This window comes from Dermacentor andersoni, chromosome 7 (assembly GCF_023375885.2).
Source record: "Dermacentor andersoni chromosome 7, qqDerAnde1_hic_scaffold, whole genome shotgun sequence".
NCBI lineage: Eukaryota > Metazoa > Arthropoda > Arachnida > Ixodida > Ixodidae > Dermacentor > Dermacentor andersoni.
In genome coordinates this window covers 125,536,674-125,680,852 of record NC_092820.1, presented here as the reverse complement: position 1 = coordinate 125,680,852, position 144,179 = coordinate 125,536,674, and the positions used below count along the sequence as shown (strand labels likewise).

General features: G+C 47.2%; 2 protein-coding genes and 1 long non-coding RNA gene across 3 annotated transcripts in view; 1 reads left to right on the top strand and 2 right to left on the bottom strand.

Annotated features, from left to right (window-relative positions):
* Positions 1 to 5,404, bottom strand: part of LOC140219330 (uncharacterized) — a 12,152-nt gene extending 6,748 nt beyond the window's left edge. Inside the window, exons 1-2 of the long non-coding RNA XR_011895528.1 lie at positions 5,251 to 5,404; positions 1,234 to 1,266 (exon numbers count right to left, since the gene is read on the bottom strand). This is a non-coding gene — a long non-coding RNA (uncharacterized lncRNA). The remainder of the gene's footprint in view (positions 1 to 1,233; positions 1,267 to 5,250) is intronic.
* Positions 5,405 to 35,585: 30,181 nt separating this feature from the next.
* LOC140219504 (uncharacterized) lies at positions 35,586 to 51,600 on the top strand. Its single transcript, XM_072289326.1, has 3 exons — positions 35,586 to 36,527; positions 45,970 to 46,244; positions 51,080 to 51,600. Exons 2-3 carry the CDS (start codon positions 46,030 to 46,032, stop codon positions 51,171 to 51,173), a joined length of 309 nt encoding a protein of 102 aa, XP_072145427.1. The 5' UTR covers positions 35,586 to 36,527; positions 45,970 to 46,029; the 3' UTR covers positions 51,174 to 51,600.
* Positions 51,601 to 51,727: 127 nt separating this feature from the next.
* Positions 51,728 to 111,480, bottom strand: LOC126533856 (sushi, von Willebrand factor type A, EGF and pentraxin domain-containing protein 1-like). Its single transcript, XM_050181051.3, has 19 exons — positions 111,312 to 111,480; positions 105,039 to 105,252; positions 100,843 to 101,003; positions 97,881 to 98,088; positions 94,080 to 94,280; positions 90,038 to 90,196; positions 87,932 to 88,120; positions 84,951 to 85,127; positions 83,367 to 83,570; positions 76,738 to 76,986; positions 74,804 to 74,934; positions 70,852 to 70,960; positions 68,782 to 68,982; positions 62,321 to 62,658; positions 58,026 to 58,242; positions 57,396 to 57,557; positions 55,396 to 55,557; positions 53,527 to 53,688; positions 51,728 to 52,153 (listed from the first exon to the last, which is right to left on the bottom strand). Exons 1-19 carry the CDS (start codon positions 111,381 to 111,383, stop codon positions 52,071 to 52,073), a joined length of 3,399 nt encoding a protein of 1,132 aa, XP_050037008.1. The 5' UTR covers positions 111,384 to 111,480; the 3' UTR covers positions 51,728 to 52,070.
* Positions 111,481 to 144,179: the final 32,699 nt, after the last annotated feature.

Below are 144,179 nucleotides of genomic sequence, written 5' to 3'. Positions count from 1 at the left end.
TAGGCATATCCAGGTATTTCCCATAATTCCGATGTTTGCGCAACTACTCTCATAGCAGCTCCCGTAAACAGTAGCGCAAGAACTCCGTTTAGTAATTATTGTATGAAAACGTATACATGCTGCGGTGCGAAACAAAATAAAAATATGCATACATTCGAATTGTGTTTCACTATTTCTCTTAGCTTTAATTCGTCTATTCAAGCGTCATTTTGCGCAAATAACAGATGTTGCCTTGAATAATTCTCGATGTCAGGTGTCACGACAAGCGATGTCACAATGCAAACATCGTGTAGGCAGGCGCACTAGCACGTGCACATCATCCTCCAGCTTGGAGCGCGGCCGCCGCTAGGAGAATGGAGAACTGCGTTCCGTTTGAAATCTCAGATCTTCCCACGGCGCATAGCGATCTATTACTTTGCAGACATGATCGTCATCGCACAGTGTATGCTCTGCGCTTGTCAGCTCAAAATGACAAGGCCTGGTGATGAGCCCCTTAAGAGACAGTTCTGGAATGCCGTACGGGGGCCTTAGGCACCCGAAACGTAAGCACCTTGCGTGAAGCTTCGGGCTCCAAGCGAGCCTCCGGGCGTGCTACCAAAAGAAAGTTTATGGAATCCATTTCGTGCCGATCAATGTGATTCAGAAGCACGCCGGTACCTAAATCGGTCGCCGCTAACCGCCGGCAGCAGGCTGACGCCTCTACATCCCTGATCCATTCCAGCCCAGCGTCCTAGACACAAGACCATGGATCAGGTATAGTCGCGGTCGGCCAAAGGCGGCTTCAGTGGGGAACGCTGATGGCGGACTGTCAAAGCGGCTCACTCTCCGTTGAACAGTTAGTGCGGAAACCGTCGTGGTTGCTTAACGACTTCGGCGCTGCACTGCTCAGCACGACAGTGCCGGTGGAAATCTCGGTCGCGGTGGACACCTTTCGATGCGGGCGTATAATGTCAAACATCTCCGTGTACCGTGCATTGGGTGCAGGCTAACAATGCCCAGGCGGTCGAAATCGATCCAGAGTCGCGCACTAATGGCATGCCTCATATTCACAACGTGCTTTTGGCACATAAACCCCGGCATTCTTGTTTTAACAGTTACTAAGGAAAAGCAGTGGCTACGCGCTGACAGCTGGTAAGTAGCAAGTACGGATGATGACTTGAGAATTCGGCCATGGATTCACAAATCTTTCTGGATTCGCTTATAGCAATGACAGCAATAATTCACCGTACTTACCTGACTGGGACACTTCGGACATCATTGATTCCGCTAGAACACAAAGAGAACAGGTGAAAGTTTAGACAAGCTGCATGCAATATTCGCCAAAATAAATAACATTATCATTACAATTTAGAAAGCGGATTTAATGGTAATACATACGAAACGATTCTTTCTTAATGAAAAGAGCGCTACGAAGACGCGGACTAAAAAAACAACATGCTCGACGGACACGTCGTGCATGTTGTGCATTTAGATGTTGACCATTTAGACCAGTTTAGTCCACGTCTTCGTAGCGCTCTTTTCATTAAGTATGCAAAACTACCTCGCCCACATCAAGCTTCTGCTAAAACGATTCTTATTGCCCACTTGACGAGGGAGAACTACTATTGATGTTTTCACCTTTCCTTGAGCCTACAATTTCTATTCACTAACCAAGCTTTCGTATAGAGTTGGCAGAAATATATATATATATATACATATGAGCAGTGTTCGTGTATTTAGCAAAAATCAGCTAAATGCGCAAGCATTACTTGATGAGGCAGTCATTACTTGCACAAGGAATCAAGTTGAATTACTGAAATTGACAAAATTTCAATAGTCGACCTGTTGGCTATAAGCATTAGAGCATGCCTTGCAACTTGCGAACTTTTAGTTCTAAAGAACAACCGAAATGGAGCAAAATTTGGAACAGACTAGTGAGATAAGAGGTGCCAATTATGTGGTAAAAATGAACTGATCTCCACAATATTTTGGGGGGGGCGAATGGTACTTCTTTGCATTAAAGCACGAAAAACAATAGTCAGGTCAATGTATTTCGTCGCATATTTTGGAAACGCATATCTTGAAACAGGTGTCATCATCAGAATTCGTTCCAGTTGTCTATGCCTTGTCAAGTCACCTGCTATACAGAAAACAATTAGGTAAAAAGCACAATTTTGTTGTCTAGCAGTACATGCATTTACAGTTGTGCAAGTGATGTCCACTTCGATTAATCCAGCCTACGGAGTATATTTCTGCTGCATATCGCAAACAATGGTCAAATATCTTTACTTTCCTCGAAAAAGGAAAAGCTTGGTATGTGATCTCCAAGGTGCACAACAAAACATTCAGCTGCCAGTAAACGCTTAAATCTCTCTGTCGTATGCATTTTTCTTTTTGCAATCTATTACAGTTCCGCACCAAACAGACTAGTCAAAGCCATCGCATTGCAGGATGTGTTTACGCTACTACAAAGGCCCATGTGTGAGGTAACGTGAGGCTAAAAACATACTCTGTGGAATGTTCACTGCGGTATATGTATATATTACACTGTCTAGTTTATTATTTCAAGGAAAATGTTTTTTGTCTCTTCGTCGCACTTCGCGTGTTCCATCTATCCGAGTTGACAACTGATTGTGCGACTTGGTAAGCAACACTGAGTATGTTACCGAATAGGCAACTTGGTCGACCGACTACGTGGAACATGGCATGTGACACGGGGTGTGTGTGCCCATTCTTGGTGAATGACCCAGGATGGGTATGTGGGACTACGCATGCAGCCGAACATACAAACAGAAGAGATAGCAAACAAAGAAATTTGCAACAAAAAATTGAGGAAGTAGGGTACGCAGAAGGCGGTACTTTTTTTTCAATTTGTTACATGCGTGTGATGGCGTTGCGTTTGGCTAAACACAGCGCTGCTGTTGCACCGATACCATTCAGTTTGCGTAGATTTGTATTCTAGTGACGTCATTCAGTACACTTCCAGCATTAGCGTTACGTTTGCATCAGACTTATTTTAACACTCAAAGAAGCATGTCAACGACCTTTGTGTACCAGCACCGGTTCGCACATATACACAGGATCCACTTTTTTTTTGTTCTTGTTGTTGTGAAGGCATCCTTTTCAGCGAAAAATCGCGTGACAGGCGGCTGCTACGCGGAGACTGCTGCTACCTCAAAGAACACTGAGAGCGGCTATTGCGCCTGTAGTCGAGCAGGGCAAGGCAGCTGCTGGTCTCTAGTACCCCTATTTATTTATTTATTTATTTATTTATTTATTTATTTATTTATTTAGATTACCCTTAAGGGCCTTCACGCGAGCGTAATACATAGGGGGGGGGGGGGGGGGAAGGCACAAACATGAAATATACACAAGACATAAAATTACAGGAACTAAACACCCACGCACAAGGAACATAAAATAAATAGATATGAACAAGGGGTATATGCACTTAGTCATGAAAACACAAGAACATTTTACATAATTTGTTAATATGTGCATATAACAATAAGTAATAATCTGCTACCACTAACCGTTTTCTTCCAACAAGGTTTGGAAAGATGGTAAGTTAGCTTCAGTAGCTATGCGTAATGGTAGGTTATTCCATTATATTATTGTGCAAGGAATAAATGATTTTGCGTACAGCGATGAGCGGCACATTATGCGTTTTACTTTGTTAGCGTGGTCACGGCGCGGAAAAACTGCAGGGGGGGGGGGGGGGTAAAAAGAATTCATCGTGTAGCGTGGAATGGGTGATAAAGTTTATGAAATAAGGTTAGGCGAGCAAACTTCGGTCGACGTGATAATGATTCCAGCAAGGCACGTTGTTTTAACAAGGTGACGCTGGTTAAGCGTGAATAATCTGAAAATATGAAGCGAACAGCACGGTTTTGCAGAGATTCAATGTTGTTGATTATGTATGCTTGATCGGGATCCCATATGGAAGAAGCATATTCAATTTTTGGGCGGATCAGCTTGATATAAGCAAGTTTTTTTAAGTGTGAACGGGGGTGCCTGCTTGAGGTTACGCTTAGGACCGAATGCTCGGCTAGCTGATGCCAAGACGGTGTTAATATGGTAATGCCAAGTTAAGTCAGACTGAAGATGAAGGACAAGATACTTGTAACTTGGCGCAAGTTCTACTCTAGCATCTTTGAGAAAGTAGGTGGTAGGAAGTCGAGTGGAACGATTGGTTTATGGCATTAGCTTGGTTTTAGACGTATTTAAGGACATTAACCACGAGGAGCACCAAGCGGTCACCGCATCAAAATGAGTTTGTAAGGAAAGTCGGTCAGCGTCATTACTAGTATCAAGATATATAACACAATCATCTGCGAATAATCGAATTCGAGATGACACACATTTGGGTAGATCATTAATATAAATTAAGAAAAGTATGGGACAGAGTACGCTGCCTTGTGGGACTCCAGATGTTAAAGGAACAGAAGAAGAGTTACAGCCATTAGCACAGATGAATTGTTGTCTGTTGGACAGGAAATCTTTAATCCATGCAAGAACGTTTGGGTGAATATTTAAGTGTGTTGATTTGATCAGAAGTCTGCGATGAGGAACGCGATCAAAAGCTTTAGAGAAGTCAAGAAACACTCGTTGTGTCGGCAGCGGCAGGCAGCGGCGGCCCGGCGTCCGGCGAGCTACCGACGCAGAGAGGGAGACGCGGAGCCAACTGCTCCTGATGAAACCGAACAAAGGACTCAGCCGGCTAGCAGCCGTTTATTACACGTAGACTTCACTCGCCAGATGGCACCTCCTGATTGCTACAAGCTCGACACATGACCGAAGGGGGGTGCGCCATCTAGCTAGACTACACCGGAACATAAATGAATTGTAACCAGGAGATCTCTCAGAGGGAGACACTATACCACAACACTGTGTCAACTTGGAATCCTTCGTTAAATGCGTTAAATATATCGTTAGTAAATCTGGCGAGCTGTGTGTCGCATGAATAACCCCAGCGAAAACCGCTCGAATTGACCCGTTTTCTCGCTAGTCCTATTTGCTTCCGAGAGATCATTTAGCTTGCAAAAAATAATATATTCAGTTCGATCCGCTGAATCTCCTAACTTATTTTGGCATTGTGCCTTTTCCTGCCTCTCAGAGAGAGCTGGAGGGCTGTAGGAAGAAGTCGATACGTAAGCACTTCCTGGTTAGCCTCGACAGATATCTACGCGCGGCTTTCCAGGGTACTCTAAGCTCAATATCTGCAGCTATTGTGGGGAGGGAAGCGTGAAGGCAAACGCGATGGACTCTTACCCATGGCGAATTGTGGAGAGCGGAGAGCGCTGCTGGAAGCTGCTGTTCAGCGACCGTTGGAGAGCACGCGCAGGCCAGGCTCGCTCAGTCTCACGTCCTCTTCGTTCCTTGGTGGCAGCCGGGCACGAGAAGCTGGCCATCAGCGAATACTTGTCAAATTACTGTTTCTCGCAGATATTACTCATTGAATATGACTGGAATTCACAAGTTCTCAGTTGAAAAGTGACGGGTATCGCCTCAAAATTTGTCCATATACAAGCTCATCGTCTTCAGCTCATCTGTCACAGCATGTGCCAGAAGTATTTAGCTGATGCTAAATTTGAAACTTTCTTAATTAAGGTATTTTTACTGTGGTTTTTATGCAATAACTGTCCACTTCCTCGAACAATCTGTATCAAACAGGAGAATTATGCCACTTGCCATGTGCGACTTAATAAACATTCTACAGGGATGGAAAAATAAAAAAAAGAAGAAACAACATCTGTTGTCTACTTCAACAAAGTGTAGTGTAAGCAGCTATGGGTCGGGCCCGAAAAGAACTTTCGTCTCACTTTCGAAATACCGTCTTCCCCCACTAAAAACACATCTCGTCGTTTTTTTGTAGGGTTGCTCAACTGATGGGCCTTTCCCCATTACAATTATTTATGTGCTTTTTAAATGTTGGTAATACTTGAGATAGAGTTAGCGGACATTTGGTCGTTTCATACTGTTTACATTTGAAACCTTGGCCAGTGCCTGCTTTTGGGTATGTCATATTAAAAAGGCAACAAGGAGCAATGAATGTAGTTAACATTAGCGGGGTGTTACTGTAAGATATCAATAAAAGTAAAGCCAGTTCCACGCAGTTAAAGCTGTCAAAAGAGCGAAGCTGATTGTCGTAAGTTAAACCGTTCTTGTGATATATCTATACATATTGTAACGGTAACGCAGAACACTACAAGTGAAAGGAGAGGAAGAGAATGACAAGCAGGAGGATATAGTAGTTGGTCAGGAGCTCCGGGACCTGCCCCCCTGCGTGACAACGAACAACGGACGGCGAAGGCTCGACTTAGAACAGCTATGTTATTAAAACTCCATTTAAGGAGTTTATTTTTCTGTGTTGGTTCCAAAGCAAAGGCTTGCCAATCAACCCTCGTGGATATGTGTCACTATAATCGGCCAGCAGGAAGATAAATAATGTTGCGTATGCTTCGAGTGGTTGATGGAGAAGCCTAGCAGTAAGGAGGACAGTATGCACGGTGGCCAGTCATGCAAACAAGAAAAAAAGAAGGCGCGGCTTGACACTGAGAGATATTAGGGTTTTAGACTGCCCAGTATCCTTTTTATCGGGTGGCGTGCATGCGTAACGTTTAATGTGGTGGCAAGTATGCAGTGGTCACTGCCCAGAGTTTCCTCCGTGTTGTTCCAGGCAGCTTGTTGTATTCCTTTACTGAGGGTGAGGTCAGAGCATGTATCTCGGGAGATGCTGTTTCCTAGACGTGCGGGGTATGCGAGGTCTGTGAGGATGGTGAGACGGTGCTGCTGTATCGTGTACTGGAGTGCAGTGCCTTTTGATGGGGCTGTCCTGTAGCCGCACGCCTGGTTAGCCTAGTTGAAGTCGCCTACAATCAGCAGACTATTATTTTTAGCTATGCCAATCGCTTTAGTGATAAAATAGTCGAACTTTGCCTTCTTCCGCGTGGGTGGGCTGCATATATACAGTACGAGAAGGCTCTTTCGGCCTCGTTGGATAGGTAGGATCTCAATTAGGTTGCGATCGACGTCACGGCCGTCTATTGTGTGTTGTGTGGTTGTGATCGTTTTAGCTGTAAGTGTGGCCACATGGCTTTCAGGGGTAGTAGTCTGTGTGTTGTAGCCGGTTTCAGTGGGGTGTTTCCTGCAGTGCGATTACGCTTGGTGTCGTTATGGCGTTACTTATGTACTGTCTCAATGATTCTTGCTTGCGTTTGTAGCTGCGACAATTACTTTGCCAGAATAGGAGCGGGTTTTCATTCCGGTGGTTGGATTTGCTATTCATCTTGGCTTACGGGGGGATCGGCAGGGTGTCCTTGCTCTACTTCCTGTTGTGTCAATGTTCTCACTTTCTTGCGTCGCTGATGTTTTGCGAGCCGTGTTTCTTCGATTACACTTGCCAGTTGCTGGATGCTTTGTTGCATTTCTAGAAGCTGCCGTTGCAATACATCGACCTTCTCCTCGACTTGGGCAATTTCGGTCGGTTTTGCTGATTTCGCGATTATCATGGGTTCAGAACGATGCGAAGATGATGGCATTGAGGGTGCGGTTATTGGTGTGGAATGCTGAGTGGCAGTACGATTGGCGTATAGTTCTGCAATGTGCTCGCGAAGTTTGTTGTTTTCTTCATGAAGGTGATTGTTTTCTTCTCTGATAGCCTTTGGTTCAGCTAGAATTTGTAGTTGAATATAAGTATTGTGTGCGGGTAAAGAATTGTATGGGGTGGGTGCTGTGTGTAGACGTGATGAGAGGGTGTTGTCTTGATGGACTGTGAGAGGGTAAAAGCCATGCTGACCAGCTCGCCGCTTGTGATCCCGGCGCAGCAGGTCCGCTGAGGTTCTGGGTCGCTCCTTGTTTGTTCCGTGAGCAGGTAGTTTAGCTCACTCGGCATGACGGTGCGGTCGAAAGCCTACGATCGCGATCGCGAAGCTGGAACTTGATGCGCAAATCGCGATCGATTGAACGCATGTCGAGCGAAATCGCGATCCAAAGTGATCGTGCAGCGGGAACAGGTCCAGATCGATCTGTACAGCGATCTAAAGTAACAGTGTGGCATGGGCATGAAATGATAGGCCGCGGTTTACAACTCGCCGATGCGCAATGAGGCATGCATCGCCAACAGCGAGGCGTCGAATAAAAATTGGTCAGGAATTTAGAAGCACGACGTTTTCAGGGTGCTAGTTTAGTGAATTCAATGTTAATGTCACAGTAGGATTTACTCACGTGCAGGTTCACCTCTTACAGTTGTTTTCCCTGCTGCCAACGGCACTTCGCGTGAACGTCCAGGCTGGTCACTTCTTTCGCGGAGAGAACATGTGAAGTAGCGAACAGCTTGTCTCCGCTGGTTAACGCTGCAGCACAAAAGTACTCTCCTATCCCTTGTTATGCCTAAACCCGCAAAAAGTATTTGCGACATCACTGAGGACCACGCTTGCACCTTCAGGTACACACACGCGCGCGCGCACGCGCGCACACACACACACACACACACACACACACACACACACACACACACACACACACACACACACACACACACACACACACAAAACAAACAAACAAAACGGTGCATGAAGGATATACGTTCGGCATCACTGAGGACCACGCTTGCACCTTCAGGTACACACACGCGCGCGCGCACGCGCGCACACACACACACACACACACACACACACACACACACACACACACACACACACACACACACACACACACACACACACACAAAACAAACAAACAAAACGGTGCATGAAGGATATACGTTCGGCTTAAACAAAGAGAAGCATACCCACAATCCCACAAACAACTCGACAGGTCTCAAGAAACAGATTGGAGAAGGTTACGAACCAGAATGTACCGAAACCCTGTACATTTAAACAGAGTAAATTCAACACAATGCCCAGACGCGAGCTGCAAGCTCTGCAAGCACGAGCACGCAGATACGGCACACATCTTATGGAAGTGCAGATAGATCAGATCAATATTTGTAGAGGACAACATAGAACCGGACCTTCTCGAGGAGCGATGGATAAGCACTCTGACTAGCTCGGAAGTACACGACCAACTATGGGCTATCCAGCGGGCCCGGGCAGCGGTGGAAATGCTATGGCTCACCGCACATAATGCCCGGGTGGCCTGAGCCCGGGCTGGAAACCTCGCAGATCCTTTTCTCATTAAAGTTTTTTCCGTCCGTCCGTTTCGGCGACATTTCACGAAGTTCAAATTTCGCCGTCGCCCTACCTTCCCAGTATCGCGCCGCTCGCCACAGGCGGTGGTGAGCTGCGCGGCACCGCTGCTGTTCAGTGGCGCCGCCTGTTCACCGCATGGAGCCTATGTGTCATTTTAATCGGTCAACAGCAACTTGAGCAATGTTGCGTATGCATCGAGCTGGTTGATGGGGATGCCTAGCAGTCATAAAGACATTGTGCTCTGTGGCCGTCCATGCCAACAAGCAAACAAAAAAGGAGGAGCGGCTTGACGCAGAGACGTTAGAGTTTTATCCTGTCCGATATACCGATATGCGCAATGGGGTTCGCGTAATGCCACCGTCAGGACGCAGGTAACAACACCTTTTGACGCTTCCACAAACCACATTGCCTTATGGACACGTTTTCGTTTTTAATGGGTGTTCTTGTCGGGAGAAAAGACATTTAGAAAGGTAACGTGTTCACCTTTACGCCACTGGCGAAAATTTACTCTAATAGGAAAACGCTTGGTTACTGCAATAGTAGCTCTGTGTTCGACTGGTTGAGCTTTTCTCCCCCAAGCGGCATCACCGACCCGCATCTCGCTCCGTGCTTGGTTCACGTTAATGTAGAGGTGTGCGCCGTGTAGGTTTCGACCAGCGGCGGCGGCGCCGGCGGCGTGGAAACGGAAAACCACAAATTTAATAAGGCGTTTCGCTACATCCTTCTTTCCTAAACTGGTTGAAATTCTGGCCTTTTCTTACTGATGGCTGAGAGAACCGAATACAGAGGCGCTGAAAGTGGGAGAAACACAAAACGTTTTGTAAGTATTTCGTTCCTCAGACGTCACATTAAAGAAAAGATTTGGCACATTTATGAAAGCATCTATGTTGAGTGTGTTTGTATACTCCTTTCACCACGAATATACAGAGCCTTGCTGTCGCGTCGTAGTCGCAACTTTTTTGTTTTTATATGCCTCGGTTTGTATGATATATTTTTCCATTGATCAAGGAGTCAGTGAATTCGTCTAGAATTGATAAGCCAGCACCGATGCCCGGGACACTCTCTAGTTATAATAACCTTGCTTACACTTCTTCTCAATGAGATTGTGTTTATATAACATGCTTTACGTAAAAAAAAGACTTATTTGGTGACCAACTTTTGCTGGGTTCAGCACTTAAGCTGTCAACGAATCAGCATATGTTTAACGCACCTTAGCGACCTGGCTATAAGTGAACTTACTTGTTCTGTATAGTAATTACCCTTCGTTTATGTATCTCTTTATAATGTCCTTTTTCTCTGAAGAAATAACAGTCCAAATACCTTTCTTCTTGTGCAGCAGGTGAACCATATTTTTTAAGCTGAAACATGATGGGATAGAAAACAAATTTGCTCAGTATGTTAACTCTTCGTCACCAGGTTGAATGAACAAAGTGCAGATTAGCAGAAAGGCAGGCATTGCTTGGATGCACAATTATTTTAAAAAAGAGTTCTTTTTTTTAACCTGCACGTCGAAACGGTATTATAGTTGATTGCAGCTCTCGGTGTCAGTCGCATTCAATTTTTTATGGAAGCTACAAAGAAAGAGCACCGTGCAGTAGACATGCAAAAATATTTCTTGGGCGAAAAATGTAGAACTGTTTCGAATGCAACGGCCTGAATAATGCGAAAGCTTCCAACCGGCACCTTAAACCCATCATGGCCAGAAATTTTTATCCTGCTACAAGTTGCATCGCTACTATTGAAGCCGCTATGAGACATATCGCCAATTCTACCTGCAACTACAGTATCCACGACCCCCAAGCCATGATGCCGACGTCCTGAGGCCGCTCTTTTTTCTCGTTGCGCCATATTATGCTTTTGGAGGAGAAGTTTCGGAATACCACGTTGCGCTGAATTGTGACGACACGCATGCGCAGACGTGTGGAGAGCAGGATTGTTTTTGTTTGTATTGTGTTATTCATCGCTCACCTGCTTCACATGATTCTATGATTGAGAGAGGCAAAATAATTCAACAATACAGCACAAAATCTCAAACTTAACTGCATTGACTTAAAAAACAAATCTTCGTACTTATTGAAATGGACGCGCCAGTCTCGCCGACAAGAAACATCGGCGGCGGGGCGAAGACATCTCGCCGCACACCCTCACGTTAACGTTGAAAACAATGACATGGTTACAGACTAATAAATGTAGACAAAGTAGCTGTTCCACGGCTAGATTTGACGGAAGATAAAGTGTTCTTGAAACAAGCAAGTCCGGAGGCGCTACACCACAATGCACGCGCACTGTGCGGAACCCAAGCGATAGAAAGAAAAATCTCACAAAGGCCAGCAAAAGCATCATCAGTGTACATTAGCGAAGAAACGGAGCATTTTCCTTTGTTGTTTCCAAACGTACTTTGACCAAGCTTAGCTTCCGGGTAGGTGCCGTTTCAATCTGGCAGCAGCAGTAACCTGAGCTTCTTCTCCTCCGAGGAGAAGAAGAAGGGGAAGCAGTGGACACCTAAGTGCCGCGTTGTGCTGATCGACGTGTTTAACGCGAAGTGAACGAGCCAGGACTGAGCACGTCCGGTGGCCTACGCCTGAGGGTACGTTGTTGTCGTAGGAGCCGCACAGGAGTGAGACCGACCCCGAGCAAGAGAGAAGAGCACGACAAGACGAATGGGCGATGGCGCGAAAGAGGGACGACTCGACGATCATCATCGACGTCAACCCGATGCACAGAATCCCGCTGATTATCGTCAACGTGGTGGTCTTCGCGTTCTGTTCCATCGTCGTCTTTGCCTGCGTGAGTAGGGGCTCGACGCGCGAATGAGATTTGTCCGTCGGGTGTAATGCTCAATCGTAGCGAACACAGTGGTTTTGCGGACGAATGCAAAATGCTGTGGCTGTACTTCTCTGCAGAGCTCTTTCTTCAAACAAATGAATGCGGAATACCACAGTCAATGGCCCTAGACCGTGTTTTCAGGGAGAGAGAGAGAGGGAAACAAAGAATTTCGTTGAATTCAGAAGCAGGTAGTAGATACATAGATGTGGACATATAAAGATAGAGAAATCGATGTAAGCAAAGCTTTCTCTGCTGTTTGCGTTCACTGACCTTATTTGGCGGTGATATACAGACGGCATACGACAATCGTGACAGGATTTGAAATGTTGCCTTGCGTGCTCCGCTCGACGGTTTCAGCGAGCCTTCGTCTCGTCGGCAGTGCATGATTCGGCGCCATTCTGCGTTGAAGCTCACGAAACTGCCTCCTCTCTCTCTCTTTCTCTCTCTCTATTCCCTCGCTGAAATTCTCCCCACCTCTATCCTCTACTGTCGTTGCTGTTGCGGGTGAGCACGGAGACAAGCGTGGCAGCTCCTGCACAGCATTTGTGAGGGGTAACGCCTAGTTACGGCGTCCAGAGGGCGTTGTGTAGATGCGGCGCGGCGCAAACTTTGACACGAGATTCTCTGGTCGTCTTTCCTTTGTGCCACATTGCTGTACTAACGCGATAACGGGTTAAGGGCCCCGTCTCACAGAAAATCCGGTGTCGCGTCGCAATAAGATTCCGAACCATAACCGCCCTGGCCGTCCACGTGGCGCATACATCGTCTTAGATTCTTTACAAAGTTATTCCTCGGAATTTTGAGAATGACAGCTCATAAACAAATGTATAAAACAAATCACCGGCAGCGCATGCCTTTTATGTTTTTAAGCCATGGATACGGCTTGGCCCCGTCCTGACGCGGCCACCCTTAGTGGCGTGCGTCTCAACTACGTCCTGACGCGGCCGGCGTTACAGCAGCAGCAGCAGCAGCAGCAGCAGCAGCAGCAGTAGGAAAGTCGAAGGAAGAGACAAAGAGAGTGTTGCCTTAACGACGTTGATTCGAATGAAGGAAGAGACACATGAAGTAATTTGCTATAGGCTGTCTGAGACACATCACCTTGTTCTTCGCGGTGCAGAGTAGAAAGCCTTCGTACTTGCCACTTTGAAGCGAGCGGGCACTTTTGGGAGGAAGCTGTCGCTGACAGGAGCGACGAAGCTGCTTAACGAAGCAATCCGGGTGTGCAACAGAATGACACACTTCTCCGACACAGGTCCCAGACAGGTCGCCACAACGTGTGCAGTAACGAGGTCAGCGACTGACCCGCATCTAACTGTAAGTGAGACATTGCGACAACATAGAATTTTAATGGGCATGGCCTCCATTTACATATCTATGGTGGAGTCGGACGACTAGGTTTGCGTGCCATGTGATCATAATCCGGCTTGGAATTCTATAGCGTAGCGCAGAAGGATATCACGGCACTAGGAGAGTACGCCAACACACAGACGCTTCCCTGCTCTTCACGCGTCCTCGTCCTGCTTACGCTACACTGGTATTCCGAGGTCGCGTATCAACGGGCCCGCATCGCTACCTTATTTGCAGTGTATGAATAGGGAAAGCTTCAACATAGTTAGCACTCCCGTCTGACTGCCAGGGAAGACTTCGAGTACGTGATTCCTCGCGCAGATCTACAGCATCGTGGAGCGGTACGACGAGATCTCCTTCCTCCATCGGTCGCTGATCATCAGCTTCGTTGTGAACACCGAGGTGTCCGCGCTGTTCGCGTCGGGCCTGCTGCACGTCATCAGCTTCATGGGCCTCATCGGCGCGCTCCGGGAGAACGTGTGCCTGCTGAACTGGTACCAGTGGGGGATCTGCCTCCTCCTCACGGTGGACCTGACATTCATCATCGGCTGTTTCGTAGTGCCGTTCCTCAGCAGAGGCGTGAGTAGAGGGAGCGCAACTGTGACATCCACTACTATCAATATTCAAGTAGAGATGCAGAACAGGTATAGCTTGCGTTGACGAATCTTGGAGGTAGTAGCCCGTCGAAATAAGCTGCGTACACGAGAAACGTGACAGTACGATAGGCGGGACTTCTGCAGAGCGACCATTTTGATGACTGCGATAACCTGTCGGTGAAAAAGAAAAAGAGATGTCAGCCAAAAAAGAAAAACAAGAACAGAAGTGTACGGGTGATAACAGGATGCATTGACGTCATGGGAGCTGCAATGCCTCGGTACTAGCGCCGTGAGAAACTGTGCGTGTGACGTCACCTGCAAACTAATTGTAGGTGGACCCAGTTACTATTTCATTGTAGAGAACCAGGGCACCAACATGCAGGTCGAGAAAAAAAAAGCGCCTTAATTTGCCAGACTGGGAACGAAAGCTTCATTGGCAGAAACAAATACTATATGCTTGAAAATCGCGGGGCAGATGTTGAGGCTCTTTCAAGTGTGAAGGTGTGTGAAGCAGCCTTTGAGGACACTACGATTTGGTCTAAAGACAAAGAGATATATACTCTAGACGCTATCCAGGCTTTTTATGCATTAATAAATGCACCAGTAGGCCATCGTTGAGCATGCACAAAATATTTTGTATAACCTGAAAGAAGCTGCCACCTCTTTGTGCAGTCGTGCAATTCTAGGTGATGGGAGGGACAACTGAGATCGTGGCTGGCGGCAATGGCCTTGTGCTGCAATGCATGAAGTCAGGTGATCGCATCGCTGCCTCGGTGGCCGCATTTATATGTGGGAGGAATACAAAAGGGCCCGTGTGTGGTGCATTCGGTGCACATGAAAGATCCCCAGGTGGTTGAAATATTCGGCACGTCCCCGTTACGTCGTGGCTCAGAATCAAGACGTGCTCCTGGCACATAAATATGCACATTGTCTTTAACGTCAGCAGTGATCTTACCTTTCGGATTTTGTTGCTTAGGACGATCTTCATTTAGTTTTGGTGCTCGGGGTTTATCTTGATATGCGAGTTGCAACTGCATCATCACGTAACACGGTATTTTCGCTCCAGCGAGGTCTCTTGTTTAATTTTTTTTCCTTCCTGTGTGTTTGAGCACTGGTTCTGTACGGTGCCTCATACAGGTGTACCTTTTAGGCGGAATGGAAGTTAAAAAGTTGCCTGTGTGCAGATAGCACAATTATAAGCCTAAACTGGAATACTCGCTGTGGTAGACATTACTTGCACACTAAATCTAATCCTGCAATTGAATAATTGCCAAAATATCGCTAATTAGTTTTTCAACGCGAAGTATTAGGGTACGTTATTATTATTCTTAATATTATTACGAAACATAGCCGGTGAGTTTGCAAGGCATTTGCAAGTTTCGCTCCAAGTTTGCACTTGGAACGAATTTTCATGACTGCAGCAGTTCTGAAATATGCGCCTTCCAAACGTCCAGTAAAATGCATAGTCCCTTGCACTTTCTTTTTGGGAAAGAAAAACGTTTCCTGCATTGCACGATAAAAGTCATCGCAACGCCCATATATTTCGTCGGACACTTCGGGAATGAATGTCTCGAAAAGTGCGTGCTACTCAGTATTGGTTCCGAGTGCATACGCCTTGCGCATTCACTTTCTACAATCCGTAAGTTGCAATAATTTACCTAAAGTACATATTTAGAATCATAATAAAAAAAAATTCGTTAATCCATTAAACATACATTTCGATTTCTTGTTGAAACAGTGTACAGGTCAACAGCTAAAGTTTCCGGGGCGCAGGATCTGCCAAGAAGCTGAATTCTGGCGAACGTTGCAGCTCGGCCTCCTCCTCGGAGAATTTCTCGAGGGATCAAATACATTAATAATAACTGCATTGTCATTGCCATTGGCAAACGAATTCTTGAACGCTAAGTAAAATGTGTATTTTTTTCATAAAAGAATATACTTCTATGTCCCAAGAAATGTGCCACAAATACATGATATCAATGCTTCCATGTTTTTCGCCTATTTAAAAAGTAAGCGAAATATCTGACGAACTGTGTCAGTTCGAAACCAGAAAAGCAGTGCACGCCGCTGATATGAAAAACGTGAAGGCCATGAAATGAACGAGCTGAGGACAAATATTTTAATGAAACTTTCTCATTTAAGAACCTTGTTTTCATATTTGTACATATGCAGCGGCTAGGAAAAAAAAATCAATCAGACCGTCTTTCGTTTCAATGCACCGAAATTTTAGTCGCGACAGAGAGCACATATATAAAGCAGGAGTTCGGCAAAACACACATTAGAAATGCGAAATACAATGAAATATACATATGCGAAGGGACAGCTTGATAATGGACAAAAAAGTGTCACCAGAAAAAAAGGTCACTGCATGTAAGAAATTCGGAAGAAGATATTTAAATATACCTAAAAGTGTCCAATAAGTCAACGTAGCTAAGCAAACGTCACTGTATGTAATGCGTCAAACAAGGCGACTGAACATGTTGCGCAATCAGAGGCCACAGACTCCTAAGCCCCCCCCCCCCCCCATTCCACTCCACCCGATCCATCTTGCGCGACGGAAGACGCCGCGCTTCCTCCCCGCTTTTCTCCCTTGCGCATACAAGTCTGAGCTACCGTCGTCGGCTGACCCATTCATCCTCCACTGCCCCACGCTTACACTCGCGCATACAGCATGTGGTGCAGGGTGATGACGCTATCACCCTTGGACATTATACGGAACATGACGGCGATGGCAGGAATGCGCCGGGAGTGTCCATATAGTTGAATAATATAATAAGAGTATCCGGCAACTGAAAAGTCCAGTGGCTTACTACTTTACGCATAAGAAAAAGGAGTAACAACATCGAACTTTCACTATGCGACAATTTGCTGCGCCGCAACGATGCTTTTTTTTTTCTTTTGTGGTGCGGGGGCCCCAATATGAAAAAGATAACACGCAAAGGAAAACATTTAGGCCACAATTGAATGCCTATTTTGGGCACCTAATGTCGCTACCGAAGGCATACCGAAGAAAACGTGAGGTATGCTTGGTCAACAATGAACCATATGCACTCTGTTCGGTGTACACCGGCGAGACAAAAGATTTTCCGGTGAGGTTGCAATAACACTAAAGGTGATGCGCTCAAGCGACCATTGTTTCCTTTTCTCGCCTGCTAGTCAGAAAGAGTCCAAAACTCTACCAGGCCAAAATGCACTCGGTCAGAGAAAAACGAACGCCCACCGAAGTGCGCCGCGCGGTGGTCGGGGCAACACAAGAAAAACGCTTGCACTCTGGTTGGCTCTGGCAGCCTGCGGGTAGCGAGAACAATAAAATCGAAGAGGCTCAATTTGTTCTCGCGAATAAAAGTCAAAGCAGAAAAAATAAATAGGAACGTAGTTGCCTTTTCTGCCATTAGTGTCTTGACATGGATACTTCGGCGCTGGTAAAAATAATGTTCATATTCTTTTCCGTGATATGACGGCACAAATTAACCACCACAACGCCTCGTCTTATCGGACATTGCTTTGTGCATTGTCAACTTGCCTGATAGTGTATTGATTTGGCTTTTCTCGTTGTATGATCCAATATGTGGTTTTATAAATGTCGGTTTTGCGTCAAATGTTTAAAAGAAAGGTAAACCAACAAAGTTCCAGAATTGAAAATCTAAAGCACGACTTTGCAAATATCAATGCACCTTTCGCCTGAAATGTTTATGAGAACTTTATACCCATAATGTTTCGGTATTGAAATCCATACGCTCCGCAGACTCTTTGGCTTGCGCGAGATGACGCGACGAGCCAGCTAGGCATCAAAACGCCCTTTAATCTTTGTTTTCGGATAGCGCTCCTCGCGTAATGTGACTCCAGGTGCATGGACGCTGCTACGAACTCCAGCCCGAGTTCACAATGTTCGCATTGTTCGCAATGTTCAGAAATCTCTTTTCGAGCGTGAAAAAAGTCATTCTAGATAAAATCCAGAATGATTTCCGGCGCCCAGGGTTGTTTTGGTGGGCGGTGCATAACAGCCCGAAAAAACCTCGGGGAGGGACGGGCAGAAGCCCCATAAGCCACCTCCTCCCTCCCCTGTCTGCGACCCTGGCAGAAGTGCTCCAATGCCAGTGCTTCTACATAATATATTGTACGAGCGCCATTTAAAAACTCGCATTTGTCGTTGGAATATTTTTCCTTGGCGAATGTTTAGTGGTTTCACGAAAAACCTAATTTGAATTTTTCATGCAATTGATGTTTAAGCGTATTCTATTTCATAATAAAAAGTCACGGTGACGTTTAGCTTCTTAAACGCAGGTGACGCGCAAGCGCATGGGTTCTGTAGTGCACACGAAGCTATCAGCCCTCGGTGGGCCTAGACGCCTACACTTTCCGCATCGAAGATCGTATTCAAAATAGGGCTCGCGCTGCCGCGCCATACCCAGCAGGCACCGTAGTAGGACGCTCCATTGCAAACAGTCCCTTACTAGTTAAATCAACAAGGATGGTGTCAGCGCGCACAGGCAAACATGAACACATCGCACTCGACGACCGCGGACGCTCGCTGTCAAAACGCTGGCGTTAGGAAACGTGGCAGCAGCAGCGAGCGAAGTGACCTTCGTGCTGTCTATCGCTTCAATGCAAACTGAGTGGCGACTACATAGCGTACGCAAAGCTGCGAGCCATCGTCCCACCTGCAATATTCCCCCAAAGCAGATCGCTTTCTATGTAAAGTCCACGTGACAGCGCGTGGCCGAACTGCAATGCCCACCTCCCTCCCCTCCTGCAGCACCATGCGGCTTATGGAAGACGGCGCGCTTCTTGCCCCCTGCCCTCCCCCGCGCACGCGAGATTGACCGCGATCGTAGGCTCACCGTCGCATGCTTTCACTCGCTCACACGCGGTACGCAGTGCGAGGAAGTTTTTATCACGAGACGAACCCGGTACACCCGTATCGGAAACAAAACACGTGGCAAGTGACATAGGAGGTCAACCCAGCGCACCTCCACCTACCTTCCTCGTCCGCGAAGCATCGCCTCGTTTCTCTATCCCAACTTTGCTCAACGTCAGCTAGACTTTCCTGTCGGTGGAGTTGCTTTGCCGCGCACTTCACGCACTCCGTACTTCCAGCGGCGCGAGATTCTCTTCCCCTCCAGGCGCCTTACTCCTCCGCTTCCTTCGCGGCTTTGAAGATACATTAGACGATTGCGCTAGCTGGCCAATTACGATTGCGCGTAAAATATATACCGACCCTGGTCCAACCTCGCTATCACGATGCGTGCGCGCGTTATGTATGAAACGGAGGATCAGCTACAGTTTTGGATTGCTGTTCGTGACTTATTGATTCTGCGAAAGTGATTGCAATTTTTAGCTTCGTTTTTTTTTTCCTTTCGTCCATCTTGTTCTCGCAGAGTGCGCAAAGCGTGTTCAACATCGACCTCATTACCAGCTATCGGGACAACGGCGACTATACACGACTCGTCGATTACACGCAGGTACGCTGCGGCACTTTGCCTTATAAGTGAAGTACGGGATGGAATACGTTGATGTTAGCTTTCATAAGACATGAAGAAAAAGACTGAATCTTTTTATTCCCATGAAATATTTTTTTCAGAATACCATTTTAGTTAACGTTGCAGTAAAATGTCAAATTACATTACAGAAAATCAAGGACGAACTTTCATTCCTTGAATTCCGCGCCGAAACCCCAGCGCGTGTACGTACGTGTGACGTCATGAATTTTGAAGTATCTTATCGAATTCGGGTTCCGGTGGTGCATTAAATGTTCATGAAACATGTCGTGTTCTGTCTTTGGCCAGGCGGAGATGCAGTGCACTTAATTTTTCTCCATGAAAATGTATCTACACCTAGGACAATGTCATCAAAATCAAGACGTCATGGTAAGCTGGTACGCGAACTTCAAAGCGGTCTCGTCGCCCATCATTATCTTCTTGCGTCTTGTTTGGCTCAACAAACGTCTTGTCACGCTAAGAGTGCCGTATTGTGTATTTTAGAAGTCTGACTTACTTTTTTGTACCTTTAGCATCCCATCACGGCAAGTAATAAGACCCCCAAAAGCGATGTAAATTAATATTTCTAGGTGCTCGAGGCGGCTAGTTTAGCATAAACGAAAAAAAAAATAAAAATAAAATGGAAGTTCCAAGCCTCCATATGAATCATATACTTATATCATATTTTTGCGTCCACTGCAGGGCGCAGGCTTCCCCCCCTCTAGCTATCTCCAATTACCCCCTTTCTTGCGCCAGCTGGTTACATCTGATGCAAGCGAATTTATTAATTTCATCGCTCCACTTGACTCCCTGTGCCGTCGTCGACTGCACTTCCCTTCCCTTGGTACCCATTATGTAACTCTCATAGGCCACCGGCAACCCACCATGCACGCATAACATGGGCCCTAATATCAACGGGAGTACCCGTTGCGACCATTTTTTTCTCTAATCCGCACCGCTGTCTTTTTGTCCCTTAACGTCATATACACGCTGAACGCTTCTCGTTCCATCCCTTGTAGTGCCGTCTTCAGCTTCTTCTAAAGGTTCTTCGCTAACGTCGGAAGTTTCTGACCCATATATTAGTACCGGTAGAATGCGATGATTGTACACATTTCTTTCAGAGAATAGTGCTAAGCTACCAGTCACGATTTAGTCATGTCTGCCGTGTGCGCTTCCACCCGTGTTTATTCCTTTGTAAATTTCTTTTTGTGATCATGGTCCCCTGTGAGTAATTGACCTAGACAAACGTACACGTTCGAACCTTCTAGAGGGTGACTGCGAATCATGAATTTTTGTTCTCTTTCCAGGTTATTGAACATTACTTATGTCTTCTGCATCTTTATCTTCAATTCTATTCTTACACGTTCTCGGCCAAAGCCCTCAATTGCTGTTTTCCAAGTCATCAACTTACGTTGATGATATATTCGACATTGATCCTCAGTATTAATTCCTCTAGGCTGATCATGTTTCTTCTTCTGACCCCTTTCTTGGTCTTATTTTGCCGCTTTTCTTGTTGCTAATTTCTTGTTGCTAATTAAGTCTTAATACATATATTTGTTAAGTTATTCAGGAGCTCTACGCCGAGGTAATAATACAGACACAGTGGCAACAAAACTTAATTCTGGCAAGTACCGAACAAGAGGATTGCGCACTTAAATTAGCAGAAATAAGAAGCATCGAAATACGACACGCAAGATACGAAGTCACACCGTACCTCAAGCCGATTCCGGGCACTGTGCGTGGCGTTGTTCACAAAATAGAGGAACGCACCACCGACGAGCAGCTAGTAGATCTTCTAGCAATGACCAAGAAGTGCAATATCCTGTACGCTAGAATGCTGGTAAGATCGACGTCGGCAGTGATCACCTTCGAGGGCCCGCACGTGCCGTTCTACGTTAAAGTTGGATGTACGCTCACCCGCTGCAGGCCCTGTAGAAAGTCAGTCCAGTACTGCAAATCTTGAGGCAGATAGGACACAGACAAGACGTCTGCCCTAATCCAAACGACGAACCATGTGAGAACTGCGGAGAAGACAACGCTGATCCAAATAACCACCAGTGCGAACCGAAATGTAAGCTCTGCGTACTGCCCCATGAAACGGCGAGCAGAGACTGTCGAAGGAAGCTGAAACCGGCCCCGCCAGCACTGAGAGTTAGAAGTGGTCAAGATCGAGACAGAGAAGCTTCTGGTACCAGGCCAGCGTAGTAACGCCAACGACGACGAGCACATGATGACCATGTCACCATCGCCACAGTCGCCGAATGAGACCGAGCAGACAAAAAGATCCAAATCCAAGTCGGGATCGAGATAGAGGGAAAGAAAACAGAGCGTCCCCGGGATAACGGCTACGGGCGTGGAACACCACAACACCCAGCGCAAGGTAAGCTGGGCCAACGTCATTACAGGGCACAATCATATGTCGAGGGAAAATAAGGGCGCTCAAACCACTAGACACTCGAGGTGCGAAGACACGATAATGATTCTCCGAACACAGAACGATGCATTGAAGCGAGAGCTAGAACAGCAAAAGAAGAAGACACAAGAGAAGGAAGCCAGCACAGAAAAACAGCTCGAATACCTCATGCGCGAAATAGAACAACTACGGAGAAAACAGACCCAGCAATCGCAAACACCAGTACCGCGACCTTCATCCCCACCACTACCATCTTCACCAACACGACGAGAGCCATCAACACTGTCGAATAAAGCGGCGATAAACCAGAACAACCTCAAGACACTTGAAGACCGCATCAACGCCAACGTGACCGTAATGATGGGAACCACACTGTCCACAGTAACGCAGGCTATGCACCCACAGTAACACAGATGATACAGACTGGGTTCCAATCTTTCAAGAGCGAAATGGAGAACCAGATTCAGGTTCTACAGACCAAAATGACACAATCGGGAGAAAGTTTCAGTCAACGCATGCACATGCTATACTAAAGAGATAATGCTCGCAAGAAACCTAACTACCCAGCGAGAGAAGCCAAGATGACGAAGAGCCTAAGTGAACAAGATGGCGAGGCTAACCAAAGAGAAAGATGACTACAAGCAACACCCACGGCTCAAAATTTGGCAATGGAACTATTATTCTATCTGAAGTAACAGAAGCAACCTTGTACAATTCTTCACGCAGTTTGACGCAGATATTATAGCCTTTCAAAAAACTGAAGCTGAGGACATCAAGGTCAGTGGTTACTTCACTCACGTCACCGACGGTAAAACGAGGAGAGCAATCGTGACCAAGAAAGCCATCAACGCTCAACGACACGACATTCAACACCGCATCTAACACGCCGTCATCGACATCATACCCGAGAAAAAACAGCAGCAAAGGCTCTTTGTGCTAAAGGTATACAGCCCGCCTAAGGACCACCTAAAGGATCTAGCAAGCTTATGCGAGAGGTGAAGAAGCTGAGCAAGGGTAACGGGCTGATAGTGGTAGGATATTTTAATTATCCCCATGTTGACTGGGGTTTGGCGGCCTCAAAGAAAAAAGGAGAAGATGTGCACAACGTAGCCCAACAACACCTCCTCACGCTACTCAACGGCCCGCAAACACCCACGCGCATCGGTAACAGGGTATCTAGAAACACCAGCCCCGACCTCACATTCGTACATGGACTCACACAGTATGAGTAGAGCCGCAAGGACGACAATCTTGGTTGCGACCAGTATATAGTGTGAACGGTCATCCCGCACCACAAATCAACGATGAAGATCGAAAAAGCCAAGATCACGGACTGGCAGGCCTTTCGCAAAAACGAAAGCGCCATTAATGCGACGATATGCGGCATATAAATATGGATCAGAGGCGTCGTGGAAAGAGGCGAGAAGCATACGAGGACAATCCAACTGTCACAACTCACCCCCGTGGACGACCCCCACTTTACCTGTGGGAAGCGCGGAGGGGTCTCGCGAAAGGCTGGAAGCGTAACATGTGCCACCGGAAACAAAATTCGAATCTCCAAGCTGATCAAGGAAACACTAGAGTGCTCCGAACAACTTGAAAGAACGAACTGGAGCGAAACAGGTAACAAGCTTCAAGAGACCTTAAGCAGCAAGCGCACATGGGTGGAACTCAAGACTCTCCTATTAAAGAAGGAGAACAAGAACGCCGCAAAACAGAAAGTGGAGAGACTCATACACGACCACCAAAGAGATTTCAAAGTAGAGAAGTTCCTCGGTATGGAGCGGAACATAACTATAGATTTGCACTTTGACGAGTATCGAGGCAACCCAAATATAGAACTTGATCGGGCCTTCACAGACGCAAAAATTGAGAGGGCCTTGAGCAAGCTCACCCGCAACACGGCGCCGGGCTACGACAGAATAAACAACAAGACACTTCGGAACGTTGACGGACCATCTGTATACGCGCTCTTAAAATACATCAACGAGTGCTGGGAACACGGCAAAGTACCACCGGGATGGAAACATACCGAGGTAACCATGATACCTAAACCCAACAAGCCCATCAGCGTGCAGAACCTTCGGCCTATATCCCTCACCTCGGGTGCTGGAAAACTCTATGAGCACATCCACATGATCGAACTTCTCGAAGACTACAGACACGCCCCAAACACCACGTTCGGATTTAGAGCTCACCTGTCCCCGCAAGTACGTGTTACTGCAGGCCAAGGAAAAAGTCATCGACAAACTGGACACACACAGAAAAAGAGCCATCCTCGCACTTGACGTGAAAGGGGGTTTCGACAATGCGCCACACGAAGTCATACTGCAACACATCAATGTAGATAACTGCGGCGAAAAAGTGTATAATTACATCAAAGCTTTTCTGAAAGAACGGAGAACCACAGTGGGGATAGGTAACTTACGCTCTGAGAAATTTGACATACCGCGAAAGGGAACGCCACAAGGCTCTGTCATTTCGCCGATGCTCTTCAATCTGGCGATGAGCTCGCTACCCAAGCAACTGAAGCAAATAGAATGGATTGGTCACGCAAGAAACGCTGATGACCTCACCATCTGGATTACGGGAGGGTGGACAGGTAAACAGCAAGACGCTCTGCAAGAAGGGGTTGACACTACGGGAAAATACCTGGAAGCATGTGGACTCACGTGCGCGCCTGAAAAGGCGGAGCTCTTGGTGCTAAGAAAGCGCACAAAAGGCCGACAAGCGCAACAGATACCAGACCCGGTAGTAAAGGTGGGAGGCATCATGATTTCGTAGGTTACGACGCTCCGCATCCTCGGGCTCCTGATTCAAAAGGGTGGGGCCGGTGGTGCAGAGTCCGCAAAAATTCAGAGAGCAGTGCAAGAAATAACCCATCTTATCGAAAGGGTGAAGAGCAAACGTCACGGACTCAAGGAAGAAGACTGCACGAGAATGATACAAACGCTGCTTACGAGCATCGTCACGTACGGGACCCCGTACCTTGACATGAAGAACGGTCAACGAGACAAAGTAAACGCCCTCATCAGAAAATCCTACAAAAGTGCCTTGGGCCTCCCCTCCACGTCCACAGCGAAACTACTCAAAATTGGAGTCCACAACACGTGGGAAGAGCTTTTGGAAGCTCACAACGTGAACCAACTGGAGAGACTAAAGCTTAGAAAGACGAGAAGAGCTCTACTCCAACATCTGGGCTACCAAGTCGAGAATGAGAGGCACCTACCTCAGCGTATCCAACACGAGATCAGAGACAAGCTACACATAAGTACCATTCCCCGAAACATGCATGCCGAGTACGACAGGAAATGAGACAGGCGAGAATACAGGCGCTCAACCGCATACTCGAACGCACCAACAACAAAGAAGAAAATGTGAGATACGCGGACGCAGGTGCGTACAGAACAAACGACCGATTTGCAATCAGCGTGGTCGGCGATAAGGGCGAACAACTTACAGCCAAATCCATACGTGCCAAGGATGCGAGCACAGTGGAAGAGCTGGGCATAACCCTGGCCATCGCAACCTGCTAGAAGACCCTGGTTACCGTGGAGACAGACTCGCAAGAAGCATGCACAAGGTATATGAACTGAAGGATCGGAAAGGCAGCAGTTAAGGTCTTGAACAACACCGAGATAGAAGCAGCACAAATCCTCTGGACGCCGGGACACAAGTCTCTCGCGGGGAACCAGGAGACCCACGCCGCGGCTCGAGATCATGCATGCCGAGCCATCTCCGATACGCAGAGAACACGGACCAACGACTGTGACGAGGATGATGATCGTATATCCAAGAAGTACTCAGACATCTTGGCGCACTACAAGAAGCAGAGGCGTCGCTACCCGCCCGCGCATAAGATGATGAGTAGGGAACAAGCAGTAACCTGAAGACTCTAGGCTGGAACCTTCCCGCATGGAACAATGCTGCACGCCATGTATTCGGCCACCTACAGGGCGAGACTGCAAGTTCTGCCACCGGATACGCCCAACACATTGCGCCATATGGTGCGGGGGGGGGGGGGTGGCAGGAATAATCGAGTACCACCGTCATTATCACCACCGGTTGATAACATGCAGCAAGAAGCGGATTCAGAAGAAGAATTGGAAGACCAGTGGGAGGCTCTGCTGGTGACGCAAGACTCGGGCGGCGGCAGCGAGCCATGGCTACCTGGACAGACGAGGCCATCCACGTTTGGGCTCAAGACGCCTCGTCTAACAATAAAGTTTTTTTCTCTCTATATATATATTCGCCTATGCTTCCCGCACTGCTCAACTCCTTGTAAGTCATTCTAGTGGTTTATTTTACTCGGCATATTTTGTTTGCTGATTGATGACACAGATGTAATCCATTGTAGATGACCCCTTGCTGGATCACAATGGTTCTCTTGGTTGATTGAAGTGTTGCTCTCTTTCTATTGGAAATTACGTTGCTGGATATTCTATACCACACCGAAAACAAGTTAACGCGCCAATGAATTTTCAAGTGTTTAACGTCTCCCTTCTTATAGATGAGTATCATATTGGCATTCTTCCAATACTCTGGTACACTTCAAGTCGTGCAGCCTTACTTGCAAAGGGCCACAAGCTCTGTAATAATAATAATAATAATAATAATAATAATAGAAGCAGCATTGATTGTGTCCTGTGGCGATCTTCCCCTTCTTATAAGGCCAATAAATATCAACCCACGATTAATATTTCATTACAATTCGCGTTACCTAGTAGCAGGAAATTAAAGGATACAGCAACACCTCGGCTTTTTAATTTCGCAAGCGGAGATTACGTGGATCTTTACGACATTCTCATTAATGTGGACTGGTCTTCAGTTGCAGAACTAAGAGATGTTAATGACCGAGTCACCGCAGTCACGATTATTATTCACAATGGAATAAAGAACTTTATACTACTAAAAGGTGCTGAACGCTCTGAATTTTCCCACTGGTTTTCTGTTGAACTGAAAACAATTTTGAAGCTTAAAGACCGTGCTCCCAGGAAGGCACAGCTTACAAGTCAGCAACACTGGCCTATAGATTTTAAAGGTACTGGGCACTTTCTAAACGTTTTGACAAGCGTCATCATTCCATGATCAAGCTTCTAAGCGTGAGCACATGTGGAAGCTAGTACTTACAAAAATTCAACCACTTTCTGGAGACAAGTTCGTGAACAGTCATCGAACAATACGAAACAACATGTCTCTCTAATTAGCGGCAACCGCCAACCTGTTCCAGATGTCGCGGGCGCCTTCGCCCTACATTTCGGGTCTCTGTACGGTGAAGAGCACAGTGACCAAGTTCGTCAGCTTTCCATTCACCCTTCCCTACATTCAAGTATATCGGTCTGTGTACGGTGAAGGGTATGGTGACCAAGTTAGTGAGCTGTCATTCACCCTTCCCTGTGTTTAGGTCTAACAGTCTCACTGGAACTTGCTTTTAGGAGCACCAAACGCTTAGAAACGTCTTTTTCGTGTGGTCCTGATGTCATTCCATCTGCCTTGATTAATACGTACGGGTCCTAGCTTGTTCCGGTGTTACTTATATTTTTAATTCTGGTTTAAATACGAACGCATTCTTAAAGTCTGGGAAAACAGCGCGGGTAACTACAGACCTATTTCTCTCCTATGCGCAGCATCTGAATTATTCGAGTCATCTCTTCACTCAATAATTTCATCCTCTAATAAAAATGCTACCATTCCTCATCAGCATGGATTCATGTCGGGACGCTCCACAACTACCAACCTCGTTAGCTTCACGATGCATGCTTCTCAAGTAGTGTATAACAAGGGACAGCTGGCTGTCCTTTATTTTGACCTCAGTACGGCCTTTGAAGTCGTATGCGACAAAATACTCCTTCAAAAGTTGACACGACTGGATCTGAACCACCCTGTCACAGCGCTGATAAGAAGCTACTGCTACGTTAGCGTAAATTGTCAGTCGTCAGAACCTTATACGGTTACAAGTGGAGTTGCTGAAGGGTCCGTCCTGGGTCCTCTTCTTTTCTCGCTGTTTATTAACGACGTTTCGGCAGTCATGCAAAACTCTTCAATCTTTTTAGATGCTGATGACACGAAACTTTTCAAAGTGGTCAAAAATGTTAATGATTGCGGCGCTCTTCAGAAGGACATTGCGAATTTTGCGTCATGGTACGTTGGAAACAAGCTGATAATAACTGTATAAAAAAACGAAAGTTCTAAGCGTCACACTGAAGACCAACAGGACCTTGTTTCCATATAGGGTTGAAGACGTTCTCCCTCCAAGAGCTAAGGGAACAAAGGACCTTGGAGGGCACTTCGATGGCTCTCACAGTTTCTCGCCCCACGCTCAACAGACGAAGCAGGGCGCACTTCCAAAGCAGGGCCCAGTATGTCTGGTGACGAGAGACTTCAAACAACCTGGGCGATTTGGAACTTTATGTAAGAGGGTACACCTTCCAGTTCTATGGTACGCCTGCGTCATTTGGGGGAGGGGGGGAGGGGCACTTGTAGGTCAATTTGAGAAATTGACGAAAGTATGCAAAAGCAGTTCGCATACTTATTAAACATCGATTCTGTCAAAAGCCTTCCGTGTCCATAGAGCTGACACAGGCTCTCACGTTACCTACCCTCACCTGTAGAAGCAACAAAGCGGATGTTCTTTTTGTCGTCAAATTAGTACATGGAAAAATCTGTTGCTTGCACTTGCTTTCTAAGGTGCGCTTTTAAATTCCGCAGAAAGGCACAAGGAAGCAGGATGCCTTTCGGCCTTCACATTTTTGTGACCCTCTATCTGGAGTGCCGGCGACATATAACGCCCATTCAGAGTGCCTGGATATCTTCATGTTTAATTTTAATATTTTCTTGATAGGAGTTGCACAGGGATTTGAATAACTGAACAAATTCGTCATATCTGTTGTGTGCTCCATTATTCTGCAATCCGTTTTCTGTTTCTCCACACGTGCTTTCTTTCCCTTCGTGTACACATTTTATGCCTTGTTAAAATCTATATTCACGAAATTATTATGTTTATGTGTGCGCGCGTGTGCGTGTGTGTGTGTGTGTGTGTGTGGGCGTGCACTGTAATGAACACATTTGATTATTATTATTATTATTATTATTATTATTATTATTATTATTATTATTATTATTATTATTATTATTATTATTATTGACACGTGTACTTATCTTTATCGGGCAACCACGTTTCGCCGCTTAACAACTGTAATCGCACAGCGAGGGACGCGTCTGCATCTATCCGACGTTTCTGGAAAGTTATCGACGCTTCTATCCGCGTGTCTGTTGTCGCCGAACCTTGTGTTATCAGATTTCATCGCGTGACACGAATGGTGTAGAACTTTGTGGAAGACACGCGGGTCCCATCAGTTAATCTGGAACATTCGACGACTGATCTATAAAAGCCGACGCGCTTGACCCGCTAATCAGATTTTCGACGATCGCCGAGCGTGTTCGCCGCTATCGTTGCGCTATAAGTGTAGCCTGTTTTGTGGGCACAGGTTCGCCCAATAAAAGTTAGTTTTCTTGTTCACGGTATTGCTACTGTGTTCTTTCTTCAACGTCACCACCACGTGACATCTGGTGGAGGTGCTTGTGCGTTCATGTACCGAACGCCCCCGCAAAGCCGCGATCCAAGCCCGAAGCCCGAGGACAAAACCGACACCGCCCAAGACCAGCGTGCTAGCCGCAGACTGCAAGGCCTGCCCCCAGAGCACGGACTTCTACCTGAGGCGACAAAGAAGATCGTGGTCAAGACACCCTCAATGGCTGCCCCAGCGTCCCCCGTTATCCTACAACAACCCCGGGACCCACCGACCTTCCATGGAGCAGCGACTGAAGACCCGGAATCTTGGCTGGAGACCTACGAGCGAATCGCGACATTCAACAACTGGGACTCCGACGACAAGCTGCGGCATGTCTACTTCGCCTTAGAAGACGCCGCCAGAACGTGGTTTGAGAACAGGGAGTCGACCTTGACTACGTGGGACCTGTTCCGTAGCGGCTTCCTGTGCACCTTTACAAGTGTCGTGCGCAAGGAAAGGGCCGAAGCTATGCTGGACGCCCGAGTGCAGCTACCAAACGAGAACGTTGCCATCTTTACGGAAGAAATGACCCGTCTGTTCCGCCACGCCGACCCGGATATGGCCGAGGAAAAGAAAGTTCGCCTACTCATGCGTGGTGTGAAGGAGGAACTTTTCGCCGGGATGGTAAGAAGCCCACCGAAGACCGTCGAAGAGTTTCTTCGTGAGGCGACGAACATCGAGAAGACACTCGAAATGCGGAACCGGCAATTCAACCGCCGTACAAGCTCTACCCCCTACGCAGGAATTCAATCACTGGCCACGGACGATCTGCGCGAGACCATCAGGGCCATTGTGCGCGAAGAACTGCGCAAGGTCTTGCCTTCGTCGCAGCCTCAAGTGGCTTCGATCGCCGACATCGTAAAAGAAGAGGTGCACCGATCGCTTGGAGTTCCTGAGGTGCAACCAGAACCACCGCAGCCTCAGCCGCAAGCGATGAGCTACGCCGCCGTCGCCCGCCGTCAAGGTCCCTTTCCACTACCGCGCCAGGGCCCCGTAACGCCGCAATTCCGTCGACCACCACCGCCGCCGCCAGCACGCCCACCCGTTGCCCAGCGCAGCTACCCGAGGAAGACTGACGTTTGGCGCGCTCCTGACCACCGCCCGCTCTGCTACCACTGCGGAGAGGCAGGTCACGTCTACCGACGATGCCCATACCGAGAGATGGGACTGCGAGGTTTCGCCGTTAACGCGCCGCGTCCACAGCTTGGAGAGCGCCCACGTGACATCGCCGACTACCTCGCCGCTACTCAATGGAGCTCTCGACGACCGTCGCGTTCGCCATCACCAGGCCGCTACCTGTCGCCGCAGCGCCGACCATACAGTGGCCCAGCCCGGGGCCGGTCAGCGAGCCCATATCCGGAAAACTAAAAGCAGCAACCGATGGAGGTGCGGTTGCTGTTCGTCGAACTGACGAAGATCCTCCGCCGCCGACGAAAGCGCCGAAGAAACCATCTCGACGACATAATGACGACGCGCCACCGTCCCGAGGAAGTCAGGAAGCCAAGACTGCACCGACGAAAGACGACTTCACGACGCGACGTACTAGCTTCAATTCAACACGACGCAGCCGTGATCCGACGCCAAGACCCAACTGCAACGCAAGACAAAGAACCACCGACCTCGACGTGCTTCTAGACGGCCACGCAGTCACCGCCTTAATCGACACAGGCGCCGATTTCTCAGTCATGAGTGGACACATCGCCGTCCAGATGAAGAAGGTTAAGACTGCATGGGAAGGCCCTGAAATTCGGACCGCTGGAGGACACCTGATTACGCCGACAGGAATGTGCACGGCAAGAATTACCATTCACGACCGGACTTACCCTGCCACCTTCGTTATCCTCCAACAGTGTTCACGAGACGTCATTCTCGGTATGGACTTCCTGGACCAACACGGCGCAATCATCAACCTGAAGTCGAAGTCAGTAACGCTGTCGGAAGATAAAGCGATGCCGCCGGAGAGCCCTCGTAGCCATCACGCCTTGAGTGTGCTCGAAGATCAAGTGAGCATCCCGCCTCGCTGCAGCATTGTTATTTCGGTCAGCACCGAAACACCCGCTGACGTAGAAGGCGTCATCGAAGGCGACCAACGTCTACTGCTAGACCGTGAAATTTGCGTCGCAAGAGGGATCGCTCGACTGCATGGAGGGAAAACTGAAGTGTTGCTGACAAACTTCAGCCAGGAGTTCAAGCACATCAACAAGGGCACGACGATCGCGTACATCGAGGAAATTCTGGAAACAAGTAATGCGTTTGTCCTCTCGGATTCCGCCGCATCTACCCCGACGACCATGGTTCCCGAACCAGACTACGACATTAATCCAAATCTCCCTATGATTAAGCAACAGCAGCTCAGAAGTCTGCTCCGACGATACAAAGGCTGCTTTTCGACGTCATCGAGGATTCGACAAACACCAGTCGCCAAGCATCGCATAATCACCGAGGAATGCGCTCGACCACTCCGTCAGAGCCCTTACCGAGTTTCGGCGCGAGAACGTGAAGCTATAAGAGAACAAGTCGACGAAATGTTGCGCGACGACATCATCCAGCCGTCGAAAAGCCCGTGGGCATCCCCTGTTGTTCTGGTAAAGAAAAAGGACGGAACCCTACGTTTCTGCGTCGATTATCGTCGTCTGAACAAGATCACGAAGAAGGACGTATACCCCCTCCCACGGATAGACGACGCATTGGATAGGCTCTGCAACGCTAAATACTTCTCGTCCATGGACCTCAAGTCTGGCTATTGGCAAATAGAAGTCGACGAAAGAGATCGCGAAAAGACCGCCTTCATCACCCCAGACGGCCTCTACGAGTTCAAGGTTATGCCATTCGGACTGTGCTCGGCGCCTGCAACGTTCCAGCGCGTGATGGACACGGTTTTAGCAGGATTGAAGTGGCAGACCTGTCTCGTATACTTGGATGACGTCGTCGTCTTCGCCGGAAATTTCGACGTTCACCTTAGGCGGCTGGCAACAGTACTAGAGGCCATCAGGTCATCAGGACTTACTCTGAAGCCGGAAAAGTGCCGCTTCGCTTACGAGGAGCTTCTATTTTTAGGCCACGTCATCAGCAAATCTGGAGTCCGCCCCGACCCGCAGAAGACAGCTGCCATAGCAAAGTTCCCACAGCCCATCGACAAGAAGGCAGTGCGTAGATTTCTTGGCATGTGTGCCTACTACAGGCGATTTGTCAAGAACTTTTCACGCATCGCTGAGCCGCTGACGCAGCTAACTAAATGTGACGTCGAGTTCAAGTGGGAAACGCCGCAGGCCGACGCATTTCAAGAACTCAAACGACGCATGCAGTCGCCCCCGGTACTTGCGCACTTCGACGAGTACGCCGATACAGAAATCCATACTGACGCCAGTAGCCTAGGCCTCGGTGCCGTTCTAGTCCAGAGGAGAAACGGAGTCGAACAGGTGATAGCTTACGCTAGCCGGTCGCTGTCAAAAGCGGAAGGCAACTATTCTACAACCGAAAAGGAATGCCTCGCCATCGTTTGGGCTACAGCTAAATTTCGCCCTTATCTTTATGGCAGGCCATTCAAAGTCGTCAGTGACCATCACGCGTTGTGTTGGCTAGCGAGTATAAAGGATCCTTCAGGACGACTGGCACGGTGGAGCCTGAGACTACAAGAATACGACATCACTGTAACCTACAAGTCAGGACGAAAACACTCCGATGCCGATTGCCTATCACGCGCCCCCATTGACCCGCCGCCGCAAGATGACCAAGATGACGCCTTCCTTGGCATGATAAGCGCGGAAGACTTCGCTGAACAGCAACGGGCCGACCCGGAGCTAAAAGGCCTGGTGGAATATTTGGAAGGGCACACCGACGTTGTCCCCAGGGCATTTAAGCGCGGATTATCTTCCTTCACGCTTCAAAACAATCTCCTCGTGAAGAAGAACTTTTCACCAGTCCGCGCCAACTACCTTCTTGTTGTCCCGTCAGGACTTCGTCCAGAAGTATTGCACGCCCTACATGACGATCCGACCGCTGGACACCTCGGTTTTTCCCGGACACTATCGAGGATACAAGAAAAGTATTATTGGCCGCGCCTGACCGCCGACGTCGCCCGTTATGTCAGAACATGCCGAGACTGTCAGCGACGCAAGACACCGCCGACAAGGCCAGCCGGATTACTACAGCCAATCGAGCCTCCTTGCCGACCATTCCAGCAGATCGGGATGGACTTGCTGGGACCCTTTCCGACGTCAACAACCGGAAATAAGTGGATCGTCGTGGCGACAGACTACCTCACCCGCTTCGCTGAAACTAAAGCACTGCCGAAAGGTAGCGCAGCCGAAGTGGCGAAATTCTTTGTCGAAAACATCCTGCTTCGACATGGCGCCCCAGAAGTCCTCATCACCGACAGAGGAACGGCCTTTACAGCGGAGCTCACCCAAGCCATTCTGAAATACAGTCAGACAAGGCACAGGAGAACCACGGCCTACCACCCGCAGACGAATGGTCTTACGGAGCGGCTGAATAAGACCCTCGCCGACATGCTAGCGATGTACGTCGACGTCGAACACAAGACCTGGGATGCCGTCCTGCCGTACGTAACATTCGCTTACAACACGGCGGTGCAAGAAACAACACAGATCACGCCATTCAAGTTGGTTTACGGCAGGAACCCGACGACGACGCTCGACGCCATGCTGCCGCACGTCACTGACGAGGAGAATCTTGACGTCGCTACCTATCTCCAGCGCGCCGAAGAAGCCCGACAGCTCGCCCGCCTACGGATCAAGACCCAGCAGCGTACCGACAGCCGACACTACAACCTCCGACGACGCTTCGTCGAGTACCAGCCCGGCGACCGTGTTTGGGTATGGACCCCGATACGCCGGCGAGGACTCAGTGAGAAGCTGCTGCGACGCTATTTCGGACCCTACAAGGTCATCCGACGTATTGGCGCACTAGACTATGAGGTCGTGCCAGACGGCATTTCGCACTCACAGCGGCGCCGCGCACGATCTGAAGTGGTCCACGTGGTGCGCCTTAAACCATTTTACGGACGCTGATGAACTTCCTTAGTTTGTTGTTTTCTTTGCTACGAGTGCTTTTCTTTGTTACTTTCGTTTGTTAGCAGCATCGGGTCGATGCTTTTTAAGAGGGGGGTAATGACACGTGTACTTATCTTTATCGGGCAACCACGTTTCGCCGCTTAACAACTGTAATCGCACAGCGAGGGACGCGTCTGCATCTATCCGACGTTTCTGGAAAGTTATCGACGCTTCTATCCGCGTGTCTGTTGTCGCCGAACCTTGTGTTATCAGATTTCATCGCGTGACACGAATGGTGTAGAACTTTGTGGAAGACACGCGGGTCCCATCAGTTAATCTGGAACATTCGACGACTGATCTATAAAAGCCGACGCGCTTGACCCGCTAATCAGATTTTCGACGATCGCCGAGCGTGTTCGCCGCTATCGTTGCGCTATAAGTGTAGCCTGTTTTGTGGGCACAGGTTCGCCCAATAAAAGTTAGTTTTCTTGTTCACGGTATTGCTACTGTGTTCTTTCTTCAACGTCACCACCACGTGACATTATTATTATTATTATTATTGTTATGGTTAATCGCGCTAACCTCCTGTTTCTCTTAAAACTCTTTCATGGTATCCTGACGTGTCCCGAACTTCTCCGTTTTATCATGCTTCGCATTCTGCACAAGATCACCAGAGAACATAGACCTTTCCATGTCCCTGCCTGCCATCAGCAACATCCTCCCATCAACTAAAGATAGTGTCCGCAGAATACACTATCTTTATAACGCGTACCTTCCAGATCTTGATATTTTTCATAACTCGCTGTCATCGTTCCTTTCCGAGTTTTGCCTTGTGTCATAGTTCCATGCATTGTTAAACTGCCCTTCTCCTCCTTTTCCTTTTTTATTTTTTTGTGACTGTGTGGTGCAACGCGATGCGGCGCAGGGGTCACAATAAAAAAGGAGGGCAAGTGCTCATTGCCAACTGCAACTCTTTTGTGTTATATAAGGTGTTATATAAAAATACAGAAGGAAAACGACATAAAAAGCAACTTAAACACAAAAAACAAGGATGAATAATGAATATCCCATCACTGCTCACCGCCAAAGTAAATATGCCATCACCGTTTTTTTCCTGCCTCCCCTGTCCCGCTTCATGCTGTACCACACAGTCTCCCGGAAAACGCACTAGCCCGAACCATCACCCTTCGAATTTTCCTTTCGTATTTGCATTGCGCTTTGTTGTGTCTACAATCATCGTTTTAAGATTGTTCTTTTTATTCATTCCTTTTTTAAAATTATATTGCCCTCTAGTGTTTTTGGATTGTAATATATGCGTGCGCCAGCACTCAGATCTTAAGGTTGTTATAGGGCACGTTAAATAAACATGATTGAATAATTATTATTATTATTCATTTCGTAAGACATGTCTCTACTACTCTCTGTTTCACTAGGGTTCCACAGAAGACTGCCATGAAAACATATCCCTACGCATTTCTTCTTTCTTCAGCAGACACTTTCCTCTCTTTCAAAACGTGTTGTCTTTTTTCTGTTCAAAGCTTCGCACCTTCTCTCCAGCCTCATAGTTTCTATCTCTCCTTTCGCTTATGTATTCTGTTTCGAAACTATGCTGCTGCTAGATTGTCGATCATTATGCGCCTGCTTATCCTGCTCTCCTTTTCTTTTGTTTTCATCGCACGTAACTTTTGTTCATAGTTCGTCGCCTTTTTACCTTTCTATCTCGATTATCTTTTTTTTCTGGGGCGCCATCATTCGCACCTCTCGTCGATCTTGGACACATAAAATTAAGCTTGAACGACTTACTGATTGTTTTTTTTTTTTTAATGTTTCGAATAATTCGCACGCCTCTCTGCGCAGGAGTCGTTCGAATGCTGCGGCGTGACCGAGGCGCGCTTCCGTGACTGGGACCACAACATCTACTTCAACTGCTCCAAGTCGAACCCGAGCTCCGAGCGCTGCTCGGTGCCGTCGTCTTGCTGCCGGCGCCGAGCCATCAGGAACGCGACCGGGCAAGAAGGGAAGGTGGAGAGGGACGAGGACCCGGAGGAGCGCCTCAAGCGCCGGTTTTGTGGCCGCGGGGTGCTCAACGTCAGCGAACAGGACGCGTGGAAAAAGGTCAGCGAGCTGAAGCTCCTTGGCAGCATCTGGCACGCCGGCTGCAAGCTTTTTCACACCTTGCTGAGAGCGGCGGACACACGATGCGGGAGATGTGCAACATAGCCTCCGAAGGTCTCTTGTATACATGAAAGCGCACTTTGTTTTCAATCCCCCCGAAAATTAGCTATGAAGTGATTGCGTAACGTTAGAGACAGGGATGACGTTGTCACCGCGAATACTACATCGTATAGTAGGCACGCGAAACTTCTCGCTGTATTCCTGACGCCAGCTTTTGAGAAAATCACCACGAATATTTTGTGTAAGCCGTTGCATCTTCACGTACGCCCAAAAGCAGTCGTGCAATGAAGTTCGAACACCACGAATACGATGTGGTATCTTAATATCTGTTTATGACGGAATGCAGTTTCCTACGACATAGGAAATGAGGATGTGATTACTATATACCCGCGTACGCGGAGGTGCTGCTACTGGCATCTATAAGTCACATGTGTAAACAAGAAAAGAAAACACAGTTGTTTTTTTACGTTGTTAGCATATCAGCATAAGAAGGGACCTGAAGAACCATTATGCCTATGAGCTCTTTTCCGGGCTCGGGAAGACATAATAAACTTTAGGACACCTTTTGTGTGACTTCCCATCGTATGAAGATCAGGGGTTTGCTCTACGGACAGTTTTAGATATTAATTTTAGGCCATCGGGCCTTTTACAAAAAAGCCTTTTTTTATGCTGTACACGTGTGTTTGTATGTGCATGTATTTATCCATGTATAAGTGCGTGCGCACGCTCGACGGTGTGCGCGCTTTCTGTTACCTCTATTATGCTCGCAATGTTTCAGCCTCCTTTCCATTTTCTCCAGTGCCGAGTAGCCAATCGCGCTCGTTCAGCATTGTCAACCTCTTTATCGCGTCTCTCTCTGCCCCGGCTTTTCAAATGGTCCATGATTTCCTTTGGCAAAGACATACTTTAGCCCAATAAGAGACGGCTGACGACGTGAGACACACAGGGAAACTCTTTCCTCCACGTCCTGTGTTGCCCCGCCGCGTAGGTTTTTCTCGGTTCATTGCCGAATATCTTTATTGCGCTCAAGTCTGACTTTCCTTTCAAACATGCTTAACGTAGCGCTTTTGCCTTCAATATCTATACCCATTTGCTAAAGAAGGAAACGCTACGGGAGGGAAGCTTTCTTCACATGTATTATGGCGCCAAGTAGTGCGTCAGAGTTGGATAGCGTCCTCTGCTCTCACATCAGACGTACTGAAACAGCGTAGGTGGCCACTTGTCACGGTTTCAGATTTACCCAAACGTGAACAAGCAAAAAAGAAAAAGAATGAAAGCAAGATAATTTCGAGACCGAGCGCCACATTTTATCTAGTTTTACTGTAAGTGCTGGAGAATTTGCAAAGTGTCGGTGTTTTTCTCCTTCCTTGCATGAATAAATGTGAATACGACTCTGGAACTACATTCAGCGGCAGATAACACGCATGCGCATCGCCTTTGTTGCCTTCCTATCATTACCACTGAAAGTCGACCGACAGTACTGTTAGAAAGCTTGTTAGATGGTCGTGCTTGTGTGTGTGGGGTGGGGGGGGGGGGAAGAGGGGGGAGGTGTTCATCGCTAAGAACAACCTTACAAATGTGCAAATCCTTTCGCAGAGCACAATTAACCAACGACCACAGCTGTACTTAGGTATGGACATATGGTCATGGCACGTCGGTTCAGCCGCTAAGGCGTCCTGCCACTGTGCCCGGAGTCGCGGGTTCCACTACCGCTTTTCCTTCATTTCTGCAGAAGTCTCGAAGGTGGAGTAGGCTTCACTAAAGGCAATAGTCGCGCAGTTTAAATGACTAGGTGTGGATATTAAGGAAGGAAAGACATATTCAAAAACTGACCAAAAAACGTTGAAGTTTAAGGGAAAGCGGAATAATAATAATAATAGTAATAATTTTTGGGTATTACGTGCTAAAAACACGATCTGATTATGAGGCACGTCGTAGTGGGGGGGGATTCCGCATTAATGGGACCCCCTGGGATTCTTTAACTTGCACCTATTGCACGGCACACGTGCAATTCTGCATTCCGCAACCATCGAGATGAGGCCACCGCAGCTGCGATTTCATCCAACGACGTAGTGATTGACAGCGCAACGCCAAAGCCACTAAGTAACGATGGCGGGTGGAGAAGCGGAATGCAGCTATAATGAAACATAGAACCCTTATTGGCCGAAGCATATGTGATACGATCTGAAGAGTCCGGAAAGGAGTAACGATTGCAGCGCTAACGCTTGCAAACGTCGTTCTTTACTGACAACGAGAGATCTTGTCAGCATTGGAAGTTAGCTAAGGCGTGGTGGACGTATTCGTATTGTGGACGCGTGGAAAACCCACAACTGAAACAGCACTGGATGACAAAAGTCGGATTGCGCTCAAAAAGGATAGAGCGCACCGTTATTGGCACCTCAAGAGCGTCAACACAGGACAGAGGAAGAGGCCTACAGAAATGACAAGAAAGGACCTTTAAGAAGAAGCAGACAACGCAGTGTCATAAAAAACTGGTAAGGATTGACAAAGTAAATTCAATGCAAATGATGCAAAAATAAAAACACGAAGATTTATAAACGCGGTAAGTGCGAAATCGGGAAAGATGTGCGTTAACACACAGGGCATTGCCTTGCTATTTGAGGCCCGAGTTGACTAGCTGAGGACAAAAACACACAGAAGAAGAAACTTTATTAAGGAATAGTCCGGCAGTTCTTGCTGTGGTGACCTCAGGTGGCGGATTGAAGTCCTTGGACTCGGGTGGCATCTTCGGCTTGCCGGACCTGCACAGATCTGGTCTTCCAGCTCTGAACTTTTGATAGCCGCGTCCCAGCGGCGGCGACACCTGCGGAGAAGGTCCCCGGCGGCTCCCGCATCCGGGGCGGCGTCGGGAAGAAGCGAGCTCCAGCCTTCCTGTACTCTGGTAACGGACGCGATTATGGACGTGTTGCGAACGAAGCTGGTTTGATTACCGTTGTTGCCGGCACATTCCCAGAGCATGTGTCGCAGCGTTGCTCTCTGTCCGCAAGTTTTGCACGCGTCTGTTGGATATAAACGCGGATAGCAGTGGTGTAAGATAGCGGGGCTAGGGTAGGTGTGTGTCTGGAGCAAGCGTAAAGTCACGGCCTCGTTCCTGTTCAATTTATCGTGTGGTGCCGGCAATGTGCGTCTTTCGAGTCTATAGTGTTGGGTGACGTCTCTGAACGTGGTTAGGCGATCGCCCCACGCCCAGTGTGTTTCTTGTTGCTGTATTTCTGTTGTAGTGTCCCGATCCGGCAGATCCGATGCCCCGCTCTCGGGGGCGGAGGCGGCGGCCACATAATCAGCGGCGGCTCGGCGTGTGAGACCTCGAGCCGTGGCGTGGGCCGCCTCGTTGCCCGCGAGCGGAACATCGGTGTGTGTCGGGGTCCAGAGGAGGAAAACCGTAGAATTTTGGGGTTGCGAGGGCGATAACGAGTCGCCGTTATCAGAAATTTGGAGTATGCGGGCCGCTTCCCGCGAGACACGACCGCGCGCGAAGCCGCGGATTGCCGCCTGCGAGTCAATGATCACGATCGCAGCGTTCGGCACCGCCACGAGTACTAGGGCTATCGCGGCTTCTTCAGCCGCCTCCGTGTGTCCCGTGGTCACCGTGGCGCTCGCGAGGCACTTACCCGTGCGGTCTACAACCGCGATCTCGTGTGCGCTTCTCCCTCCTCCATATCGCGCCGCGTCTACGTACACCGCCTCGTTGCTTTTACGAAACTTCTTCTGAAGGTCGCTTGCTCGTTTGTTGCGTCTCCCGGCGTGGTGCGTCGGGTGCATGTTCTTGGGAAGCGGCGGGATGATCAGGCAGTCGCGAACCGAGGCGGGAACCGCCGTCTTTTCTCCATGCTGAGTGTGGTAGGTGATGCCGAGCGACTCGAGGATGCATCGACCTGCCTTTGACCTCGATAATCGTTCGTATTGCGCAACATCGTGCGCCTCGATTAACTCGTTAAGTGAGTTGTGAACTCCGAGCACTAGAAACTTGTCGGTGCTCGCGTTGAGTGGAACGCCGATGGACTCTTGAAAGCCTTTCGGATCATGCATTCGACTTTGTTTTTTTCGGACCCGATCCACTTCAGGTAGGGGGCAGCATACGTTGTGCGGCTTATCGCGTACGCCTGCACGAGACGGATCGCGCACGCTTCACGCATACCATTGCGTCTATTCGTGATGCGACGCAAGAGTCGGATCGTGTCATCTACCGAACGACGAAGTATTTGCACCGTCTCTCCGTTATGGCCATTTGCCTGCAGGTGTAATCCTAGGATTCTAATTTTCTCTACGTGCGGTACGGGAGTACCATCTGGCAATGTAATGCGTATTTTGGAGTATTCCCGTTCCTCTTCGCGCAGGGTTTTACGACCTCTCCTTGTGTGTTTGTAGAGTAAGAGTTCGGACTTGGTAGCCGAGCACTCGAGGCCCGTTCTACGCAAGTAATTCTGAACCGCATCTACTCCTGCCTGTAGCGTTCGCGCCACGTGACCGTCACATCCTCCACCGGGAACCCAGAGGGTGATGTCATCCGCGTAGAGACTGTGATGTAATCCTTCTATTTCAGTTAATTTCTCGGATAGACCGAGTAGAATTAAATTAAAGAGCAATGGTGATATGACGGATCCTTGCGGCGTGCCGCACGGACCCGTCTCAAATTCCGGCGATTCCTCGTCGCCGACGACGACGCATGCGCGCCTGCCCGCGAGGAAATCTCTAACGTAATTATACATTCTTTGTCCTAGTCCTAATGTTCTAACTGTTTTTAAGATCGCTTCGTGTTTAACGTTGTCAAAAGCCTTTTTAATATCTCAGCCTAGAATTGCCTTAGTGCAGCTGGTAGTGTCGTCTACGATCTGGTGTTTAAGCTGAAGCAATACGTCCTGTGCGGAGAGGTTGCGGCGGAATCCTAGCATGGTGTGCGGGAACAACGCGTCATGATCTTCGAGAAAGTCGGTTACGCGGGTGAGAATTGCGTGTTCCATGACTTTGCCGACGCAAGACGTAAGCGAAATCGGTCTTAGGTCATCGAGCGTAACCTGCTTGCCAGGTTTAGGAATCATGATAACGCGGGCCCGTTTCCACGCTTCGGGAAGGGAACCCCCTCGCCAGCACTCATTGACGTAGGCCGCGAGTCGGGAGATTGACTCGTCGTCTAGGTTGCGGAGAGTCTTGTTGGTAACCCGGCCCGGGCCGGGCGCCGATAGAGTGTTTAATTCGAACAGGACTATACGAATTTCCGATTCGTTAAATTCCGCGTCTAGTTTCTCGTTCGCGACGCCGACGTATTCGGCGTGCTAGATGCTTTCGACCTTCCTAATGTAATGGTCACGTATTGCTTCGAGGAAGTTATCGCCCTTATAATCTCTTACTAGTCTACGAGTCTTGTGGCCTCGAGCGGCCCGAGTCTCCTCCGGATCTAATATGAGTCTAAAAAGGCGCCAAGCGCCCGCCCCGGTAATTTGCCTCTCGAGGCTGTTGCACGTGTCTTCCCATTGTGCCCTGCACACCTGCAGTGCGTGTTCTTCGATGTCTCTGCCTAATTGTGCTATGCTTTTGCGCAACGCCTTATTATGTCTTTGACATTTCCATTGTTTTACTAGTGCTCGCTTCGCTTTCCACATGTGTATGAACCTGCTGTCAATTATCTCGAGGTTCGCCTCGGGCGGAACGTCGCTCGTTGCCGCGTCTACGTCCCTTCTGGGCGCCTCGGTCCACTCGTCCATGTCCGTAATCGGCTCGTCGCCTCGCCCCGCTTCTTCTCGGTTCTTGCGGAACGTGTCCCACTTCACGAGTTTGAGCTTACGACATTTGCCTTCAGGGTTAGTACCACTACCGCTCGGGCCCGTGCCTATCGTGATCTCGATCAGCGCGTGGTCACTCCCCAAATCTTCCTGCGTGTTTTGCCAGTGCGCTGTTGTTACATTCGAAACGAACGCAAGGTCTGGTAACGTATCGGCACTCACGCTGTTCCCCCTGCGTGTAGGATCGGCGGGATTCGTGATCAGTTCAAGCCTTTGGTCTTGCGAGTCTTCCCAAAGGTGTTTGCCCTTGGGTGTTTCTCGGGTGTAGCCCCAGGCTCCGTGGGGTGCGTTAAAGTCACCCGCTACAAGTAAAGGCTCGTCACCGGAAGCCGCGCGCGCGCCCCGCAGCAGGTCCCCGAATCTGTGCTGCAGAGGGTTTACTGTACACGTTAAGGACGAAGAGTCCTCGGCCGCTCTTAGGAATTAATTCTACCAACACGTGAGGTATCTTTACGCAGGCAAGTTCTCGCTGCGCCACAGTGACGTTACGTCGAACGAGCACGGCGATGACCGGCGACGGGCGTAGCGGGGAGACGGCCGGCGCGCCACCATCGCTCCCCGCCCCGCACCACCCGCCACGCGGGGTGCAGCCCCTTTCCTTCTTTGCTTGTTCTCCGTCGCGGTCGCGTCTATGGCTTTGTAGCCAGCTAGTTTAACCGGACGGTTTGTCTCCTGTAAAAGGATCACGTCCGGTTTCGTCTCGTGGCTGCGTATGAATTGCTGGAGATTACCCCGCTTCCTCCTGTAGCCCCGGCAGTTCCACTGCCAGATTGTGTTTTATTGTTTCCCAGTTTTAGTGTGCTTCGTTGCGTGTGTAGCCATGGTGATGCTTACGTTTAATTTAACCCGACGCCATCGAGGCGACTTGGTTGCTGCTCCGGTTGCAGCTGCGGTTGCGTTTCTACGTCTGTGAGCGTGTTTCGCTGCTGCTGATTGTGTTGTTGCTGTCTAGCATAGGGCTTGCTCATTGTTCTGATTGGTCTGCCTGCAGCTGGCGATAGCCTTGCTTCTATGTCGTCTATGCGCGCCAAGTGCGCGGCGGACATTTGTGTTATTTGTTCAGAGAGCTTAGCTACCGCGTTATTGAACATTTCGTTCATATGAGCCGTCTGTGTTGTAAAACGTTCCTCGAGGCTCTTCTCGATGCTGTCTACTCGTTTCTGTAGTTTCTCATAACGGCCGCATCGCTGTTTGGTGTCGGGTCTTGCGGGATCTAGTGCGTTCCTTTTCGAGGTAACTGGACGATCATCGCGTTCATCCGCCGTCTCCCCCGAGCTGCCCTCGTCATCCGTGTCCATCCCGGCCGGCTCAGGCCGTGATGGAGTCGGTGATCGAGGCGCCAAGGACGGCGGCATCCTCGTTTGACGTTGCTGTGGTTGCTGCGGTTGTGGAGCCTCGCCTTTCAACTTGAAATTTTCCTCTCTAAGGAGCGCATTTTCGGGGTTAAGCTCAGCTATTATCGATTCTAATGGTTCCAGGCGTTGCTGTAGGACTCGCTCTATCGCTCGCTCGAGCTAGTTCCCACCGCCGCCGCCGACGGCGGGCCCACCAGGGCGGCCCGCTGGAGCGCCTCCGCCGCCGGGAGAAGCGGCGACAGCCGCCGAGCTCACCTGTTTCTCAGTGCTCCTGTGACCTTGTTGTTGCTGCCACGGCTGCTGCTGCTGACTTTGTTGGTTGATGTGGCCCACAGCTGCGGTGCCCGGACCGCCGCCACTGCGCGTCATCGACGTGCTTCTCGGCCTCTGTGCGCGGTTGCGAGAGCGGGATCGGGATCGGGATTTTCCCGCGCCGCCCTTCGCGTCGTGGCTAGTCGAGCGTCCTCTTCGATTGTCGGTGACTGAATGACGGTCTATCTCGGGAAAACTGAGGTAGTAGCCTGCGTTGCCATTACAGTCGCTGCTGCTGGTGTAGCCGCTGCCGTACGCCGTGGCTGCTTCTTCCTCTTCTTGTCTTTTTCACTCTAGCTGGCGACGCTTGACTATGTATGGATTGTTGTATCTCGCCTTGCACCTGCGGTCTCCCATGAAGTGTCCCTTGCCGCATAGTCGACACCGCGGCTCGCATCGATGGTCAGGTGCCGGATTGTTGCGTCCGCATCCACGGCAAATCTTGTCGTTAGGATTGGGGCACACGTCGGCGCGGTGTCCCAGCCTTCCGCACTCGTAGCACACGTCAATCTGCTTCCTGTAGAGGGAGCATCTGACGAGCATAGGTCCGTAATATACGTATCTCGGTACGTGGAATCCGTCGAACAAAACGAGTATGTTGTCTGTGTTGCTCATGCGTTTCGCGTGCAGCACTCCGGGGTTGCGCTGCGTAACTAGATTAGCGATGATGTCTGCCGGGCTCTCGCTCTTGGAAGTGTTCCTAATCACGCCCTTGGAAGTGTTCTCCGGGGCGGCTTGATAGGTCTTCGCCTCGAACTCTCGATCTCCGATGCAAAGCGTTTGGCTCTGTCTTCAGACGGCGTGCTGAGCACCACGACGTTCTGTTTAACGCTGAGGCAGATGCTATCTTCCCCGGCCGCTTCTCTGCCTACACCCGCCGCGTTACGTAGGCAGCAGTAAATGCGATCCGTCCCGTAATCGCGCACGTTGAAACCGCCTCGGGGGCGCACGACGATCTTGTAATCGTCCGGCGGTAACTCTGGCATTCGGCTTGCCATGGCAACCTGCTGCACTTGACGGGCGTACTTCCTTTTGTACTGCGCTGTGGTGACTCCCGTAGTCGACGTCGCTACCGTCCGTCGCTGCATGTGCACATGCTGGTTATGCGCCGACTCGGTCGCACCGTCGGCCTGTTTCTTCCTCTAGACCTCACCGAAATCTTCCGGCCTAATCACTGTTCCTTCTACCTGGACAACTTCCATTTAGCGTCACGAAAGGCCTGGCACTTTGCCGTCGGAGACTGGGAGCTCCAATGAGGTCCGGCGACAAGGTATCCTTGGCACGCCCCGCCGCCGCGGCGGCCGGGCAATAGTGGCCTATACGTGGAGATGGGCTTAGCTTGCCCCGCCTGCGTTGCGGGACAAAAGGCGCTGCTTATCGGCCAGAAAATGGGCCCACTTGGCGAAACTCCGTACAAAGATATAGGCACATTGTAATAAAATGGAAAGATATTCACCATGCCAGAGCTGCTGGAAACTTACAACTTCTATGAAGCTGGCGCCCAAAGCTGGTCGCAACGTTAACTGTTTGAGTGGTCTGTACGACCAGCTGACCTTCAAAGACTTGGTGCAAAATAATGCAGTGGTATCCTTACAAACAAAGGAAGCTTTACAAGATAAAGTACGAATTTGCAAATGGTAGACTACAATGTACCTAGTAAAACAGGAATAACTCAAGCAGGCTAGATGGCTATTTGTCGCCTCCCCGTTTCACCGATGATATCACTGAAAGACTACAGGAAAAATAAAGCTCTCATTCATCTCAGAGTAGGACGAAGCTATTAAGAAAACTGAGGCGGGTTTCTCGGAAAAGAAAATATTACGTTTGAAGAAGACGTCTTTAGCCTTTGTAGCTTCGTGCTAGCCAGAGGTGGATGACCGTCTTTCTCCCCCTCCTTTCTCCTTCCCCCAACAGGTCTACACTCGCAGCTGCGTCGACGCCTGCGTCTCCTACATCCGCTCCAACATATCGGTGATGATCGGCGTCGCTCTGGTGGTGTTCGCGGTTCTCTCACTTCTGCGCACCATGGCCATCACGGTGCACGACGAGATAATATCGCTGACCCAACTTTACGACAAGTACTACCGCAACAAGGCCCGCGGCTATCGCAAGTCGCTGGCACGCCGACGGGCTGTGCTGGCGGAGGCCACCGCCAAGCACCTAGTCGTCAGGAGAACCACACAGGCACAGTGAGTGGAGCCATTCGTGAGCCCGTGACGTTGTATATTTTCATCATCGTCATCATTTACTTTAGCAATAATGGTCCCTGACTCGGGTATTACAAACGAAGAAGAGTAATCACAGTATTGCACTTGGTCACTAAAGTGAGGGACAAGAATACTGCACAACAAAAAATGAAAAGAAAAGGAATTGAAGTGCAAGAAAATATCGTTGAAGGCATGCAGTGAGCATTGGGCTTCAGTCTTTGCTGAGTGCTACGTTAACTCGGAATAGACCACAACTATCGGTCGAATATTGGACCGACGGGCCATTAAATATGCGCAGAAGTTTCGATTGAGCAAACCAAGACTTAATGATTTGGCATTGCGCGTGACTTGCAAATGTGTTTGACTTGTTGGTAGTTCATCGGTATAGGCGCACAGCGCGAGGAACTTAAGTAGAAAAAGAGCAGGCACATGCAGCAATTAGTGAAAAATAAAGAAAACTATCCGACACAATGTGTGTGTGTATATATATATATATATATATATATATATATATATATATATATATGCAGGGATATCGCAATCCGGGCGCTCGATTCAGTTCTGGGTTTCCAAAATCACGATATCATTATGAGACGCCATAGTGGAGACTTCGGATTTCCTTTCCCCACCTCGTGTTCTTTAACGTGCACTCAATGCACGGTACACGGGTGTTCTTGCAATTAGCCCTTTCGAAATACACCCGCCGCGGCCGGGATACTCGTGGCGCTGCACCATGCAAAGATAAATCTGAAAGTATGAGTACACCCATGCGTGCAGCCAAAAGATCCAGAGCGAACGTTCACATGTCATATCGGCCTCATGCGCAAACTTTTCGGGTTCAAGAACTTCACGGGTTGGGCCATTCATGTGTTTCCTCACAAGAGTTCACTAGTTAAGCTGGGAAGTCCATTTTCATCATCTACCGCGCGCAGGTAGTTGTCATTCATGTGCTCGTTTGAGATTGTAGCCATGCTTCCAGAATTTGTCATTGTGCAGCGGTACATCTTTCCAACATAAAGCTTCCCATACGTGAGTGCAATCGTTACACAGCATTGTTATTGCACTCGATATAGTTCATTTTATGTTTCTTTTGGCATTCTTTCTTTCGACTTTTATTATTTAGATTGAAGGAGCTTATCTTCAACAGAAAAGAAAGTGGACTAGTTTTAGCATCGCCCCAGTCCCAAGAACCATAGCTTTATCAAGATTAACAAGCTTGTGTGACATCAGCGAGCCCACTGTGAAACTAGTTTTTATATTCGTCGACAAGTTTTACAGCGAAGCTTCATATGGCTAGCCGATTCGTCCGTTCGCCAGTCTGTCGTCTTTACGACGAAAACGCCCCTGGCGCAAACCCAAGCGCATGCGCGAAAAAAAAAAGACAAAGAGAGGCACGCGATTGGCTGCGCTAGTAATGACGTCGTTTCTCTTGGTCGCAGCCGTGCGGTCGCACAGCAGTTTTTCTCAGGCTCCGAAATGGGAGGTCACGCCTCATACGTAGTCCTGATGAGCAGGCAGCTTTCGATCAGCAACGCCACGAGCATAACCGGGAACGAGCTCGTCTACGCCGTGCCGGTGCTGCATCCAGGACCCAAAAGCAGGCTCTTGCAGCCGAGCACAAGCTGGAACTGGGTACCGAGGATCCGACAGCTTACCAAGCCATCGCTTAATGAACCGTCGGGATTAACCCATTCATAATATGACCGCACGTTTCAGCTTCGCTGGTTAACCATCTGTATGGAGCGCTTAGGCGGTAATTTTTATTATTTATTGACAATCATATCAATAATTTGATTGTAATGCACTAAAGGATTTAATGACATTTCAGAAATATATTTAACCACCCCAGCTCACCTACGTGTTCCCAGGAAATGGGAAGCTTCGTTTTCTTGGTATCCTGTTGTGCAAAAACGTGCATCTTAATTGTTGGATGTACCATCCATGAGGCAATAAACCCCCCATTTAAATTAGCTCAGTTTATTCAAAAGTGGTGAAACGGGGCGTAGTAAACCTGTGCGTAGTCGACGCTCTCAAAAACGTCCTGCCCGCACAAAATGTCAGAAATTCTAGGCCAACAAGTAACAAGGCCGGCTATCGCTGGACATCCTGATCACATCATGATTTGTGAAAATATATAGCGAAAAACAAAGAAGCTGCAGCAAACAAGAAAAAAAAAGAGGTGGCTGACATTCCGTGCATTCATAAAGCGTCGCACAACTTGAAGGAAACCATGCAGCGGTCAAACAACGCAGTAGTGTTTGCTGCACTCACAAGATTGAGAAGTATTTGCCGATCGACTAGGCCATGTAATGCATCGATCCCAAAATACATTGCCAAAAGGAATGTAACACGAAATGTGCAGAATGCGCTGACAATGTTGCGTAAAAGATTGCACTCACGTGTGGGAAGTTCGAATTAGACAGACAGACCACTCCACCAATGACAGATTGGGGGAGAACGAATGCAACGTCACACGACCAGTTGACGGATAACTAGTTGTTCACTGCAGATGATGTCAACGCTATATAATGTTTGGCAAGTGCATTGTTGTGAGCCAGTACAGGTATCGCATAACCCGTCAAATTTCTGATGAGCAAAAAATTGCGCATTGAGGCGATAGCTGTTTCAACCAGAGGGAAATTTCTTTCATATCAGTTATCGGCAATATGGCATGCCATGGAAAGCTTTGCTGCGGGTGATATGTCATTGACGCGCGTGGAAGTAGGAGAAGTAATAATGATTTCGATAACTGGTACTTATGAAACCAGGTGTTCGTATGCCGGCACTGCCATCTAATCCTGGGGCGCCTTCGACCTTGGGCACCATGTTGCAGGTCATATTGCACGCGACTGTACACATTCTGTATGATGCAGCTTTGCGTGGTGCAGGGCCACGATCGGGATATTCTTGTGTGCTTATATGTATTATGATTGTACGTGATGTCCTCGCCCCATTTTTTAAATATAAATTTTGCTGAAAGCAAGCACAGTGATTTTCTACTCCTGTCCGTCTTGTCTTGCTCACAGCGTACCTGTAATGCACGTGACATACAGCTGAGCATGTGTTGTAAGCAATCCGTCTTGAGTCATTGCTGGATTCTAGACTAAGTCCAAGCACTGGGCTAGAACTGGCGCATGAGTGTAGCAATGAGGGGACGCTTCTACGCACCAGCGTATACTTTGACAACGAGAACGCCTAGTTCGCACGCACTCTATGTGAACGCTCAGCTGGGAATGTGTAATGAGCAGGAGTGCTCGTTGCTCGCCTTGCTAATACGGCCCTCTGCATGGGGCGATCATTGGCGATTCCGTCTGTTCTCCATCTTCCTTTCCCCTTCCCATCTGCCTTAAACACGCCGAGGCGTGCTCCCTGAAGGGAACAGAAATAGCGCCTCTTTTCTCTGCGCAATAATTCTCTCTCTGTCTCGCTCTTTGATTACCAGGCTTACTCGAAATATCAAATGAGCGGGGAGTTAATATTGGATGAACACGCGTAAACATGCTCTGCAGTGCTGTAGCACAGTTTTATCAAGACCCATTGCGCATGAAATACGGACTGAAATGATACGGATAGGCACTTTTAGGAAGAGCAAGTCGGTGAGGAGAAAAATGCCTTGAAAGTATAGACGCCGGAAGCGTATTTTCGTACTGAAATTACTTTCTGCGAACGCAGACACTAATGTCGGCGGGAGCTGCAATTTCCGTGGTTCAGCCAACAAGGGAATGATGATTGCTGGATGGACTTTACGAAACTTGGTGCTTTTGGATTCAAGCACTCTTGTGAATTTGAAAAATGTTTCGTTTTCAAAGAAATGTATCTTTAACCGAGAAACAAGCTGCAATAATTATGCCTGTTGCGAACAGACCTATGACATCTCTGCACTTAGAAAATTTTGATCGCTTGAGAATGCAGTCCAATAAAGAGTAAGTAAATGACGACTTAAGAACGCCGGCTTAAGCGACAAGCACGATGCCTAGACAAATCAATGTAATGTGCATAATTCTCATAGCACCTGAATGGGTGCAGTTGCAGTGCTCTCTCTAGTAATTGACCTAAGACACCCTGTGGCAACAGCGATTTCCGCTTTCGCCGGTGCATGGTTGCCTGTACCGAATGGGCTGGTAGTTGTTATATTCTCCCGCAGAAATGATATGAGTTACGTTGCATTGTACGTGTGTGAGTTCCACCAAAAATTTAGTTTTGTGTCATAACGGAACTTTTGGCAGTAGGGGGTTTGTTTTATCACTTTCGATGAAGGCGCTGCTGAGACGCTGCCGCGAGTTTCCGTCCTTTCACTTCGCTGTCACAGCGCTACTATAGCGCAACTGTACTGACTATCTCCATGGTCGTAAGACATATCAGTTAACGTCCCTCAACAGTTGTCAACTGTGAAGGTACTCTGATTCCTGAACCGAAAGCAGTTGTGAATCGCACTGAGAATTTACCGAAAAGTAATTCTAAATGTTTTACTTTTTGTTTGCCGTTCTTCAGTGCTAGTGAACAGAAGTACATTTGTCAGTAAAAATTTGTATGAAACGTAAGGTTCTATTCATTACGAAATATTCTTTAGACTGTCACACACAAAACATTATAGACCACTTGACGTCACTCAACGAGCTACTTAAACCTAAGCTCCTAGATTAATTAACAAGGCAGCTCTTTACAAAGCCAACCTATCGAGACGTCGGAAGCCTCGTCTGGTTCATACAACCTTTACCCTACACTGTATCTCTCTAAAGTTTTCCGCGCTATGCAGTTTCATATTGCTGCAGATCCATTGATCCAGACTCATGCTTCCATTTTCATGTCACTTACAGCCATAAGCAACTCCAGAGTCGAAATCCAGAGTGGCAACCGCCTTCCGACTACTTCGGGCCTCCTGACCCACGACAGTTTCGTCGAGAACGGTGAAGATCCCAATGGGCTTCCTTCGCTGTCTTCTTCGCACCAGACTCTGGTCGACAGCCGTTGTGGACAATTTTGTGAAGACGTTGACTTTTATGCCAGTTAGCGCGCGTCGCTCTGTGTCTGGCGATGACCGCAATTGGTCGTTTTCACAACACAACGATTGGCTCCCATCATTAAATAGACTTAGTTGAAATCTTCATCTTCTAGTTTAATGCAGGCAGTAGGTTGAATTGAATTCCGTGCATTTGAAATAACTCGTTCAGTAGTTTGTTGTGAACACGCATCTGATCCTTGTTTGTAAATCTTTTTTTGTTGCACATACAAATTAGCGCACTGTCTTAAGCCTGCAAAGGCTTTGGATATGAGAAAATATAGAAATCATGCACTTAAAACTGTACTTTGTCACCGTGCTCCATGTGTAGTGCACTTATGATCGCTTTTCTTCGCCATTAAACTTGCATCCGACGCAACAAACTTATTTTACTCACACCTGGACGTTTATACAGCTGTTCGCATTTGCCCGCTTTGAGCGTACTCGATTAGTGCCGGCCACGAACCAAGCACTACACAACACAGCAGACGCGTTGGCGGTGCGCCCAGTAGATGATACGGTATTTAAGAGATAGAGCTAAAATGATGGCATGTGGCGTCATTCCACAACAGCCCGAATTCCTTCAATCTACGAATAGCACTCGTAAATCACCGTCAAAACGAGGACTGCCATTTTTGTCGGTGAAGAAATACACCTTGGCTACATACGGTAGCCACCTTGGCGCGCTTTTATTACGAAACGCGCGTCGTCTTGTGACCTAAACCGCTCCTTATTTATAACTTGTTACATTTCTCTTATTACAATACATTCTCTCAATTCATTACATTCATTACATTCATTACATTCTCTCAATCCTGCTTACAGATGAAGTCGTGCTGGCGAGTGACGCATGTTCCATTCAAGCATGGGTTAGAAGCGCAGTGGTTAATTTCTGAAAAATAAAGAAGAAATAGAAGAAAAAATGCATATTCTTCAAGTGCGAGAAGCCCTATAATACGACAAATAAATCTGCAAGGGATGAAAATTCGGTAATCGGTGAAAGCTTTGCAGATGTAAAAAATTGGTTACAAGTAATACTTCATGCATCAACACACACGCGCACGCGCGCGCACACACACAGGCTCCCCAGTTTGATTTGTCTTTTGCCGCGGGGTATCTCAATCTACATTGCAGAATTAAAAGAATCTTGTTAAAAGTAATGAATCTATTGCGATGAATTGTTTGCATAGGCAGCAATAAATAGCAAATTTCGTTTTCTTGGCATGTTTGTATTTGCTGTATAGTAGTCAGCCAAGCTGAACACTACTACAGAAAACAGGTAAGGATTTACTCCTCGAACAGTGGACAATGCAGCCCAGTCGAAGAGGTTGCTTCGAAGTCCGCAGGGCAGTTTGCCACTTATGTCAGAGAAAATGGCATCAGTTTTAATTGCTGGAAGACCTGTCGTAAAGTACACTTGTAACGCCCTTTGAGTTTAGTGTTTGAGACACAAGTAAATTTAGGCGCCGACAGATATCTGCATTCACAGCACTAACTTATTTACTTGTGGTTATCGCTGTTTTAGCAGATGTTATCTGAGCCGTAAGATCGCACGCAAAATATCGAAAGACGTTCTAAGGAGCCGGAAAGCTATCTCTCTGGGACCTCTGCCGAACCCAGAAATGCAGGTGTTTGACGAAGCAGCAATGGCTCCAAGAACCTGATGGTTGTCTCCAAGAATAAATGCCAGATTGAAAAAAATAACTTCATTTGTTCGAAGAGTTTTTTATTTAGTTGCGCAACTTGACTCACAAGATTGCCAATTGACTGGTTAACTCGGGGACTTTATAACATTTTGGAGCACACCGGACCTTTTAGATGTGTCGTAGGTTTTAGTAACGTTACCCAATGCCGCACTTTAACGCAATCCCAATCGGCTGCACACCATCCCCCTACTTTTGTTTTCGGTGTTTAACCCCAGTCTGAATACCGCCACTGCTACCAGGAAAGGAAACTGCCACTTCATGGCTTGCACGAGGACTGCACAGTTACTGAGTCACCACGGTGGCTTACTAACATAGCTATCTCGAAGCCCCGGCGCTTGTTCTTGCGAACTCCTCCTCCTACTTGCCGTCAAGGAACTTCGTGATTTCTCGATATATGGCTAGGATGTAGAATCTCTGCACCAACTGCAAAGGCGCGCGTTCTCGAGATTGAGCGCGCTCTTCTAAACTGTTGACGCAACCTTCCATCAACAAATATTGCGAAGTTCTAAGAAGCTTCGTTGTTTCCTCAACGTTAAAGAATGAGTTTTCTTTTCCTTACCGACGCAGTCATAGCTGGATTGCGATCCTTCGTGGAGGTTTGTTTTCGGAACCGGGCACTCGACGCATGATTTCCGACCACTCATCTCCTGGTAAAATCCCCTCTTGCATGGAGCGCAGGGTTCTAGGCCACTCTCCGAGTACGTTCCCGGCTCACAGTACTCTGCAAAAAAAAAATATCACCTACGATTACTGCCTAATGCGAAATCTGAGCGCAGCTCTCTGCGTGTTTTCACATCGCGATACATTGACTGGGGCGGACAAACTGTTTCCCGCGGCACGTTGCAAAGGGAGCGAAGTGTGGCGCAACTGCCTCGCTAAGCGGGAGATCGAGAGAGGCAGTGCGTGGGTGACGCTTGGGCGCGACTCACGTCAGCCGCAGCAAACAGACCTCCGCGAATGCAGCGCTTTGTTTTTATATGTAGTATCGTTGGACGCGCTCGCCGCGTGCCATCGGTGAACAGGCGACGCCGGATACTCTGGCGCCATCTTGTAGCCATCCTCGCCACAGAGCACCGCTACGCTTTTCTTCCCACGCTTTCTGCATACCCTCCTCCTCCACTTTCCGCCCTATGCTTTCACTGTAACCTCCTCCTCCGCTTTCCTCCTCGCGCTCTCTTCGCTTTTCATCCCTCGCTGCGCTCCGCGTTCGCTTTCATCCTTCGTTCCACTCGTTCGCTTGGTTACGCCGAAGACGCCGACGCCAGGCACGCCGATGCTCAAAGCAGGAACGGGCGGCAAAGAGTTACGTTCTAAAAGGCTGCAGTGACTTGACTCGAGTGTCTCACCAAAAACGTTGAACAGTAGTCGGGCGCGTTGTAGACCAAACCAAGAGGTACGCGTGCATAAGATCCCGCTTCTGAAAATCTGCGGCATACAGGAGTAGAACGGCCATTCACTGCATACATGGCGAAGTCTTCAGGTGCTTAATTTGCCGAGTACCGTTTCAATCCTATAACTCAGTCAGAGTAATTATTCGCAGCAATAGCGCGGGATTCTTTGCTGCCTACCATGCGCAGACATCTACTTACACAGCGTATACAGAAAGCAAGCTTCGCTTTACCATTAGGTATATTGACCCTTTTGGACATTTTAGGGGAGTAATGAAGATCTCACAATGCAAATATTTCAAAATTTTAGGAAGGAACCATGATGTAGCACTTGGAACATAATGATTGGGAACGTATTGACCCTAAGTACGTTTGCTTGCATATTGTGATTTTTGTTGCGCCATGCAGTGCTTCTTGAAACACTGTGGCAAACAAATGAACATGAGCAACTGGTTTTTAGCTGATAAAAGCTGTTCGCAGTCAAATTCCGTGGCACGTGCTTGTGTCCAAAAATACCTGCGCGCGTTTCGAAAAATAGGGCGTCGAAGGTAGCACGCAAAACTCAATGGTTGGTTTACGAACAGCATCACCATTACTACAATTAGTGACCGCGAACAACTCCGGTGCATAAAAGTCCCTTCGTGTGCTCAAATAAAATGTCCAGTAAACGTAAGGTTATTTTGGGCGTTTGTTGTATTTTGCAGACATCTTTTTTTTTATGTAAAAGCAACGTAGCGTGCACGTAAGTGGAAACACAATAGTCTTGCAAGATTAAAATCAGTGCAGCGAGTTAGAGAAAGCCTTATGAGCTTCGTTAATTCCTCTTGGTGCTCTATGGCGAATCCAAGACAGTATGTATTATGGAGAGACAGTATCTAGATACAGTATGAAGTACACAGTACTTCAGACTGCGATAGAACTTTGCTGAGACACTGTGATAGATTTTTTCCGTACATAGTTAAAGTTTCTAAAAGTTCCTAGTGTAGCTGCACAGTGCTAACAGGTGAAACTGGGAAGACGTGAAGAATTCTGAAACTGACTTTTGCAGTCGGTGATCCGATCACTGCCATAGGCCTCGCTCGAGGATCCTTCGGGACAGGTTTTGCACTGCACCTGCTGGTGTTTGTCCTGGTACGTTCCCGGAGGGCAGGCACGACATGTTCCAAGCCCGTTTCTGGAGAATGTGCCCGGAGCACATGGCACTGCAGGTGGCATAAGAGTAGCATGAGCAATCTATTGCGGAAAGTGATTGAAACATTGAATGAGAAAAGGCAGAAAGGTTTGCCGATATATATACTGCTGTAGTTACTTTATTTTGTTTATATAAGCTGAAACCTTGCTAGCTGTGTGTGCCGTTTTTCTGGGGCACAGAACCAGTCAAGCCCGGTGGAGTATTTTCGACCGCGTACCAAGCATTTGCAGGATGATGCAGAAACTTGCCGATTCGTTGCTAAATCACGCAACCGATCAAACATGGTGCGATGTGTGCTTTTGTAACGCTTCGCGTGTTATGTTGGCGCAGTATAGAACCAAACATTTTTCTTGGCAGCATAGCGTTGGGCCCTTTGCATGTTACAAGCTGTCTCCGGCAGCTACAGTTTTGAGTACGGGTCTCCAAGAGACTAGTGGTTTGTCTCTGCAGTCATTCTGCCCCGCTGGCACTACTACACACGACATAAAACATGGATTGAGACAGATGCCCGCAGATGCGCAGCGAGCTCGAGCACCGGTCTGCCCGAAAATAGAATGACATAGCACCTGCCAGATATGCAATATCAGGCTGAGTACTGTGCGGCCCCCTTTCCGAGAGGCCTCAACTTTTTTGCATTAGTTGCTCTTTAACACAAGCACGCACGCTAAGCTATCACGTCCTCTGCTGCGCAAAACATCACTGAAGCATTTTAGAAGGAAGTTTGTGCAGCTCTACAATAAAGTTTGCAAGACGCTACAAATTTTGAATACATATAAAGGCCACACAGGTATGCACCATGAGAATCAGCACGATGATTTAACGGACAGAAAAGCACACTACAATTTCCCGCCATAAATTGTACGTGATAGCCTCCTTTCAGAACACCAATCTACCTCCTAGACCAAAAATCATTTTCCAGGCCAAAAAAAGAAAAAGAAGGCGCCTTATAGCCTTCGTGTGTCTACTTCCTTCCTTTCAGGTGATCTTTCTGAGTGAAAAAAATCTATCCGTTGAATATGGGCTGGTACGGTCCTTGCAAGCTCTGTCACGTGAGCTTGAGGGCCAACACTTGAAGGCTCAGTGAAATGTCCGAAGCGTCCTGTTCGAGCTTTTACAGCGGATCTTCACAACCTATATTGTCGCTCTGCCCTGGTTTCGGGTCAGAGCCACAACGTAGATGGGTGCTAGGGACTGGCACGCTACGAAGAGATTATGCAGACAGATGAACGAGCGTAAGGACAATAATTTCTCCACCCTTGTATTTTCTGCACTAGGAGTGCCTGGAAGTTTCATTTAAATAAATATATACGCCTCAGGGAAAGCTTCACGAACGCACACAAACAGGAAGCGCAGACATCTATACGCCATTCAATTGGCCTAACGATAGAACATTATTGTTTGTGTTGCAAAAAAATGTCGTGTATTTGTCTACACTTCCGAGACGAAGTTCCAGGCAGATGTGCGCAGTAAAAAGAAACGAATGAAAACATCGTTTGAAAGTGTACGAGTTGAAACAGACAGCTAAAATAGTATGCAGGACAAATATTGGGGCATAATAGGCCGAGTTGCTGTCCGCGTCACATAATTTTGTGTTGACGTTTTCCAGTCGTCGCGACGAAAGCGACTGCATCGTGCAGCGCCAGCAATTTCTCTCCTAAATACCCAAGGCCTATTCTATTGAGTATATCGCGAACCATCACAAGTCGAAACATTTACGACAGAATCCTTTGTCTCTGTTTGTGACACACTCTACCGCCGCTCTGAAATTGGTGCCGTTCGTCCTGGTGTATCTTCTGACCCACTGCGACTCTTTGAAGAAGGGCCCGTTTGAAGCAGCAATGAACCCACCTTGGCAGTCATCAACACTCGTACTCTTGGAAGCGAAGGTGACAGCGCCTTCGGGACATGGTTTGCAGGACACGGCACCGTCTTGGTCCTGGTAAGTTCCCATGGGACAGGGAGAACAGAAGGCCGCTGTGCGGTCGTGAAAGGATCCTTTCGGACACTTGACTGCGAAGGAAGGGAGCGATGATGACAGTGATGATGACCGACGCTAGTTATTACTCTCATTTATGGAACCTATGCACTGGGAGTGATTAGACTGAATTTTATCTGATGAAGAAGCTTCGAAACTCGTAGGCGATGAATTGGTAATAAATAATAAACACAAAATCAAGAGAATTACGTGCTAGCGACGTAATGCTAGCAACTCAAGGCCGCTCAGACTAACACGCTCCCACACCACACACTCTAAGAACAAGAAATAGCTGAAATAATACACGAAATAATAACAATATTGACAGAACCAAGGTATTCAAGATGGTTTCTGGTGATATACAGGTAAGATATATTCCCCGCGCGACGTTTTCTACGGAACTCACAATTATTGCCAAACAACAATGAAGCATTTGCCAGAGGCAGAAATAGGCGGCCATTCGAGGAGGGCATTCACTGGTTATTTAGTGTCAGTGAACTCACCGCAGTCTCCATCGCCGTTCAGTGCTTCTCCGTCCGCACAGACAATGGCGAAGTCTCGAGCGTAGTAATCTTTCAGGCGCATTTCCATAGTCAGGTGTTCCTCGCTGCTCACTTCGTTCAGTACAGATGGATCGATTTCACCGATGGCGTCCAGAATTGTGTCCACTGCTGCGGAGAGTCCTTGCGTTTCGTTTCCAAAAGCATCTGCATTGCTTTTCTACAAGCCGTTAAAAAAAAGGCGTGTGAACTATTGCGGACGAAATAGAAGACCAGGTGGACGTACATAACACACGTATCTATATGTACTGAAATTTGGCCTACAAGGGTGATGATGTAATGTTGCATAATTGAACCTCAGATTTCCATTGTTTGCAATATGTTTTAGTTCCATTGTGAGACCCTACATTTCTATCTAGGCTCTTTATCGACTTTCTCCATGACGAGTTTTTTCATTCGATGTCTTTTATTTTTTTTTTTTACGCGCGCATGTGCATCGACCTTTGCTTTCGCGTCGACTTTGGTTGACACGCCTTTCTGTTTGACCAAAAGGCCATGTAGGCCAATGCCACAGATAGTGTAGCCTATGATGCAATGTAACTATATTGGGAGTTATTACGCCTGTAACGCTACTTTTACCAACTTTGCCACTAATTCTCGCTTCTTGTCTAGTTCATACCTACGTTTCAATTTCTGTTGTGACTGGCTACGACGCAGGCGCCAATGGGCCATTTTTTTTAGACCAAGAAGCCAGACAGATACCAAGATTCAACGTATGCGAAACCCATGTGAAGTCGCCAAAGACCTGGTCTTCAAATACGCTGTCCTAGAGTGACGTGATTATTAATGATGTGCATGCGAAATAAATATAGAAAAAGGTGGCTATGCTGAAAAGCAAAGTGATTTAAGCTATATATTCGTCCGCATACTATTGCCCAAGAAGAGCGTCAAAGCGAGAGAATTGCCGTATTAAATAGAGGGCAAAATATGAAAAAATGAGAAAATTTCTTAATATCAATAAAAATCAAAATTTTAGATGCAGTTGCTTACGTGTTCTGTATGCTGAATTCAAGTTACAGCAGATAAATTTTATAATTGGTTCTTTTATGTAAAATAGAAAAAAAACGTTGATCGTGTCTGGACAAGGCTGAATCGCTATCTAGAGAAAGTTCGCTGAGTAAAGGTAAAAAAAAAATGTCAGGAATATTGAAAACTTTGAGGAACAAGAATTGGGCGTGATCGAAACCAACTTATTTTGACCATTTATCTCTCATCGGGAAATTATAACAGCTTTGAAATATGGATTGGCTGAGAGGCTAGTTGAGTTATTGTCACAGAAACTACCGCGCTTCAAGACGTGACACAAAAGAAGAACCACACACACACACACACACCGCGCAGTGTGTGCATGCGGTTCTTCCATTGTGTCCCGTCTTGGAGCGCTGTCCTTTCTTTGACTTTGTGAAAAAAAAATGTTTCCTCAGTGCACGAAGCATTCGAACTGAGATTCCCGCCCAACGCTTTTGATATCTCTGCCCGAGTCCTTGACTGGTAAGATGGTCACTTTTCTAATTTACGTAGCAAAGCTTGAAACATAGTAAGTTCTTTATTTATCCGTTAAAACGTTTGACATGACATCGTGCGCCCGTACAAGAGAATTTCGCAGTGCTCTCTTCGTGGACCACGCGCTTTAATCGATCGATCGATTACTGGGAAAGAGTTTGGTTGCGTGGCATGCTGAGCACACGCTGGATTATCTATAACGATATCAAAATCATTCGAACTGCATGATCTACCTATTCCTAAACTACTGCTTGATTCATGATCAGGAGTGAAGCTTTCCTCCTCCTCTCCTTTGCAGGCGTTGGCCGCCCTCCTTCCGGGTCCAAACTGCTCACATCCACGCTGCCTACAGATTAGACTGCATCACTTCTTCGCGTTCTATTTGTCGAATTACAATCCACGTATGTATATCTATCTATCTATCTATCTATCTATCTATCTATCTATCTATCTATCTATCTATCTATCTATCTATCTATCTATCTATCTATCTATCTATCTATCTATCTATCTATCTATCTATCTATTTATCTATCTATCTATCTATCTATCTATCTATCTATCTATCTATCTATCTATCTATCTATCTATCTATCTATCTATCTATCTATCTATCTATCTATCTATACACTACAACTCTGTCAATTCTCTGTCAAAAGAGTGGTAGCACAATTTTAAACTGACGATCTACGTTGATGACTTGACGGTGTGGACCACGGAGGACACGAGCATCGGCGAAATGCAAGACCGACTGCAGCGGGCCGTACCTGCTCAGGATTCGATATCACGAAGCGCTGGGGCTGAAGGAAACATTTCTTGCGGAAGTCAGGGACGTCATACAGACGGAAGACATGCCGAAGAACATGCACCCGGTGCATGACGTGCAAAGACGGAAACGCAGGGTGGTAGCCATCCTCGAGGACCACAGAAGACGAGACGGCGTCCTCTTCGTCGATGCAGCTAAGTACCCGCGGCCAGCCGGTGACCGGGATGGTGACGTGGGACGACGACCATCACCGCCGCTACAACGAAATGTGCGAGAATAACCGTAGTTACCAACAGCACCATCACTACTACTACTACGACAAAAATGGCGGCAGCAACAGCGGCAAGATCGATACGGCCGGCCGACGGCTGCGGCGCCCGCCTCTTCCATGGCAGGCGTAGATACGAAGGGAAATATCCGAGTCACTGCATCAGCGAGGCTGCCGTCGGCCGGTGCAGCGGAGGTGATGGCCATAGCCCTCGCGGTACTCCACGGAGGTGCGGAGGATAGCCTGATCATTAGCAACTCCAAATCAGCGATTCGGAACTACAGCAAAGGCTCGGTGTCCGCGGATGTAGCGGGCATGCTCAACGCCAGGACGGAAGACTTCGGGTGCGGTACGATTACAAACAAGGACCTCAAGTGGTTCCTCGCGCACGTCGGGGAGCTTGGCACTAAAAACAACAGCAGCAGCCGCGACAACAATGCTAACGGCCGAAGACACACCGACACCCCCCCAACCACAACGAGCGCGCCTACCTCGTCGCGAGGCAGCTTACCCGCCGCGACGCGGTCACCCAGAGGGCAGCCGCTGCCGTTGTTGTGCGGGACCCCAGCAGAGGAGTGACGGCGACGGCGGCGGCCACTCCGTCCGGCGCCGCCGCTGTCGTTGCCAACACAACTCAAATCGCGGCGGACGTACCTGGAGACCACGGGAACGCCGACCGCGATGCCGAGGAGTTTCCGGCCACATACCTAGAGGTGCTTGGTGACTACAGGAACGACAGAAATATCCACAACCCCACGGGTGGCTGGACAGGTCCCAGGTGGTCGACCTGAGACGGTTGCAGGCGAGCACTTTCAGCAACCCCTACCACCTGCACCACCTATGGCCCCGCGCTGCACCCGTCGTAAGCTGCCCGTGGTGCGAGCACGAACGGGCCAATATGGCCCATGTGCTTTGGGAATGCCAACGCCATGAGGCAGAAGGACCAAGAGGAAGCGGGAAGGGAACAGCAGCACGCTCTGAAGCGGGGCGCCTCGCTGAGAAATGGCAAGCCGCCCTCCTCAGCGAGGCACCCGAAGGCCAGGAGTGGGCCGTCCAGCGGGCCAGGTCCATTTCCGAGGATCTCGGAAGATTTTCCTAGGGCGACGGACCCCTGGCTGCCTAGCCCCGGGCACCAACAGCAGTAACTGTTGGACAAATAAAGTTTATTCAAATCCTATCCTTGCCGCTTCTCCCACTTCAGTGCTGGGCTATTTGTCAATACGATAGCCACAACAACTGAACTGGGTGTAGGGGTAAAGACGTCAGTTTAAAATTGTACTACCAGTCTGTTGACACTGAATTGACAGAATTGTAGTAGGCTGTTCTCGGCAGAAAGGTGCGCTACTTCACCGCTCGGTTTGCTTGCAAATATTCTGCGAACCAGAATAGCGTTCCTAGCAAACACACGCACGCGCAGAGAACGAAAGGTCTAGCCGAAACCGATTCCCAAGAGCGTGGGATCCCGATAATGTTTACGCAATGAGTGAACAGTTGGTTGACTGGGAGAGGTGATACTCGACACTGCACCCTACGATGAAAGAACTTCAAAGCAACACCCACAGCGTTAGCAACGCGGACGTTAAAAAAAGTCGCAGGATGAAAGCTACTTGAACTCTAAATTAAACTATTCCTCGTCCACCAAGCATTTCTGTGCCCGCGTGGCAGAGCGGGGAAACTAACAACAAAGCAAGTTACACTCACGCCAACTTCGAGCACGAATTCGGCGTCAACCGCTGCGATTGAGGTGTTACCAACGGCTTCCCGGACTGCACTTCTCGCCAACCTCGTGCACCGGTGGCCACCTCGGCCATCCGCTGCTTCGTACGCGTGCGGCTCCGTCAGGTTACCGCACGTTACGGCCACGGTGGTAATATTGCACGCTTTCTCGGAGGCGCAAAACGAAACGTTTTTCTTCACGATCTCAAAGTTTCTGGTGAAGGCCTTCCTGATCCTCTTCTGTACGCTGGCTTCCCGGCAGTCTCCTTTGTAGTAGTAGTGGGCGCGGTACATTTTCTTTGCCTGCACCGGTGACGATTTCGCTGGGGCAAAGCAATAAAAAAAATCGGATTATTCGGACTGGTTTTAAGGGTAATTTTGCTGCATAGTTGATAGTGGACAAATCAGTGTAGAAGGCAAAAGATGCTGGAAAATGATAATTAAAAAAACGGCCAATCACTTCACGGGAGATTTTACCCATCTTGGAATAAAAAGAAGACGAGAGGAAGATAACTTATTTGATTCACTTTTCATTATTCATGAAATAAACCATTTTATGCAGTTGTGGCACCAAGCCTTCTTTTCGGTAAACAGCTCTATTGACTTCAATGCGAAAGGGGATCTCCTATTTTCTATATCAGGGAATATAGGCGGGTTTCCATGATTTCAGAGGAAAGTTTAGCTACGGAGCTCGGATATAAGTAGTAAATGGGAAAATGGGAACGGAGAAATCTTCTTTTCAGCAACCGCTGTATCGATTTTTGTAAGGCTTCCAGCTGCATTTCAGAGAAGGCAACATATAGTTACTAAAAGAAGAGAATAAACTTCAATGTAAAGAATGGTGCGGCAGTTTTTGTGTTGGTGATCTCAGGTGGCTGCTCGAAGTCCTTGGTCTCGGGCGGGATCTTCGGCTAGCGGGACGGCCCAGAGCTGATCTCCGAGCTCCGAACTTTTGAGGACCGCCTCGTAGCGGCGGCGACGCCGACGTAGAAGGTCCCGGCGGCCCCCGCAACCGGGGTGGCGTTGGAAAGCAGCGAGCTCGAGGCTTCCTGTACGCTGCTAACATCCACCGTTATGGACGCGTCGCGAACAGCAGCGGTTTCGGTACCGTTGTAGAGCATAGCAGAATTTATAGAAACAACAACGAAAAAATGAAGTGTCAAGTTTGCATCTTTGCAATTGAACAATAATAAAGAAAAGCAGTATCACAGTTCTGCAACTTGCAATTAATAATACACTTAAAGCGGCAAAAATTTATGCATTATAGTTCAACAAAACAGGTTGCTGGGTCAGTGGGTGCACGCATAATTACAAAGGAAGGGAGCAAAAAGTATAGAAGGAAAGGCAGGGAGGATAACCAGTTTAGCTGAACTGGTTTCCTACCCTATACATCGGAGCGGGTATGAGGGGGATGAAAGATAGGGAGGAGAGACAGAGAGATCACATAGCACAGCACACACATCGTCAGTTACAGTCCGTCACTCTTGCGTGGTACATGACATCACTGCATAATTACCAACATTGTGGTACAGCAAAAGACAAGCCAAAACCGATGTAAACCATCCTTTGTAATACACAGTAAAGAATATAATTTTCTGGGATACGGCTGTGCATGTTCCGCATTTGCTGTACACCTGAGTATGTAATATGTGTGCTTTTGGAAGCAAATCAGTTGGAAGAGTGCGCCTTTCAACGGTTGCTTTTCGTAGGGATCGTAAGGATCTTCCGGATCGGTCCACGTATGAGGAGTGCTTAACGCCTGCTTCACCTCCGCCGTGGGTCGGCCCGATATTGCACAATCTTCTGGATCGGCCCCCGTTTGGCAAGTGCTTAACGCCTGCTTCACCTCCACCGGGGGTCGGCCCGGTATTGCACTTTCTTCGGGATTTTGTGTGTGCACAAGGACACAACCCTGACGAACTAGTCCTTAACAGCTTCGCTGTAAAATTGAAGAAGTTGCATACTACTGCGGACCTTTAGGGATTCACTCTGACTGGACGCTGCTCTCGGTATCTGATCCCGAACTCACGAGCTCGTCATCAAGTTTAAGACTTCACACGTAACGACATCTACAGGTTCCGAACTGGTCGCTCTTCGCGCTGCTGTCGAATACATTGAAAAACAACCATGTAACAAAGGGGCAATATTTTGTGATTCGAAAGCAGCCCTCCAGAGCTTGCGAGGTTTACGACGTGACAGTTATGAATAGCTGGTGTCTAAAATCAACGAAACTTGCCATTGCGCTTCTGAACGAGGACATGATATCATCTTTCAGTGGCTGCCGGAACATTGTGGCATCGTAGGTAATCACCTCGCTGATAACGCGGCCTGACATGCCCACGCGCGTCTTGAGTCTGCCCACGAGGCTGCGCGTGACCTCACCGACCGCGCTTCCTCTATAAGGAGCAGTGACTCCCCTCCTCTCTACGGTCACAGGGACGCTCCCGCTACTCACAACGAGATTATTAAATACTTCTACATGTCCATAAGGGTCTTTCCACCCCCTCACCCCAAGTTGAATAGGGCGCAAGCCGTTTCGCTTAGGCTCCTACAGACCAGCACATATCCGTGTCTGTCCGCTCTCCACGAGGCTTACCCCGACGTGTGTCGCGACGACGCCTGCCCGTCCTGCGGCCAGACCTCCACTCTACCTCACATGCTCTGGGAGTGCGGGTCGACATACCCCAAGTTCATCAAGGAGGAGTGGGACTCGCTTTTGCGTAGCCCCGCTCTAGAAAAGCAAAACCTGGCCGTCCGGCGTGCCCGCGACCGGGCCGGTGGGCTAGACCTGCCGGTCCCGACGTGGGACTAGCCGGGTGCGCGACGAGTTCGCGTCCTCGCCGGACCTACAATAAAGTTTATTCACTCACTCACTCACTCACTCATTCGTCGCAGTGTCGTCTGTTCACCGCACCATCACGACAGGAAGAAGCAAAAGAAACCTCGTCACCACCGCGCCACGAGAAACAACGCCACAGCAGCGGTCGTCGCCGGGTTCGCGGAATTCCCTCGATCTTAAATCTCTGCTCTATGTCTTGAACATGCCATCTGACATCTACGATCTCGTACGCGGAATTAAGGACCAGCGGAGGGAGCAAGCGAACAGCGTCGATAAATCTGACGGTGCGCGCATCTTCCTGTGCACTGCGAAGCATGCATATATGCGTGCGTGGTGTTGAGCAAGTTAGGATTGTATACGTAAGGGCAGAGATCAAAACGATGAACGCATTAATTGAAGCGTTGTGTATAAGGACCGGCCTCTGTTTTATCACAATGGCTTTTACGCTTTCTTCCCGAGTGTGCTTTTTCAAAAGGCAGCTTTCTTGATACTGCGTTTCTACATGAGACATTATCTGCAATGCGAGCACGTGCAGATACGGTTCTTGAAATTGTATCTGGTTCTGGCAATTCCACAATTAGCATAGGGCGCTCCTTTGTGTGTTTTCTTTTTGTTCTGTTAACTTGCTTCCTGCTCTTATACTGTACGCCAAGAACAACATGTATGTTAAAATTGCTGGTAGACATCAAAATTAAAAATTAAATTCTGCTGTTTTACGAGCCAAGGTCTCAATCTGATTATGTGGCACGCCGTAGTGGCGGACTCCGGGTTAAATTAGACCACTTGGGGTTCTTTAACGCGCACTCGACGAACGACACACGCGCAACAGGATAGAAAGTTGGGCGAGTTGGTACGATAACATGATCTTGAATTGTAGCGCGAAGTGACAAAGACAAAGACTAGAAGCAGACTTCCTGCTTCTAGTCGCTGTCTGTGTCACTTCGCGCTACAAATCAAGATCAGGCATACGGATGTTTTTTGCATTTCGCCCCCATCGAAATGCGGCCGCCGCGGTCGCCATTTTCCCCCCCGACCTCGAGCTTAGCAGTGCAACGCAAGGACATCTGTTCATATGAAAAGTTTTATCATGTGAACGTTTTCGCGATTACTGGGGCAAATTTCTAGAGTTCCCCTTCTGTTGGTAAAGCCTGTTTATTACTTCTTATAGCGATAGCCGAATATTTTACGTGTGTACTTATTTAGAAATAGTGCAGGCCCGACTTTCGCCATAGCTGGAGGGACAACAAGATAAGAAAAAGGAACAGCTCAACATAGGGAACAGCGCGTACAATTTGAGGAGTAAGTACAAAAATTATCAGTGTGCACTAAAGAATTAATGGAATAAACTGACGAGTTGTTTACACATTTATCGAATTCAGACTTATTTAATTGGAGGAATTTTCAGTCGCTAGCAATTCCTAAAATAATTAAAGCTGCCTTTCAATGCTGTATCTCGCACAAATAGGGGGGTCAACGTGCACATATGCTTGTTTCTAAGTTTTCTAGTATTATGGGCTTTAAAAGTGCAAATTTCTGCAGGCATAACCAGAAAGGAGTTATTTTGATATGAAAACGTAAAGTGACGGCTTTTCCTGCGGTTTTGGAACGCGGGAATGCCATGTTGTTCTGTAAACATTAATGGTGTTCCATGGCGTCTATATATTTATCGAAAATGTACCTAACGGCGTGTTTGTACCATGTTTAGTTTGGCGATTATCGGGGATGGTCCCTCTTGAAAGATTTTTTGGCCTAGCAGAGTATCATAACACCGCTCTCCCTGAGCGCGATTGGAAAGAGGGAAGGTGCCATTGAAAGAGGTTAGGCTTCATTATATTTTTATTTTCTACAGAGGATGTGCAAAGGCCTTTGCTCGGTGTCCCATGAGCCAAATTTGAAAAATATGCAAATGCCGCGTAGCTGGACAGAACCAAGGTAATTTAATTTCTCGTCGTTTGGAGATAGACACTCAGTTTAGTTCTCTTGACTTCCACCTAGTTACATAAGTAGTCTTAATTAATGGTGAGTCCACGTGTCAAATTGGTTAATTAGAACAAAAGTGTCAATGCGGAACTCGCAGAACTCGCACAAGACAAATTCCCGATGCAGCTTTTTGCAGCTCAATACGTACTACATAAGAGTGTTTTTCGAAGCATGAGAGAAGCATGCGAATACGCGCAAAAGTGCGACGCGACTGGCTGATCAAGGCACATATTGCGTGTATTTTTGGGCTTTTGTAACCCTCGGAAAAACACTTTTATGAAGTCCGGATCCAGCAACAGAAAGCTGTATCAGGAGTTCTTTAAGTTGCTCTACGATTTTGTCATTGTCGTCTTTCATCTAATTGTAATATAACTGAAGTTGAATTATTCTTTGACACTAATTATTTATATTAGACGGAATGAAAAAAATAATCTGAGTATCTCCATGTGACGGGAAATGGCATTACCTTGGTTCTGTTCAACTACATGGCTGTTGCATATATTTAAAGTTTGGTTAAAATCACGTGGCACACGCTATGTATGAACAATGGTGCAGTAAAATTCAGTAAAAAAGACCTTGGTAATTCTACGCTTCCTGAAATCTCGCGTTTGTACACCATTTACTCATCTATATGCGGAGGCTATTTTGCCAGAAATGCTCACAAACAAATCAGAGCTTTAGGTAAGTGCCTAACGAACTTGTGGAACTCGAAAATATATGTTCTTGTACACAGGATGTTAAATACTAACGTCCCTTTTCATTTAGTTTGTGGTTTAAGGCGGCCGTTACACAAAACGTGCACCCACTGAAATATTTTCTCTGCACCGTAGTTTACTTTCTTTTAATATTTATGACCTATATCATGGTTACACACGTTGGCCCCAAAACGATAAAGAAGTTCACGATTACAGGCAAACTTTGCAATAAAGCTTAAGGCTTAAGCTTAAGCTTAAGCCTTAAAGCTTAAGGCTTAAAGCTTAAGATAATAAAGATTTACTCAATGTTGTTCTTTTTTATTGCTGCTTGATTTCGCTGCTGCCTGAAATGTTATATATCCACAGTTTTACAAATTTTCTTGCTCTCGCCAGTATTAAAGATGGCAAGGCAACGCATTTTTGTGTGTATACATGTGCTTATCTCCAACTTGCTCCTCTATCCCCTCCTTCCTGAAGAGCAGGCAGCCTTTGTGCCCTTGTCGATGGCGGTTTCCACCCTGCATCTATCCCATTTCCCTCTCTGTGCATAGTATGTGTGTTATCGTTTTGTAGCGCCCTCCATTGGGCGGCACCTGGAGCCAGGACAGCGCGGCCACACCGCAAAAAAATAAGGACGGCGCCCGGCCATGCCACGTGAAGCCAAGGATCGCAGTTCTACTCTGGCGTTCATTCGGGTCAGCTGTCTCTTTCCTTGATTCCCGAGGCACAAGCCTACTACATAAAACAATAGTAGTAAATCATCGCGACTAACTTCTAAACAAGTCGTGCGAATTTGCAACAGAGCTTCCGTGAAAGCACGCACGTTCGAAGAGACCCGGAAGAGAGCGGTGACAAGGTGCGCATGCCGTTTCGCGACGTGATTTTTCCCCTCCATTTCAACTGCACCGAGTCGCGCCAGGTGGCGTACTCACCAGCACAGTCGGGCCACGGCACAGCCATGTTCGGGGGCATGGTCTTCCACTGCAGGCTGCTGTCGCAGAAGTACGTGTCAGCCGGCTCGCTGAGGAACTCGAAGCGATCGTTGCACAAAGGCTGGCAGAACATAGCGTAGTACTGCTCGTCGCACGCTAGCGCGCCATTAAGCGGTGCGGCGAGGAACGGGCACTTGCTGCCTGCGGCAAAATCGGGACACCAAGACTAAACACGGGTGTGGTGAAAAACAAGGTTCGATTTCTCGACGAGAAAAAAAACTATATTTTTGTCCCGTTGTGGTGACGGTAGAAAACCGGACAGTTCTAAAGCCCTACGAGTCGCGAATCTGGGCCGCTATTTTGTAGCGATGCCTTATGCCTTATTCTATGCTATTGTTGTCATCCACCACACACGGCCGCCTGATCCCGTCGATAATGTGGGCCGACCGTCGCTCTGACCACTGGCCCAGCGCGGAAAGCCTGAAAAAGCATAGAATCGGAAAAGGCATCGCTACAAAATTCATGCCCTAAACTCTCTAACGAGCGACTTCGTGCAGAGAAAAAAAAAGAAACAATTAACACTCAAGGCACGACGATAACGTTGAGTGTACACAGGCATCGGTCGTCGAAACGTGATCTCTCGTGCCGAGTTTGTCAGCAATTTATACCTGTATCACGATACATCGTAGGATAATCGCTCCTTCTCGCTTACACTCGCGAATGTACAACAGCATTCACTTCGTGCGCGCAATCTCGTTAGGCAAGACAGTTTCGCAACAAAATCCATGACATTAACGAATTTCGGCATCAAGTCAAGACGCGTTGCGCCCAACAACAAATTCCCAACAGTGACAGTCCATTGAAACATGGTTACAGTGAAAAAGAAAGACCATGTGCAGGTGATAATATACTCAATATGGAAAAGTCTTTACATTCCAAAATTTATTGAAACATGCAATGTAAGGTGCACTAATCCGGAAATAATAAAAAGAAACAAGGATGTCAAATACAACATATTTATGTATTTCATCTTAGACATCTTTCTGGGGAAGGCTTGTATGTATATTTTCCACGGACCGCCAGTTAACATCGCGTTGTGACCTTTTTTTGTAGAATAAAACGCGAGTTAAAAACAACCAGGGCAGGAGTCTGTACACTACAACGATGACACAAGACGTCTACTTGCCTGTACACGATCTCAAACTTTCAATTGTGCAAACAGGCGTATGAGCAGGGGACGCACTCAACAAAGAACGTGGAGACCACAGAAATTAAATCTCCTAATATTTCCCATTACACGGTGATGTGAACGAGCCATATATAATAAAGAAGACATCGCTTCATATCGCAACCCTATCCGGTGATGCCGTGTGATCACATGTGATGCTCGCTATTTAGGCGTTTGAGAAATAGTGGACAGCAACACAATGCAGCCCGTTTCGCCGGTGTCTCTCGTAGGTCCCAAGGCAAGGTATCGTGCTGGCCACCTTGCACCGACAGGGGCCATTGGCAATCTTGCTCCTGTCGAATTTGAGCCTAGTTACTGCGTAATTCTGGCTTGAAGTTTGCGGTAAGGACATCAGTTTGCTAGCTCGAAAACTGCTGAGGCCGTCTTGGACCTCAGTACTAAGGCGGCCTTGGACGACACTGAAGAAAACGTACGACAGTCTGCTGAAGGATGTACGCCGAGAATAGGATAACTATTTCCACCATTCCTGCGAAACACTTTGAATGTGCTTGAGGACACACCTTCGGCAGTGGGGTGCCACAGTGATTCAATTCGGCGCTTATAACTGGGAGGACATACCTTGCGTATAAGTAAATAAGGTAACAAGGAAGTATTAGGAGGTGTAGCACAGTTTCAGAATTAGACAAAGGAACAGAACGTGAGCAATAAATAAATAGATGCGCCGCGTAGACCTGAACGTGACATTGATGCCCGCGGAATCTCGAACGAAGTGCCGGGTAGCAGAGCATACCGCCTATGGGCTCAACATTAGCGTAAAATTGAGTAGAGTTTTTTGATAACACTTCTCTAGAATTGAGCATTCGGCGTACAATCTTACTCACGCCACACGTTCACATGGAAGACGCAGGTCGCGCGATTTCCGCTGCCGTCCTCCGCTGTATAAGTGATTCTGTGAGTTCCCATCTCGAACACGGAGCCAGATTTTCGCTTCTGGAAAGATAATTTTTATACATTTATTACACAGAAAATTGCGCGGCACCGGGATTCGAACCACGGACCTCTTGCACGCGAGGCGGGTGTTCTACCTCTACGCCACCGCTGCACTCATGTATGTAAAAATACTGAAAGATATCTATAGCGGCTCCACAGCCACTGTACTACTCCATAAAGAAAGCAACAAAATCCCAATAAAGAAAGGCGTCAGGCAGGGAGATACGATCTCTCCAATGCTATTCACAGCGTGTTTACAGGAGGTATTCAGAGACCTGGATTGGGAAGAATTGGGGATAAGAGTAAATGGAGAATACCTTAGTAACTTGCGCTTCGCTGATGATATTGCCTTGCTTAGTAACTCAGGGGACCAACTGCAATGCATGCTCACTGATCTGGAGAGGCAGAGCAGAAGGGTGGGACTAAAAATGAATCTGCAGAAAACTAAAGTAATGTTTAACAGTCTCGAAAGGGAACAGCAGTTTACGATAGGTAGCGAGGTACTGGAAGTGGTAAGAGAATACATCTACTTAGGACAGGTAGTGACTGCTGATCCAGATCATGAGAGTGAAATAATCAGAAGAATAAGAATGGGCTGGGGTGCGTTTGGCAGGCATTCGCAGATCATGAACAGCAGGTTGCCATTATCCCTCAAGAGAAAAGTGTATAACAGCTGTGTCTTACCAGTACTCACGTACGGGGCAGAAACCTGGAGGCTTACGAAAAGGGTTCTACTTAAATTGAGGACGACGCAACGAGCTATGGAAAGAAAAATGATAGGTGTAACGTTAAGGGATAAGAAAAGAGCAGATTGGGTGAGGGAACAAACGCGCGTTAATGACATCTTAGTTGAAATCAAGAAAAAGAAATGGGCATGGGCAGGACATGTAATGAGGAGGGAAGATAACCGATGGTCATTAAGGGTTACGGACTGGATTCCGAGGGAAGGGAAGCGTAGCAGGGGGCGACAGAAAGTTAGGTGGGCAGATGAGATTAGGAAGTTTGGAGGGTCAACATGGCCACAATTAGTACATGACCGGGGTAGTTGGAGAAGTATGGGAGAGGCCTTTGCCCTGCAGTGGGCGTAATCAGGCTGATGATGATGATGATGATGATTACACAGAAAAAGCATCATTCTGCCACCGATGCTTGAAAAAGAAAAGAGAAACAGCAAAGCTGTGCGGCCCGTGTGATGTGCATAGTTATCACTCACAACTATTGACCAGATGGCCCAAATTAGTCAAACGATGTGAAAGCCGTGAGATGACAGCGATGTCATCGGTATGGCAATTGGCAAGCATTATAAAAAATAACGAGGATTTATTCTGGCCCTCACTTTTATTTCTATAGTGAATGAAGTTTTTTTAGCAAAACACGAAAAGATTGGACATTCCGGAACAATGCTCCACGTGATTTCATTGTTCTATCATTTCTTTTAAGCGTGCTTTAAAGGGCCCCTCACCAGGTCTGGCCATATTGAGCTGACAAGCGCTGAGCATAGATTGCGCGATAACCATCGCGCCTGCAAAGTATCATTGCTACGCGCAGCGGAAAGATCGGAAATTTCAAACCGAACGCCGTTTTTCCTTCTCCTCGCGGCCGCCGCGCACCGAGCCGTAGGATGACGTACTCGTGTGCCTGCGCCTAAGTGCTGGCGTCCGCAGTGTGACGTCGCTCGTGGTGACACGTGACTTCGAAAAATATTCAAGACAACGTCTCTTATCTGTGCGCTCTGTTGCTTGAATAGACGAATTGAAGTTTAGAGAAATAATAAAAGACACATATGTAATGTCTGCGCGTTTCTTTTTTTACTTCGCAACGAACCAAGAGATGTAGTTCCGCTTCGTCTGCTTGTTCCCACGGTCGTGCGGTCACGTGTGCAGGTACCGAAACTATGCCATTTTATACCGTGTTCCACCGCGTGAGCATGCTCTGCGATCCGCTTGTTCTGCCTCAGTATTCGCGTAGCACTGAATTATACCGCTAGTCACGTGTCCTTGTGCACAACGCGCAAAATCATGCACTGCGCGAACGAGACAACATCGCGCACGCGACGCCGTCAGCGGAAGTGCGTAGCGCCGAAAAAAAGAAGCAAGGAGAAAAAAAATGTAGGCTGGGTCTGTGACGTATGCGTCCCGCGATCCTCGCGATCCGGTATTGGAGAACGCAGGGAAGAAGTTTCGCATGCGGAGGCTAGCTAGCCTGGGCGAGTGGAGAGAGCGTCTTGCTTGGCATTGGAGCCCGCTTGCTGAAATTATAGGTTCACGGCACTCAAACATTTCTATCTCGGCTATTAATGAGCGAACTTGAAAAAAACATTTTTCGGCAGTACGCTCCCTAGAGGACACGTAACAACTTCCGCCTTCCGTAGAATTGATGAGTGTCCGCAGGTCGCTGTTGCTAGGCGCATGGCCACAGAGCTGGCACACGACAGAGACAATGCGTGCTCTTTCACGTTTCCTAGGTGACACCGGCCTGGACTCACGCCTGTCATACCAGTGTGTAATGTGTCCTTCACCTCGTTCTTCCCATTATCATCCCCCATTGTGACTCTTTTTCTTCCCCTCTTCCCCTTCCCTTACGTAGAGTAGCAGGCCAGATGCTCCATTATCCGGCCGACCTCTCTACATTTTCCAGTCATTAAAATACTTCTTCTTCTCCGCCTTGTAACCAAAATTTGCTGTGTGGCTTGGTGAGGGGCCCTTTAAAATCACAATTTTGTTACAACAATTACTGGCAATTTTGGCGCTTGTACCTGCCGACACTAAATGTATGATGGTTTTGCCGAGGATTCGACGGAATACTGCCCGGTCAGGTAAGACTTTGAGAAAACAAGCAAGTCACGGACCTCAGTCAAAACAAAATGACATTTGAAAAAGAACAAAATGGTGCTCTCGCCGGCTTCATAAACGACGGATCCAGAAGATAAACTTGAACAACGCACACGTCGTCGCCACGGAGAAGCACCTGACAACAAGACTCAATCTTCAATTTTTATTCATTCAAAACCAAAGTAATGTAATTAAAGCACAATCTGACGCCCTTGCAGTTTCGTGTAATCCCGAAATTTGCATCTGAAGCTCAAATCTACCTAGGGACCTTTTGTCTAGCCCACGTTTGCATTGTAAGCAAGGGATTCGTACAGATCCAGAAACGTGATCGGGTTTTGACTCTGGTCACCGACCTGCTGCTCTTGTATGTGTGGGGCGATTCGTCCTGGTTGTTTAGTGGGGGTCTCGTTGGACGGCTAAGCAAGAAGTTGCGGGATCGAATCTCCGCCACGCCTGCCGCATTTCGATGGGGACGAAATGCGAAAACACCGGCGTACATTGATTTAGGCGCAGGCTCTTTTAGAGAGATCCCGGGGGTCAATATTATGAAGGGATCCACCACTACGGCTAGCCTGATATACTGATCGTAGTTTTGGCACGTAACACCCCGTAATTTAAATATGGTGCGTGAGCAAGAGTGGGATTGATGACTCATACTTGTGTATCTCCAAACTTCATCTCTCCTGCTTCAAATAGCTTCATGACCCTCATGTTCATCATTTGAAAATAATATTGTGTTTTGAATGCAACAATTTGTATAGAATGAGCTCCGCCGCAGGCGCCCATGGCCTTCATATAATTGGAAAAATATGATTCCTTGGAAATTTGTCAAGGTTTTCAAAACGCAACGAATAACGTCAAGCGAACGTTTTAAAGATATATACGGACCAATATACCAATTCATCTAATACTCATCATTCGTACTGCACCTTACTAATTGCGTTAGCAGTGATAGCTCTAGAAATGTTACTAAGAAATATGTTTAGGAGGTGCTGTGAAGCAAGAACGGTACCGGTTTTTTGATAGTCAGATTGCCGGAGTTGTCAGCGAAGACCGGCTCTTCCCATGTGACTTTAACCTCATTTTCTGTCGTGTTGAGGTCGATGTCGTCAGGACATGTCCTCACTTGAGGCCTTTCTTGGTCTGTGCAAAAAAAGAAAAAGAAAGAAGGAAGCTTGGAGGTGGCCCAACACACGCAACCATCATTCACTGTAATGTGACCATAGAGTGTGCCCGCCGATGCGTGCCTACAGGCTATCTGACGCAATTCCCGTATTGGCTCTTGGCATTTGCATGGATAGTGTTAAACGTTTACTTTATTAGAAGTCGTGATAGTAGCACAACATTGAGGCAGTAATAAAGAACACTACTAGCTTATGTAAGAGGAGACTTTTGATCGCGCCCAACTCTGATGCCGCCTATTAAAATACACGTAAAACGCAGAAATGATTTCCTAAGTGGAACATTAAGCTGCCCCTGGACCAGCTTAAGGGAAATTTGTTGCATCTGAGAGAGAAAATTAAGTTCTTGTGACTGTTGGAAGCGAAATTACGATTTAAGGCATGAATATTTTTTAAGAAACTTTCAAAACTTATTAAGCTTGATAGAACTAGAAGCACCACGTGTACAAATTGCTAGTTCTGCGCCAAAAATAGATATCGCAGTTCTGTAAATAGCATCCATTAGGTCATGCAAAGTGAACAAGTTTGGTATAAAAATTTACATCTTACGTGAACTGGACACACTGTTTACAAGGGTACTGCAGAAGCTTTATTCATATATTAGTAGCGCACTTGAGAGCCACGTATAATCTATTCATTGTATGCACTTTATATGTATTACTAGGTGCAATTTACAGCACTGAGATGTTGTTTTTCGTTCTGGAGTTAGAGTTGTAAACGCCATAGCTTCGCTTTCTAGCTCCGCTTTCTGAGAATTTGTGGTTTTCGGAAATTTTTATTAAGAAATTGGCGACATAAATAATAAATTCGCTCCCAACAGTAACGACATTTCAACTCTTTTTTTTTTAATGAAACGAAACATCTTCAAATTTGCTGCAGTGGTTGTCGACAAAAACGATTTCTATTTTCCCATGCATTTTAGAGTAAAAGTTTAGGGTAAAGCAATGCTACACGTAGTTAGGCAGTAATTCGTGTCTTTGCCTTCAAGTGTTTCGCATCATCGTCACCAAGAATGGCGTTCTCGACGTGGGAGATGGCGCAGACTTGTGCCAGGCCACTGGCACAATGTCAGCAAAGTCGACCCAACGCAGAAAGTGCTCCACGAAACGCCGGACGAGGCTACTAGTCGCGTGCAAGCGTTTGATGACGTCGGCAGCGGACGCTCCAAATTCGACGCATCCGATGTCCTTTTCGCTATGAAGGGGTTCTTTTGCATGGCTATCGTTCACTGAGTTCGGGGTGTTCGAAACGGAGAATAATTTTCTCTGTGCCGGTTCGCTATGGTCGCGTTCGACTGTAGAGAATAATTTGCTTCATGTATGCTTGTAACATTCGGGCTCGGCTTCAGTTAGGGAAGTCGCTGGCTCACCGCTCACTCGGGTGTATTTTCCCAACAACCATCACTGCCGGCTCACTGCGGTTGTTTCGGCTATCGACGTGTCCTTGCAGCTTTTCAACGGGTCGCACTCAACGCGCCTACAACTGCTAAACGAACGTGTACGCCGATACACTCGTCGTCAAAAGAGTTTAACAACAATTTTATATATTCTTACGAAACAACGCCCACTGGATGACACTTTACAACTATGTACTCGTGTAAAAAAAAATTTACGACGGCTCTTTGTGGAGTGCCCTTTAAGCTACTGTTGTCAATGAACCTTAACATTTTTGTTATCTTCCTTTCTCCGGCTCGAATGAAGGCAGTCGCGCAACACAGCGAAGATTGTGAACGCTAATGAGCCTAAAGATAAAACCCGTGATTTACCAAGCACGGTGATGACGAGCGTGCAAGTGTCGTTGAGTCCAACGCCGTCGGTGACCGTGTACGTAATCTTGTGGGTGCCTATGCTGAACCTACGTGCTCCGCTGTGGTGCGGGGGAGTCAACAAGGGCCGCTTGCTTTTGTCGTTGTCGGAGTACGTCGGTTCCGGCCACGACACACTCGTGGAATTCTTTCCCGGATCGGCAGCAACCTTGATGTCCCTAGGGCAAGTTATCCGGGGCTTCTGGTTGTCTGAAACCGAAAAAACGCGTTTACTGCTTCAAGCCAAACCCTAAACGAAATGCACACACTACCGATAATTGTGGCACAAAGTTATCCCGAACGAATGCGACCTTGTTCAATAACTTTCGAGTCTTAAGGAAACTTCAAATTGAAAAAAAATAAATGCGAACTGCCCGTTCGCAAGAGAGGATATAAGTGTCCAGGACATGTCATGGAATCGAAAAAAGAAATGCAGGCAGGTTAAACTCAGGTTGAAGGCCCGTGGACAGCTTTTGTTTGCTTCCGGCTGGAAGAAAAAATGTTGGTTGATGAACAAAATGCTATTGCAAAATATGTAATGCTCGAAAAGCATCAAATATATACGAACGAAGTTCCAACTGCCTCAGCTCTTATTAAGCACATAGCATAAAACACTCGCAGCAAGATCTCCACACGAAACACTCAGTCTGTACCTATCCAATCCATGTTACAAGTGCCTTGACCGAGGGATGTTTTAGAGCGCCAAAGGAACTCGAAGACTATGGACGAGGCCGCAGGGAAGGACTCCGTGTTGATTTCGACCTCCTGGGGTTATCTAAGGTTACCCCAGAGCACGATACACGAGTGCTTATTCGTCCAGCGTCCTTACGGAAACGCCACGTCATTCACACCATTCTGTGGATGGGGCTTCAATGCAGAAGTGCCTGAACAAAAGATTTGTTCCGTGGGGTGAGTTCATCGGACATTCCAACCAATAGCGCCCAGCACCATCGTGATTCTTATGGGTCACACATAACGGTTCAAGCTTCTAATAGTAGCGCAAAATAATACTTCGCTCAAAAGGATAGGACAGGCGCCTACCCGCTCATAATTGTTTAAGAGTAAACTGACGCCGAAGTTAACTTCAGGCGCATGCGTGTCTGCTCACGCAAATAATAGAAATAATAATAATAATAATAATAATAATAACCAAATAGCAACCCTACTAGATCTGATTTTCATAACGTTGTTTAGACAACGATACCTAAAAATTAGGTGAACGTTGGCGCCTGTCCAGTCCTTCCCGTCCATGTCTTCTTTCGCACAACTGTTAAGCTTGAATGGTGAACCACGAACACGTATTAGACACACATAAAAGTGAGACAGTGACTCTGACCTTGCTTAGTCGTGCCGGAACAGTTAGCTGGATCGACTTTGTGAAAGTCGGAAAATATTGAATGGGAACTTAGAAAGAAGCGACGAACTCAGCGCGATGGGTCCGTGCCATGGCGTTCTCCTGCTCCGCACTAGACCTGTTGGCTTCAATTTCCATTCACTGTGGCCGCCGTACAATGGAGGCAAGACGGATAAGTGGTCGTTAACCTCAATTTACGCGTGCCATCAGAATACCATGCGGTATGAATTATTGCAGAGCGTACCGGTACACCGTCACTTGTGGTCACTGTGTCTGTATGGGATTAAACAAAATTAAATTATGGGGTTTTAAGTGCCAAAACCACTTTCTGATTACGAGGCCCACCGTAGTGGAGGACTCCGGAAATTTCGACCACCTGGGGTTCTTTAACGTGCACCTAAATCTGAGTACACGGGTGTCCTCGCATTTCGCCCCCATCGAAATGCGGCCGCCGTGGCCGGGATACGATCCCGCGACCTCGTGCTCAGCAGCCCAACACCATAGCCACTGAGCAACCATGGCGGGTGATGTATGGGATGGTCGGCAGCACAATAGCATTGAGTTTATCAGTCAAGTCGTCACCGAAGAATCAATACGCCAGCGGGCCAGTCGGTAAGGAATTACTTCACCAGTCAAGAGAGACGTAGATTAATAAATGAGCCAGTAAATAAAATAGCTGAGTGAAGAAAACGGAGCCCTGTGGCTGAGGACCGAGGGAAGCACTCCTTATCTCTCTGCGCCTGCATTTTTTTTTCATTCCTTTAGTTCCCCGAACATCAAAAAAGTAAATTAGGAAATAAAGTTGCCTAGACGAGTAAAAAAGAAAAGAAAACAAAGAAAGTATCAACTTTATTTTCAAGACAAAAGTTGGGTGTCGTCAGGAAAGAAGATGTCACAGGTAGCTTGACAGAACCTGGGGGCTTACAGACAGCAGTAGGCAGTGGATTTCGCAAAAATTGAACCCGGTACAATGAACCCAGTCATTACAAAGAAGATACGAAGTTGCAAGAAAACAGGTAAAGCTTACATGATGCAAATTTTTCAATTGTTAAAGCCACAAGAGCATTTACAACAATCTTTCGTGAAAACTAAGATAAAGTATCACTTTGAATAACCAAACATGCTGATCAAAAGAAAAGTTATCCAGCAGGTAACAAAAGTTATAAAAGTGATCATTGTCTCATCTGAAAATTTCCTATTTTGGATTGAGAACTGTTAAATGGGGCATTAAAATTAATGTGTTTTTAATATGTTACAAAGTGTGGGTACCGGGCAGCCAAAGCAAGCCCTCAACTATTATTTTTGCCTGTACGCGGCGTTGGTGTTAGCTTATTATAAAGGCTGTAGGCATGCGAAAATCTTGCATGTGTTTCAGCAGATTATGTTTCTGCAGATAAAGATAGAGTTTATAAAAATTCAAGAGACAAGCAGTTATCGCTACGTAGATGAATGCGAAAGCATTGCGGCTACGTCAGCAGAAGCGCGGTGACGTCACGTCAACAACGGCTATCGTCACAAGTTGCACACAGCGTAAGGTCGTGGGTTCCAAACTCACCAAAGGTCGAGGGTTCGACTTCCAACAAAGCTCGTGGGTTCGAGTGCCTTAATTAACTATAACTTAATTAACTGTACATTACCTGACCTCTCATTAATTAATAGAAAAGGTCGTGGGTTCGAGAGCCTTAATGAACTCTCCATTATTAGTTTTGATCTAATTACCTCGGACTGAACCCAAATAGTAGTGCTTTCGACTCCCAAGAAAGGTCAAGGGTTCGTAGCCCTTTCGGCCATCGTGCGGTAACGCCACCACGGACGACGCCGGATTTCCCACCTCGCGAGCCATTTAATGCTTTCGGATTAATAATGCAATTCATCCACCTCGCGCAGTCTCTGTTTAATAAACAGGAAATTTTAAATTGAGCCGTTATCTTCCCCTTTCTCCCATTTTGCGGTTTCCGGCTATCGGCTGTTGGCAGATTTCGTGCCGAGTATGCAACCCGGATATGTGTCATCGCGCATGCGCCCTAACGGACAACCTGGGATGCAAACTTCATGTGCAGCTGGGCATGCGAAGATTCTCGGCAAATCACCCAGAATATATATGTGCCCCTAGGTGGGTGCGCGAATAGGCAAGCAAAACAAGGGGGCAGTAAGTAAAGAAGAAGACAACAAAAGCAACTGAATGCCGAGACAGAAGTTGAATGAACTCCTTATGTAACACCCTTCGTAGGTCTTTAAGGTAAGAGAATGAATTGAACTAAATGAACCAAATGACTCCAGAGCTTGTGCATTCATCGAGGAGCACTGAGCGACATACATATAAGCGAAGAAGGGGAAGAGGGGAAATTACAGTAAAGATCGAAGTCCGCATCGATTTATGACAACGCCCGCAAGTGTGCAGGTGCCCATGCTTGTAGGGTCATCCTGATCACCAGGACCATGAAAGCCTCGCTCTTCACCAATTCCTACTTATGCGTGGGATGTGCTGATTTCTTTTTAATCATTTCCTTTTCTTCTTCTGTCTAGCCCGTCGTTAGCACTAGTTATGCATGGCCTTTTAATGGGATCGCTGCGAAACGCACACCAAGTACTGCGCAGCTAAGGACGCAGGAGTCTGGAGATCGCTGAACCCGAAGGTGGGGGGTCACGTGCGTCCGAACCAGCAGCTTCACCGCGACGCCGAAAGTTGAGTGACGTGAGAACATCACCACTGTATACTGGGGGCGAGAACATGAAAGAACCGTGTCAACTGCATTGGATAACACGAAACTGTAACGCAAGTTGGCCTTACAATATTTTTTTTTTTAGTGTGAATGTTTTGCGCTTTTCTTTTTTGCCTTGCATACTGTTGTCACCTATTACATGTTACCTTTGACGATGTTGCATATTCCCCTATGTAATATGCTGCAACGGAGGGCCTTTAGGGTACACTGAATAAATAAACAAACTGACCGATCTTCGTACACGGATGGGGTTTATTCACTGAGTCATCGGTACGCTATTAGCGGTGTAACATTAAGGTTACATTGACAATAACCTTGACACCATAGGTTACAAGCACGTGATTTTGACGTTTCTATAGCGCGAAACGGCCAGAAAGACCGAAATGCGCATATCTCAAGGTTAGTGCAACACCAGGTATGAATTGTAAGGGCCTGATGAAATCTGCATAATCCGTTGGCCATACCCGCCACTGTGGCTTAATGTCTATCGCATTTTGAGGCTTAGCGCGGGTTCGCGATTCGTTGCAATGTCCCAGGGGCTCACTACAGATAGCAAATCTTTGGCTCAAGCACTTCTGAATCGAGGCCCTCCACGGAATGGTGCGAATGACGTGGTGTTCCGGCGAGGACGATGGACATTCGAGAGCGAATCCTCCTCCTGAGTACGTAGGTCTCGATTAAGTTGGAACTAGCAATACATTGGTAACGTTTGGCAGACCCATTCCAGTGCGCTGTGTCGCAGGGTGGGAGGGCTGGCGAGGCATCGAGCACCGGATGGCTCGCAGGCCGCACGCTCGAGTCCTGTTCCGCCTCGCTTCGCGAGTTTTGTCCGTGCGTCTCGGCCAAGCTTCCGAATGATGGCGCACTGGACGTAGCACTTACATCTTTCTGACATTTCTTAAACGCTCCTCATGTTCGGCAATCGGGAGACGCACGCCGAAGCCGTTGTAACGCAAATAAAACAAACACCGAGATCGGAAGACCGGGACACCACGGATGCTGCACACAACTGATTCTGTGCAGATGAGCGTTGAGCCGCGCAAGGAAAAAGAATAGAAAGGAGGAGTTAGCGATGAAGGAGAAAGGAGTTAGCGATGAAGCAGGAGTATTGTATCGACAGCTTTTATTTATTTGTTATTCTATATCTTCCTTTGTCTTCTTTTTTCTCCTTTCTTAGGCATTTAAAATTTTTTGTCGCATAGTTTATATAACATTTGTACTTTGCGTATTGTAAGCATATATTTGTTTCTAATTATCTCTTACATTAACCCCATGTTCTTTGACATGTGTCATTCCTATGTCTCCATAACGTGTCAATTACTACATATTTATTTATTCATACGCTGTATCGGTTTCATTTGCTTGTGTTTTGAACTTCAATTATTGTAAGCAACTTTTTGTATTTGTTTATTTTTTCATTAACTTCGTGTTTTCTGATGTCTGTCACTGCTATGTTGCCATAATGTATTAATTCATGCAATGTTAAATTACTGATAGGAGGTCCCCCTGACAGTTCTTGTAACTCCGGGACCTCATTCTGTACTAATGATGAAATAGAAAAAAATAAATAAAGAAAGAAACGGATGACCCGAGCACGGTGACATCACCTGTGAGATGACACTTGTAGCTAACGAGGACGAAGGCGATGCATGATACTTGTCGACGGAAGAATGTTAACGAGAGGTGTGTCAACAGAGAAGTACGACACATGTATAATTGCATTTATGGCTTTCTACTCCTTGTTCCCCAAGAGCGCATCCGTTGTGTGGCATTTCCCAAGAATTGGCAGATACCCAGTGCCAAAAAGCCAGTGATGCAACCCGTCTACTACGCTAGACAGCTCACAGCAACAGGTTGTTTATTCCGGAGCTAAGTGGCCCAAGTTGTCTACGCCTTCATGACGAAGTTCTTAGGAACTCTGAATTCATTCGCTATAGAATTTCCGTCGCTGTGTTTTAAGGGTAACGCACAGCACCGCTGACATTAGAGCAGATGCGCAATTATCGCGTCGATATACAGGTCATTTCGTTGTAGCGATGTTCGTTGTAGAGACGTTCAATAGAGGCACTGAGCTATACTCGGAAAAACCCAGTACATACCTAGGAGCCAGTTTTTCTATTGGGTAAGATCGCAGCGAACACATAGACGTTGGGCCCAAGGTGCTTATATATATAAATAAATGTATCCGACGTAGAAACGATGACGAACGCCAAATCTCAAAGAGGCAAGAAAACGCCACTTTAAAACCAAATCTTCTTTCAAATTAAACAGACGGTCGTGTCGGTGACAATATGTGACTATGTGACTAAGCAGGCAGGGCTCTCGCTGATATTAAATTGGCTTCCGGAAGTATAAGCCACGTTGTCTGAGAACAAGGCATTTCGGAACGTGCAACTAAATCTGGCCTGCAGCCAACAATATGCTCCTCGTTTTACTTCTCAAGGTTTCGTCTGTTCGCCTGCATGTTATGGCCGCACTGCGGAATTGTAGCCTAAAGGCTCTGCCGCACTCACCGACACACCTTGCATCATTTGGGTTCTGGGCACCGGCGATCCAGCGGCCCATGTCGCCACATATCAGGACTGCAGGGCCCTCTCGCTCGAAACCTTCCAGACATGTTACCTGGAAGTACTCGAGGTAGGTGTAGGGCTTTCTTCCTCTGACGTCACCGGCAGGTACCGCGTTTCGTATCGGGGCAGGAGGCGGGCATTGCACGGCTGGTGGTTTTTCATGCATGGTGGGATTGTTTCAAATTGCAAGAGCAGCAAAAGGAAAATAATGTAATACTGTAGTATGACCCTTCTAAATGATTAATCAGGCCTTTCACCAAAATAATAGTTTTTAATAAGAAATATGCATAAATACTGTGCAATTGAGCGAGAAAACAAGCGAAAAATAGCGCGTTCGGATGCATTCGCCGTAGCTCCTATTACGCACCTGTATCAATGGAAATGGTTCTGTACAAGTCACTAAATTGCAGCAAACTCGAATACGCCGCAGCAGCAGAGCCTAGCACAGACAATCTCATCCTGGCCCTGTAACTTTTCCAACATATTTCCGTTTGTTTCATCTTTTGAAACCACGACGCAGGCATACACAATGTGAAAACATAAGAACGTAAGTGAAACTGTTGCTTCGCTTCATAAAAATTCCGTTAGTTCCCCGCCAGCCCCCACCCCCATTCTACATATCTGCTGCCACACTTCTTATGCTCACATCAATCTTATCACTCCGCCTTCTCACATCCTGGATATGATTGGCCATAAAGAAAATGTTATGAATATGCAGTATCTAAACAAATAGTGCAGTGAATCTCGAAGAACATCGCTCGAGTGGAGCCCCTTTCCCGTGCAAGGGTCACCTATGCGGTACGCAATCACAGGTGCCCTTTCAACCTCCATATAATTCCGTACTGCGATGAGATAATTTAGCAGGCGAAAATAAAAATAATATCGGCTAACGGAGGAGAGCACCTGCTATTATAATAAAGCGTGTGGCGGAGTATGTCCAGGGCACGCAAGCAGCAAGGGAGGCGTCAAAGCTGGAGCCAAGGTGGTCCATGGATTCTAGCTTCGGTGAGCGCCCGACTCACAGACCAGACCGAATTCCAGCTTTGGTGCCATCGTTGCTCCTTTGGTGTTCTGGCGCCACCACCAAGGTGTGATAAGTAGTGAAATGTTAATTACATTTACCACTTCCACTTATTCTCACTTCCATTGACCGGAAGACGCTGTCTGTGCTTCCCTACACCAGACTGTTGTATTGCGCTGAAGTCATTATCTAGCGCACATGAGACCCTTTCTCGTTCCGGACCCACAGCAAACATCACCAGCTATTATTTGTTATTTATTTTGTCAGCTACCTAACTAGACGTCCCCTTGCAGCCTTCTGCGTTCGGAAATTGTTTCTGCATTGTCTTTTGTTTATTCCAACTTAATAAATAAATAAACACGATTCCGAATACATCGAATCTCTCCGGCGGCAATGGACCAACAATCATATGCTAGAGCCTGCTCTATTTTCACTGAGACAATGCGCACTGGACAAGGTTAATATTAGAGCACTTCATGTTTAGCATTGTTGTTGCCAACACTGACCTTCGCAGGTGAAATCATCGCCCGACCAGCCCCACTCCGTGCAGTTCCTCGATGAAGAACCCTTGAGAGTATAGCCCGTGTCGCATTGGAATGAACAGGTGTCATTCAGCTTCCAAGGGCCGTTACAGGCTTTATAATGCCCTTTGTCTGGCAGGGGAGGCATACCACACTGCTTCTCTGAAAGATGGCATTGTGAAAGAGCGGGAATACTTTATAAAACGACCCCTTGAGGCCGTAGGTGGCATTATATCTATACGGAAAGAAAAACGAGTTTTTTTTTTTTTTACATAAAAGTAAGCACCGGTAATTGTACACCTCGAAAATCTGCGCAGCCTAAGACTAGGCTTATTATTACTCGGCTAGAAAATATCAGTAGAACCGACTGAGAGTGAAAAAAAAGTAGGAAGCAGGCTGGCAACCGTCCCCAGAAGGAGCACGACGCTTGCTTACTCTTTACGAAGCAGGTATGTATAGAAATGCAGGAAAGGGGGAAAACAGGGAAAGAGAAAACATCAAATCAAGATGACAGTAACAATGTCTTAATTATACCGATGACAAAGATCGAGTGCGGCAGCCGAAATAAAAAGATAGTGTAGCGTTAACTACTGAAAAAATGTTAAACAGAATAGGTAATGTTGGAGGTCTCGTCACTAGAAATAAAAAAGCGCTGCAGATATGCACCCAAGTAAGGCTATGTCAAAAGACGGAAAACAAAGGTTTTACAAGAAATGCGTATCAGAAAGCCAAATATTCATTCATAAAATACTCCTCACTGGGACGACTGCTAACGGGACTGCAATCCGCGTTCGCTGAAATACCTAGCTGTTCCATCTTTCGGGCTCTTGGTGTCCTAGTGTTTCCAGTATTGGCAATGGTGCTTGCATAGCATATGCATGCTTTATAAATCCCGCTTTCCTGTTGCTCAATGTGACAATTCAGTACTGGCAGTGATGGATATAGCGTTCGTGCACGCTTGTGCATTCTAACTCCGATGAATGTCAAGAAGCCTAATAAAAACAAAACAGTGCAACAAAAAAACCCCGTGGCTCAAAAGAGAAGTGAACCGAAAAGCGCTGAACTCGCCACAAAGTTTTATTCTGGAAACACCAGGCATGTACGCACTCGTGTTATCTGAAATAATAATAAAAAATCACCAACGATTCCGATCCTTCATAATGCGAAATATGAGCAAAGCTCTATACGCGTTTTCATTTAGCGATATATTGGTTGGCGGGGACAATCTGTCTCCTGCGGCACGTAGCAAACGGAGCGAATTATGGTGCGACCCCTCGCTAAACGGGAGATTGAGAGAGGCAGCGCGCGGGTGACGCGTGGGCGTGATTCACCGCAGCCGCCACAGACAGACCTCCGCTCATGCAGCGCTTTATTTCCATATATTGTATCGGTTGAAGCGCTCGCTGCATGCTATCGGTGAGCAGACGACGGCGCGGTACTCTGGCGCCATCTCGTAGCGGTCATCACCACAGAGCCTGTCTTGCGGGCCCAATACACTTTTCTTCTCACGCTTTCGCCAAACACTCATCCTTCGCTTCCCTCCCCGCGCCCTCTTAGCTATCGCCGTATTTCATGCCCCACTGTACTCTGCGTTAGCCCTTTCATCCTTCGCTGTGCTCGTTCGCTAGGTTACGCCGACGACGGACGCCGACGACGGACGCCGACGCTAAACGCAGGAGCGGGCGCCTAAGAGCTGCGCTCTAAAAACAGACTTGAGTACCGCATGTCCGCCCCGAAGACGAACGTTTAAAAGGAAGACGCAAGGTATGGTAAAACCGATGCCCGCGAGCACAGATCTGGCACATCGCGGAAAACTCAGTCAGGTATAGAAAGTGCCAAGGCTGTCTTACTGTGCCTCCGTCTTCTCTACTTGCGGCGTTCGCAATGAAAGAACGGATTTGCGGAGAGCGCTGAGAGCTCAGCATTGTATGTCGTTGTTACACGTTGTTTTGTTCTTCCTACAATTTCTATTACATTCAAACAAACCAGCTCGACTTAACGTTCCATTGTCGTACCTAAATGACCTTCTGATCATATCAAAAGAAAATTTTGTTAACGACTTCTAACCATGGATAGGTGTCCCATACTGCGCAACTCTTAACAGATGTGAGTGAGCGATAAGAGGGCACAATCTAGAAACTAACCGATTAACAGAAATGAAGACCCGATTTAACGCCTGTGTAGGGATCCGACCCTGGCGCAAGGCGCCATTAGCAGCTCGCGAATACATTCCCAACCCAGGCGCTGCCCAGCTTACGTTTTCAGGCGATCAACTCCGAAATCACAAAGTGTAACTCAGTGTTGTGTATGGGCTATATAAGTGGCAGACAACTTTATCTGAGTGTTGAAAGCGTTGCCCTGTGCCGCAGCAAACATATAAGGACTGGTCACCCCGCCGACGTGCTGAGGTTGCGAAACCTAGTTGGTCGCAAATGGTTGCTTTGGTCGAAAAGCTAATGTTGTTGGGTCGGTCACTCGTCGATCAATTTTCCTGTCTCACGACGCCAGTCGCAAAGCTGCTGAACCAATAAGCAATGCAGAAGCAAGAAGTCAGTATACGCATGTTTATACACTGGGTCTTATCTTACGTGGCGGTGGCCGGTGCGACAAGACGTGGCCGCCAGTAATGACAGGTCGTCAGCAGAAAGCAAATAAGGAATGTAGAAGATGTAGTAGGGAGAGTCTTGTACGCCAATTAAAGAAAAGAAATATATGGAACAACAAAGATTTAAAAGCGAATTTTAAGGGGATGTAAAAGCGAGTCATTAATGTAGCAAACAAAACACTGACACAAGTTTTTTCCGCTTTGGAAATCGCAGGCGGATCTCCAAACGTTTCAAAGGTTGAATCCCACCACCGAGGCCACCAAAAAGACTCCAACCACACTGAAAATGTTCAACGTTATACATTGCGGAGAGGAACTTTCACAATTGCACTTTATAGCAAAGGAAAAATGGCCGCCCAACCTTGACAGACAGTCGTCTTTCCGCTCCAGGTGCCATCGCCCTGACAGGTCCGGCTGTCAAAGTCATCTTCGCCGCTCGTCAGCTCATACTCGGGATCGCACGCGAGCAAGCACTCGCTCCCGTAGGAGGTGTCGCACGGCCCTTCCAGTCGGCCGTGCTCTGGAGCTTGGAGCGGAGGGCAGGTGACGGCTGCGAACAAAGGACCGGTAGAGAGGCATCGCTGCATGCCGCCAGCGCTGTGTTTCTGTCATTTTAGTCCTCAGTATGAACAGCGCTACCGTGCGAAATTGCGTGACATGGCGAAATTTTGACGAGGACTTAAATTTCGCGGTGGAAATTATGTGAGAAAGGGTGGATGGCTATGAGGCATAGACCTACAAAAATACACCATCAAAATCTATGTATGTCTGTATGTATGTAAGTATGTATGTATGTATGTATGTATGTATGTATGTATGTATGTATGTATGTATGTATGTATGTATGTATGTATGTATGTATGTATGTATGTATGTATGTATGCATGTGTGTATTATTAGGCGTGGGTGAATATTAGAGTTTCGAATAGGAATCGATTACAAGCTAACTAGACGGATTCGATGAGGAACTATTCGGTATTTCCGAATGCTAAAACCAGCCACATATTTTCCCACAGAGTACTGTTAAAATTTTGTTATTGTTCTCCTTCTGCTTCACAAAGTATCGCAATTTATGAGAAGTAAAACGTCGCGAAATGCTTAAAAAAGAATGTAGAAAGAAAATGGTTATTTCGTCTTGATTTCGGTTTCGTGGCGGAAATTTACATCACGACTTCTGAGATCTGTTTGTAATTTTTCATTAGTGTTTAAGGTAGTCAAGTCACTTGGCATTATTTTGTTTTTTTACACCACAACCACGTGATCTTAGCCTTGCAACGAGTCTTTTTACATATGTTTACAGCACACAATTCCTTCAGCACCTTATTTTTTCTTTTCTTTTTTGACAACTTGTGATTGTTCTTCGGTACCAATTATTTATTCAGCATCTTTGTAAGCTCTCTTCTATACAGCAGCTATTATTTCTTGGAAAACATCTTTGCAACACGGCTCTAAATATGTTCAGAGCCTATGTGTACCGTTTTGTATTTGCAATTATTGATCTTGTATTTAAAACGAATTCTTTTTCCATGCTAGTTACCTGTCTCTATTGGACTAGTAGATACAATCGTGGTACCTCGTTATAAAGAAACAAGTATTCCTGCTGTAAGTACGTATTTGTGTCTGCGTTTGGCCATTCGAGATTCGATTTCATATTCGATGCTTGTTTTCTGAATTTGATTCGCGCTCAATAAATGCAATATTCGCCCACCTGTTGTTGTAGTTGTTGTTGTTGTTGTTGTTGTTGTTAATATTATTCGTTATGAAAACACACATAGACAATAGATAGAGAGGAATATACGGAGGGTGCAGGGCTGGCAGCTGGGACAAACAGGGGCGCAACACCTGCCTTTCCTTTAGGTTAGGTAACAGTAAAAAAAAGTTGTATATCAGCAGAAGGGAAGCAAGCAGCTAAGAAACAATAGAAAGACCGTCCACGCAGGCTAAAGGTAAGCAATGGCAAATTCTAGAAAGCTCCAGTAGGAACTCAACAGACCTACAAGAACATTAAATAAAGAAAACACGCAAATGCGGCTAATTACACAATATTGTAAAAATAAAAACTAAATCAAAAGTAGTAAATACGGTTTTTTCACACACACACACGCACAATCTACAAATGAGAAAGCAAATAAGTTTTTTGTAAGGGAGTTACAAAAGGGTGCGATGGGCATGATCGCGTCGAGAAGCACATTCACTTGCGCGTACATGCGTAGACACATCGGAAGCAATCGAAGTGTCGACAACGTGTCGAATGTTGGCATACAAGAAGCAGTCAGTGCAGAAGCCTTATGACGATGATCGCGATACTTTCGTGAATGTCACCAACGACAAAAGTAAAAGAACATATGTTCGACATAAAAAAAATTTATCGATGAATAATGTTTTAGTTTCGTGGGTGTGCGCTCTTTTTTGGATTGTAATGCCTTGAATCAGGCTAAATTTCAAGGAAACCGAGCCGCCTACTCACGGACACACGGCTTCCCACTGGCTGGACCTCCCACGTAGCCAATTTTGCATGTGCAGTCCTTGAGCGAGCGGCTGCCCTCGGTTTTTATCTCGCTGTGATCTGGACAGCGCTGACAACTCTCCTCGTAGTAGGTCTCCTTGTAGGTGTTTGGTTTGCACGCTGCCTCGGAATAAAGAAAAAAATAATGCAGAGAAAACAACGATTGTCATTAAATGGCTAGGCCGTAATTTGACACCCCTAACTTTCTAAGTATGCGACAGCCTTTCCATATTGCAATGTCTCGACAGCTGCGAGTTCAGGCTTTGGCACTGCGCTGTGCGCGTTTGAGGCTCGACGAGGAGCTCTAGCCTTGATGAGGAGCGTGCTATGCTGAAAAAGAAATTACTTTCTTGAAAGTTAAAAATGGTGTGAAGCTGTCCATAACTCACACCATTACGTCCTCGCAAACATTTTGGGGTGTGTCTGTTTAGACACTCTTTTTGTTGCTGAAGTTAATCAACAGCCTCTCAGGGGCTAACAGGGTGTCAGTGTCATTGCATGTCATCATATGCTGTGAAAACTTCCTGCTGGCTCAGTAAATTAGCACTGAACTCGAGGAATGGCTTAATGCAGCTGAATGTGTATCGAATGGCTTTGTAAAATTCTAAGCAACTTTGTGGCTCAAATCTGCGTCAATCGTGACATGATAGGGGACGGACGATATCAAGGCGTGTCCGTGTCGTAACACGAAGAGAAGATGAATTGATGGCATCAATTTGACAGGTTCCCTTGCCGGTAAGAATTGGAACACACCCAGTGGTATAATGGCGAGTGTTTACCGAAATCCCATCTGGCTGGGAACTTCCATGAAGAAAACAGACGAGATGTTACTGAGTCAGCTGAAAAAAATACTAAGAACAGGATTTTGCTTGAACAAGGCTTAAACAATGGTCCTGTGTGGAGGTCAGAACTCACTGGATTTTGAAATTTCTTCACCTCAGTCGGACGCTTTTCTGTTTTCTCTACAACAAGCAATATGGCCGACTGGGCACGTATACAGGTTGTCCCACATAACTTGAGCCAGAACATTCAAAATGAAAGGCACTCCGGACGCGAGTTGAACTTAATGCATAATGTTGGCACTCGCGAAGAGTTACGCAGGCTATTTATTCTTTATTTTCCTCTCAACGGACGGATTAGTTATTTTTAATAAATAGCGCTGACAACTCTCCTCGTAGTAGGTCTCCTTGTAGGTGTTTGGTTTGCACGCTGTCTCGGAATAAAGAAAAAAATATTGCCGAGAAAACAACGATGTCATTAAACGATGTCATTAATTGTTTAAGTATTGGCTGCAAATCCCAAGTGTGACAATCAAAGTTGTAGAGCAATTTGAGAAACTTCGCAATAAATTGTTGCCAACGCGATATATCTCACGTGGTCTTTTATTCCGCGTTCCCAAGAAAAGCCCGCGAAATATGAAAAAATACCTCGTGACAAGGCGATTGCCCACTGTTATTGCGCTGCTTTGAAGCGTGCGATGGATGAACAAAGTCGGCAGCAGCAAGACTGGCCAGCGATAGGGCGTTATGTCTGGGGCAGCTATCTGGGCATGCGGCTTTTATCGCATGACGGCGCAAATACGTGCTGCTAGCCGAGCAGTGCCGAAGCGATAAAGCGTCTAAGGAGACGAAAGAGAACAAGAACGCAGCTTTATTTTTTTATGCTTGAACTGGGCAAGAGCTGGCAACCTGCCGACGGAGTGTAATGAGGTTGGGCGGGGAGGCGGCGTTAGGTACGGAATGATGTTCCAGTGACCTTCAATCCAAAAAGCGCCTTTTGATTATAATGCGTGTTCGAAGAGGTCACCCTCAGCTGCAATGCACATTTGGAATCGCATAGGCACCTTTTCCGAAGCCGTCTTGATCATGATATCAGGGATGGAGCTGCAGACTTGTCTTTACTCTTACAGGTTCTCTGATGTTTTTTGTGTCCGATACACTTGGTCCTTGGCGTAGCCCCAGAGAGAAAAAATCCTGGGGTGTTAAATCTGCTGACCGTGCCGGCCAAGCAATGGGCCCAGTTCCGTCCAGTCCACTGCTGCGGGAATACTTCATGCAGCCATTTGCAAGCTTTGCTGCTGCTTTGCGCGGGAGTACCATCATGCTGGTACCAAATATCAATCCTCAAGCGCCTCATCAAGGATGTCGTTGACGTATATTTCGCCTGTAAGCGTGTTATCAAAAAACACAGGGCCAATGATAGTGCCACCGTAAATTCCACACCGTCAACCGTCCACTGATATTGGTGATGTGTGTTCCGAACTCAGTGAGGGTTTTCATCGGTCGAATAGTGAGCGTGGTGGATGTTCACTTGGGCATTGCGTGAAAAGGCAGCTTCATCGGTCCACAGTATTTTATTGACAAAGCCTGGGTCCTCTTCCGTCTTGATTATATTCCGATTTACAAAGTCCTTTCGATCTTGGAAATCGCCGGGCTCCAAGATCTCGTGCAGCTGCACGGGGTACCGTAGAAGTTGCCTCTTCTTATGTACTCTCCACACTGAAGAGTTTGTCACTCCAGCTTCAGCACCCTCACTACAAACCCTTGCATGCGGGTCTGACGAAAACTTTGACAGAATTTGTGTCTCCACGTTCTCGCCCAGGACTGAAGATTTATGTCGCTTCTTCGAAAAAGTCCCAATCTGCCTCAGCGTTTCATATGCACCCACGATCGTCATTGAGCTCGGACGCGTACCTGGACGCCAGCGTTGAAATAGCTCAACTGCGCGCCTTCTATGTTCACTTGACGCACCTAGAGCCAAAACCATACCCGCATCTTTCCTCATTGGAGTAAGCCATATCTGTTGCTCAACGTTGGTCACAGCCAAATAGCGTTGCCGTGGAGAAGACGCAGGGATACGGGCGCCTGAGGAGCACTGGATATATTGCAGTTCACTGGGCTTGGTTCAAACGAGGTACCATAAGGGAAGATCTACATCCGGTAAACTGGAACTGCATCTGGGCCCACTCTCTCTCAGGGTCTGACGCGCCGGTCACGGTGCACAAGTGTGAAGCCAGACGCGGCCACCCGATACTCCCACCACGAAGCGTTGCACCTGTGCTGGGTGCGAGATCAAAAAAGAACGCCTGGTAGCTAGTAAGTGTGAGAAGGAGAGCAGACGGGGACAGTGAGAAAAGAGTCGTCGTCTGGAGAAGACATGCGTAGCCTTCGTTGAATATAGCCAAGTATTTTGTTACCATTAGTTAGTTTCGTCCGCGCGTGGTCTATCTGCTGTTATTCGAGCCCTAAGGATTAAAATTGTTGCATCATCGTTCAATTCGAAAACTACTGCAAGGCCAGTTGTGTGCAAAGGCAAAATTGTAGCAGCCGTCATCGCCTTCCATCGCCCCCACGTGCTTCGCCCTTCACGTCTTTCAAGCGGAATCAAAATGCTGTTTTCGTCTTTTTTTTCGTGGCCTAAGACGTTTTATCGCTTCGCCAACGCTCGGCCAGCAGCACGTATTTGCACCGTCATGCAATAAGAGCCGCATGCCTAGATGCGTACACCAGGCATAACGCCCTGTCGCAGGACAGGCTCGCTGCAGCCGAGCTTGTTCATCCACAGCACGATTGAGAGGAGCATAATAACAGTGCGCGAGCGCCCTGTCACCTGGTATTTTTTTCATATTTCGCGTGCTTTCCTTAGAACGCGCGAAAGGACCGCATGAGACACATCGTGTTGGAAACAATTTATTGAAAGCTTTCTCAAGATGCTCTACAACTTTGGGTATCACGCTTGAGGTCTGCAGCCATTACTTAAAAAATTGATTTATTAAACATAACTAATCCGTTAGCTAAGCGGGAAATAAAAAAAATAGCCTGAGTAACTACATAGGACATTGCCAACATTATGCATTCGGTTCAACTCGCGTCCGGAGCGCCTTTCATTATCGAAAGTTTGGCTCAAATAATGTGGGACAACCTGTGTGTATATATAGGCAGCAACATTTTGACCAGTCACCTTTCGTATATGATTCAAGAGCCGCCAAACATCAACAACTCACGCGTGCATTCGCCATGAAGGCCGTCCCCGTAGAACCCCGGTCCACAGAGACAGCCGCTCGCTCCCGTGGAGAGGTCGCAGCCGCAGACGGCGTTCCTTCTGCAGCAACCCGGGTCGTCCTGCTGTCCGCGGTACGGGCTGTTGCAGAGGTGGTCGCAGTTCTGCGGGCTCTCCGACGCTTGCCACCGGTCTCTCGCGCCATCTGCATAGAAGCCACCTCGATCGTCCTTGTACGTATTACGTGGGATAGCGTCGCTTCGGAATCGTATTGCGCCATCGGACACGCCAGGCGCATTTCTGCCGTTGGCGTCGCCGTGAGGTTCCGTATAAAGTCCAAGGGCGATAAAATCGTCGCCACGTGCCGTGAGTGAAAGCGTAGGAGAGTGACCCGGCGATTGCGGCTCAATCTCTTTATTTTTACTTATTGCCTGTTTTGTATTACTATATCAAACAACAAATGACATTTGAGAAAACACGATAAATTATCTAGTTTTCAGCATCAAGTGTCAGCCTTACAGGTCTAAAGATTTTAGAATTCTTTGAGTGCGGTCAAGGGTTCCACCCTTGACAGCCACGCAGGTACACAATCTTGTGCTTTCTGAATTTCTATAAATCTCGACATGCATTCTCGAAAAACCATTCGAGCAGGCCGAACATCCGGATCGCTGTGATACCCCGCCATACGGGCGCGCCATAGACAGTGAACGCCAACAAGCATAATTATGTCCAACGGCAGCTCATCATCGTTTTCTATAGAAAAATATCCAATACCCTGTGGATCGAAAGGAAAGTCTTTTTTGATAGTCCTCTCGTGCGCGCCGGTGAGGGAAGCGAGGAGGAAGGGCGCCGTTATCTGCCGCACGAAGAGACGCGGAGCGAGTGTAGGGAGAAAGGGGGCGGCGCGTTCTACTCCGGGCCTCGGTATCTTGAAAACCATCTGCGAAGGTGACTAAGTGCGGCCCCGCGCAGTGTTTTAGCGGCTTAGATCGTGTTGATGCCCAGACGCAGCGCGAAGGTCACTTCCCTCGCTGCTGTTGCCGTGCTTCCTCGCTCCAGCGTTTTGGCAGCGAGCCTCTGCGGTTATCGAGTGAGATGTGTTCATGTTCGATTGTGCGCGCATTACACCACGTTTGTTAATTTTGTTACTATGCCTATGTTTACAAGTTTACACCACCGATAAAACTACTCTCCTTACATCGTATAGCTAGCGGTCTACTAATTTGCCATCACAATTGATTCTTCGCCTTTCTGGCGAACTGACACTTTTTTGTAAGGCCGGTAATGCGTACAAAGGGCATGGTCACTACGATGCACTTCATGAACGCCACACTGTGCCCACTCCCATTCAGCCTCGCGGGCTTTCGAGGTGATAGCCGTTCTACAGTGATAACATGCCTCTTACTGCTTGAACCAAAGCGCGATGTTGGACGTAGCCGATATAACAGGCCGGCTAATAAAGGACAAAGATGTCTAACTCCACTTATTCTCGCACGAGATGAGCTAACAGCCTCAAACGCTTTTGCGACACAACATTTTGAGGGATTTTCACATTTTCTGTGCGGCGGTGCTGCGAGTTGTCGTTATTGCGAAACCACCTCGTGCGCTGCAGGCTTGAGCTCGGCAAGTGGCGCCATCTATGGCGTGCGGCGGCGCCGAGAGTGCGTCAGAAGCAACACCTGCCTGCTTTTCTAAGTTTTTTCAACCCTTTTCACAAAAGCTCTCTTTTCAACGCTAGCCAGCTCGTCACTCCTTTCTGGACGCTTTGTTTGCTCATTTATCGGATCCCCATGAGCGGCTGCTATTGGCCAACGGCCAACGTCAATCAAGAAGGGTGTTTGTATCAGCGCATTTCTTAATTACTACTGTCACTGCCTATAGCTATTGATTAAGTTTAAAAACAATTATGGAGTTTTACGTGCCAAAACCACTTTCTGATTAGGAGGCACGCCGTAGGGAGGGACTCCGGAAATTTAGAACACCTGGGGTCCTTTAACGTGCACCTACTAAGAAGGAGAAATTTCTTTGTTCGCTATGTTTGAGTTTGTCCCTAGGCGTGTCGGCATTGCGGAGTGAGATCTCGTGTCTGTGTGTTGGTGCCGGGCGTCGTCCACAAGTTTTTCTCGTGCGTCTACTTGGACGTTGCTGGCGCCGAGCAGTGGCGTGGACGATTGTTAGCGATATTCGCGCGATATTACACACTATATCGTAATTAATCTTTTGAAGCAATTGTAAAATCTTTGATAGACTTCGGGGAGTGACGAACCAGACCCCAAGGTCTTCCAAATGGCGCACGAATGTTCCAGATATGCATACATTTGCAAAAGATTGATTCAGGAGGAATGCTTTGCAAGAACTTGCGGCAGTGATGGATTGGGAGCTGTGCGGTAAGAATTCGAGCATAACAACACCATAATTCAACGCACACGCACCCTATGCACACGTTCAAGCATATTGGTCACGGTTGTGTGAATTTCGTGGTATACTCATAGAAAGAAGCGCCGTTAGTAAAATACAAAAAAAATATTACTAGGCTTGATTAGAATTGCTAAAATGGCGTATCTGAGGTTGCAGCAATAAACTATATACTTTACATAAATTCAGAGCATGTTCTTTCAAGAATGTCAAATTCGGACACTTCGGAAAGGTTATGCTGACATCCGCTCAAGAAAGTGGGGCGTGACATAGGTTGCACTTGCGTGCTGTGTTCGTGACAGATGTATATTGGGCAGTTGCTTTCATGCTTTTAGGTAATGAAATAAATTTGCGCGTTACAGGCATAAATGTTCATTAGTTTATTTGCGTTAAATATGTAGGTTCACGCTACCCGACGGCCCTATATGTGTGGATAGTGCGCGCCGGCAGGTTGGTAATGAATGAGCAATGACAATGCTTATACGTTTATTGCTTACTGTTTTGCTCATTCATGTATTCAGTTAAAGTAGCTTACAGGCCCATTGAAGGGCCTTGAGTAAAGGGGGATAATAATTTACAAAAGGAGAAAAATGGAATACAAGAATAACAAATGCACATACAAAAGTAAAAGCAAAGGTCAAATACAATGGTGTATTATTGTGCACTATTATTATATCCGCACACACAGGTGCTGGCGAAATGTTCCGCTATTTTATATGGATGCCATGTGGTCGGAAATATCTTTCTAATGTGAAATGAATGGAAAGCAAAGCAAATTCTTACATTAGCGGTAGAAACGTGTACATTTGAACGTGTACTCGCATAAAAACGAGCGTATTGTGAAGACGTCGTCAAGCTCGTCGTCTAGGCTGAAGCGGCATATTGCTGTAAACGTACGTCTGGCAAATACATACAAGATTAATAGCGTGGTGACTTCTCCATGAGGGAAGTGAAATGTTTTCATTTATCTGGATAACGGTGGGAGATAAAAATGGTCGTATTACGTGAGATAATTCTAACTGCTCTATTCTGGGCAGCTTTCAGTATACGGATAAGGTAACCTTCACGGAAAACATGTGGATGAAGCAAACACTTTTTCCGGATCAACTTGGATTAAGGAGAAATCTTTTGTCGATATGACATATGGGATCTAGGCTACCAAATCATATATAATATGCGTTATTACGTACGTTATCAATCAATAAGAGATATAAATTTCTTTATATTAGGAGGCGAGAAGTTTGATCGGTTTATTAAGTCATTCGTCGATTGAAGATAAGTGCTTAGATTTGTGCTCCCCGGTTTCCCGCGGTAAACAGGCATGAAGAAAGTTGGCAAAGTCGGGCTCGTTACATGCCGAAGCAGCTTTTAAAAACATTCGGAGACTTACCCAGATCAAACCTCCTCCGGAAGTCGACGACGTCGTCGCACTCAAAGAGGTGGCGCTCGGACGATGCCAGCCCTAGGAGAACTCGATTAATGATGCTTTTTCCGATGGCGAACACGAATATCTCGACGTTTGCATTCTTCAGCTCATTCGCCTCTACCACTGGATCGGGCCCCACCGTCGGCATGCCGTCTGTCACCAGCACGAGAACCTGTAACATATGATCATTGCAGACCAGAGCAGGCGTGCCATCACATATACGGGCGGCGAGGGCACAACGTGCGTTCCATGATGACGGGTGTGCTTAAGTAAACTTCGCCGCAACGTTAAAGTGCAATGCGCTGAAGCATGCACAAGGTATTGTGGTCAAGCATACCTGTAGAAAAAAGAATGAACGGCCTATACAGCCAAGTTTACTACGCGAAGCAAGACGCAAGCTGACGCCCTTTGCGAATGGGATTTCTTAGTTCCTCTAGGTAATACTGTGCGAATGCGTTTGCAAGTGCCACATTCCACTTTATCTCAAAAGAAGCTGGAACTTGTTTATGAGTGCGTTTCACCAGTGAGCGGAGGAGAACACATGCCAGCAGCCACATCGCTTTCTCTTTTTCCATCGATACGATACGCCTGCTTTTACTTGAACCGCATGAGACGATTTACCTGTCTGGATATTGCCTCTCCAGGCCGCAACAATGCGATTTTACTTTCCTGGCTCGTACCCGTCATTTATATAAAATGATTGGTTAGAAACGTGATGCACCCCGTCACGATGGCATTCACGTAAAGGCGACGAGTTTCTCACTTTGGTTTTCACCATAGCATTGTAAAGTGTTAGAGAAGTTAATCTTCATTACTTCATTTAGAGATCGGCTGAACGTTTGTAAGTGCTTAAAGGTATGTATGTGTTTGTAAGTGCAATAATTATGAACGGCGTGTTGTAGGGTGCAGAGGCTCAAACTGATTTGCTACGGGTAAGGTCATGAGATGGCAAGCATGGGCAAGGGAAGCCTGAAGTGGACGAAAGCAATGCCATGAACAGTGAAGCACTGCCTAAGCCAATTTCTAATCATTTTCGTCCATATTTTTCAAAGACAAAGACCTGTGGACGGGAAACAAGGACAAGAAAACGGCAATAACTGCAAGACGGTTGCGCAGAACCGCGAAAGTCAGCGAACGCAACGTTAGACCATGCTGGATCATATTGCAGATTGTTAGACCTGACCAGCGTTGGCGTTGTATGAGTAATGTCGTCAAGTTTTTCGCTGTTAGAATTTTTTTAAATGCTTTCATCGTTGCTACTGCCAGCGGACGGGAAACAGAGATAAAGCAAACGCTGAGTGGACGCCGGTATTATTGAAATAGTGAAGCGTTTATTTAGTCGAGTTCTACATTTGTTTGCGGTCTTTCCCTGCGAGGACGGCCAAGGGAAAACAAAGAAAAACAAAAATAAAGAAAACGCTAAGATAGCCCAAACAATCTTGCAGTTCTCAAGCATTGAGTTCACGCGCTTTGTGCTTTGCGCTTTGTGCTTTGTGACCAAGTTGCCGTCCGCTGATGGCAAATCGTAGGATAATGAACCGGCTTCGCTCGGCTTCCACTTATGTTAACATGAATTTCGAAACCTGATGATGTCTATGCTTCAGCCTCGTCGAGTAGGTTCACGGGCCAGAGCCGTGTCTATAAAGCAGTTCCTGTACCAATGCTGTTGTGGTGACCGGCAATCGAAAACGTGAACCCTCATTCAGCGGCTAAACGGCTGAGTTGCTCAGCCACTGCGGCAGGCTTTCGATATGTAACAGCTAGTTCCATCAGCGTGCGTTTAGCGAATGGGGGAACGCCTACCGATAAATATGTCTGCAGCATTCCTGCGAGCTCCCTGAAGATTGCATACGTAGTGACCGATACCGTTACCGTAGTCTCGCAGCAAGCTGGCTGCTGCATGTCAGAAGAATACACGAACGAGGATAAATAACACACTCTGAGGGGCGCGATTACATTCCCTTAGAGCGCAGCTCTCAGGCGCCCGTTCCTGCAGCAAACGTTGGCGTTGTCCTTCTAACCAAGCGAACACAGCGAAGGGTGAAAGCGAACGAGGAGTGCAGCGGAAGGTGAAAGACGGCGACAGCGAAGAAATCGCGAGTAGGAGGGTGTTGCGGAACCATGAGGCGCAAAACGGAGGAGGAGTGTATGGAGAAAGCGAAGGAAGAAAAGCGTAGGGCCGCGCAAGAGAGGCTTTGGGGGCGACGATTGATACGAGATGGCGCCAGAGTGGCACGCGTAGTCTGTACAGAAAGAAAGCGCGCATGAGTGGAGGTATGACTGCGGCTGCTGCTCTGAATCACGCCCACGCGTCACCCACATGCCGCCTCTCGCGATCTCCCGATTAGCGAGGTAGTCGCGCCGCATTCCGTTCCTTTTGCAACGTGCCGTACGAGACAAGTTGTCCGCACCAGGCAATATCCCGCGAAATGGAAACAAGTATACAGCCGTGGTCAAATTTCGCATTAGAGAGCATGGTAATTGTCGATAATCTTTTTTCACATCACACCACATGAAGAAGACAAAAATTTGAATAGTTTAGGCATAAGGGGAATTCAATAGTGTTATTGTTGTTCCAAGTTGTTCTTATGTTGTTAGAAAAACAAATGCAAAGAAAATGTGTGATTCATTTTTTTTTTTTTTTTTTTTTTGCCGCAGGTGTGATCTGAACCACTTTCTTCGGCACTACCCGTGTGGTTGTTGATCAATACAGCAAGCGCGGCGCGAATCCTGGAGTCCATTTGCTTGGGTATTTGTGTTCGAGATTAGCCGCGGGCGTGTTAGCTAGCGCCTCTCGCGGTCTTGAAGGCGAATAAGTACCGGGATGAATACGTGAATGGTACGCCGTCCGACAGCTTCCGCGTGGTTGCCGGTGGTTGTTTTCAGGCTCCAGCAGGTGGCTAAAGTGCACGCCGGGCTCACTCACCTTGTGCGCATGCTGACGGCTGTTTCTGAATATCTCGCGAACCTCGCGGAGACCGGCGCCCGTGTTGGTGCCGTAATAGTCAGAGTTCTTGATTGCATCTTGCTTGAGCATCGACAGTTTGCACTTGTTGTCGGGCTCTTTGAGGAAGTCGGCATGCACAACTGAGAAAAGAAATACACATTTAGGGTGAACGGAAGTGGGGGGAGGGACAGAAGGCACAGTAACTTTAATGGTGGAAAACAATGCATTTGCTAAGACCTTCCTAGAGGGGGAAAAAATACGTATGCCCCATATCGAATAATGCCGAACGAGCACATGGCGCTCCCATATAAAGATTATGTGTTCCCATACATCAAAAGGAAGACGTCCCATGTGAGTAGTATTGGGTTCTCATAGATAAACCCATCTGTTCGCATATATCATATGAGGGATACGAGGCATAGTGAGAATATAAGAGCCATTATATGGCAGCCGTTATGTTAATTTGGAGTTATTCAAGGTATCAATTTCTTCACTTTATTGCCGATAAGCTCGCTAAATTACGACATCCACATTAGAATCAAATACGAGACAAAAAGTGCAATAGGTGGTGTCCAAGTTCCACCCTGCTGCTCTAATTCTGCCTTCTTATCTCGAATGCCCTGTTTGCCCGTACAGTGGGGGCCGGAAAATGCTGCGGGCACCTATGTTTGCAATGATTCAACCCTATCGCGCCTTTAGCGAATGCGTGTATATATATATATATATATATATATATATATATATATATATATATATATATATATATATATATATATATATATATATATATATATATATATATATATATTGCAAAGTGAGAACAGACCACGATTTCTCCCTCTTGATATGAACATCTCGGGAGGAGACAATCAAAGGTGTAGCAATTCTGGGTGGGTGCATGTTAAAAGCGAAGGTGCTCCAGAAGGAAGTAAATACGCTAAAAAAGACAACTAAAGATAAAATTAACAGTTTCAACGCCAGCATCGAAGTTTTAGCGGCTAGCACACAAACTATCATAAAATACCCGCCGGTAATTAAGGTATTGAACCACCGCAGTTAATTACACAATTCAATTGCAAAGGGATCGCTTTTATTGTGGAGCTGTTGCGGTAACATTCCCTCTGGCTTCTTTACTGACTAAGTGAGGAGGTAATTTTAATTTTTCGTTGTACCCCCAGTAATTCTTCGTTTGATCAGAATACTCCGGTTCAGACACAGCCGACAACGCTATTCGAAGGCCTTCACAAACAAAGTATAGTGCTTCACGTACAAAAAAAAAGACATGCGTATGGGCCAAGTAATTCAATGTAGCAATGAGTATCGTAATATTATGCCGCAGAATGTAATGTAAAAATACGTGGAAGGCGTCGCACACCTGAATCCGTTTACCACCTAACGAGCGGATCGACGCGTTTCCGCGTCCAGCAGCCAAATCTCGCGCCCTGCGCTCGCGGCCTAAATTGCGCAAATATTATACGTGTTTCGACGTAAACTTACGTCCACAGGTTGCCGTTGTAACGCGTGAAATAGTTATACTGCAGAAAGCGTCGCACATGAGAAACAACCACGTTGGGAAACGCGCGGAGTGGGACTTGCCTGACCTCACTGCTTGAGTATAGCTTCCGCAACGCTACCTGCTAAGTATCGAACCGAGTCCAGAGACCTGCGTTCCCAGCAAGTGCCTCCCTTAAAATCAACGAAAATAAATTTGGGCTTGCTTTTAATTTGTTCTGGAACGTTTTACCGAAAGATCAAATTTTATGAACCGGATAGTTCAGTGCAACAGTTGGCGCTGTTACTTGCCTTGTATGCGAACAAAATGACGTGAATTTGCCTTTGACTAGAATTCCACATCACACCCACCAGCGAATATTGGATAGCAATCTCAAAGGCCCTTCGTTGTTGTACTTTAGGTGCCGGAAGTGCAGAAGCGCCAAGTTTTGAAAATCATTCACGGCGAGGGACCAACGCAATGCCAAATATGCACTTCTATTTGTTAAACTAGGCAAGTAACATTACCAGGTGTCATACGGAACGATCTGGACCAGAAAATACGTTCTTTCAGTGATGCTTAAAGCGACCCTGTAACAATTTAGAAACTTATGGGCAAATCTACTGAGCCGTTAGTGTAGGTCCTTCTGGTCATTGGGTGACACATTTGGTCGCTCCAGTCATAGCGTCAAATCCACTATACGGTTTTAAAAATGTCTCTCGCTACTGATCGCAACGCCGCCGCTTCCCTGAGTTTTTAGCCGCCCCGTTCCCGGCGATAGCTGGTGTGCGCGACGTAAGTTGGACGAGCTATTCGATTGCCTAACCGCGTTGCGTCATCGGGAATGCTTGAAACACGACGCTAATATACGCCTATATTCAATAGCTTACGTATGGGTAGTAATTTGTGCCAGCTTAAAGATGATTAAACAGATGTAATAAACATGGACGTTTCTTCAAACTAGTGGTCCAGTTCCGCCGGTGAATGTGGTTTATCTACTACAGCTCTTGCAATGGGGCAGCCGATTGGACGGAGAGGGTTCACCTCATGAAAATGGGAGCAGCGACGACTTTTTGGCGGGGGCATTATATGAGCGGTACGAATGCTGTAGTAAGCGTATCTTGCGTGCCACGCGTGTGTAGGAAGTACAACAATAGCGACTACATGTTGTAGAAGACGCGAGCGGTGCCCGTCTGTGTCAACACCAAAGTCTCACACAGCGGTCGCCTGTAGTTTGAAAAAGAAACGGGCTTTCAGCCGTAACCGCAGGTTCTGCATTTCTCAAGGAGCGAAGTTTTATATGTAATTTGCCCAAAATTACAACAGAACGTATTCTAACAAGCGATGATCCAGAGAAAAAAAAAAGAAGAAGCGTTCCGAAGGAAATTGAACGGGCTTTTGAACCTGGCATACCGTCCGTCAGAAAGCCGCCACCTTTCTAGACCTTGTTAATGGGGTTCATACGTGAGCCCTATTTTTAGATTGCTCTTCTTATGTCTGTTCGTCTTTCTAAATATTGTTAGTTTTCTGTGCCGCGAAAAACAATCTTCAGAAACATTCAAAATTCATTTCGTTCCCACCACAATTTTATCGAATAATGTGCATCAGATTACCAGGGCATGATGTATTCGCAAGTGTGCGAAATATGCCACTTCCAACTCCTACAAATGTTTTTTTACAACTTACGCCCTGAAATTTTGCCTATTTAAAACACAACTTCAGAAAAGGAATATTTTCGTTGGTTCAAATATCTGTCACCTTTCTAACGTGCCTCAAATAATTGAACACTGCTTTATTGAGTGTAAGGTTGACATTTTATTCTGGGATGGCATTGATAGAAATTTGGAGAAAGACTGTGTGATGATGTACCACCCGGTATGCTTTTACTGAAAGATCTGCGTGACCTACAGAAAACTCGTACGCAAAACCGAAGTGAAGAAAGAATGATTTCCTGAAAAGCACATTTATCTCAGATCATTATCCATCTAAGGGACACTTACAATCAAAATGAATGTCAGCCAGTTTGGTACACACTTTGAATCAGGTGTTTAACTTCTCCCATCAAGTTTTTGTTGTTATCAAAGGTGGTGCTTTGTATGACGCTTTCTTTGTATGCAGTGTTCGTTGACTTGCTGTCGGTTTTGTCCATCTTGTGCTCAGACACGGCGCGGTGCCGTCGTGTCCGCATCTACCGCACGCAGTCCACCTTAAAATTTATTTCCACGTAATCCACGCTCAACGATAAAAACTGCGTAAGAAAGAGAAGCGGCCGCACACTCGGTTAAAATCAACCAGAAGCAGGTTACACGTGAGTGATCGCTTGAAGGAGACGGGACACGGAGATGGCCGCAGGGTTAAAAAGCTGGTGTGAAACGCCGTGGGTTCTAGGATAGGGTAACGCTTAACAACTTGCGCCTGCCTTATAACGACCCTACACGAAATGTTTATGAGAAAGCCTTCCTTGAGAGTTACCATCCGTGTCTGGCCGTAAGAAAAAAAAGCATTTCAGGGACCCTTTGAGCAAGAACGCGACAGTGGTAAGCGCAAAACTTTAATGAAAGTTACTTATTTAGAGAAAATCGTACGCCTCTGTATAACGCTTCTTTCGTTCACCCATGAGCAGGAAAGGCAAGTGATACGAAGAGAGGTAGCAATTAAGAGGCAGAAAAGGTGCTCAGCTCACCGACTTTGTCGCTGAAGGAGACGATCGCAACGCGCGTGGCGTTGGGCATCACCTCAAAGTAGTTGAGGAAGTTGTCGACGAACGTCAGCTCCGTCTCGAAGCCCGCGTGACCCACGCTCCCGGACCGGTCGAGAAGGAATACCAAGTCGGTGCCTGTGGAGTTCATCCTCTCCCACGGGAACCGTGCAGCGCCTGAGTGGCCGGCCGCGTGTTCCTACAAATTTGTTCGATGCGATCGCAGATTTACGGCGTCAGCAGCATTACGATCCTATTGGCTGAAGGTGTTGACTGCTTAACCCATTAAGCGCCTATACTAGAAGTGGCGCAGCTAAACACAAAACAAACTGCTTCGGCTAGTCTAGAGGGTAGACTTGTACATGGTAAACAAATTTTATTTCACTGGTATCAGTAGTTAACAAAATACAGAGTGCTCCCAAATGGGAACAATGGCCGTAAGCGTATGTATATGCCGGGGTTGCTTTTTTCGTCCCCGCAGGCCAGAAGGGAACGCCACAAAGGAGGGGAACGCCACACATCTGGCACTTCATTCGTGTGTTTTCGGTGCACTGGCGGCACCGGCTCTGCTTTCCCTACGGCACCAAGTGACGGCCGCGGCCTTCCTTGCTGTGGCAAACAAGAGCACTTCAAGGGCCAGGCCGTCCTCGGGTGATCAGCCTATTGGTCAGCAGGTCTTGTACGATGATCCTCCAGAAATGAAGCTGTTGAAGTGCCGGTTCACTCCCTAGTTCTGTGTACAGCCGCCTTCAGGCTGAAATTAACGCACAGTGTTACAAGCAGATTGCTCTGTAATGGCCAATACCGCTTTTTACCATGCAGGCAAGGACGATAGCCGCTGATGAACCTACCAGATTGGTCGACACCCCTCATATGCTTGTTGTATTGTATTACTCTCGGCTGGGGCACTGCAACTCGCTTTCACTCCTTTTGGCTATAGCGAGGGGCTGTGGCGGTTGGGTGAATGCCATCAAATTTGCAGCAATGCACACCCACTTATTGTTATTCTACTTGATAGCAAGGATCTCGCCATCGCACCTAAAATCAAAAGATCCTCTGCTGTGAGTGGCTAGTTCCTTCGAATCAAGAAGTGGGCATTTCTTCAGCCTGGCCTCCCTCACGGTTCCTGTTGCTCTGAATCCAGGTTCTTTATTTCAGTTCTCACCGTCAAGCATGTGACATGAAAAAAATGTTCCATAAATATAAGATGGTTTGTTGCGACATCAACGCACTTGAGAGCGTTCAAAGCAATGCATGTTCCAAGCGGTACATTCGTGCTTTCACCGTCGTTTATCCCGCAGTAGATATCAATGTTGAAGGAATACCCTGATTAAGAGCAAAGGATTCATTCCTTGTAAACAAAGCGTATTGGTTTTAGCTTTATGAACATCTTGTAGCTCTGTCAACCAGTATACGGCAGCATTTGCTCGTCCATGCTAAGAATGTCCTAAAATATTTCGAACTGCTAAAGGGAGCTATTGACAAGACTGAGCAGAGGTCTCATCTCCACAATCTTGTCACTCTTCTCGAGGTTTTCACTGCCGCACGCATGGATGTACCTCTTTATTAGCTGGAATTTCGCGCAGCTCGTTGGTATTTTCCACAAAAGGAACACCGAGGTCCTCAGCTTTCGACCAATAGAGGTCAGAGCGTCGGAGCTTATGATAACCACTCTAGAATGGAGACAAGCTGAAGTATGTCTTTTTTAGTTATGCTAACGCTGTGGTCGTTCTATTGCTGGGAATAACTATTGTAGTCGTCGGTTATGAGGCTCATAAATTCCGTGTTCAATAGGTGGGCAAAGAGATCAAAGGGCTCCTCATCTTCAAGCATGGGTCTCTCGCAGTGGCTGAAGCTGCATCTCTACTATTGGGCGCAAATACTGAATAGCTCGCCTCCAGATAGGAGAATCTTGAGTTGCTTTTTTTCGGTATCGAGGCTGCTGCTTCCTGGAGAGCTCCTTCACATTCGTCGGCATCAGCCATGTGGACTTCAACCTCACCTGCAACATCATTTGTTAGAGTGTCTGCGACGGCGGCATCACTATCGCCCTCCTCTTCATCTGTAAGAATATCGCCCGCATTCGGTGGGGGTAGCAGCACAACAGGAGTTACTTGTGCATAATCGCCGGCGAGAACCATTTCCACCGCTTCCTCCAGCGTAAGGAGCTTTTTTCGAGGCATCTGGGTTAAGAAAGACGCGTTGAAGCCAACATGCAGGCAATCGCAGTACGGTTGCTCCCACAGCCCCCTTTTTGCACCAGCGTGCCCAAATGGGAACATGCAGACATACGTCGTCGTATTTACGTTATCCATGCAAACAGCTACCCTATTTCGCGTGTCGTAATACTAGACATGTTCAAAAAGATATTAGAATAAACAATTATGATTGGGCAGTTAAAGAATTTACCTTATCTTGCAGAGCTGCTCCGTGTGGCGGAACCGCCCTGTTCACCCAACAACTGCTATAAAGTTGTCACTGCATAACAAAGTACGAAACTAAAAAGGAACTTTCTTTCCTTTCAAATGGATGTTGTTACCAAATATTAGTAATTTTTTTTAAACTTTAGTAACTATGGCTTCAGAAGTTAACGACGTGTTGTGTTCCCATACGGGAATAATGGCGTCAAATGGGACCTTACAACTAATGGGGCCTAACAAATGGGACTTTATTAGAGGAATTGCGGAGAGGTTAACTCAAGGTGAATGCCTTCTACCATGCTATCCCGTTCAGAGGGATGGGCAAGAGGAGAAACAGATTGGTGGGAGGAAGTATCTCGAATATAGGCCCCAAAATGCCAGCATAAAAACTTCGATTTCCGAAGGGCCGGTTGGCAGCCTAGAACGTGAGCCTGCGCCTACTAAATTTCTAAGGAAGCCTTGGTAGCTCGTTTTGTTGATGTGTATCATGTCCGGCCAACGTTCTAGTAATACTTTTTATGGCACGGCGTGTTAGTAATTTAAGGGAAGAAAACTTTAAAAGCAACAAACGATAGGGCTAAGCTTTTAAGAGCTGGTTACTTCAATATCTCAAATGTACTAAATAAGCAGCAGAAAAGAGAGAAAGGTAAGCACGGAAAAAATATACATAAAGGCGGAAGACTCGAAGACAAGTCACAAGCAGCACGAATAGTGTCACTATGTGCATACCGCCAACAAAAGCACAGCCCTGTAGCTAAGAAGATCCCCCGTCGAACAGCCGGATGAGAGGGGCATAAGTCCTTTCGTGTACACATATTCGCGTCATCTATATTTGGTGACAAACATCACTGCACGAATGACAACGCAGGAGCAACATGACTAAGTTAAGAAAAAGAAAAGCTGTATTAGCTAATCAGGCGGTTAGTGAGATAGCTCTTCGAGATGTCAGTCTTTAAAACGTCGTTTGACGCACATTGCCTTTTCAATTAGCAGTTTCCTAGAAGCGTGCCTCTAGCTGCACACTGCAAGAAATATTAAATGTTCTAAATAAACTAAATGTTCCGGCAGAACACCCCTCACAATGACTGCCGATGTTACCGCGATCAGCATTCAAGCAATGCAGGTGCTCATCGTACTGCTGAAGGCACCTTTTTTTTCTAGTATCTCTAGGGATAGTTTTTAGGTTACTATTGCTTCGGGACACCTGTTTACGAGTTCGCCCCATCTTCTGCGACACGCACGCGCTAGAATTGACCACGATTACAATGACGGGATGGCGATTCTTCGTCGACGATAGAGTGAAGAAGAACGAATAACGTCAGTGGAACGACGATGGCTGTACGACGACAATGGCACGACGACTACGGTATGACAACGGTATTGCGACTACGGCTTGACGACAACGGCACGAGGACAGCAGAATGACAGCAACTTTGTGGCGACGCTGCCATGACGATGACGACGTGATGACGATGGTATGAGGAGCACTGGATGAAGAAGCCGGAATCGCGACGATGGACCGACCACAGTGGCCTCACGGCGGCGGTATGACAAGGAATGCATGACGACCGTCTGCATAATGACACCGGCATGAACACGATGTGACGTCACGAGTGCACGAAGACGATGACGTGACGACGACGGATCGCTGCCGTTCGGCGAGAAACGTCTTGTTCCCACACTTTCTTTTTGTCATCTCGATGTTTCGTGCACTGGATGACGGTTACAGGGGTAAGCGACAAAGTTTATGATGACGTACTCCTGTTTTGCTGTGTCTTCCATGAAGCATTTGGGCTAAAGAGATTTCCATAGGTTCTGGGTGCCACCTGCACTATTTGTCGCTCGTTTGCCGTATTGCTCTAGCTACGGTACACAAGTGATCGAGTGCATCGCGCTATCTGCTGAAGCTGCCGTGGCTTGCAAGTACTGATTTTGTTGGTTTTAAGCTTTCCGTTAAGCAGTTGCGCCATCTATCGTGCGACCCATGTTTCGGAGTTCATTTGTGCGTGGCCTCACGAATGTCCGACTGGTGCTAGTTGCTTGACAGAGAACTGTCGGTGATTATTTTCAGCACGACGTTTTCGCCTCGCCGCCTCTGTAGCGGGGCTAAATCATGCAGGCAAATTATTTTTTCACAGCTTCATTCTTTTCGCCCGAGGATATCTTTGATTTTGTGATTACGTGGGAAATGTTATAGAAGAGAGGCAGCTCCGTCGCAGAATTGCTTTTAGCTGTTGCATATAGGGTAGTATTGCTGCGTGGTTTTTGCTGAAAGATTCTCTTCATCTCTTGGAAGTCAGTAAAGGTTGAAGCCATATGGCAATCATGTCAATGTGTTGCTAGTTTCTGTTGCGGCATAGGCGTGCCATCTTATCGCCCCTAAAGACATACCTTTCTTGCCGCCAGTATATACATATATATATATATATATATATATATATATATATATATATATATGTGCGTATTACTAGGGGAATGTCACAAACACAAGCGCGACCTATGCAGTCGAAACTCGCGGTTGTATTCACCCGTTCCTTTGGCGACCCCCTTTGGGACGTTAAGTATGCATTTTCATTAACAATTTTACAAGTGGCCTTAATGTGGCGATTTTCACGGTGCTTATCTGGCGACGTGGCGTATATTAAGGTGTAGCAAGATCACTGCAATGTGTGTGGTCATCGCGCCTTGTGAAGTCGTTTCTAATATAAGTCTGGTCCAACGACGTGTGCTTGTTATTGAGGAACAGAAAGAGTAATCCAACAAGGGTAGAATTTTGACAAAACTAAACGATAGAGGCATGGAATTAGTCGACAAAACGAAACGGCTACTCAACACGACATCCACTTCGTGAATGGGCTTCGTAACTCTTGCATGTGGGATTCACTTGCCATGTATACAGATTTGGTTGTCCCCAAACTCCGGTAACATCATGTACTTGTCCGCTCTCATAGAAGCCCGCGGCTTTTCTGCCGCTGACACCGCAGACCAAGGAATCTGGCACACTAACAAAGGATAAATTGCAGCCGCGAACTGCAGTCATCCTTGTTGCAAAGGGTTGTCGTCTGCAACAGCTACCGGGAGTGCTTTCGAAGCTCCCGCTAGGTTAGCATCAGTGGTGGCTCTATAGGCCGCGCAATACACGTGTAATGGTCATCTCAATAAAAAAGCAGCATAGAAAGCGCAGTTCAATACCTCGTAAAGTCTCCGATCACGCAAGAGGGAAGCACTCCAGAAAAGTTCTTTGTTGCATACGTACCGAGTGTCCCAGATCACGCTAGACAGGCTGTCTAACGAAGAAAAAAGCATAAAAGAACACGCTGCCATATGTAAATATAAAGCTCGCTGTGTGAAATCATCAGATGTCTTACAACCGAACACCATAGGTCACAACACGATACCTTCTACAGTGTCTTTAAAATCTATTTTTCGTTGGACAGCTTGGCTTAAGTTAGGGGTGACGCCCTATATATAAAGTGGTCGTACGTTGATATCAACCTGACCACAGATGGAACACCACAGCTGCGATATCAAGACGTTAATGAAGAAGCACAATGTGTAAAGACAAAACACCTAATGTCACTCATGAGCCGTCCTTGAGATTAGCGTACAGCTAATTCATATGCAAAAAAAAACTTATTTCGTAAATGAGTTGGTGTTGTAAAACCGCATTTTTCGTACAGTTCTGTTCCATTTCATCAAGAAATTGTATTATTAGAATTCTATAGTGGTGAGTGAGAACACACCGCATAATGCTCGTTATATATACCCCGGGAACAGCTATATCTTACGGAATAACTTACGGAAACTGCTCGCGCATAGACATAAAGCTTGGGCCCACCTGAGACCACGTCGGCGTACAGAAAATGCAGATGGTGAGCCATGCCAGCAAAGCCCGACATGAAGATTTCATCGTTCGGCTAACTGCAGAAACCTGCCTCGTTCAGCAGAAGGAAGCCGGGACCGAGAGAACTGCGCTGCTTCAGTTGCAGCCGCCGTTGTCATCGCCAATCCTTCGTGTACTTATCGCCATCTAGGACGAGCTGCGCAAAGACTTCTGTAATGGCACACCAAGTGAGACCCTGTGATTGCGGCATGGCTTGCAACAGGGCTGCTGCTGCCGGGGTCTGACTCGTACGATAACGAGCGAGTTAGGGTGAGTCCATAGAGTAACATAGCAAACGACAAGAGCGGGCACTCGAGCCGTTTCGCGGCCGAGCCATAGAGAAAGAAATTCAACAAGAGTGAACACCACGCAATAACTGGCAAGAGGAAACACGTCACGCCTAGTTTCAACTCCATCCGTCAGTTGACGCGAGCATCAGAAAAAAAGGATGCGAAATGAACTTACAGACAACGTTTTATTTTTGTTATATTCTTTCCCACTAAAACTAAATAACTTTGCGGGTAAATGAACTTATACTTTGCGACTTATTTTCTTGCGTTGCCTAGCAACAAGCCAGCGGCACGCCAGACGCGCGTGCATAGGTCATGCGCCAGACATGTCACAGGAGCGAGCGAGGCCGGCTACGCATGTGAAGCTCGTGTGCTCGGCGACTCGTCTGTTTTGCATAAAGCCCGTTTTTTATGCGCCCCGCGTTCTCTTGGGTTCCGTCTCCATTTCGACACGGCACCGCTGCACTACTGCACTACTGCAAGGTGAGGAATTTCGTTTGACAGTCTGCGACGCACTTCAAGCACATTTAGGCTCACTGCACAAAACAACCTATATAGTGACGCAGTTATCAAAAAACAGCTCTGCCTTCCATGCCTAGTTAATTTGAGTTAATTCCTCGTACTGGGAGATGTTTGCGGCGCTTTCTATGAGCCCAAGCATTATTATAACTTGTTTCGGTAGTTTCTGGGCGCGCTCGCCGCACCGGCCTTTGTGACGATAAGCAGCTCGGCCGTGTGACGAAGTTTCGCGTGTACTGAATCTTACCGGCACAAGTTTTGGCGCTTTCTCTGACCCCAGCCATTATTGCAACTAATGTCGCTACTTCTTGGGGTAATTTTCAAGCACAGTGGCGCCGCTCGGCACAGTGGCACAGTTAGCGAGCGGAAAGCAGCTCGGCTGTTTGCCGCAGTTAGTTTCGCGTGTACTGAATCTTACCGGGAGAAGTTCGTGACGCATTCTATTACCCCAAAAATTATTTTAATTAATTTCGTAACTTTTTGGGATACTTTTGAGGCACCCTTGCCGCGCTGGAGGTTGTGAAGCTGTTAGCAAAAAAGGAAGCCGGCCATGGTGAGTTAGTTTTGCGTGTACTGAATTTTATTGGGACAAGTTTGTGACGCTTTCTATGGTTTCTACCTTATTTCTACCGTTTCTACCTTATTTCGGTACACACGCTTGTCGAAAACGCGACGAGCGATTGCCGAGAGTGATAACGCGGGAGTGTGTTGCTTGCGCTGGCTGGACGCGTAAAAGAAAACGCCGAGGAGCTCAAGAGCTTCACATTTGTCTTCTGAGCGACTGAAAGCAGGCTTTGCACTCACGAATCTGTCTTGAGTGTGACTAGAAGGCATTCTGCGAGGGTGTAACGTGGTCTGGCTGAGAGCCTGTGTTGTAGCCACCTCAGTGTACTTGGCGTACCATCGCGTCGACTGAGGCCAAGTTGTTTTGGAAACGCTCAGTAACCCGTGTATTTGTGCTCTTAAAGTACAGGAAATAATGTCCGGGAAGGGAGGTATGCTTGAAAATCGGATGTTTCCTTCAGGTTTTTTGGCATTGTTCAGGAGTATATTTGCTACGAAAGGTATGTTAAAGTGAATTTATTTGTAATGCCGCTCATTCACCACTTACGCACGTGTCGCCTGTACATGCAATATTCCTGTTAGGTAAGTCTACGAAAATAATACATGCTTGTAATTTACTTTTTTCAGCTGATGGCATCCGGTGGAGCTTGGTACGGCTACGGCTGCTGCTTACCTGGTGCCACAACTTTAGATGAATGCACAAGAAGCCCGGAACGAGCATTTATATAGAGCAAAATAAACATTTCATTATTTCAGAAGACGTCTAGCGTTTTCTTTATGAAATTGCACGTGACACAGATTCGGTGGAGGCTTGTAAAGATCGTTCGCAATAATTTTTACTAAATAAAACGATTCCGCGCCAAGGCCGCGCGTGGTTCAGCAGTAGAAGTGAAAAAAAAAATGTCGCGCCGATCAGCGGAGCCGGCGTGGCGTGTACCAACTAGCGTTCAAAACGCGCGCCCAAAATCGCAACAGGAAGATGTTAATATCATCCGCTTGGTTCGCTACAGTCAATTTGACCGCTGGGCTCTATGGGATGTCGGCTCTTGTTGAAATTTCTTTCTCTATAGCCGAGCTACGGATCTTCGCCGATTCCGCTAGGTGGCAGAGCACACCAAGAAAAATGCGACCGTGGCTGCGGCTGCGGCTAGCACGGCACGACCCAACACGTGGGAAGCATAGTCATGCCACGCCGCCAGGCGGTTTCTGTAAAATGCACCTGAGCATCGTTGTTGGGTTCTTCTGCCACAGCCTGCTTCACCGCCGTTTCATGGTAAGGCCACAGCAAGTTCTTTTGCGTGTTTTTAACGGCTCGTTCTCTTCGCACTTCGTTATGTCACTGTTAGCCGCACGAACGAGTGACGGCGGCCTTGCAGCCATGAATAGCTGCTGCCCATTTGCTACGCTGACTTTCACTTCGCATTCTTTTTTTTTTTATGCGCAGGAATGAGCGGTGATGCTAGCGATAACAGCGACTCGGCAACGTCCGAGCTGCGAGGCACGTTCGATACAATGACGAAGTTAGAAAATAAAACTTCGTTAAGGAATGCGGCCTATGAACACATGCCGTTCGGGACAGAGAGCTTTATGTTATGCGCAGCGACTGCTGGAAAAGTATGGTGCTCTACTTTTGCAAAAGAAATGTAGCTATTTCTAAAGCGGGACACGTGCAATATGTGCAGTATGGCAATAACGCGCTCACTCTCAACCTCTGTAGCAGGTTATGTGCGCTCGAGCTTTGTTAGCTGTTCTGCATTCGGCTGAAGATATGTGTTTTCATGTTTTAATTGTGTATGGAGTTGGTTACCATACAAAGCTCTTTCTTAGGATTTATAAAAGTGCTTCCTTAGCCAAAAAATACGCATTACATGAAGTAACGCAGCATCTCCATTACAAAGCTTTACAAGCTCCAGTATTGCTTATACGAAAGAACGTAGCGTCTACATTAAATAGTTTTGAAGCCTCCAGTAACAGATGACGATTGCAAGGCTTCGAAGACAGCAGGTGAAGACCCCCAACACAAAGTGCTTAATTGCAGCTGTTTAATGACGGACCCGCTGGCTTACACATTCGAGATTAGGATGTTGGTGCGTGCTTAATTATTTTGCAGCATTTTATTTCAGCACGCAACCATTTACATAATTATGCTACCCTAATGCACCCTCCTTCGCAGAAGAACAAAAGAAGTCATGTCTTTTTTTTTTCTTTTAGAACAATCCCACTTTGAGCAAATTAATTGCTAGCGTGTATGTACAGTTTTTTTTCTTTCATTATCTAGGTATTTGCAAAACGTCTTCGGTGTGTCACGCCATTAATTTCCGTCTATTCTCCATTACAGCGGTGGGCCTCTTTCGATTTTCGGAGTTCTGGCAGCCAGATGGCAACCAGCTAGTTCCGGTCCTGATAGGAAGTCATGTGGGCTGAGATCCCAAGACAACCCGAACCTGCCCGAAATTTGCAACATTGAACGCTGGGACAGCTGGCCGAATGTAAACATGCTACCAGCATGGCAGCGTCCGGCGAGGCCTGTCTAGAGCCCGGCGTAGTCGGCCCATTTATGCGTTGCCAGCTTGAAAATATATAGTTGCATTCAGGGATACGATCACTTTCGCGTTATTTCACGCGACTCGGCACAGGGCGCACACTGGGCCAACGTCACCTTGTGCGGCCGAAGAGATGGCCTCCACGCGTCCAGTGATAAGACGCGAAATTGTGCGTAAGTGATTGTACCCTCATAGCTCGAGGATTTCTGCTCGCAGCAATGAAGTGGCCCACCGGCGACATTGATGAGTTGGCGTTGTGTCATCATTTCACAACACATGAAAAAGAAGGATATCGGGTACGTCGTATACGCATAAAATTACGTGCCGACCTGCTTGGGCTTCCATTTCAGAAAGTTTGTCGTGGCTGATGATGATGCTTCTCATTTTGACCCTAAGGAGCTGGGGACGCGGCTGGCGCGTGAAAATGCATGCCACCTGTGACCAGCGAAAACTTTCACCCGAAAAACAACATTAGTTGCGATCATGAGAGCAATAAGCCAATGTACGTGTGCCTATTACTCAAGCAGTACATTCTTACATCAACGGCCTGCAGTTCGGACACATATCGGTTTCGAGCGGCCACCCAAGCAGACGACGGAGAGACGGAGCGAACACGGGCGAACTCAACGCCTTCGCTAACTGCTGAAAAAAAGGAGATATCTCCGCATACATACGCGAGATATGTAAAGGAACACCACCAGAGAAAGACGAACCGAAAACGTACCGCGATATGTGTGAATGAGCGTCTACAACTTGAGTGGAAAACGATGCGATAACATGTACGCATGAGAGCGCGGCGCGCTGATCACCGCCGCGAAGAAGCCTTGGGTACACACACACGAAACCTCACAAACGGTTCACCACTGCTCGTATCACACCGCTTCGCAATGCGGAACGGTGGGTTAGCACCTAAAAACATAACGCCTGAAGTAAGAAAATCTGAAGGTGGCCGTAGATATTTGACTGGGCGAAATGTAGCCGCGAGGTAGCACTCTTGCGATATCTGCTGTGGCGGCTTCGACGGGCGAAACTGTGTGAAACGTGCTTAGAAGCGTGAACTTGCGGGCGCCACTGCGGCCGCTTTTTGTCGAGTCACGATCACTGACGCCTAGGTCTGGCCCGCTGGCGAACGCAACAAGTCATTTTTTTTTTTGGGGGGGGGGGGGAGGAGCTGCACCTTCTCGTGGCCAATATTCGTTGTTTCTTTCTTTTTACGAACGGTGCGTTCTACCGCAGAAGAGCGTGGCAGAAGACGCGCTCTATAGAATGAGACCGGCAAGAGAAAAATGTACAATTGATTTCCGTTGTATAAACGAAGTTCTGCCCGTCGAAGCCGCCACGGCGCATATCGCAAGAGGGCTACCTGGCGGCTACATTCGGATATCGCCGCCACGCAAAGAGGAAACGCGGAAACATGCACGCTTGCAGTCTCGGAGGGACGCGCGTGCATGCAGGCGTCGGTCTCGACACCAGGGGTTCACCGCTAGAAGGGGAGGAGGGTCGCTTTGCTACGTGCTCGCGCATCCCGCAAATTTTTCCTGTTGACTGCACATGCGCCTTCTGACGTCCTTGGGTCTGCCCGCCCACCTGTTGTCTTTAGGCACCCGGAATACCCTTGCTGGGCTTGTTCTTGAGGTATTCGTGCACCACTGCACGATGCACGAGCGGTACGAGTCGTGAAACGGGTAAAACATCGCGGAGCACAAGCACACAGCTACCGAGGGCCACAAGACTGACGAAACTACCCACGCCGGTCAATGCACAGCAGCGCACGCTTCCCGATAAGAGCAGCTAACGAAACATGAAACGTCATGCAGCGGGCTAAGCTGGCGCCGGGCCGGTGGGGCCGCATGGCGCGCGCGAGGTGACAGTCGAAGGTGAGGGAGTTGCGAGGGAGGGCAAGGGGACCTGCTGGGGGGGGGGGGGGGGGGGGGTAGGGCTCGGCCTCATGGATTGGTGCGCGTGCGCGCGATGATCTACGAGGGCATGCGAGGGAATGGAATGGAATAGAATGGAAAACTTTGACTCTTTTAAGGATTTAGCGGGTCGAGGCCGAAGTCTTCATTCTTGAAGCTTGGGTCCTCTTCAGCCATGGATGGGCCCCTAGTCCAGGGCTCCACTGAGCCGGGCCGCCTCGCACACGTGCGCTATTAGAGCTCTTTGAGCCTCTAGCTCGCGGCTGGTGAGCCAGCTCTCCCATTGCTCCGCACTTGGTGTTTTGTGTTTGTGGAATGCCTGGTTTGGGAAGGTGTGCGCTTGGGAAGGAGCCCGTTTGCAGTCCCCGCCATACTGCGGCCTCCTCCTTTGTTAATGCTTTATGTGGTGGGGGATATTGATATCTTAGCCCCTTATAGAGGTTTAATAGCTCTGAATAGCTGTTCCTGCAGTTGATCTGTGGCCCCTCTGGGGCGGTTGACGTTCCTGCTCGGCTGGTCATCCCTCGAGCTAGGCTGTCTGCCCCTTCGTTGCCCCTGCTCCCTGCGTGGCTTGGTATCCAGATAATGTTATGTGTGGGTTGTCCCTCAGCGATTGGAACTCTGCTGAGGATCTTGAGCGCCGTGTTACTAATTCTGCCTCTTATATAGCTCCGGCACGCCTCTTGTGAATCTGTAAGAATATTGAGGGATATTCCTGTTCTATAACCTTCTTCCGCTGCCAGTGCGAAAGCAATTTCCTCTGCCTCGGTTATGTTAGCCACCTCGGCCGTGAGTCCTGTGATTAATTCTCCTTGATTATTTACTACTACCGCTGCCGCGTTATTTTTGTGTGCTTGCGAGTATAGGGACGCATCGGTATAGACTGTATTGTCCCGATGTCCCATCGTCCTTTCGTAAAACTCTGCCCTAGCCTGTCTCCTACTCGCATGGAGGTTTGGGTCCATGTTGCGAGGGATAGGTTGTATGCGCAGTTTCTTTCTTAGGGGGTCTGGTATTGTAGCCCTGCTACTTTGTGGTTTTTCTACTTCCCGACCTAGCTTTGTCAGGACCGCACTTCCCGTTGTTGTATTGCTGAGTCTTCGTACTTGTGCCTTGAGCTGGCATTCCCTTAGTTCTTCAAAAGTGTTGCTGATTCCAAGTTGCATGAGTTTGTCGTTGGATATGTTCCTTGGGAGGTGGAGAGCTGTTTTATACGCTTTCCGGAGGATGGCCTCCACTTGCTCTTTTTCGGTTTTGGTGATTGCATGGTACGGCAGTGAGTATGTGACCCGGCTGACTATCAGGCTGTTGACCAACCTGAGTGTGTCCTTCTCTTTCATGCCATATCTCCTGTGTGCCACTCTGCTAATCATTCGGCCCGCCTGTCCTACTGCTTTGTTTAGCAGGCAGATTGTGTGGCTACATTTCCGGCTTCCTTGCAGCCACATGCCGAGGATTCTAATCATCTTTTGTTCCGGGATGTTCTGTCCTTCTAGCCTTACTTCGAGCGGGGCATCAGTGGGGTGTCTGCCCACCCTGAGGAGTTCAGATTTCTCCGTGGAGCATCTGACGCCTCTTTGCTTTGTGTATTCTTCGATGCAGGCGGCAGCTTCTTGTAGTGCCTCTTGTTTATCCCCTAGTGAGCCTTGAGTAGTCCAGATCGTTATGTCGTCCGCGTACATTGCGTGACTGATTCCTTGGATCTTGCTAAGTTTCTAGGTAAGGTTGACCATTGCTATATTGAAGAGTACTGGCGAGATTACTGAGCCCTGCGGAGTGCCCTTGCATGGCGTTTGAAAGGTGTCACTCCGTAGGTCTCCCAGGCCTACTGTCGCTGTTCTGTCGGTTAGGAAGCTTCTGATATAGTCATGGACTTTCTCCCCACAATTAGTGGTGTTAATCCCCTCCATAATGGCGGCGTGGGACACGTTGTCAAAGGCTCCCTTGATGTCGATGGCCATGACCACGTTTTCCCCGTTTTTCGGCATTGTCTCGAGTACCTCTTCCTTTAGCTGTAGCAAGATATCTTGGGTAGACAAGTTTGCCCTGAAGCCGAACATGGTGTTGGGGTACCATCCTCCGTCTTCAAGATACGTTTGGATTCTTCGGGTCACTATTCTTTCGTACAGCTTGCCTAGGCATGATGTAAGCGAAATCGGTCTGAGATTTTCAATTTGGAGTTTTTTTGCCGGGTTTGGGAATCATCACCACTACGCAAGGGAAACGGATTTTCAGCGTCGCCCTCGTCATAGATGGCGCCAATTACCTCTGCCACCGAAGCCCACCGCGTTGGATGGTTCTGGCTACCCGCGGGCTGCCATAACCTGCCCATCCGATTTCGGTCTGGCTGCTGTTCTCCTTCAATCGGAGATGCTTCACCAGCAGAAACAACAGTACAATCGTCACTTCAAGTGGGGCCAGCAGTGGGAAAGACCCGTGTGCTTCTACAGACTGCACGAGTGTATGCGGAAGGCCAGCACACGAGTGCTCTGGTGAGAATGCTGCTTGACGGCGGCAGCCAGAGAACGTTTGTGCGACAGGAGGTTTCCCGGCGCCTCAATCTTCGCGTCATAGGAGGGGAGAAGCTAGCTATTTACGCCTTCGGGAGCGATAAACCGTCTGAAAAAGGTGTCATCGCGTGGAATGCTGGCTGCGAAACTGGTGCAACGACACCAGAGTCCGGATCGAAGCATTAGAGGTGCCCGAGATCTGCGGAGACCTCCTCCCACCACCTGACGACTCCATGACTAGCATCGCTCGTGAACAAGACCTCCAGCTTGCTGACACCTTACCTGACGGTTACCATCCTGGTGTTGGAGTTGAGCTGCTTATCGGGGCCGATCACTACTGGGATATAGCAACAGGAAATGTCAAGCGCCTCGGTGAGAAGCTCGTGGCCATGGAGACTCCGTTTGCGTGGACATTGCAAAACACAGAGTCTACATCGTCCGTCGCAACCTCTCTAACGAGCACCGGAGTGATGCGGGTAGGTGTGACAACAGCACCCGATGAAATATATCGTCAACTGAGTTTACTCTGGGAGCTGGAGCACCTTGGGATCGTCGACGATCCACAGCTGACCGCCATAGACGAGCGTTCTTCGGGCCTTTGAAGAAACCATCACCCGAAAGAACGGTAGATACCAAGTAGCTCTCCCATGGAAAGAGAACGCGTCAGACTTGACAGACAACAACAGCATTGCATCGCACTAACTTCACTCATTAACGGCGAAGCTGCTGCGACGTGAAGGAACCATTCTAGGCTAGGATCAGGCAATCAGGAACTACCTGCAAGCTGGATATGCCGAGGAAGCGAACGAACTGGGTGAGTCCCCGCTGGAGCCCATTTACTACATGCCACACCGAGGTGTTGTCCGGCCTGGTAGCGAAACAACCAAGTTGAGAGTCGTATTCGATGCCTCCTCCAAAGCGGCAGGAAAGCTCTCACTGAACGACGTCCTCTTCGCAGGACCTAATCTAAATCGAAATCTAGCGGACATCCTGATTCGATTCCGAGTGCCTAATGGGGCCATAATGTCCGATATAGAAAAGGCTTTCCTTCAAATCGAGCTTGCAGAGAGTGAGCGCGGCGCTGTCCGCTTTCTGTGGTATCAAAGTACATCAAGGCAGGGCGACGCGCTCTCTCCAATCAAAGAGTACCACATGACAAAGGTGCCATTCGGCGTTACATGTAGCCCATTCCTCCTCGCAGCTACGTTACGGCTTCATCTCAAAACGGTACAGGAGAAATTTCCTCGCACCGCTAAGATCCTGAGTGACCACCTGTATGTAGGCGACTTGGTTACTGGTGCCGACAGTGTAGAAGAGGCAGAGCGCATAATCAGGGAGTCGCAGTCCATACTCAAGGCTGCATGTATGAACCTCAGGAAATGGCGATCAAACTACACAGAACTGATTGCATCGTTTGCCGAGACTGAAATCGCCCAAAAGGTCTACCGGAGTTAGGCCCCACCAAGATTCTGGGTGTAGAGTGGAGGCCTGACACAGACGAATCCGTTTTTGAGATGACCGCCCTGACTGGATTTTTGGCAAGTCGGCAGGACACGAAGCGATTTGCATTGCAGGCCTCAGCGCGCATTTTTGACCCATTTCGCTTTCTCTCGGCCATTACCATCACGGCGAATATCATGTTCCAGAGCCTCTGGGAGCGGGGTACAGCGTGGGACGAAAGGCTTCCTTCAGATTTACAGAAGACATGGGATAAATGGTGCCAACAGCTTCCTCAACTTAGGCAGATGTCAGTCCCAAGAATATTGGCTCGTAACCTAAGACATGTCCGAACGAAATCTGAGCTGCACTTATTTTGGGACGCGAGCCCGAAAGCATACGGTGCAGTGGCCTACAAAAAGGCGCAAAATGAAGAGGGTGAAATCACCATAGCACTATTAATGGCAAGGGCCAGAATCGCTCCACTGAAGCGACTGTCACTGCCGCGGCTAGAGCTGATGGGAGCGCTGATTGGTGCACGGCTCGCAAGCTACCTGCCAGAGCTACTAAACGTAGACGGCATTTCCGTGCACTGTTCGACAGACTCAACTGTCGCACTCATTTGGATCAGGAGTTCTGCGCAAAAGTGAAAACCCTTCGTTTGCAATCGAGTGCAGGAAATTAAAACGCCAGCAGACCCAACTGTGTGGCAACATTGTCCCGGCAAAGAGAAACCGGCGGACTTGCTTACCGTGGGATCTTGCCTGCGGAGCTGGTCGGACGCAAGGACTGATGGACAGGACCAGAGTGGCTTAAAAGGGAAGAACGAGTCATTGCGGTGCCAGATTCCCGGGAGGGCGAGCTTTGCATGGCAGAAGAGCGAGCGGTCCAAATTATTCATACCATCACAGAGAGCACAGCGGAACCACTAATGAACCTGGAAGATCATAGCTCACTGACGAGAGTGCTCCGCGTAACAGCGTGGGTAGCAGCGTGTCAGTTCGACACCTTCGGGAACGACGTTTGCGCGCTGCGTGCCGCCAGACCGCTCGACCGGGCATCGTCAGTGATAGCGTTGAACACATTTTTGGACTCTGACGGTATAATGAGAGTTGGCGGGCGGCTTCAGTACAGTACAGAAGAAGAAAGCGCTAGGCATCCCGTAATATTATACCGTCTCATCCGTTCACACGCTTGCTTATTTCTTGGGAGCATAGACGCCTACTGCACGCTGGAGTACGGGACACGTTATGCCAACTTCGAGAACGCTACTGGATTATTCGAGGAAGACAGGCCATCAAATCGGTCATTCGACGCTGTCTTCCGTGCCAGAGGCAGAGTTGCCGAGCTGCAAAAGAGCCCACTGCCCCGCTTGCTCCCTACAGAGTCACCCAGGCTGAGCCATTTGAAACGACGGGTGTCGACTTTGCGGGGCCCATATTCTACAGTGATAGCGGGTCCGAACACAAAGCTTATATTGCTTTGTTCACTTGTGCGACAACACGAGCCGTTCACCTGGAGCTTGTTAGAGACCTCTCTGCGAAGTCATTTCTGATGGCGTTTAAGAGATTTGTGTCAAGGAGAGGAATCTGCAAGACGGTTCGGTCCGACAACGCGTTGACATTTAAACGGGCGTCTTAAAATGTGAACCAGATGTTCCACGCCATAAAGGAAAGCGAGGTCCAGTCCTCTTTCAGTGCACACAATATCAGTTGGAAATTTATTGCTGAGAGAGCGGCGTGGGGGGTGGCTTTTGCGAGAGAATGGTGAGAACCGCGAAGGCCACCCTTCGCAGAGTGCTCAGAAGGAGCTGCCTTGAACATGACAGCCTCTCCATGGTTCTAACCCAAGTCGAGGCTGCCGTAAATTCTCGTCCGTTGACTTTCGTCTCTTCGGACGCGAGAAAGCTTATGCCCTTGGCTCCAACCAATTGCCTAGACGGTTGCAGGCTGACGAGCTTGCCTCCCTTCCGAGAAACCACCGAAGTCAAATCGTCAGTAGAGACACTAACACGCCTATGGAGGCGACGCGCCGGGCTTGTTGACTCATTCTGGAAACGGTGGAGACGCGAATTGCAGCTTCGCTCAGCGCATGTCACAAAGCCAGGCAGAGGAAGAGGCATCGGTGAGGGAGACATAGTTCTCCTCGGGGATGATCGGGCTCCACGCCAGATATGGAAAATGTGTCGTGTTTTGGAGACCTTTCCAGGAAGAGATGGCCGAATACGCGCTTGCAAGATCCTTCTCCCGAACCAGAGCGAACTGCGACGACCCGTACAAGCTTTGTACCCACTCGAGCTCAGCGAGGTGCCAGTCTGTGCGAACAATGGTGGTCGGGAATGAGGCGGCGCTCATTGAGGAGGAGGATATTGAAAGTCGCAAACGATCACCATACATTGTTGCACCCGTGGTTGGGGGACCGACGACACAAGAAAGAGAGAGGAAGCCGGCGTACGGACGAGGTGCGCCCCACTGCACCATGTCCCGGCCGGGACATCTACTAACAACCTGATCCGCTCCACCGGGTTTTCGGCGAACCGCCTGCTCAAGTGCGAGGCGTGTTCAGCAAAGGCAAGCGAGCGGTGCATATCTTCATTGAAATCACCCATACGACACACAGAACAACATACGTTTCACTGAAGAACAAGCTAAAAAAAAGAACATCCGAACCAAGAATAAAGCATTGCACACGCCCATCCGCGAACGTAGTGAGGTTTTTGCAAGGGCTTCGCTAAGTTAACCTTAATGTACCTTAATTAACACCGATAGCCGTGAGTTCGACGCCCACTAAAGGTCGAGGGTTGGAGTCCCTTAATAAGTTCTCTCTAAATTAACTGTGGCTAATTAACTTCACCTTAGCATTAATCGTCGCGGGCTCGAGTGTCGTAATAAACTCTATCTTAATTAAACCTGCCTTATCATGTTTGCTATTGAATATGATGAGCGAAAGACCGATGAGGGTTGATAAGGGCTTATGCTGGTCGCATGAAGTTCTGTAACACCGATAATGACACCGGGCTGCGTGGAGATGAGCAAGTTGCACAGTGATTACGCATACTCGGGCCAGTGGAGTTTCTGCATGAATTTTTTTTAATTTCCTTCTGTTCCTTTTTTACAAGGTTGAGCACTGTGCTATGCTTCAGCTTATTTGGCTTATGCCCGGCTGATTTTGTATTTTTATTTGCACCTTTTTTCTTAGTTCTCGTATTACAAGCACATCCTTTAACTATGTCCCGCAGTGGATTTGAGCCATTTCCGAAGCAATCATCATTTAGGACCCAGCAGCTGCGAGGCCTTGACAGAAGAAGAAGACCAAGCAGCGGAGCGGTTCAGCTCAGCGCGCTGCCAACATGGGTGAGGCCTACATTCCGCGAGTTTGCCATTTTTACATCGCTTACGCTTTTCCGGAGCAAACGTTACTTCCACCGAACGGCGCGTATACTATATGTGTGCTAATTAAAGCGCAATGCCTATTGGTTACTCACCGAGGCGTCCGGCCATGGGTGTCTCGTGAACGATTCGTCGGCGAATGTATTCGCCAGGCGGAGAATAATCTGCATTTTAAAGCGATTAGCATTCTTACGGTACTTCATGCACTTTCCGGGTGCTGTCTATGTGTCTGTCTGTGTGTCTAAGCGTTTTGCCGCATACTTGGGTCACTGTGTTGCCCATGGTCTCAGGATTAGATGGTCGGGCGGCTTTATGATAAGCGAAACGGTTTTGAAAGCAAGCGTCGCCCCAACTTGTGTCATAGGAATGCGACATTGCGTATGTGTCGCTCATAAGTTAAGCCATTTTACGCCAACTTTCAGGCTACCGGCCGTGGTTGCTTAGTGGCTATGGTGTTGGGCTGCAAAGCACGAGGTCGCAGGATTAAATCCCGGCCACGGCGGCCACATTTCGATGGGGGCGAAATGCGAAAACACGAGAGAAGCCCAGGCGGTCCGAATTTCCGGAGCCCTCCAATACGGCATGCCTCATAATCATATGTGGTTTTAGCACGTAAAACCCCATAATTAAAAAAAAATTGAGGCTGCTTCATGCCACTGATGTGCCACTTTACAATTAGGCACTCACTTCGGTGATGCAGCCTGCCAAAATAGTCTCTGCTGGCGCGAGAGGAAACGGCAAAGCAGTCAGATTGGAGCGAACGGCTGTCTACTATTCCGCAGCAGCAACCACTAATGCTTCGTTCCTCGTCATCTACAGTTGTAGAATAAAAAAAAAATAATTATGGGGTTTTACGTGCCAACACCACTTTCTGATTATGAGGCACGCCGTAGTGGAGGACTCCGGAAATTTCGACCTCTTGGGGTTCTTTAAGCGTGCACCTAAATCTAAGCACACGGGTGTTTTCGCATTTCGCCCCCATAGAAATGCGGCCGCCGTGGCATGTCGGAGAATGAAGCATGGTATTATCTCCTCCCGACAAAAACGGCATGGTCTCGATGCCCCGGTGACAAGAGATGGGGATGAACTAAGCGAGAAAAGTTGCAGTGGCGTGTAAAGCAGCAAGCAGTAAATAAACAAAGGAAAACAAGAAAGAAATGAGTCTGAGGGCTTGGAGAACAGCACAAAGTTAGAAAATATTTCCGTCGACGCAAGTGATAAGGCTTCATCTAGACGACGTGAACTACGTCAGAGTCAGGCGATCTACTGGTGCGAGCCAAGTTTCAGCTGGGGCAACTTTGTAGCTAACTTTTCCTACGCGGTGCAACGATGGAGTAATGTAACGGCGCAGTAATTTTTTGGTGTGTTATCTGTAATGAATAGGAGCACGTGCGCAGACATGATCACCCGACTCGTATGTTGCGGCTCCTCGGCGGCTGTACTAACAGCGATCATCATTGCTTTGCTGAGACAAAATATGGAGCCGCGCAATCCGTCGTGTCTCTTCAGCACTCTAAACAAAGGAGTCTGCATCTGGCGTGGTCGCATTGGTCGCATTGGGAAGAGGTGTCCCGTCCAGCATTTGGGTGACTTCGTGGCCGCAAAACAGGCGATAAGGGTTAAGCGATGGTTAAGCCGCTGGTTTCCAGGAGCGCAGTATTACAGGCGAATAGGAGACGCGGATGCGCTTTGTCCCAGTTTTTGTGATCCGTGGCGGCGTACGTGGTAAGCAAGCGTGCAATCGTTTTGTTAAGTCACTGAGTGAAACCATTGGTCGGCGAGGGACACGCAGTTCCTGTACGGTAGGAGGTGCCACTGAACTTGACGATTCAGACTGGTTATTCAGACTTGAGGTTCACACTGATTATTGCGACGCCAGTTGCGTCGACACCGCATTTTCTGTGACACGGGGCCCTTAACTATATATCGCTTAGTGCACGACAGGAGTGAGATACAAAGGAAAGACGACCAGAGAAGCTCGTGTCAAGATTGACGCCGCGTCGCATCTGCACAACGCCCTCTGGGCGCCGTAACTAGGCGAGATCCCTCACGAATTCTCTACAGGAGCTGCCGCGGTTGTGTCCTTGCTCACCCGCAACAGCAACGACAGTAGAGGGAGGAGGTGGCGACAATATTGTCGAGGTGATAGAGAGAGAGCAGGCGGTTTTGTGAGCTATAGCGTTACAGCTCAGAGTGGTGCCGAAGCATGCAATTGGTGCCGACGAGACGAGGGCTCGCATAAAGCCTCAAGCAGAGCAAGCAAGATAACGTTTCACATCCCGTCACGACTGTCGTATGCCGTCAGTATATCACTCTCAAACTACGTCAATGAACCCAAAGAGCAGACAAAGCTTCGCTTACATCGATTCCCACAGAGCGTGGGATCTGCATATTTCTTTCAGTTTGAGATTTAATATAAACGGCATGCCCTGTGGGTGTTTTGTTTCATGACATTTATTTGTTGGCTGTAATTCTCAAAATTCCGAGGAATAATTTTGTATAGAGTGTAGGACAAATTATGAGCAACTTGCGTGGTAGAAAGAACAATTTTAGTTCCGCATGGAATGCTTCGCGGCCTCAAACACCGTCGATTTGAAGAGCTCGCCAGTTAGACTTGCGCGTACAATTCTGCAGAGACAAGACTGCTTACGTGGTGGAATGCGAAAGCATTATACCATTTGTGCAGATAGGAACGTCATGAACGCGCTCATTTTATACAGTCATGGCATGGCGCCACTTCCTCCGCATTGTCTGCGTCGCACGTGCCCAACGACGTACTCACTAGGCCACACCTTTAGTCAGCGATAAGGCTGCGACGTGACGTGTTCAATCACGCACGCACTAGGCACACCTTTAGGAAGCCACAAACATGGAGCTGCCTCGACATTGGGGAAGCCTGCTTGCCTCGCAACCCGGGTGTCCGGGTTCGTTGTGGCCGTGTTTTCCACAACATTGGCGGGGACGCTGGTGGGGCATCCATTATTAATAGCTGATTTTCAACTTCAAGGGTATTAGCGACAGACCTGATGGGTACTGCGTAATAACCGAAAACATGCTTCATGTAATAATTATTGTGAAACGCGGCATATATCAAGGGACGCATACCCAGTGAACCAAAGAGGTAAAATGGTTGGTTTTGAGGCGGGCTCCCCCAGGACAGCATGGCCATGCTCTGCCCATTTGACCATCGATTACACTATGACCCATGTAGGCAGGACAGAGGTTAGGAGCGGACTTAGCTATACATAAGATATCAGACACATATAGACATACCGCAAAGTGGGAATAGACGATAAAGACTGCAATTAACAAAAAAAATGTGAATGGCGGCACATGCGGAAGCCTACAAGTCACGATGACATAGAACCCATACCCAAATGGCGGCACATGGGTAAGCCTGCAAGTCAGGATGACATAGAACCCATACCCAAATGGCGATACACTCGCAATCTCACCCGCCCCATTCCTGTATATCTCTCACCCTTATTGGTTTACGGCGCTTTAATTGGGTGCCTATAATGAAGGTCATGGTAGTGCAGCCTTAAGCACTATGGCTTTGCAAAATTTCACTCTATCGCTATTACTTAGATAATAATATACCCTGTTTAGAAATTATTGGCTTTAGAATGCTTCCCGGTGAACGCCTTATAACATCTAGTATACAATCAAATTTCCGAAAAGTATATAACGCATCAACAATACTTTTCAAGTACTTTTGAGACCAGCACACCATTGGCTGTATTTGAATCCGCAAAGGTGGTTACTAACGGTTTGCATTTGAAGTATAGGTTTTTAGTTGTAGTAAACAGTAATCTGAAATTATAATTTCAAGCTGCCTGACGTTCACGTTGAGAAGATAATGTTTTTTTTTTTTAATTTGATGTCTGTAGGCAGTGTAGTTGGAAAAAGATATGAGGTTTAAAATGTGCTGGCACCTTTAGGTAGATTTGGCTAATCATCCTCACATAAGGTGATATATAATAATATTAATAATAATTTGAAAACCCCGTCTTTAATACCTAGTCTAAACCTTCGCTGAAGTATTCAAAGCATATACTATTTTAAACAAGTTTGCAATCTGTGAAACCGCGCACATTCATTGACCGGTTTCTTGGTTTTCTCGCATTTCAAGAGGAGCAATCCATGATGTCCGAGTTTTCGCAGTCGGGTAAGTAAAACACACATGCCGATGCAGCAATTGCAACTTCTGCACGACATCGAATCACTGTACTCTCAATTGAACATTGTCCTACACCGGCACGCTTTTGAGTGTGACACGAGAATACAAAAGTTGCGCTTTCAACAATAACATTGTAAATTATAGCAACGTGAGTGATAGTAACTCCAACTATCCATCCAGAAACCTGATTTATGGGTGAATGGTTTGGTTTGGTGTTGATTTGGTCGGAAAATTTTAAACCGGCCGCGTAGCCTAGGGCCTCATTGCCATACGACCATTTTTGTGAAGCTTTAATTCCCGCGAGATTTAACGTGACTAACGCCGGACGCCAACGTGTTCATTGACAATCGCAAAGTCATAAATGCCGCGCTACGAATTTTGTAGCAAAGCAAGAGTCCCAGATGGTCGCTTTAATCAAAAAAGTGAATAATTTCATGACGTCATTCGATGACCGATTTTTTTCGTCAGCTTTGTGAGTGGAATCACAAACCTATTAAACCAATAAGTCACGCAGGAGCTTGACGTCGAAATACGCTTATTGTAAATTTAGATTTAGTGACTGCGAGAGCAGATGGACGTACGTCAACGTGGATGTACGTACGCCAAGGGTGATGCGTTTTAATTTCGGTCTTCAGACAGGCATGTCGCCCTCGCCGCTCTTAATATTGGTCACAGTGCGGGGCTCCGGTATCGCCAATCGCGGTATCTCGCGCGATTTGTGCCAGTCTTCGGTGTGTGCCTGCCACCTACGAGCGAAAGCATTCTTGGCACAATGCCAAGCCGCGGTGTCAGTAATCAACGGGGTGTGAAACGCGAGTGAAATATATGCGTCTCATTATTGCTTCTTTTTTCCAGTAGCAATGACACAGATTCACGAAAAAAAAAACTTTTCTAATAATTTACATCTATTAGGGACTGAAACATTGCCACTTGCATGCAGAGGTCAAAAACACATATAATTCACTCGGTAATCGAAATGAGGCGACGCCCCGCTCACTCGAAATCAAAATAACAGTCATGCGCAGCAGTGCTTGCGCTAGAACTCACAGCAAAAAAGAAAAAGAAAAAAGAAAAATCCTAATGAAGCCAGTCTCTCGGTGGTGCGAAGGAACTATGGCTGTGAAATTGAACTGTTTTTTACTGTGACGTTTTTTGTAGTTACTGATATAAGGACCTCACGTGTGAAGTGTTTTTTGATGCCACACGAACTTTATTCAAATGGAACTGTTATGAGACGCAATATATATATATATATATATATATATATATATATATATATATATATATATATATATATATATATATATATGGAGTTAAGAAACATGGAAACGGTTGCACTCCGACATGTCTGGCACTTGTCACACTAAATTTGGCAACAGTGTTCTCAAAAGTAATGGTCCGAGAATAACGCCCTGGAATTCAAACGCTTCAGCGTTCCTATAAGAAATGCTTTTGGCTGTGAAACCCAGTGATGGCATATTGACACATGTATTTATTTTTTTTTTTCGGGGACTGCTCACAGCATCAAATCCCGGCCGCGGCGACCACATTTCGATGGGGGCGAGATGCAAAAACGCCCGTGTCAAGTACACTGGGGACATGTTGTCGTTGTCAAACTTAATCCGCAGTCTTCTACTACGGCGTGCCTCACAAGAAAATCGTGGGTTTGGCACTTAAAACTTCTATACCGGGGACTGCATTTCCCCCGCTAACAACTTAGAGTTATCTCACAGTACAAGGCAGTACAATGTAGTTGCGGATGCAGCGAGTGTCGTGTAATCTTGTGCGTCTTCGTCTTGTCCTTGTCAGTACGATGCTTCGCCACCAAGGTATTAGGATTAATCACCAACTCGCCCAACTTTCCACATTCGTGAATTATTGGGAACACCATCGAATGCTATCATTGATTCTATCTGTTGTATATGTTCTCGCTCCACGTTGCTTAATCAAACTGCTCGCCCGACACGAATTGTAAATCACTTTCCGGAAGGCACGCTGGCGCCACCGATTACGCTGGAACCTTTGATGAGTAACGCACGAAAGCCAATGTGCTTGACCCGAAGGCCACATTTTCAACGATCACCGAATTTGCTCGCCGCTATCGTTCTGCTTGGGGGTTACTTCTTTTTTTGGGGGGAGGGGGAGGGGGGGGGTGTCAGAAGTTCACCCGATAAAGAGCTTAATGTGTCTCTAAGTTTTGACAATGCGTCGCTCTTCACTGTCGCCAAAATGAGGCAATCTAATCGATCGTTTTTCGTCACATCCCTAACATATGCTTACCTCTCGGCCCATTCAGGCTTTTTTGTTGTTGTATTTGTGATAACGCTTGGCTGAACGGCCCTGCACGTAATCTTAGGACCTTTGCAAGCACTGGTTGATCCGTGATAGCCCTTAATGATGCATATTTGTGGAGCTGTACAACTCATTTTTCACTCTATCTTGTAAAAGAAAGATTCTTGAAAATTCATTATCAGTGTCCGTATCTTCATCAATCTATGGTGCGCTAATTACAAGACAAAGGCCTCTCCCTGCGATATCCATGCAGTTACTCTTGTCTTACAAAAACTGACAGCATCCCACGCCGGCTAATTTGATGATTTCATCACGCAGCCTCAGTCTTTATCATCCTCTGCTGCACTTCCTTTCCCTTGGCACCCATGATGTAACTCTTAATAGGCGACCGTTTATCCGCCCTACGCATTACGTGACCTGACCAGCTCTATTTTTTTACTCTTCACCTCGACTGCAATATCCGCTACCCCTGTTTGCATTCTAATTGATATGGCTATCTTCTTGTTTCTTATTTAAACTTCCAACCGGCATTCTTGCCTTTTCTGTCGCTAGTTGCGTGGTCCCTCCCAGCGAATAGACGACACCACCTAACTTGGTCGCCAGAGTGTCTTAAACGGTAAACTTCAAGAAAACTCTGGAAGCTGCTGGTGTTAGAGCTAGGATACATCGCAGTATAGCGCGGCCAACAGAGTCTTCCCCACTGTTAATTTAACGTGAAAAAATCTTGCACCGATTCTTACGTCCTACTGTCTTCACATTTCGCGTTCGTATTTTTTTTTTCTTTCAGAAATATCTGCTCTGACCGGTAAGTATCGACCGTAATTTGTATTCCGCTCTTTAGCACATGTAGTTTGTCCATGGTGTTCCTTCTCAATATGCGAAAAAATCGCGTAAACTCAGACAGTTTTGACAACCCTTAGTCATTTCCGCGCTTCACTTAACGAAACAGTGATAGGGGAAATAAAAGTGGCTGACTGAGATTAATAACTAGTGAGCGGAAAGTCACGCAGCGAACAACGAATACGTCCAATTACCTCGTAACATTGAAGTCATGCAAATTTCAACTGTCGATAATGTGCAGGTGGGCAGGGTGCGCATACTTTTCGCACGCGAAAGGGGGGGGGGGGGGGGGGGGGAGGCGAGGAGGTGTTCGTGCACTATGAGGGAGGCACGGCAGCGCGCGTCGATGCTTGAACTCCACGAGTGCGTCCGTATGTGCCTGCACTGCTAAGCGCGGGTGCGCGCGTCCTCTAGCGGACAGGATGTGCGGTAGGTTCGGAGACTGTACTCACCCGAGCTGGCTGATTGCTTCGTGCACGTGACATTTTCGCGCATCTGGTTCGCGTTCAAGCTGGCTGAAGCGCGACAGTGAATTCGCTGACGGCACCTGCTGCTTTTCCTCACGAGATTGTTCTGGCAGCGAGTGTCCGAATTCGTCGAGTAAGGTGTGTCCATGTTTGCCTGTGTGCGCGTCGAACCGTGCTTGTTAATTTAGTCAGTGAACGAATGTTTACAGCTGATTATACGGCTCATAAATCTACCAACCTTTCTGCGTATAGCTACCTACTAATTTGCTATCACAGTCAATGCTTCCCCTTTAATTGCGAAACTGCAATTTTCCAAGTGCAACAAATTCTATTGATTTCTCACCTGGGAATCTTAATGAGAATATTTATTTGCTTTACACGAATATGAATAGATACACCGAAGTTGAGCCACTCGCTAAAGCCTTCTCCTAAATCTAGCAGTAAACTTTCACACAAGCCACCAAAGCATGCATATAGTTATAGGCACTTCAATTGCATGTACGACTCCTTTCGTCCGAGTCCGTTGTCAAGCATGTGGGCCGATCTCGGCGGCAGTGAAGCACCAGGATCAGTGGCTTGTACCCCCGAAAGGCAGATGCCTTAAGCACTCAACAAACTGACGCAAATATTACGTATACTACTTGAATTCACGCATACCACATACAGAACAGCATACATTTCAATAAGGAATGAGCACAAAACAAGCATCCGAACCACATAATTGATGTTAAGGCATTCCTGATAACAACGCGATGCGTGTAATACTCCCCGCATACGTTTCCTGGTTAAGATTAGCGTTGCGCAAGATCCTGCGGTGACGGCTGCTTACGACGTAGGGAGTGACGTTCCTAGGCTTGCATATATAGAACAACCAGCCTAGCAACTAATATCGTTATAGCACCGCTATGTGCAGTGTCGCGCTGTCAAAGTTACTGTTACTCCCGTTACAACCACTGATCGAAATTACCATTACTGCCAGTACTCTAAAGCAATAAGGTACTGAGCGACCCCCTCATCGGTTGTAGTGGTAGTTTTCAACAGCTTCGCTGGAAATGCACTTTCGCAGGGCCGGAGTGGCGAGTCAAGTTTGCTTCACTTCCAGAAACAATTGTTGCTAAGTAACCTTTGAAAGTTTGATCGTGCTTATTATTGGTCAGTAGTCTGTCTTTATGTTTCCAGCATGGTACGCGATACAAGTGCCGCCAAATATTGGTGGCGTCATGTTTTGCAGCTAGTCTATTTCCTGGTGATCGGGTTTCACTATAGTGATAATGATTATTCATTAGGCGATAGCGAAAATCATCATTGGTGTGTTGCAAGCATAAGCGATACATAAAGGTGTACTGCTTGAATGGGGCACCTTAAAAGGGACTACAGCAGTGCATGACACTGGTGAATTTTTGTTCATCTTCAATTCAATTCACGCATGAGAGCGTATAATTTTTTTACTGTAATAACACAAATAACACACCTTACCCAACGCCAAAGTGTGCTATTAGGCAAAAAATATAGCGATTTTCGATTTTAGTCAAGCTTGAATGATGAAAATCTTTCCACGTGCTCCCCCGCAGTATATGTATATATATATCTTGTGCGCTTGTAAGAGTATGGAGTGTTGTGTTGGCATTAGAAGTGCACGTTGTTAGAAATAGGTCTGAAAGTCAATGTTCATGGTCCGACTTCGCCTCTGTCCTTCTGTCACAAAAGTTTTTCTGAACTTCAAAACAACTTCCTTTTTTGTTCTTTTCAGGTGGGGAGGAGTAAGCCACACTTTCTATCAATGTTGTCTTAGGGAACGCGTATTGATTAATGATTGGGACTGTGCAGTTTCTGTGAAAGCAATAAAAGCAATGTGACATCGAGGAAATGGCATGCGATTTAGGTTGACCAGACGGCCTTTACAAAAAAAAAAAGTGCTATGAAACCTTCATGTTCCAATATATTTCTTATTTCTGGGCCGGAACCTCAACTGTGTCTGGTTGAGCCAGGAATGAATTCACGAAGAGCGCTAGTACGAACCCCGTTTATCGAGAAAAACGCATTCCTTTCCAACGGTAGCTATCGCTCCCTGTATACTATGGGACTGCGAGTACTACAGAGACAGCAGGGCGGCTAGAAGACGCCAAGCACACGACTCGGCACCTATGAACACGTATTGACGGGCTTTCGTCCTGCTTGTTCGCTAACACCAGCTGGCGAAAGGCAGGGGTAATGACATCGGCTGTAGGGGCGTTCGACCTACGGTGGATATAAGTTGGAAGAAAATGATGACGGTAACTGTGATAGTGATGGACTTCTACACCTCCTACATGACAGCAGGAAACTGCTGAGGTGAAACATAGGCTCACCCGTATGTTCTGGGATTTAGCCACCTTACATCGATAGCAGAACCGCGCCACAGTGCTAGGTACTTCCAATGCCGAGACATACTTGTTTCTTTCACTAGCCTCCCTTTTTTTTATTTGGATAGATTGTATTTTTCCGAGACAACGCATGCGTGGGTCAAAAAATTTACACCATGAAACATGATACCGATACTAACGTAATTCGCTAAGCATGATAAACATTTTATGCGCTCTGGATCTCTAAAGAATGAAACAAGAATATCGCTAATGCAATTACAGCATCAGCATAACTGCTACGCACGATTTATGTTAACCTTTCACTTGACTATTTTTTCTCAAAGAAAAACAACACAGAATTGTCAGGAAAATGAATATGCGAAGCAATGAATTAAAGGGCGGCCCACAAAGAAAATCAACAACCTGGAGCTAACGTTACGACTATTGTATTCTTCACAGACTGGACTGGCAGGGGCCACCATGTCGAAACGTTGCCTACAGACTTGGGTCTCCTGCGTCCACTGTTGTCCCTCCCCGCACCCGCCGTAGTTGCTCAGCGGCTATGGCGTTAGGCTGCTGAGCACGAGGTCGCGGGATCGAATCCCGGCTACGGCGGCCGCATTCCGATGGGGGCGAAATGCGAGAACACCCGTGTATTTAGATTTAGGTGCACGTTAAAGAACCCCAGGTGGTCGAAATTTGCGGAGTCCTCCACTACGGCGTGCCTCATAAACAGAAAGTGGTTTTGGCACATAAAACCCCATAATTCATTCCCTCCCCGCTTCCGGGAGCCCTTGATTTTGTTGTTGTTCTCTGTTAATACGATGCTTTAGCTCAGGAGCTCGTATTTTAACTGCATCTGAATCGAGAAAGCGTTTCGCTCGCAATACAAAGTACGAACCGTGACAAGGCAAATTGCATTTAAAAGCCAACTGCAACGACATTTCAATTTGGCGAAATTTGTTATAAACAGTTTGCACGTGACGTCACGGCCACCGTGCCACCTCGGAGGTGGACATTTCAAGGTGCCATGCATGATCCCTCGCTAATTCTTTGTGGACTGCGACGCATGCGCGACTGTAGTATAGTCGTGTAGTCGTGGCGGTGCCGAAAGGCAATTGTCTCGAGTTGTGCGCTTCGTATTTCGGTGCGTTTGTGGTCACTACGGGATTATGTTATCAGGCAGAGTTCAGAACGTGCGGTGGTGCGTATTACGCTGCACATTCGCAGTTGCCCTCAGGCACAACACGTGGGGGAGAGAGAGAGAGAACAACTTTAGTGAACATGCCTGCAGAGTCAGTTAGGCTCCCTCCACGCAGGGAGGACAAGCTTTTACCGCGACGCGGTCACTACGTCAGTCTCGTGCATTGTGCTCCTCGAGGTCTTGGTTCCTCGCTACTTCCGCGGATCCGAGAAGGCCGCCGCCCCCTTCCTCGGGGTGCTGCCCCCCTTCTCCTCGGTTTCGCGAGGTCGCTGCCTCTCTAGAGCTGCCGAGACCTGCTGGACGGCCTTGAGTTGTGTATCTTGGTCATAGCTCCTCGTTGCAGCCTCTAGCTGCGGCGGGATCGTCGTTTTCTCGCTGGCTTCTCGTGGATTTATACTACAGTCCCAAAGGATGTGAGCCGCGGTGGCTCTCTGCTTAGCGCACAGTCTACACACGTCACTCGCGTACACGCTCGGACACACGTGCTTAGCTAGCACCGGGGTGAGCAGGAACACGTGGGAACGCAAATATTTTTGTCAATGAGTTGCGCAATTCTGAAGCAAAATGACACCTTTAAATTATTGGATGCTCACTACAGCTTCACAAACGGCTGGGTGAAGAACGTTTTAGAAATTACGCGACAGCCAGAACATGTCATGTTTTTCTTCTTTTTTATGTTGTCTCAAGGTGTTCTTTACTTACCCCGGGCACCAACATCAATAACCGTTGGACAAATAAATTTTATTCCTACCCTTCTTTCTTTACCATCGTAGAGTCATGTCCACAGGCACGTATATTATCAAGGTTCTTTGAGTCTTTACTATTTTAACGGGCAAACCAGAGGCTCTGGCGCTTCCAAGAGAAAATGCCCGCTCTCACGCACCTTCAATTTATAACGCAACAAAAGGACGGACACCGACCAAAGGAAGTACTAAAAAATGATTCAATCTAAAAGACGTTTCGGCTTCCCTACGGAAGCCTTGTTCACAATGAGATGAAGGAAAGTTCACGGAAGCTTATGTATACTTCAGAACCTGATTATACATAAGCTTCCGTGAACTTTCCTTTATCCCATTGTGAACAAGGCTTCCGTAGGGAAGCCGAAACATCTTTGAGATTTAATCCTTTTATTAGTACTTCTTTTGGTCGGTGTCCATCGTTTTATTGCTTCATCCCGACCAGACGGGCTTCGGTCGCACCATCGACTTCACCTTCAATTTATCACTTTAAGCTAACTTTGCAATGACCATTTCTTTGCAGCTCGGCCTCTTAAGTATATTTCTTGTCATTTGACAGCCAAATACTGCGCATGCAGGCATCACTGCGCACAAAACAAACGACACGGGGTGATGCCCACTGATTAGGCCGTACTGCTTTTCTTTGCTGCTGTATCGCATGCTACCCAGTAACGGAGAACGCGGTAACGGAAGCCACTTAAAAATTTATTTTATTCACTAATTTCACCGTACTGTTAACCATTTGACAGGGTTATTACAGGAGTGGGGTACCAAAACAGAAAGAACAAATATTACACATGAGCAATTACAATAATAGTAATTGTCACGGGCAAACTTGCTAAACAAGTACAAATTAAGAAGAAAGAAACGCACCTAGAACAGTAAGCATGAATATAAATATTGACAGGCTTGCCAATAGAAACAGGAAATAATCGTATGGACAATACGAACGGCATCAGGATGTTAGTACATACTAAGCGAGTTAAGCAACAGTTCAAGGAAATCGTCAATTCTTCGCTGTTCGGCTACAGGTCGGTCAAGAGCATTCCATTCTCGAATGCGTCTAGAGAAAAAAGAATATTAGAACATATTGGAGTCTCAGGTCACATGTGTGACGTAGGTGCCTCGTTTTCTTAGATTCGACGTATCTTGTGTAGTCCATCTTCGAATAATTGTGCGGTAGCATATGTAAAAACTTGAGGCGGTGAATTTTAGCTCGACCTTGGAGTGGCGGCAAACCTGCACGGCCTGGCAATTCAGTCGGTGGATCAAGACGTTATTCGAGGTTAACAACAAATCTAATCGCTTTGCGCTGAACATGTTCAAGTATGCTGTTAGCACTACTTGTAAAAGGGAACCAGATAATATTGGCATATTCTAGAATCGGTCGCGCAAGGTGTGGTGTACGCTAAAAGCTTAGTGTCACGGTCAGCGTGCCGTAGCGTACGCTTGAGTAAAAACTATATATATATATATATATATATATATATATATATATATATATATAGATAGATAGATAGATAGATAGATAGATAGATAGATAGATAGATAGATAGATAGATAGATAGATAGATAGATGGCTTTCGCGGCTGTAGCTTCCGTGTGAACTGTCCAGCTGAGATCAGAAGTTACCATTACACCGAGATATTTGTAGCGGCTTCAATTTCGGAGCGTGACTTTATTAAAACGCAAGACAATGCTAAGCTTGTTTTTTTATTATTATTGACATCACAACTGTTTTGTCTGAATTTATCACCATTTGCCAGCTTGAGCACAACTTACTATTTCATTCAAGGCAACGTTCAGCTCAATTTGGTCCGTGTAGTTTTTAACTCCTTCGTTCACGACGCAGCCGTCTGCGAATAGCGTAATATTTGCGTTAATGTTGACTATCAGGGCATTTATAAACAAGAAAAATAATATGGGTGCCAAGATGGATCTGTGGGGCACACCAGATGGGACATTTATAGTGTCAGAAACGCGAGGATTACATTGCACAAACTGTTGACGGCCCGACAAATAGTTTGATATCCATCGAGTTACTGGCCCATCCACAAGCGTGCGGACCAGCTGGAATACTAGCTTTTCATGTGAAACCCGATACAACCAATTTGAGAAATCCATAAAACGTATGTCAATTCGGGAATGTCCGTTAATACCTTGGGTCAGGTCATGCGTTATCTTGATAGGCTGCGTTACGGTCGATAGGCCTCTCGAAATCTGTGCTTGTTTGGTTAAAGCAGATTATTGTCTTCGATAAACTTTGTAATAAAATTGAGGACAATATGCTCGAGTATCTTACAGTTGGTACTCAGCAAGGAAATGGGCCTGCAGTTTGATGGAATCGACTTGTCACCGGATTTATGCACTGGGATAACTATTCTGATTTCCATTCGGAAGGACTCTGTGAATCATGGATAGAGTTTGTGAATATTAACCGTAGAGACATACTAACAGGTTCTGCATACCGTTTGACTAAAGCGTTGGGTATCTCGTCTGGGACCAAGCTCTTTTTTTCATCAAGCTTTAGTAGCAGACAAAGTATACCGCTGTCGGCTATTTCTGAAGTTTCTGGTAACTTTTTGGTAGATGGCATAATCGTGGAATGTTGGACTAGTCAAATGTCGATGGTAAAAGTTAACTCGAAGTACCGATTTAATTGATCATGCCTGTCTGAGGTTTCTATCGAAGTGGATGTCCTTGGTTCCTGTGTTTACCAATTACGTAACGCCAAAATTGTGCTGCTGAAGTTTTGATGAACTTTGCTAGAGTGGTATAATTGTAGTGCATTTTGGAAACACGTACCTTGCTTCTAAATGTTTTAGATAACGCGGAATCTGAGCGGTAAAATTTCCCGCTAAGCTTGACATTCTAGCTTTCCTCAGCCTACTGATTGTACGTTTCACATGAATTATTTCGCGGGTGATTCATGGAATATACTTTCTTGTAATTTTGCGCTCTATTGAGACAAAATTTTTAATACTATGTAGGGCGCGTGCCTTAAATTGCAATCATATCTTGTCTATAGATAAGTTTTTATTCGATCAAAGATCAGGAAAAGCAAGAAATTCACGAGTGAAATATATGACTATTGCTGCGTCATCAGCTCTGCTGAATGCAAGAACACGTTTTACAGGGCCGTTGTGTCGTACAAGACTAGGTAAAGGCAGTGTGCATAGGACTAATTTATGATCGGATATACCATCTAGGGTTTCTGTGCATGTCTGGTCGTTCAGGAAATGGTCACTAAACAGAACAACGTCTATAGTAGCACTGGATTTGCCTTCGATACGTGTGACAACGTGTACCAGCTGCTTGAGGTTAAAATTGAACAACATATCCCATATGCCGTTATTCGCAGCACCTCCCACAGTTTTTTGACGAGAATTCCAGTTTAGTCAGGTTAAGATCACCAGCCATGATAATCATGCCGCCCGTCATGTGATCGTGCATTCGATCCAGAAGACGTTCCAGATCGTTCCTCTCAGCGTCAGGCTGTCTGTATATGGCTCCCACAAATATGCAGCCTTTCTGCAGCTGTAGCTTTTACCACACCGCCTCAATCTCTGGGTTATCTGGTAAAACGAAGTATCGTAGTTCTGTCTGAAAGAAAAGTGCGACGACCCCTTCTCTAGTACCCCTATCTCTGCACACAATCACATATCCCCGCGGCCAGACTTCACGGTCTAAGATATCCGAGGGAAGCCACGTTGCTGCGGCAGCAATAATTTTAGATTTAATTTCTAAAACAAGAGCTTCGAATTGGTCCACTTCACTTGCCAAGACTTCGCGCGTTCACACTCAACGGGGTTACTTCTGTCGACTTCGAGTGACTCTCTTCTTTAGGGCGTCATTTTCCTTGTTTTATTTCGGACTGCAACTAAATCTTCACGTTCACTATCCCAAACAAAAAGCTGACGATTTATACGCATAGACCAGCGACACCCTTTCCTGTTTATCCTGGTATTCTTTCGTGCGATCCCACAGCTTCTTTCTAATGTCCCAAATATTACGAGAAAAATCTTCACTGATAGAGAAACCTGGGTCCCTGAGCATCGCGCAGTGCTTGAGGATTGAATGTTTGTTTCGATAATCAAGTACTTTGAGAATTATGGGTCTAGGTATAGAAGTATCAGTTTGCTTCTGTTTGCCTAGGCAGTGGATCCTTTCGATTTGCTTGGTTTTTATCTGAAGTACACCATCTAAAATATTTTATTCGACCAATACAAGAAACACGTCTGATGATTAATTTTGTTATTCCTCAACACCGCATATGACAAGATTGGACCGACGGCTCCGGTTTTCCGAATCCTCTACTTTCTTTTCCATAGCCAAAAGGTTTCTTTCTCTAAGTTGCGTATTCGTTTATTGCTCTCTGAGATCTCTCTTTCCATGCCAGCTACCTTTTCAAGTTTCGTGTCAATTGCATCAAGTGTAGCGTTTGTTAAAGATATTTATTTCTTTTTTTCTTGAATACCTCCTACAATTAGCTTTACCTATTAGACTATGCCGTCTAGTGTAGGGCCTGGGTTCAACTCAGCATGTCCATCCAGAAGTAACAACAAGGGCAGGAAAATATTGAGTTCGCAAAGGGCTTCAAGAAGCGACCGTGAGCACGGCAGGAACCTTGGGGAGACATCGTTACTACAATATTACTTGTCATAGTGTCAGCTCATCATTAGAATAAACAGGAACGGATTCGAAGACTGCGTCTTCGCGATGACGCCGTGCCCACTGACAGCTGTGCCATATGAGCTCTGCGTTTAGGGTCGTTCCATGCTGTCATCAACGGTGCCCCCAGCGTATGTGTCGATGTAACACCAGTTCCATCATGGAAACGCTGGTAGCTTTCGTCGACTGAGGCTGGGCGTATCAGCGGGTTCCTTTCACCGATAGTAGTAGCTCGAGGTGATGGTTGTAGCTCGTAGCACGCCGCTGTTGGGCCCATGGAGAGCAGCAGGATGCGCTTCGGTAGAATAAACAGGGACGGATTTGTAGGCTACGTCTTCGCGATGATGCCGTCCCCACTTGAAGGGACATGTGTGGTAACTACGGATAAATGAGAAGTATATACCACTGAGCCATTCCTTCCAAAGCCGCAGGTGTGGTAATTGTATAATTTTTTTGTCTTCGCTACCTTTAAGCAGAATTAGAAAGGCGATGAGTGCATCTGGTGGTGTCGCAGTGACATAAGTTAGAGTATCCCGCGTCCGAGATTGATTTTCAGTAACCGAATCAAGGAAGTCTTAGAAAGACCACTACGTATTATAAACACACGTGCCTTAAGCGGTATGGCCTGTCGCTACATTGCTTCAACGCGAATCGCATTACCGTCGACAGTCATCGTGAGATGAGTTCTGCAAAAATTTTCAATAATGCCTTCAGCCTTTTTTTCGGCAATTGCTGAAAATATACATAAAGAACATCGCTATAAGTATACAAATCTATCCTAAAGCTTTAAAAAATTGTATGCACATTGCACTCGCTCTTCAGATGCACCAATATGTCGTGAGTTTCGCTTTTGCAACATTCCAGTAAGCATTAAGGCAACTTCACGTTAGCTGTGAGCTTATAGTGTATCACATCTCTTTGCTCTAGCACATGCTATTTACCAAATGGCGATGACTGTTTTTAGTGCAGAATTGCGGATTTTTCAAGTTTATCGCTTAACCTTTTCTAACAAACTAATTTTCGACAAATTGTGCAGGGACTCGTGGCCCCGAATCTTAACTCCGCTGTCTATGTATAGTAGAACTGGATTTTTTTTCTTAAACGCACCAATTTTCATTCAACTCTATTTCGCTGTTGTGAATACTCAGCATATTTCGACATTTTACATATATTTTAACAAAACATCATAGTTGGCTCCAACCAGAAGCTTCTTAAGGGAGCGAGAATCCAGGTTCCTCTCATGGATGGTTTAGTGGCCAAACAAGGGGAGGAGCGTAAGAGGTGAGCATCATGCAGAAAAATAACAACGAAATAAAGTAGAACACTCATGACCTGGTGATCAAGCTGGCCTACGTAATGAGCTCTCAAAAAAATTTACAGATCATAAGGCGTCACCATGAGGTGGCCGCGTAGTCCATGCCTGCAGCAAGGTTATGATGCGATGTTCCTAGCGCTTCTGTCTGGTCCACTGTCGCAAGGCGAGAACAGATCCAGCAACGTGCAGTATACGTGTCACACTGTTTTCCCTCCGACTGTTGGACACATCTCAAACAGAGTAAAAGGAATCCGGCTGATTCTTCACTTTTTTTACACAGTCGCGCAGAAGTATATGGGCGACGATAGAAAAAGATGGGACACAGTGCTGTGCTTCCGCGTCCATGTGGTTCTGCACGATTGTGTAAATAATACCGTACCAACTGGCCCACCAGTCCGTCCTTTTCAATCCTCACCTCTTTTCGTTTAACCCTTCGCAGGCTTGAAGGCGAAGGAGGATCAAAGGCTCTCATAATTGCAGTGGTGGTAATCCTGCTGCTCCTGGGGATCATCCTGATTTATGTCGTGACATCCTTCGGCGGGGAAAGCGGTAAGTTGCTTAGAATGCCGCAAACAGTAGTGGATTCCTATTCTAATCTATTGATTGATTGATTGATTGATTGATTGATTGATTGATTGATTGATTGATTGATTGATTGATTGATTGATTGATTGATTGATTGATTGATTGATTGAGTGAGTGAGTGAGTGAGTGAGTGAGTGAGTGAGTGAGTGAGTGAGTGAGTGAGTGAGTGAGTGAGTGAGTGAGTGAGTGAGTGAGTGAGTGAGTGAGTGAGTGAGTGAGTGAGTGAGTGAGTGAGTGAGTGAGTGAGTTAGCGAGCGAATGTAATGTTTGTAGTGCGACATCTACAGTAAACACGTGGGATACGACAGCTGTTGTGTCGGGGTGAAATTGGTGACAAAATTTTACCACCCGATGGTTTTTACATCGTGTAAGTCAATGCAAGTGCTCTGTGTTGCATAAATGGCTCCAGTTGTACTTGATTTTACATTACTGCATTTGTACACACATCCAGACGACGTGACGGATGAAACTGGGGCCGATGGCTCAGGTGGCGGCGGCGGTGGAGGCGGAGATATTGGTGGTAGTTCTGAAAACACCGATTATCAACGGCGTGAGTAACTATTTTTTTTTTCACTGAACGCCTTCGCTTCATGTTGCACTTGTTTTCTATGGTGTCACTGCTGCCGTTTCCCAGTCGCGCAGCATCAATCGCTATATTTAAGCTTTGGACAAGAAAACGAAGTGCATAAAGGTCTTTGAAAACTAAGGCCGCGCTCCCCCCCCCCCCCTTTCCGTGCCTTATTGCCCTAGAGGCATGTATCGCTTGTTAATGGCTATTTCCTGCATTTTGGTGATGACTAGGCGGTCAGTTGGATCCTCCTACTTTTCACGGTAACAACTAATCATCATTAACGTAAACAACTCATTGCCATTCGTAAAGAACGACCTGCCAAGGCATGATGCCTGTCGTGAGGTTCGCCTTTATCTTTTGCAAATCTGCAATCAACTTTGTATAAGTGGATACATGCCCGAGAATAGAGAGCGGGAATAGAGAGATTTTATTGGAGAGCGGCAGCTTTCCG

Coding starts and splice junctions, on each gene's coding strand:
- LOC140219504 (XM_072289326.1), top strand. CDS start 46,030: ATGATCGGCGTCGCTCTGGTGGTGTTCGCGGTTCTCTCACTTCTGCGC. Junction 46,245..51,079: donor AGGAGAACCACACAGGCACA/GTGAGTGGAGCC, acceptor TGTCACTTACAG/CCATAAGCAACTCCAGAGTC.
- LOC126533856 (XM_050181051.3), bottom strand. CDS start 111,383: ATGAAATCTTCATGTCGGGCTTTGCTGGCATGGCTCACCATCTGCATT. Junction 83,571..84,950: donor CGATGATTTCACCTGCGAAG/GTCAGTGTTGGC, acceptor AAAAACCACCAG/CCGTGCAATGCCCGCCTCCT. Junction 58,243..62,320: donor AATTCGTGCTCGAAGTTGGC/GTGAGTGTAACT, acceptor AACGGCTTGTAG/AAAAGCAATGCAGATGCTTT.